At 42.5% G+C, this 144,179-nt stretch overlaps 4 protein-coding genes, 1 long non-coding RNA gene and 1 pseudogene across 6 annotated transcripts in view; 3 read left to right on the plus strand and 3 right to left on the minus strand.

The window, feature by feature from the left end:
- Nucleotides 1-1,050: 1,050 nt before the first annotated feature.
- Nucleotides 1,051-5,210, minus strand: LOC132390855 (uncharacterized). Of its 2 annotated transcripts, none has more exons than XR_009511030.1 (2): nucleotides 3,524-5,210; nucleotides 1,051-1,990 (listed from the first exon to the last, which is right to left on the minus strand). XR_009511030.1 is itself a non-coding variant. In XM_059963393.1 (2 exons), the coding sequence occupies exons 1-2, from the start codon at nucleotides 4,990-4,992 to the stop codon at nucleotides 1,940-1,942; spliced, it is 837 nt and encodes a 278-aa protein (XP_059819376.1). In that variant the 5' UTR covers nucleotides 4,993-5,210; the 3' UTR covers nucleotides 1,051-1,939. The 2 variants fall into 2 exon arrangements, 1 of the variants encoding a protein (XP_059819376.1); XM_059963393.1 differs by having other exon boundaries at nucleotides 4,207-5,210.
- An 11,479-nt stretch (nucleotides 5,211-16,689) lies between these two features.
- Nucleotides 16,690-75,554, plus strand: polr2b (RNA polymerase II subunit B). The gene is made up of 25 exons (XM_059965290.1): nucleotides 16,690-16,845; nucleotides 27,454-27,526; nucleotides 35,111-35,261; nucleotides 35,361-35,473; nucleotides 35,570-35,789; nucleotides 36,418-36,576; nucleotides 36,734-36,898; nucleotides 38,595-38,791; nucleotides 40,022-40,141; nucleotides 44,076-44,262; nucleotides 45,321-45,464; nucleotides 46,183-46,322; nucleotides 48,000-48,111; nucleotides 52,679-52,833; nucleotides 55,417-55,615; nucleotides 61,775-61,943; nucleotides 62,958-63,054; nucleotides 63,155-63,249; nucleotides 63,975-64,225; nucleotides 66,942-67,031; nucleotides 69,007-69,114; nucleotides 69,194-69,307; nucleotides 70,413-70,573; nucleotides 72,555-72,750; nucleotides 75,219-75,554. Exons 1-25 carry the CDS (start codon nucleotides 16,821-16,823, stop codon nucleotides 75,306-75,308), a joined length of 3,531 nt encoding a protein of 1,176 aa, XP_059821273.1. The 5' UTR covers nucleotides 16,690-16,820; the 3' UTR covers nucleotides 75,309-75,554.
- On the minus strand, nucleotides 24,545-27,446 carry LOC132391731 (uncharacterized). The gene is made up of 2 exons (XR_009511336.1): nucleotides 25,812-27,446; nucleotides 24,545-25,615 (listed from the first exon to the last, which is right to left on the minus strand). It is a non-coding gene; the product is annotated as an uncharacterized LOC132391731 (long non-coding RNA).
- On the minus strand, nucleotides 75,541-112,447 carry igfbp7 (insulin-like growth factor binding protein 7). Its single transcript, XM_059965291.1, has 5 exons — nucleotides 111,985-112,447; nucleotides 89,298-89,407; nucleotides 80,532-80,648; nucleotides 77,789-77,897; nucleotides 75,541-75,832 (listed from the first exon to the last, which is right to left on the minus strand). Exons 1-5 carry the CDS (start codon nucleotides 112,409-112,411, stop codon nucleotides 75,822-75,824), a joined length of 774 nt encoding a protein of 257 aa, XP_059821274.1. The 5' UTR covers nucleotides 112,412-112,447; the 3' UTR covers nucleotides 75,541-75,821.
- On the plus strand, nucleotides 95,686-97,235 carry LOC132391729 (pyruvate kinase PKM-like; annotated as a pseudogene).
- Nucleotides 112,448-126,509: 14,062 nt separating the features above from the next.
- Nucleotides 126,510-144,179, plus strand: part of LOC132391732 (uncharacterized) — a 24,166-nt gene continuing 6,496 nt past the window's right edge. Inside the window, exons 1-3 of the mRNA XM_059965292.1 lie at nucleotides 126,510-126,654; nucleotides 138,514-138,670; nucleotides 139,059-144,179. The exon at nucleotides 139,059-144,179 is cut by the window's right edge and continues 6,496 nt beyond it. The gene's annotated coding sequence lies outside the window, so the exon portion shown is untranslated. The remainder of the gene's footprint in view (nucleotides 126,655-138,513; nucleotides 138,671-139,058) is intronic.

The following is a 144,179-nucleotide window of genomic DNA, read 5'->3' on the forward strand; positions in this document are numbered from 1 at the left end:
TTTCAGAAGACCTTTGACAATGTGATGCAGTTGAGGCTGCTTAGAGCCCATGGAATTACAGGGGAGTTACTAGCATGGGTGGAGCATTGGCTGGTTGGCAGAAAACAGAGAGTGGGAATAAAGGGATCCTATTCTGGCGGGCTGCCAGTTACCAGTGGAGTTCCACAGGAGTTGGTGTTGGAGCCGCTGATTTACAATGTATATTAATGATTTGGACTATAGGATTAATGGATTTGTGGCTAAATTTGCAGATGATACAAAGATAGGTGGAGGAACGGTGCTGTTGAGGAAACAGAGAGCTTGCAGAGAGACTTAGATAGTTTAAGGGAATGGGCAAAGAAGTGGCAAATGAAATGCAATGTTGGAAAATGTAAGTGTAACTCTCGCTTCAGCTAGCAGCTTAATATAGGGGGTGATAGCTCCCGGCCCAGCCAAACTTAAGAAATCTCATTTGGGTGGATGTGGCGCGGTGTCACCTGTTCCAAATTAGTACCCTGAAATAACAAACAGTACACAATATGCGATTAAATGATTAAGCTTTATAATTCTTACTTTCACTATATGGTTAGTAAAGAAACATAAAAAAAGAAAAAAAGGGCCCAATCTTATTAAACAGTCTGTTGCACAATGTTGGAGCTCACTGATAAGTCGATCATCCACCATCGACCTCCTCCAATCGTCGCTGCCCTTCTGACCCTCGTTCCAACTCCACACATCCACCCCGTCCAGCGGTCTATCAGCTCTCTCCATTTGCATCTTCTCTCCTCATCGCTCCCCAGCATGAGACCACGAAAATCTCTCTTCCAGCTCACAAGAAAGAACAACGGCATTCCAAACCCTGTTATCTCTAGTCATAACCCAAACATTGCTGCTACAGAGAAACCATTACATTATCAGTGAAAACTTAACAGCATGTTACACAGCAGTGAAACCCTACAGTAGTGGTCGCCAGCATTTTTAAGCCCAAGATCCCCTACTTAGTGAAAAGCAAAATTGACCTACTAAATCGTTCAGAGAAATAAACAGCTCAGATTGTACTTTCAACTTGAGGCCTTTTATTCGGGCTAATTGTATTTGAATTACATAAAATGCTTTTGTCAAACTTTCAAATTAATTCAACCAAGAAAACACTGTAACTAGCATATCAAACAGGCCATAGCTGTCTTTATTGAAGAATATTACAATACGTCATACCTTTAATTCTAAGATCCATTATTTAATTTTATTTCAACACGAAAAATAAATGAATGAAAATTGACTGTTACATTCAGTGTGATGACTGGGGCTGAATACTTTTTGCTAGTTCCCTGAAATTTGGCTCATAACTACAGCCAGCCAGTCTGAGGCAGACTGTGAGGTGTCTGTCAGTAAGACATCTCCTGTACTTAGATTTAATAATTTTCAATTGTGAAAAAGCAATTTCACACAGTTAAGTTGACCCGGAGTAGGCACTGACTTTTAGTGCGGATGTGGTGAGATGAGGAAGCTTCTCCCTGCTGACAAGCCCCCAAAAGTCACCGTCCTGTGATCTTGCTTTAAGTTCGATGTCATTTTGCAAATCAATTATTTCCATTTCAATATCACTTGGCACACCAAATACTTACTGGAATTTGGCTGCTATCTGTTCTATATCGATCGGCAGAAATGGGTTTGACATAAATGCAGCAATATCTTTCATGATGTTTAACTCCCCAAAACACCGATCAACTCTATTGTCAGTTTGTCTAGGTGAAAAGCATTTTTTTTCCTTGACGGCCTGTAACATTTTCTCCAAGTTCGAGAAGTGTGTCAGCCTCACCGTTCTTTAAATTTGAAATCCAAATACCGAGCTTGGCCTTAAGTGCATTTACTGCGCTTATTGTGTGGGGTAGGTGTCGGTCTTTTCCCATGAGCTTGTTGTTAAGTGCATTTAATTTAGCCGTTAGGTCTGTCAGAAACCCTAAATCCAGTAGCCAAACATCATCTGACGGTTCCTCGTGCTCCTTGTTTCCTGTGGACAGAAAAATCTTTATCTCAGGCAGCAAGTCAACAAATCGTTGTAGCACTTTGCTGCAACTCAACCACCAAACATCAGTATGGAGAAGTATGTCTTCGTAAGCGGCATTGAGCTCATCCAATTGTAACACTTACCTAACAGGCTGGTATATGTCTAGGGGAAAAGGAGATCCAGCCACTCACCAACCCCACCTCCCGTGCACGCAGGTGCTGTGAGAATCAAGTTTATGCCATGTGTACACACACAATATCAAACTCACACCAGATACCGTTATAGAATACACTTTAACGATTTTACTAAAACTAAAAGAGTACTATGCAATACAATATATATGAAGCAAAAGAAAATAAAGTAAAAGATGCCAACTTATCAAAGTTCAGTCAGTTTAGTGCACATCGTTGGAGCTCAGACATCGAACCATTCAACCCTTCGTCGCTTTCCTCTGATCTCCACGTCCTCGCACCTGGGACCACCCCCAGTGGTCGACTGAGCAGTGCAGCGCACGTCCACCTTCCTCGGCATCTCTTTCCCGCCTCACTTGAAAAGACCGCGAAACCCCCAAACTCCCAGCCTCACAAGATGAAATAACATTCCCCATTGGTTAAAAAATGAATACAATCCCCATATCAGCAAGTCCAAAGCTAAACAACTGCGAGCGAAAACACTTATCAAACATAAAAGCATTCCTACTCCAGCAAACCAAAGAAGCCTTTTTGATTAACATACACAGTACATTGTACATTCTCCCCCCCCCCCAGCAAATGTCATGCCCTCATGACATTACCAAAGTTCCCCAAGGCTTCTTGCAACACACAAAACCCAACCCAGGTGCAGAAAGCAGTGACATAACTACCCAGAGCAGTAGAAATCACATTCAGTTCTCCTGGCACCACATATGTCAACCACTCTGGGGGGTGTCTACTCCTCTGAGATCTCCTTACCCCTTCTGCTGACCCTTCTGCCTCACTGGGCTCCCTCTTCACCTGCGAGCCCTCTGCCTCGGACACCCCAGGTCTACCTGTCAGATCCTCACTCCCTCCCTCACGGGGCTCCCCCCTCACCTCAGAACCCTCTGGCTCATGTTCGGGTTCCACCCTCTCTACCCCCAACGCTGGCTGTCTCTCCATCTGACCATCAACACCTTCTCTCCTCTCGCCCAACTCAGTCGGGGAAAGGCCAGGAGCCTCCTCTTCTTCTTCCAGCGAATGGGAGCAGGGGCCACTCATCTGAGTCATCATCTTCTGAATCGGTATCCATTTCCGGGTTAAGGACCCGTCTCGTCTCTTCAGCAGCGGCCTCTTCCCTCGCTGCACTCCCTCGCAGAGTCCTTGTACTAGACACAACCTCCCACTCTGGCTCCTTGTCCACCTGCACTGCTTGACCCAGGGGGCAGCAGGTGATTCTGATGGAGTACTTTGATAGGCCCATTCCCATCCTCAGGTTTCACCCGGTAAACTGGTAGATTCGGCATCTAGCTCTCCATTACATAGGGGCTGGCCGGCCATCGATCTGCCAACTTGTGCTTACCAGGGAGTCCCAAATTCCATAAGAGGACCCGGTCGCCTGGCAATAATTGGGCAAACTTCACCTTTTGATCGTATCTCATCTTATTCCTCTGATTTTGTTTGGTAGTCACCACCTCGGTCAATTCGTACGCCCTCTGTAACTCCCTCTACATATCGGACACATACTTTAGATAGGGCTTCCCGGGTAATTCACCCACTTCAGCCCCAAAACACATCAATGGGCAATCTTGCTTCCCGCCCGAACATCAGATAATAAGGCGAGTACCCTGTAGAATCATTGCGAATGCAATTGTAACAGTGAACCAATTGTCCAATATGATGACTCCACTTATCTTTCTGCCCAATCTCCAGCGTCCCGAGCATGTCCAATAGGGTCCTGTTGAACCTCTCTGGCTGAGGATCACCCTGTGGGTGATAAGGGGTAGTCCTGGATTTCTCAACCCCAAGCATAGTCAGTAATTCATGGATAAGGCGGCTCTCAAAGTCCCGCCCCTGATCACTATGGATTCACCTGGGAAGGTCATAATGAACAAAATACTTCTCCCATAACACCTTCGCCACTGTCGTCGCCTTCTGATCCTTAGTGGGAAATGCCTGAGCATAGCAAGTGTAACGATCGGTGATGACTAAGACATTCGTGGTGTTGCTGGTGTCAGGCTCGATCGACAGGAAATCCATACGTACCAGGTCCAGAGGTCCCGCACTCTGCAAGTGCGACAGTGGAGCCGCTGACGCTGGCAGGATCTTCCTCCTAATGCAACAACTGCATCCCCTACAGTATTCTTCGACCTCCCCCCTCATCCGGGGCCAGTAGAACCGGTCTTTGAGTAATCCATAGGTCTTTTCCACCCCCAAGTGTCCGGAATCATCATGTAAGGCCTGGAGTACAGTCTGCCGATACTCCTCCGGCAGGACCTGTTGCCAATGGCGGGGTTGGTCCTGAGGTGCCGTGACCCGGTACAAGATTTGGTTCTTTAACTTTAACCGAGGCCACTCCTTCAATAACAGAAGCACGGTCGGGTGTTTCTGCTTCTCAGCCAACGCCACATCCCCCTTCTCTACCACTCTCCACACAGTGCCAAGACCCGGGTCATTTTGCAGAGCAGCTGCCACTTCCCCCAGACTCAGTTCCGGCAACTGTTTAGTCCGCAGTGTGGTCAGGTCACAGTAAGCTAGGGGTACGGCATCGTCAAAAACCCCCAAATGGTCCACGGCTCGCTCCAGCCTTCCTCTTCCCGTGGCCTTCACGGTGATAGCAAACTGACACATAGCCATCACTCCAGGGGCAGGGACACTCTCCCACTCCTCGTCCTTCTCCTGTTCCCCCGGCTCCCGACATGACAAAGCATCCGCATCGACATTCTTGCTTCCGGGGCGGTACCTCAGGCTGAACTCATATACTGACAAGGCCGCCAGCCACCGATGTCCTGTGGCATCCAGCTTAGTCGAAGTCAGAATATAAGTAACCATAAAAAAGTATTGATTAACTTTTCTTCACTTAAACATTAATTTATTAACTTTTTTACGGGAGGACTGGGTTCCAGCGTCTCGATCCTACGTCATCACGTGACGTCCCCCGAAGTCAGAATATAAGTGAGAGGATTGTTATCCGTTCTTACCTCAAACTTGGCTCCGTACAGGTAATCGCCCAGCTTGTCCACCAACGCCCACTTCAGCGCCAGGAACTCCAACTTGTGAGTGGGATAGTTTCTCTCAGATGGCGACAAGCTTCGGCTGACAAAGGCTACTGCTCTCAATGCTTTACCATGCTCCTGGTACAGAACAGCCCCTAGACCCTCTCGGCTGGCATCCGTGTGCAGCACATAGGGCTTCTGGGGGTCGGCAAAAGCCAACACCGGGGCCTGGGTCAGCGCCCTTTTCAAAGATCGGAATGCCTCTTCACATCAATCATCCCATCTCGAGCCAAAAGGTTCCGCCAGGTTCCGGTATCCTCCAGCATCTTGCCTCCGGTCCCCCTTCCTTTTCTTTCCCACCGGGGGATAGCCACACAACAGCTGAGTCAACGGGTGACACATTTTGGCGTATCCTTTCACGAATCGGCAGCAATACCCACAGAACCCCAAAAATGAGCGCAGAGTGCTCACGTTCTGGGGTCTCGGCCAGGTGGTCACGGCCTCTATCTTGGTTGGATCAGTAGCCACTCCCTCTCGCGAAATGATATGGCCAACGTAGCTGACCAACGACTTGCAGAACTGGCGTTTGTCCAGGGAAAGCTTCAGCCCTTCCTCCTTAAACCGGCCTAATACTTTTAACAGCCGCTCTTCATGTTCCTCCAAAGTCAATCCAAACACTATCAAATCGTCCAGGTACACCAGCACCTCCAACAGATTCATATCCCCCACAGTTCTCTCCATGAGCCTCTGGAAGGTGGCTGGGGCCCCCGATATGCCTTGGGGCATTCATTGGAACTGGAAGAACCCCAGCGGGCAGATAACAGCCGTCTTCTTTTTATCGCCCTGACTCATTGGGATCTGGTAATACCCACTTCTTAAGTCCAGCACACTGAACCATTTCGCTCCACTCAGGCAGGCCAACGCGTTCTCGATCCTAGGGACAGTATATTGATCAGGGACAGTTCGCCAATTCAAAGTCCTGTAGTCAACACACATGCGCACCCTCCCATTCTTCTTCCGTGCCACCATACTGGGGACGCATAAGGACTTCGAGACTCAGCTATGATTCCGGCTTCCTTCAACTTGCACAAGTGCTGCTGCACATCCTCAACATCTGCTGGGGCCAGCCGCCGGGATCTCTCTCGGAACGGGGTGTCCTCCGTCACCCGGATGGTGTGGCGAGTGCTTTTGGAGCAGCCCATGTCAAACTCACCCCGAGAAAAAAACAGCTTCCATTTTCAGCATCTTCTCCTCTAGCCTGCGTTTCCACTCCGGTGACACTGGAGAACCCCCTAAGTTAAAGGCTTCAGCGGTCAGCTCCCTTCGATGCTCCAACTCCTCCCCGTTAGGGGTCCTCACTGGTGCCCTAGATATTACCGTCACCGGGAACAGGTGTGCCAGCGGCATTCCCCTCTTAAAGGTGATTTCTCTTACCGTAGTGTTCCTGACACTTACGGCTATACGCCTCACATGTACCACCCCTAGTCTCTGCACTTCGGGCCTCACCAGCGCCACCGCCGGAAATCGTGTCTCCCCTTCAAGATCGGCCGGGGCGTCTACTAACAGGGCTTCGCCCGTCGGCACTCCTGGGAATCTGGGGGTTCCCATCACGAGTGCTACCTCCCCCAGTCGAATCACCTTGGGCCTCGCCTGCGTACACCACACCGTCCCTCGTTTACACTCCGGGTCCAGCCCTTGGGGAGGCAACCCCTTCTTCGAATACCGCTCGAACAACTGGATGCACCGAGAGGGTCTCCAGAAAGTGTTCCCCCGCTTTCTCCTTACAAGCTCCCAGGAGCTGTCTCACAACGGGGGAGTTAGTCCCCACCAGGAGGGCAGCACCACCGGTTTCCACCGGGTCCGTACGCACCAACACCAATGTCTCAATAGCTTCGGACACTCCCACATCGCCCTCCAAGAACTCCAGTCTCACTGATAGGTACCCATCGTACGGGTAGTCACCTTCGCTCACACCCCAAATCTGCAGGACGTCAAATGGGGTTACGGGCAAATGCTTTAGATATTTGTTGTAGAAAGACCGGTACAATAAGGTCACCTGCGATTCCATATCAAGAACGATTTTTGCATAAATTCCCTCTATCCGTAGACACACACTGGCACGGGGTCCTACCAGCACATCTGGAATAAAGGCTTGGGCTTCCGGTGGTCCCCTGGCTGATCTCTGGGAATGTGTTTCTCCAGAGGCTCCAGTCCGTTCCCATCACTGAGCCTCTCCTAAGTTTCCCGACACCTCTCCCTTCTTAGTCGCCCAGGGGCTAGCCCTCCACGGGACTCCTTGTCTCTCACAATCCCACCGCAAATGTCCCTCCTCTTCAGAGCTATAGCACACCCTTGGCCACCCACAGTCCCGCCTGAAATGCCCCTCTTTCCCACAGTTAAAGCACACACTGCCCACCGCCCCTCCTCTCCCAGGACGGCCCCCGCTCCCAACTGCACGGGCCGCCCCTGGGAGTGAGTACCTTCCCTATTCTTCCCCTCCAGAGGGGGGTCCCTACTCCCCTGGGGGTTTTCAGTCCACCCAGCCACCACTTCCCGTATCGCTGAGGATCGCTCCCAGTGGCCCGAGCCCCTTTTCTGCCCCAACGCTCTCTCTTCCTCCCGCACCTCTCTGATCAGTTGCCCGAAGGATGGAGGGGGGCCCTTCCTATAAGCCTGCCGGATAGTCCATGCCACCTTGTCCTCCTCCAGAGAGCCACTGAATATCTGACATCCTCACGCTAGCCACGTCAGGCGCCTTCAGTACCCCCCGGTGCCGCAACCCCGTAAGCATCCCCTCCATCTGAAATATGTACTTGGAGAGCTTTTCCCCTCTCCGTTGTTCCAGGCGTTGGAACTCTGCTAAAAGCAGCCAGGGTTCCCCTGACAACCCAAATGCTCCCTCCAAAACTTTTATGCATTCCTCCACTGAAACCCCAGGCTCTTCAGCTTTCAACTCCCGGCCTGTTTTGGCTGCCGAACCCCTCAAACTTCCCACCAATCGCCGCCTCTTCTCCTCCTCCGAGCCTGGCCACTCCTCTAACATCAAAGACATATGCTCGATCCAGGTCTCATAGTCCACCTCCCCGTCCGGAGTAGGCTTGGCTCCGGAGAAGACCCCCAGCTTCAGCAGGGAGTTAAGTGCGGCTGCCAGCTCCGAGGCTTCCACCCTACCTGGGGGGGGCGGGGCCTAGTCATGCCTTCCCCCTCTGACCCCCCTTTACTAGTGACGGGCACCTCTCTGGGGGCCACCTCTAGCTCTAGCTCCTCCTCCGGTGTCTCGTCATCCTCATCCTCGGAGAGGGTGTGGAGCCCCCACGGCCCCACCTCCCCTGGAACACTGAGCATCGCTGGCAGTTCCAACAGCATGACGTCAGCACTCATACGAACCAACACCCAACTAGACTCTACCTCTTTACCACACCGTCTAGCTACCAATTCTACCTGCCCAATACCTGTTACCAAACTTAACCCCCACACTAGCGCGTCTCCTGAAACTCGAAAATCCACTCCGCTCACTACACAGGCATACTGCACCGATTCATCTTCCAGTTAACAATCTTATCTCTGTCCATCTCCGCTCTGCTGCCTGCGCGATTCCACAGCCCCTGACAATCCAATCCCGGATGAGCCCCCACAAATGTAACACTTACCCAACAGGCTAGTATATGTCTAGGGGAAAAGGAGATCCAGCCACTCACCAACCCCTCCTCCCGTAGACCCAGGTGCTGTGAGAATCAAGTTTATGCTGCGCGTACACACACAATATCAAACTCACACCAGATACCGTTACAGAATACACTTTAAAGATTTTACTAAAACTAAACGATTACTATGCAATACAATATATATGAAGGAAAAGAAAATAAAGTAAAAGGCACCAACTTATCAAAATTCAGTCAGTTTAGTGCACATCGTTGGGGCTTAACCATCGAACCATTCGACCCTTCGTCACTTTCCTCCGACCTCCATGTCCTTGCACCTGGGACCACCCCCAGTGGTCGACCTGAGCAGTGCAGCGCACGTCCACCTTCCTTGGCGTCTCCTTCCCGCCTCCCCTGAAAAGACCGCGAAACTCCCAAACTCCCAGCCTCACAAGACAAAATAACATTCCCCATTGGTTAAAAAATGAATACAATCCCCATATCAGCAAGTTCAAAGCTAAACAACTGTGAGAGAAAACACTTATCAAACATAAAAGCATTCCTACTCCAGCAAACCAAAGAAGCCATTTTGATTAACATACACAGTACATTGTACACAATACTGCCTTGATTAAGCGGTGCTGAAGCGCTTTTGCTCGAATCAAGTTTATCAGTTTGACCACCAGTGTCATTACATGAGAAAGATCCACGACTTTCCCAGCCAAGCTCTGCTGATGAATCACACAGTGATAATTCAGGAAGTTGGGAAAATCAGGATCATTACGGCACAGTGCTATAAAACCAATGCGGACACCGCGCTTTGCTGGGGCCCCATCAGTAGTAATTGCCACCAGTTTATGAATCAGGATGTCATTTTCACGGACATATTTTTGAAATTCATTGTAAATATCCTCACCTCTTGTTCTCTCCTTTAAGTGCAAAAGAGTGAGAAAGTCCTTCTTTGTTGTAAAATCCTGGAAAGTCATTCTGACAAATACAACAAGCTGAGCTGTTTGCATTACATCCAGGGATTCATCGAACTGTAGTGAAAAATATTCACAGAGTGACATGTCCTTTAACACTTGTCAATCCACATCCTCTGACAGTGACTCTACCCTCCTTGTCACTGTTGCAGGGCCAAGTGGTATATTACGTATTGCAGTTTTGATGTCGTTTTTTTTTTAAGTCATTAAAAACAGTCTCTGTGGTAATGGCCATTGCTTCCTTGAATAAATTGCTAACTGTAAAAGGCTTCTTATGTTTAGCCAAAAGCCAACATGAAATGATGCTTCAATAGCAGCCTTATTTTAAGCAGCATGTTTTGTGAACAACGATAGAAATTCCTCTTCCCATTCTGGATGGAATTTGTACGTTTTCGCCTTCTTTCATGGAGCCTCCGCCATGCTAGCAAACAACCTTGCAGGATATCACCAGTGAGTGCCGTATATTGATGTTTGCGACAGTCTGTACTCTTATCTAATCTAATTGGTCACTTTGATGCAGCACAAGCTACGCTGAAAAATACAACAGTTTTTTTCACAGCTACAAAAAAGAGAAATGCGCTAACTTTTCAGTAAAAACTAAAATTAATGCTAATTACCAGCACACTATCTGAAATGCTGAACATGAATTCACACTATTAAAGGCAAAAAATTCGAAAGAAAGAGCAGTACAACTGATGAAACTTTTGCCTAACTGACGTAATATAAATAGCAGCATAATAGAGTCAAAACCGATTAAAGTTGATCAAATTTTAGTTAAGTCATGAATCCATAAGTGAGTCATTTTTACCCACGTGTTGTTTCCTTTCACCATTGAACAGTCTGCCCATTTGTTCGTTTATGTTTAAGATAAACAAGGCTCTCCCATGCTCCATGGAAATTTGACAGACAGTGGCAATAGTCACATGATGTCAGCACACACATGATGCATGAAGCTGGGCAGTAGAAAAAGAGAAACACAATAACCAGGGAAAGCAACTAAGTGTGGGTTAAAAACAACACACATATGTGCTCTGGGGTAAAATTTGCTTTTGCATCAAAAGGTTTACCAGGCAAAATGTATTTGTGTATTTACTTTTTTTTTCGGGATTTAATGGGAAAGTCTCAAAGATCGACTGGTTGGCGACCACTACCCTACAGCATGTTACATATGGTCATGCACTTTGGTGGAAGAAATAAATGGGCAGACTATACCAAAACAAAGAATCACCACAGAACCCATTCAAAGAAAACATCAAACACCCAACATGCAAAAGAAAGCCATAATTTTAAAAGTCTATTCAATTACCGTGCCAACAAAATTAGGATAAGGAGAATAAAGTTCTGCATTAATGTGAGATTCAGAGGATGGTGGAAGTTCAACCAGGAGATGGGTATAAAAGTGGGGAAGAAGTATACTTACAAGTTTACTATTGGACATACGAGGTTGAATAATTCCTCGTTCAGAATTAATATGCATGATATAGGCATTCGTAGGGATTGCACTTGTCCAGAACCAGTGCTGCATATGAGGTGCAAAAGAAACATCTAATTGCTAAATTAAGATCTTTGAGACAGACACAGTTTAGCAGGGAAAGTTTGTTAGAATATTATTGCAGTCATAATGTTCCTAAGAGCGTATTTGTCTTTCTGAAAAGCATTAGACTTTTTGATATTATTTCAGTTTTTTTTGGGGGGGGGGCTTGAATCTAGTGGGTATACTCAGTCTCGTTGCTCTTCACTCCAATTCAATATGAGAACATAATGTCAACTGCCATTAAACTTTCTTCTTGTTTTACAACGGTTGGCACCCAGCTTAATGGTGCATTACTGCCACCTTCTGCTCCGGGGTGTGGATCAGACGATAGACTTATATTCTAAGTCCCTTCACCCATTCACACACACACATACCCTAATCTACACTTTATCCTTCCTTCTTTGGCCATCCTAGTACCCTATTCCTGCTTATCCATCATATCCTATAAAAAAAACCCTGTACCCCTAAGAAAGCTAACAGTACCCTGACCTGTGCTCTCTCACCCATGCCCAGTGACCCTTTTAATGTGAATTCCTGCACCCCCAATTCCCTTAGATGAATTCTCATAATTCTGTATCCCATACTTCCTGCAACTCAGAATTACATGTTCTACTGATTCCTCTTCCTGATATTCCTCACACAATCCTGTCTGGTGTTTCCCTATCAATTTCAATGTTTTGTTTAGTGCACAGTGCCCCAGTCTTAACCTAGTCCAGTTTCCTCTCTTCTGTATCCACTGCCTACCCTAGCACCTGTAACACTCCTTTGTATTTGGTATAAGTACCTTCCTTTCCCCTCTCTGTCCCATCTTTCTTGCCACATTTGGATGATTTTTTTCCCAGATTACACACTTAGCCTCTGCTTTACTGATACTAATGTGTACTTCTATATTTTCTTTCTTTAACACTCTCTTTGCCAACTCGTCCACCCTCTCATTCCCCTTCACCCCTACATGAGCTGGAACCCATAGAAATTTTACCTGACCTCCCTGATTTGCAACTATTGTGACTGACTGAAGGAATTCATAAAGTACATCTTGCAGGCTGTTTGAGTGAAAAGACCTTAAACTTGCTAGAACTGATGATAAATCTGAGCATATCAACACTTTGACTTGTCTAGCTTTCTCCACCCATCACAACACAACCAACGCTGCCAACATCTCCACTGTATCTCCCTAACTTATTAGATGTTCTTCTGCTGTTTCCAATTCCTTTTGCTGGTATAGCCACCCCAAATACTGTCATTCCTGTTTCAGGTTCCTTAGTACCATCCATATAAATCTGAGTATAATCACTATACTTTTCCATCACATGATAGTTAAATGCACTTACCAAATCAGTTTTATATTTTTCTTTCCTTTTTACCTCTAACAAATGCCAGTCTATGCCAGGCCATACAATCTTCCATGGAGCTACAACTGGATAAACTACTGAAGGACTTATCCTTAGATCACATTCTTTAGCAATATCATTCCCTAACTGACTAAAGTTTTCCCTCTGAAACCTCCCATTCTCCCAGCACTGCTGCAATACTCCTTTTGCGGGGTGAGAATCATTGTGCCCCTGCACATTAGCCCAGTAGTTTGTCATCAATTGCATCTTTCTTAGTTCCAAAGGCATTATAGTCGGCCCTCTTTATCTGCGGGGGACTGGTTTCGGGACCCCTCGCGGATACCAAAATTCGTGGATGCTCAAGTCTCTTATTCAACCTGTCTCAATCCAATGGACCTTAGAACCCAGTGGAACCCCAGACCTTATTTAACCTGTCTCAGTGTGGTGGACATTTGGACCCGGCGCCAGAGTTCTGAATGCGCAGTGTTTCTGTTCACTAAAATAATCACGATTATGATTGAAAATAAAGTGGAAATGATAAAGCAATCGGAAAGAGGTGAAACGCCATCGGTCATTGGAAAAGCGTTAGGCTACGTCGGTCAATGATCAGAACAATTTTAAAGGATAAAGTGAGAAAGGTTCTGCCCTGATGAAAGCTACAATTATTACTAAGCAACACAGTGGTTTAATTATTGGGTTTTGGGGTTTTGAGTTTAATTAACAATCCTTCCTTCCACATCATGTCATAGGCTTTTTCTATGTCAAATAAACACTGCAACTACTGACTCTTTATTTGCCTGGGCCTTTCTTATTTCAGTCTCTAACCTTATCACTGAGTCCATGGAATTCCTTCCCTTCCTAAAACCACTCTGATAACTTGCCAGCATTCCCCTCTTCTCAAGCTCTTACGATAACCTTTCTGTTATCATCCTTTCCATTATCTTGCATAAATTGATGTTAATGCTGTTGGCCTGTAGCTAGTGGGTTTTGACAGATCCTTGCCAGGTTTCCTTATTGGAATTACTACTACTTCAATCCACCATGGTACCAGTTTTCTATCCATCCTATTTTTACTCCTGGGTATAGATCCTTCTGCTGCCATAATAATTACTGAAGTCACCTGACTGTTTAATTCATCTATATTTCCAGAAATGTCAATCCTTGTCAATGCTTCTTCACTCAACTTCTGGAACTTACCCCAATCTGCTTTTCCAAACACCCACTTTGGGATTCCACCACCTGATCTTACTTCAACTCTTTCACCCACTGAACATGACACTAGACAGTGATCGCTGCCTACTGTTGAAGCAGTTCAAACTCCCCAGTTACTAACTCCAGCTAAGGTATTAGACACTAATGTAGTATCTAATACTGACTCAGTTCCTGTTGTTATGTTTATCCTTGTTCCTCTACCATCATTCATACACACCAAATCTTTTTCTTCCATCAACTCTTCAATTACTTTTCCATTTGAATCTGTAATCGGATCCCCCCATATTGTGCTGTGAGCATTGAAATCTGCACACCACACTACTTTATGTCTTTTTTGTCCTTGTATCCTTAGTAGGCTATCCAAATCCAACTTTTTACATGGATTATAGTAGTTAATTATAACCACTCCCTCCCCTCTCTCCCACACTTCCACCACTATGTATTCCTGATCATCTCCCTTTCCTAGTACCTGATATGGTATACCTTTTTGATTAATATAGCACAACCCCTCCTCCCCCTAGATTTCTATCTTTCCTTATCTTTGTATATCTATATACCACAAAGTCTAAAGTTGGTTTCAACCAAGTCTCCTGAATACACACGACATCCAGTTTTACAACCATTTCTTTAATAAACTGCTTGAATTCCTGGCTATTGGCCAGTAAGCTCCTTGCATTCCATTGCAAAAGTATCACCATAATTAGTATTAACCAACCCATGACATTTCCTGGTTTGACTGATTAATGAGGTTCTCCCTCACTTCTTACCATGTCAATCCTAACCCTAAATGGTTCATTGCTGCTTTGATAACCAGCTGAATTTTTTTTACTTTACCTCAGCCTGCAATCACTCCTGCAATGAATGTTACTAGAGCCTTCTTGTCTACATAAATCCTGTCAATCGTTCTTTGTTGCATCTCTCGCATCCCACTTGCTCCCTGTTCATTAGGAGCGTTATTCTGTTCTCTTGACATTCTTAAGCTTCTGCATAAGTGATCTTTCTTTTCACTCATATTTCTTGAATTTTATTCTCCTGTGTCATAACCCACACCCACTATATGCCATATTATGAGTTCCTCCACAATTACAGTATTTTGGTTGCACTCCTGTTCCACACTTTCCATATTCATGATCACCCCCACATCTAGCACATCTCCTCTGCCTTTTAGTTTTTAGCTATGTGTCCAAATCTTTGACAATTATAGCACCTCAATGGCTTTGGCACATACACTCTTACTGGGCAACTCCTGAAACCCAGGAACACCTTCCCTGGCACTCTTTCTTCTTCAAATTCAATCAATACTGTTTCACTTTACTTTTTCACTCCCTCCTTTGTTGTTTTCAGTCTTTGATCATTCATTACTTTTCCTCCTTTGATATTCCTCTTTTTCACTCCTCTGTATTTATACTCATTGGTACCTCCATGATCACTCCTTTACACCCATCACCATTTCATGTTCCCACCCTCCCTGTGTATTCCACCTTACATTTTCTTAGCTCTTGTAATTTGAGTGCTTTCTCAAGCCGTTCTTCATTCGCACATCTTACCAATAGGTTGCCATCATTAAGGACTTTTGCAAATACTATTTCCCCTTTCTTATTTGCCAGTGTTGTTGTTAGCACAAACACGAGGAAATCTGCAGATGCTGTAAATTCAAACACACACAAAATGCTGCTGGAACACAGCAGGTCAGGCAGCATCTATAAGGAGAAGCACTGTCAACGTATCGGGCCAAGACCCTTCATCAGGACTAACTGAAAGGAAAGATACTAAGAGATTTGAAAGTAGTGGGGGGATGGGGAAATGCAAAATGATAGGAGAAGATCGGAGGGGGTGGGATGAAGCTAAGAGCTGGAAAGGTGATTGGCGAAAGTGATACAGAAGGGAGAAGGGAAAGGATTATGGGATGGGAGGCCTCGGGAGAAAGAAAGGGGGAGGGGGGCACCAGAGGGAGATGGAGAACAGGCAGAGTGATGGGCAGAGAGAGAGAAAAAAACAAACAACTAAATATGTCAGGGATGGGGTAAAAAGGGGAGGGGCATTAATGGAAGTTAGAGAAGTCAATGTTCATGCCATCAGGTTGGAGGCTACCCAGCCGGTATATAAGGTGTTGTTCCTCCAACCTGAGTGTGGCTTCATCTTGATAGTAGAGGAGGCCATGGATAGACATATCAGAATGGGAATGGGACGTGGAATTATAATGTGTGGCCACTGGGAGATCCTGCTTTCTCTGGCAGACCGAGCGTAGGTACTCTCCACCTCCCCCTTTCTTTCTCCTGAGGCCTTCAGTCCCATGATCCTTTCCCTTCTCCAGCTCTGTATCACTTTCGACAATCACCTTTCCAGCTCTTAGCTTCATCCCAGCCCCTCCGGTCTTCTCCTATCATTTCGCATTTCCCCCTCCCCCCCCCCCCACTACTTTCAAATCTCTTAGTATCTTTCCTTTCAGTTAGTCCTGACGAAGAGTCTTGGCTTGAAACGTCGACGGTGCTTCTCCTTATAGATGCTGCCTGGCCTGCTGTGTTCCACCAACATTTTGTGTTGTTGTTAGCACAAACGAGTTAATTTTTTTTAATGTTTCCTTGCCTTCTCATTAAACCTTATTATGACAACACCTTCTCTCTGAACTTGTTCATCTTCCTCACTTTCAGAGCGCTCTCCACTATCATTTCTAATTCTTTTACTCCCATTGTCTCGGTTTTCATCCATCCGTCCCCTCACTACCTCCACATTCCCTTTACAACCATCCATTTCTCCCCAGGGCCTCTCCGCGCAAAACTTCCTAAATCGCCATCAAACTTTCCCTCCGCCATTGTCACAACAAGAGGCACATGCGTAGTGCCGAGCAGAGGCGAGCGTCCGGCCCCTATCGGCACTTTCAACCCTGTGCCACGCGTCTGGTGAGCGGGTCGGATTCCGCCCCTCTCCGACAGGTCCCGGCAAATTAACATCGCAGTATCAAAATGTACGACCCCGATGAGGCTGAAGGTGAGTGTTGTATTTGACTTCTTAGTCAGTGGCTGTGTTCTGCGTGACGGTGAAGAAAATGGCGCTGCAGCCGGTATTCCGGGCGCCAGAGTGGGCGAGCGGTTAGTTCAGCCGAGGCCTCGCTTGCTGCAGAGGGCACAGGCCGAGCTGATGACGCTATCAGTGGAAAGAAGGATGCAAACATAAGCTGGAGGTCTCTTTGTCCCTGGGTTAGTACTCACTGACCCACAGAAAAACAACATTCTTTCAAATGTGATTTATTTTATATATAACACCATAACATCCCATCTATGACCTTCCAAACAGTTTCACAGTTACTGATATTAAATGCTGGAAGGGGCAGCCACTTTGCGTACCACAAGCTGTCCTTGGTGATATTAATTGAGACGCAAATATTGGCCTTGGCAATAGGGATAACTTCTTTTCTTCAAAATAACGCTGTGTTTGAAGATGTGGACTTTTTTCCTACTTGTGAAAGGATATCTCTAAATGCAGCAGCACTTTAAATACTGGGGTGTGAACCCTGATTTTCATGCTCGCAAATCTGGGATGAGTCTTGAGCCGAGACCTTCTGACGTGGAGTTTATAGAGTGCTGCTGGTTGTCACATGGACAATGAAGAGAAAATTTTTAAATTTTAATTAAGATCCAGTGTGCAATCTGTAGAATAATGTCTAATGTTGAAAATCAAAATAACTGGAGTCTGACAATCTGAAGTAAAGGCTGTGGAGACATTCAACAAGTCAGACTGTCTTGGCAAGAAACAGTTATAGTTGATTACATTTTGTAAATTAGTTACATAAATTTTGTTAGCTGTGGCTTGAAGTTTCTGGCTTAAAACTCCTTTCTTGAGATTTGGGCTCTAATGCAAGGAGAACTGGTTAAATATTTGGAATCAAGGGCCAAAAGTATATCTTGAAGTTCATCCAAGAAATTGATAAAGCTTCATAAAATTTGCAATCTTTATTTGTGCTGCTGCCTTGTAGGTCATTCTAGCACCATCTTCTTTATGAAGTGCTAGTTAAACTACCTTTCCCTTTCTCATTTATATTTGTATTACTGTCCTGTTGTGTTAAAACGTTAAGAAATCTGAACATGCTTCAACTTAGAACCCTAAATCTATCATAGTTGATACACTTACACCTGTGTCAGCATTCATTGCAGCAGTATATATATGATATAAAACCAAATACTGTATACATTTTTCACCCTGGCTACTCTTTCCTCCTGTCAGAATGCTCATGGTGAAATACATGCATGGCTCCACACTTAAACATCTCGATACAGGTGGCATTTCTAAAAGTGCTAGCATTAGATTTGGTTGTATATTCTGTACTACATCAAATCAATGATATATTCGATTAGTGATAGACGAAACACATTCTCAACATGAGCCCTGAAATATAGTTTCAGAGTCAAAAGGTACAGCACAGAAATGGGTCCTTCAGTCCATTGTCATAGTTCTAGTGCATTTTATTTTGTACAGTAGGTATAATTTACATAATCGATAAAGTAACAGTATTTTTGCATGAGATTTAAGATTTTGTCTGAATTTTTAGAACAACGGATCTATTTGCTTAAGCACATTTATAATCTATTATTTTTAATTTCTCCAATTTTGGCAACCACTAGAAATATCCAAAGCATATATGGATGTGCTTGCAGGATGTTTGGGACATTTTAAAGAGGCTTACATTTGTGGGAGAGAATGATGATAATAAAGAAAATTATGAAAACAAGCAAGAGGTGAATAAGCACAAAAGATTCTGCAGATGCTGTAAAACAAAAAATGCTGGAGGAATTCAGCAAGTCCAGTAGCATCTATGGAGGGGAATAAAAAGTCAATGGTTTGGGTTGAGACCCTTCATCATAGAGTCATAGAAATGTACAGCACAGAGACAGGTCCTTTGGCCCATTTAGTCCATGCTGATCCATTTAAACCACCTACTCCTATCGGCCTGCACTGAGGCCATGGTCCTTCATGCCCCTATCATTGAGATACCAATTTAAACTTAAACATTGGAATCAAGCTTGTGTACCACTTGTGGTGGCAGCTCATTCCCCACTCTTGCAAACCTCTGAATGAAGATGCTTCCCTTAAACCTCACCTTTCATTCTTATCCCATGATCTCTGGTTGTAGTCTCACCCAACCTTGGTGGAAAAAGCCTATTTGCATTTACCCTTGTACCCTTCTTAATTTTGTATACCCCTATCAAATCTCCCCTCGATTTTCTGTTCTGCCTATACAATGTTTCCTTATTACTCAGGACTTCCAGTCTTGGCAACATCCTTAAAAATTTTCTCTGTTCTCTTTCAACCATATGTACATCTTTTTTCTGTAGGTAGATAATCAGAAAAGCTCACAATACTCCAAATAAGGCCTTATCAATATCTTCTACAATTTCAACATAGCATCCCATCTCCTATACTCAATACTTTGATTTACGAAGGCCAATATGCCAAAAACTTTCTTTATGACCCTATCTCCCTGTGATGCCAATTAATTAGGGATTTGTATTCATATATCCCTTTGTTCTGCAGCACTCCCAGTGCCCTACTGTTCACTGTTCACCTTCCCTGGTTGGTCCTACCAATGTGCAACAACTCAGACTTATTTGTATTAAATTCCATCTGCCATGTTTCAGCCCATTTTTTTCAGCTGGTCCAGAACCTGCTGCAAGCCAAGATGGTCTTCCTCATTGTCCACTCCACCCCCTATCTTGGTATCATCTGCAAATTTGCTGATCCAGTCAACCACATTCTCATCTTTATCAGAGATCTGGATGATAAACAACAATGGACCCAGCACTCCACTAATCACAGGCATCCCATTAGGGAGGCAACCATCTACTTTGCCTTCTCTCACAAAGCCAACGTATAATCCAATTTACACAACACATACAAAATCCTGGTGGAACAAAGCAGGCCAGGCAGCATCTATAAGGAGAAGCGCTGTCGACGATTTGGACCGAGACCCTTTGTCAGGACATCAGTATAATCCAATTTACTATCTTATTTTTAATGCCGAGCAACTGAATCGTCCTGACGGCCTCCTGTGCAGGACTTTGTTAAGTGCCTTGCTGCAACCCATGTAGACAACATCCACTGCTTTGCCTTCATCAACTTTCCTGGTATCTTCCTCAAAAAATGATATAAGATTAGGTATAGATGATTTACCATGTACAAAGCAATGCTGACTATCCCCAATCAGTCCATGTCTATTCAAATACTTGTGTATCTGACCCCTTAGAATACCTTCCAATAACTTTGTTTTGACTGATGTCAGGCTTACTGGCCTATAATTTCCTGGTTTATTTTCAGATCCTTTCTTAAACAGTGGAACATCATTGGTTATTCTCCAATACTCCAGTACCTTACCTGTCGCTAAGGATGATTTAACAATCTCTGCTAGGGCTCTGGTAATTTCTGTACTTGCCTCACACAGGGTCCAAGAGAAGACCTTTTCAGGCCCTGGGGATTTATCCACTCTAATTTTCCTCAAGGCAGCAAGCACCTCCTTTATAATCTCTATAAGGTCCATGAAATTGATGCTGCTTTGCCTGATAGACTTCATGTCAATCCCCTAAGTAAATACAGATGCAAAATATTCATTTAAGATCTCTCCATTTGCTTTGGATCCATGCATGGATTACTATTCTGATCTCCTAGAGCACCAATTTTGTCTGCTAGGGCAAACTTGTGCCTTCTTTTAGCCCTCCTGATTTCTTTCTTAAGTGTTCTCTTGCATTTCTGAAACTCCATAACCACCTCATTTGTCCCTATCTGCCTTTATCTGCTATGCATCTTTTTTTTCTTAACCAGCCCCTAAATATCCCTTGAGAACCAAGATTCCCTGCTATCTTTACCTTTAATTCTGACAGGCAAATGTAGGTTTTGCACTCTCAAAATCTCCCCTTTGCGTGAAAACAGCCTGCTCCAATCCACACTTGGCAGATCATTTCTGATATCGTCAAAATTGGCCTTTCTCCACTTTAGAATCTCAACCTGTGCACCAGACCTATCTTTTTGCATACTTACTTCAAAAGTAGTGGCATTTTGATCACAATGGCAAATTGTTCTCCTTTTCAAACTTCTGTCACCAACCTAATTCCAGGCATTGATCCATGCCCTGAGCTCATTTGTCTTTCCTATGATACTTCTTGCATTGAAATATATGCAGCTCAGGACAACAGTCACACCATGCTCAACCTTTTGATTCCTGACTTTGAGGTGTTACGAACACCTTCTCCACAACCTCTCCAGTAACTTCTGGCACTCTAGTTCCCATCTCCCTGCAACTCTAGCTTAAACCCACTGTACATCATTAACAAACCTTCTCACTAGACTATTAGTACCCCTCCAGTTCAGGTGCAAACTGTCCCTTCTGTACAGGTTCCACCTTCCCTGGAAGAGAGTCCAATGAGCCAAAAATCTGAAGTCCTCCCTCCTACACCAACTCCTTAGCCATGTGTTAATCTGTATAATCTTTTTTTTGGCCTCACTTGCACATGGCACAAATAACAATCCTGAGGTCATAACTTTGGAGGTCCTGTCCTCTAAATTTATGCCTAATGCACCCGGGAGGGAACATCCCATCCAGGGTCTCGTTTTGTGCCTTGTCTGTTCCCCTAACTAACAAATCCCCTAAACAGATGCGTCTGTATTTATTCCGGATATGGACAGAGTCTATAGAAGTGAGGCAAAATGCTATCAACTTTGTGGACCTGTACACATTACAGAGGAGGAGGTGTTTGTTATACTGAGGCAAATCAGGGTGGATAAATTCCCAAGGTGTTTTCTCAGACCCTACAAGAGGCAAGTGCAAGAATTGCTGGGGCCCTAGTAGAGAGATTTAAATCATCCTTAATGACAGGAGAGGTTACAGAGGATTGGGGGATAGCTTGTGTTGTTCCATTGTTTAAAAAAGGGTTCTAAACATAAACTGGGAAATTATAGGCTGGTGAGTCTGACATCAGTTATGGGAAAGTTATTGGAAACTATTCTAAGGGACTGGAAATATTTGGATAGATGTGGACTGACTAAGGATGGTCAGCATGCCTTTGAGTGTGGTAGATCATGTCTCACCAGTCTTACAGAGCTTTTTGAGGAAGTTACCAGGAAAAGTTGATGAAGGCAAAGTAGTAGATACTGTCTACATGAACTTTGGCAAGGCATTTGACAAGGTCCCGCGTGGGAGGTAGGTCAAGAAGGTTCAGTTGCTTGGCATTCAAGATGAGGTAGTAAATTTTATTAGACGTTGGCTTTGTGGGAGAAGCTGGAGAGTGGCAGTAAATGGTTACTACTCTGATTGAAGGCCTGTGACTTGTGGAGTGCCACATGGATGGTTGCTCTGTCATTTGTTGTTTGTCATCTGTATCTGTGATCTGGATAACACACAGAAAATGCTGGAGGAATTCAGAAGACCAAGCAGCATCTACAGAAAAGAGTGTAGTTGATGTTTCAGACAAAGACCCTTCATCAGGACTGGAGAAAAATGATTAGAAGTTTGGGGGTAGGGGGAGAGGAAGAAACACATGGTAATAGGTGGAACTAGGAAGGGGGGTGGGTAAAGTAAGGAGCTTGGAAGTTGATTGGTGAAGGAGATACAGGGCTGGAGAAGGGGGAATCTGATAGGAGAGGACAGAAGGCCTTGGAAGGGTGAGGAGCACCAGAGAGTGCAGGCAAGGAGATGAGGTGAGAGAGGGGAATGGGGTGGGGGGGGGGGAGGAATTACCAGAAGTTCGAGAAATTGATGTTCATGCCATCAGGTTGGAGGCTACTCAGTTAGAATATAAAGTGTTGCTCCTCCAGCCTGAATATGGCCTTATTGTGACAGTAGAGGAGGCCATGGATGGACATGTCAGAATGGGAATGGGAAGTGGAATTAAAATGTGTGGCCACTGGGAGATCCCTCTTTTTTTGGTGGATGGAGTATAGTTGCTCAGCGAAGCTGTTTCCCAATCTACATTGGGTCTCAGCGATATACAGGTGGCCACACCTGGAGTACCAGATTCAGCAGATGACCCCAGCAGACTTTCAGGTGAAATATCACCTCACCTGGAAGAACTGTTTGGGGCTCTGAATGGTAGCGAGGGAGGAGATGTAGGGGTGAATGTAGCACTTGTCCTGCTTGCAAGGATAAGTGCCAGGAGGGAGATCAGCGGGGAGGGATGAATGGGCAAGGGAATTTCAAGGTGCAATCCTGTGGAAAGCAGAAAGCATGGGGGGAGGGTCGGGAAGGGAAGATGTGCTTGGTGGTGGGATCCTGTTGGAGATGGTGGGAGTTACAGAAAATTGTGTGCTGGGCGCAGAGGCTGATGGGTAGTAGGTGAGGACAAGAGGAACCCTATCCCTGGTGGAGTGATTGCATTGGTTCTGTTTCCTGCACCCATGCGGAGCTTGTCAGCTTCGTCAACTTTCTCTTCACAATCTACACCTCGGACTTCAACTACAACACAGAGTCTTGCCATTTTCATAAGTTTTTTGATGACTCTGCCGTATTTGGATGCATCAGCAAGGGAGATGAGGCTGAATACAGGACTACAGTGAGAAATTTTGTCACATGGTGCGACCAGAATCATCTGCAGCTTAATGTGAAAAAGTGGTGGTGGACCTGAGGAGGACTAAGGCACTGGTGACCCCTGTTTCCATCCAAGGGGTCAGTGTGGACATAGTAGAGGATTACAAATACCGAGGGATACGAATGGACAATAAACTGGACTGGTCAAAGAACACTGAGGCTGCCTACAAGAAGGGTCAGAGCTGTCTCTATTTCCTGAGGTCCTTTAACATCTGCTGGACGATGCTGAGGATGTTCTATGAGGCTGTGGTGGCCAGTGCTATCATGTTTGCTGTTGTGTGGTGGGGCAGCAGGCTGAGGGTAGCAGACACCAATAGAATCAACAAACTCATTCGTAAGGCCAGTGATGTTGTGGGGTGGAACTGGACTCTGACGGTGGTATCTGAAAAGAGGATGCTGTCCAAGTTACATGCCATCTTGGACAATGACTCCCATCCACTTCATAATGTACTGGTTAGGCACAGGAGTACATTCAGCCAGAGACTCATTCCACTGAGATGTAACACTGAGCATCATAGGAAGTCATTCCTAACTGTGGCCATCAAAATTTACAACTCCTCCCTCGGAGTATCAGACACCCTGAGCCAATAGGCTGGTCCTGGACTTATTTCCACTGGTCATGATTAACTTAATATTATTTAATTATTTATGGTTTTATATTGCTATATTTCTTCACTATTCTTGGTTGGTGCGGCTGTAACGAAACCCAATTTCCCTTGGGATCAATAAAGTATGTCTGTCTGTCAACTTTGCCTCTAGCTTCCACCTTGCCCTCAAATTTACCTGGTCTGCATTGCCCTCCCCTTTTTTGACCTCTCTGTCTCCATCAGCTTATCTTCTGATGTCTACTATAAACCCACTGACCCTCATAGCTACCTTGACCGTTCCTCTTCCCACCCTTTGCATGTAAAAATGCCATTCCTTTCTTTCATTTCCTCCGTCTCCACCACATCTGCTCTCAGGATGAGGCTTTTCATTCCAGGATGAAGGAGATGTCATCCTCCTTCAAAGAAAGGGGCTTCCCTTCTTCCACCATCAATGCTGCCCTCAACTGCACCTCTTCCATTTTGTGCATGTCTATCCACACCCCATCGTTCTGCCACCCCATCAGCCTCTGCATCCAAGTCAAGTCACTTTTATTGTCATTTCGACCATAACTGCTGGTATAGTACATAGTAAAAATGAGACAATGTTTTTCAGGACCATGGTGTTACATGGCACAGTACAAAAACTAGACTGAACTATGTAGAAAAAAAACAAACAACACAGAGAAAGCTACACTAGACTACAGACCTGCACAGGACTGCATAAAGTGCACAAAAACAGTGCAGACATTACAATAATAATAAACAGGACAATAGTGCAAGGTGTCAGTCCAGGCTTCGGGTATTGAGGAGTCTGATAGCTTGGGGAAGAAACTGTTACATCATCTGGTCGTGAGAGCCCGAATGCTTTGGAGTCTTTTCCCAGACAGCAGGAGGGAGAAGAGATTGTATGAGGGGTGCATGGAGTCCTTCATAATGCTGTTTCCTTTGTGGATGCAGCGTGTAGTGTAAATGTCCATGATGGCGGGAAGAGAGACCCTGATGATCTTCTCAGCTGACCTCACTATCCACTGCAGGGTCTTGCGATCCAAGATGGTGCAATTTCCGAACCAGGCAGTGATGCAGCTGCTCAGGATGCTCTCAATATAACCCCTGTAGAATGTGATGAGGAGGGGGTGGGAGATGGACTTTCCTCAGCCTTCACAGAAAGTAGAGATGCTGCTGGGCTTTCTTTGCTATGGAGCTGGTGTTGAGGGACCAGGTGAGATTCTTCGTCAGTTGAACACCAAGAAATTTGGTGCTCTTTACGATTTCTACCGAGGAGCCATCGATGCTCAGTGGGGAGTGGTTGCTTCATGCCCTCCTGAAGTTAACAACCATCTCTTTTGTTTTGTTCACATTCAGAGACAGGTTGTTGGCTCTGCACAGTCCATTAGCCGCTGCACCTCCTCTCTGTAAGCTGATTCGTCGTTCTTGCTGATGAGACCCACCATGGTCCAGCACATAATTCTCTGTAACTTTCACCATCTCCAACAGGATCCCACCACCAAGCACATCTTTCACTTTCCACTTCAGCCCCTTCATTTCCATTATATTGTTCACTTTTTTATTTCTTCATTTTAATTGGTTTATGATTGTCCTGGTACTGAGGTACAGGAAAATTTTGTTAAACATGACATTCAGACAGATCATTCCAGACACAAGTACATCAAGATAATATAAACAATAACAGGAAAACAATAACAGAATGCAGAAGATAATGTTACAGAGAAACTGCAGTGCAAGTAGGTAGGTAAGGTGCAAGAACCATGACAAGATAGGTTATGAGATCAGGAGTTTACCTTTATTGTCAAGAGTTCCATTCAAGAGTTTTAGAACACAGGTTTCCCCTGCTATTCGAAGGTAGAGCATTCCTATGAAATAAGCCAGAATGTCGTAAAGTGAACAAGCAATTACCATTTATTTATATGGGAAAAATTTGTGAGCATTTGCAGACCCAAAAACTAACCTACCAAGTCATGCCAAATAACACGTAAAACCTATCTGATAAATACACAGCCTATATAAAGTAAAAATGCTTTTCTGCAATTATTGCGGCACTGTCCACCGTAGCGAAAATTTCACGCAAACGGTCTTGGCAGCACTCGCGGCAAAAACACACGGCGCAAGCGCTCTCGGCAGAAGCAGTCTTTCCAGTAACCTTTAAGCTATGAAGCTGCTAAATCATATGAAATAACATAAAAATACATAGCCTGTATAAAGTAGAAATAATGTACGTTCAGTGTAGTTTTGGGAAGACAGCGAGCACACTGATGATGGTGTGTTAGGCTGAGTTGTCGGAGGTTAGGGTGGTGGGACACTGGGTTGTCACCTCATTGTCGTCTGTTTCCATCAGGGCAGGCAGGTCACCTTCTTCTGTGTCTGCCTGCCTCAATGTCGAAGGTCGAGGTTTGTTGTCTGCTGTGATGTGGAGGGCTTGAGAGACGACAGTATGCTTGACTGCTTAGCCTCGTGCATTTTTCTATCATACAGTTCTTTGTAAGCATTCACACCATCCTGCAAATATGCCTTAAACTTACGTACCCTTTCAAAGTTAAAGTCATATTTTTCTGCAATAGTTGCAGCAGTGTCAATCGCAGCAAAAATCTCACGCAATTGCTTCATGTTCAGTTCCTGGGCGACTTCACTTTCGGGCTGTTTGCTACTGCGTTCGGCTTCAATTGTTACCCTTTCCTCTTCATTAGCTCTTCATATCTCAGTTCTTGGTCATGGGATGCCAAAACCTCTTCAACATCATCTTCATCAACTTCCACAAACCCTTAGCCAAATTCACTATATCCTTACTTTGTTCATCACAAAACGCTTTATTATGTCTAGTGTTACGCTAAGTGTAACACCCTTACGCGCTTTTTTAGGCTTTTCTGATACCTTAGAATTCATCTTGATAATGGATGCACAAAATAAACGGACATAAAGCACACATGCTCACAGGCACGTGTTTAAGCAATGCCGGCTAGAATGCTGTTCTGGGGGAGGAGATTGGCTGCTCGGCGTGTGCGCTGCCTTTTCTCGTAACAGTGAAAACACCTTCTGTTAGCGAAAACAGGCAACTAATGTAGGTCTTTCGTAACAACGTGGTGTCGTAAAGCGAACATTCAAAAAACAGGAGACACCTGTAGCGGGAAAGAAGTTGTCCTTGAGCCCTGTGGTAGTTTTCAAGTTACTGTATATTCCACCAATGAATTACCAGGATGTTGGCTGCTTTCCTGAGATAGTGGGACAGAAGCAATGTTGGGCAGGTTGCCTGGCATATCATGCATGCTATTTCTCCTATCTCTCAGAATTAGCAAAATGTAACATTTTGTGTTTATCTCTGAACCATCTGTTACTTCTGAAATTATAATAGGAATTGTTTTGTTTTTTTTCTTGAAAGCAGTACATTAATAAAGAACATCATGCTCATTGTTTCTACTTGATTTTTAGATACCCAATATGATGAGGATGATGATGAAATCACTCCTGATTTGTGGCAGGAGGCCTGTTGGATTGTTATCAGGTAAAGATATGTTCACTTGAACTTGGACAAAAAAAGTTAGAAAATAATAATTTTCATTTTAAGATAATTTAAAGACGTGAAATTCAGAAAATGGAGGTTATTTGCAGACTTCGATTTTCATTGCTTGCGATACCTTAAATCAAGAAGACAGAAAATGGGAAAACATGAGGAAATCTGCAGATGCTGGGAATTCAAACAACACACACAAAATGCTGGTGGGACACAGCAGGCCAGGCAGCATCTATAAGGAGGAGCACTGTTGATGTTTCAGGCCGAGACCCTTCGTCAGGACTAACTGAAAGGAAAGATAGTAAGAGATTTGAAAGTATTGGGGGGAAGGGGTTAATGCGAAATGATAGGAGAAGATTGGAGGGGGTGGGATGAAGCTAAGAGCTGGAAAGGTGATTGGCAAAAGTGATACAGAGCTGGAAAAGGGAAAGGATCATGGGATGGGAAGCCTCGGGAGAAAGAAAGGAGGGGAGCACCAGAGGGAGATGGAGAACAGGCAGAGTGATGGGCAGAGAGAGAGAAAAAAAAACAAACAACAAATTATGTTAGGGATGGGGTAAGAAGCGGAGGAGGAGGGGCATTAACAGAAGTTAGAGAAGTCAATGTTCATGCCATCAGGTTGGAGGCTACCCAGCCAGCATATAAGGTGTTGTTCCTCCAACCTGAGTTTGGATTCATTTTGACAGCAGAGGAGGCCATGGATAGACATATCAGAATGGGAATGGGATGTGGAATTAAAATGTGTGGCCAGTGGGAGATCCTGCTTTCTCTGGTGTGCAGAGTGTAGGTGTTCAGCGAAACGGTCTCCCAGTCTGCGTCGGATCTCACCAATATATAAAAGGCCACACCGGGAGCACTGGACGCAGTATACCACACCAGCCGACTCACAGGTGAAGTGTCGCCTCACCTGGAAGGACAGTCTGGGGCCCTGAATGGTGGTGAGGGAGGAAGTGTAAGGGCAGGTGTAGCACTTGTTCTGCTTACAAGGGTAAGTGCCAGGAGGGAGATCGGTGGGAAGGGATGGGGACGAGTGGACAAGGGAGTTGCGTAGGGAGCAATCCCTGCGGAAAGCAGAAGTAGGGGGGAGGGAAAGATGTGCTTGTTAGTAGGATCCCGTTGGAAGTTACGGAGAATTATATGTTGGACCTGGAGGCTGGTGGGTGGTAGGTGAGCTCAAGGGGAACCCTATCCCGAGTGGGGTGGTGAGCGGATGGGGTTAGGGCAGATGTGCGGGAAATGGGAGAGATGCGTTTGAGAGCAGAGTTGATGGTGGAAGAAGGGAAGCCCCTTTGTTTAAAAAAGGAAGACATCTCCTTTGTCCTGGAATGAAAAGCCTCATGCTGAGAGCAGATGCAGAGGAGACAGGAATTGTGAGAAGGGATAGCATTTTTGCAAGAGACAGGGTGGGAAAAGGAATATTCCAGGAAGCTGTGAGAGTCTGTAGGCTTATAATCGATATCAGTAGATAAGCTGTCTCCAGAAATTGAGACAGAAAGATCAAGAAAGGGGAGGGAGGTGTCAGAAATAGACCAGGTAAATTTGAGGGCAAGGTGAAAGTTGGAGCCAAAGTTAATGAAGTCAACGAGCTCAACATGCATGCAGGAGGCAGCGCCAATGCAGTCGTTGATGTAGTGAAGGAAAAGAGGGGGACGAATACCCGTACAGACTGTTCCACAAAGCCAACAAAATGGCAGGCATAACTGGGACCCATGTGGGTGCACATGGCTATACCCTTGGTTTGGAGGAAGTGGAAGGAGCCAAAGGAGAAATTATTGAGAGTTAAGAACTAATTCCGCTAGATGGAGGAGAGTGGTGGTAGAGGGGAATTGGTTAGGTCTGGAATCCAAAAAGAAGCTAAGAGCTTTGAGACCGTCCGGGTGGGAGATGGAGGTATATAAGGACTGGACGTCCATGGTGAAAATAGGCGGTGGGGGCCAGGGAACTTAAAATCATTGAAAAAATTCAAAGCGTGAGAAGTGTCACGAACATAGGTGGGAAGAGATTGAACAAGGGGGGGGATAAGACAGTGTCAAGATATGCAGAAATGAGTTCGGTGGGGCAGGACCAAGCTGAGACAATAGGTCTACCTGGACAGGCAGGTTTGTGGATCTTGAGTCAGAGGTAGAAACGGGAAGTGCGGGATGTGGGAACTATGAAGTTGGTGGTAGTGGATGGGAGATCCCCAGAGCTGATAAGGTTGGTGATGGTATAGGAGACAATGGCCTGGTGCTCCTTAGTGGGTTCATGATCAAGGGGTAAATAAGAGGAGGTATCAGGGAGTTGTTGCTGTGCCTCGGCCAGGTAGAGGTCAGTACGCCAGACAACAACAGCTGCCCCCTTATCAGCAGGTTTTATAGTGAGGTTGGGATTGGTGTGGAGGGAGTGGAGAGCAGAGCATTCGGAAGGAGTGAGGTTGGAATTGGAACAGAGTGTGGTGAAGTTGAGACAGTTGATGTCCCGTTGGCAAAGCAATAACGAGATCCAGAACAGGCAGAAGACCAGAATGGGGTGTTCATGAAGAGGAGGAGGGTTGAAGACGGGAGAAGGGGTCATCGGTGGGGGTTGGAGAGCCCTTGCCAAAGAAGTAAGCTCAAAGACAGAGCAGGCAGAAGAAGAGTTTGGCGTCATGGCGTAAGCGGATCTCACTGAGGTGTGGGTGAAGGGGGACAAAGGTGAGGCCCTTACTGAGGTCAGAGCACTCTGCCTCATAGAGTTGAAGGTCAGAGGGAATGGTAAAGACCCAGCACGGATGAGAGATGGGATCAGAGGGGGGAGGGAGGCTGGTAGTGCCAGTGGAGAGGGAAGGGTTGGGGTGAGAGGAAGATGGAGCCTCTGAGGGCCCAGGAGCTGACGATGGGATCTGAGAGAGAGGGGATTGCAGAGTAGTTGTGGGGGAAGGGGAGACGGGAGTCACAATCGCAGTACGTGAAGACCCAGCCTGGAGTTCAAGGGTGGAGTCGCAGTCGGTGGTTGCGCAATCGCTTTGAAGCTGTCCACTGTTGTTGGAACCCGCGTTGATGGTGCTCGTGTCCGGGTTTTCAATATGCCCTGAGTTGCTGGGGCAGCTGAGATCGACGGCCGAGGCCAATACATGGTCGTTGGAACCCGCGGTGATGGTGCTGGAGTCCGGGTTTTGAATATACCCTGGGTTGTCATTGATGGTGCTGGAATGGACAGAAAATGGGAATTGGTGTTTACAATTTTGTAGATAGATGCTGTATTTTGTTTGTATATGGAAATTACTGTTTATTACAGTATGCAGGTTCTAAATATTTGCAGATTCACAGTGTCCACCATAAATCTAGAGATTCGTTATTAATGGCTGCCTTGGTAGCTTGAAGTTCACATAGGACATAGAACAGTCCAGCATGGGACAGCTCCTTCAGGCCAAGATGTGCTTAACCTACTCCAAGATCAATCCAAGAGCCTCCTAAATCTCCCTAATGTATTCATCCTTTCCACCCTCACCCGTCAGTGCATTCCATGCACTTACCATTCTCCATGGAGTGGGGAACAGACCCTACTTCTGACACCCCTCCCCCCAGATTTTCCTCCAGTAACCTTGAAATTTTCATCCTGGGGAAAGAGGTGTTGATTGTGCTCTCTATACCTCCTATCATCTTGTATATCTCTATCAAGTCAACTTTCATCCTCCTTTGCTCCAAAAAGAAAAGCCTTAGCTTGCTCAACCTTCCCTCATAAAGAATGATCTCTAATTGAAGCCACATAGGAAATCTTTCTGTGCCCTCTATAAGACTTCTACATGCTTCCTATAGTAAAACAACCAGACTGAGGACAATATTTCAAGTGTGGTCTAACCCAAGATCTTGCTGTTCCTCCACATTGCTAAGAATCTTGGACTCTGCCTTCAAGTCTGAACTTTCAGAGTGCGTCAGTTCACACTTTTCTGGATTGAACTCCGTCTGTTGCTCTCAGCCCAGCTCTGCATCCTGTCTAAATGTCCTGTTGTGACTTATGACAACCTTCTACACTATCCACAGCTCCAGCAACCTTTGTGTTCATGGCATTATAGAGCATACAGCACACAGGTGCTTTGGCCCATCTAGTCCATACTAAACTATTATTATTCTGCCTAGTCCCATCTCAATGCACCTGGACCATAGCCTTCGTATCCCTCCCATCCATATATTTATCTTTAACTTCTCAAATGTTGAAATTGAGCTCACATCCAGCAATTCTGCTGACAGCTTGTTTCACACACTTGAGTGAAGAAGTTCCTCATATTCCCTTTAAGCATTTCACCTTTCATCTTTGCCCATGACCTTTCATTTTTGTCTCACCCAATCTCAGTGGAGAAAAGCCTGCTTGCGTTTACCCTATATACAGTTGCAGGAAAAAGTTTGCGAACCCTTTGCAATTACCTCGTTTTCTGCATTAATCACTCATAAAATGTGGTCTGATGTTCATCTAAGGTTTTTTCTTATGTTGGACAGATGAACAGAGACCTTAGCAACTTTCAGAGTTTTCTGCAGGTCTTTTGCTGTTACCCTTGGGTTCTTTTTCACCTCCTTCAGCATTGCACATTGTGCTTTTGGTGTGATCTTTGCAGGACAGCCTAGGGAGAGTGGCAACAGTACTGAGTTTCCTCCATTTGTAGACAATTTCTCTTACTATGGACTGATGAATACTCAGATCTTCAGAAATGCTTTTGTAGTCTTTTCTAGCTTCATGCATCTCTACAATAATTCTTCTAACATTCTCTGAAAGTTGTTTTGATTGAGGCATGGTGCACATAAATAGGTATTTCTTGAGAAGAGCAGGCTCTTGTCAGTAACCTGACTGTCTTTTATAGGGCAGGGTACCTCTACAATCCATACCTCCAGTCGCACCTCATTGATTGGAACACCTGACTCTACAAATAGCTTTTGTAGAAGGCATTATCCCAAAGGTTCTCATACTTTATTTGAACCTAGACTGTTATTGTGTAAATGGTGTACTTAGTATTAATGAATACAAGTGTTTGTGTGTTACTATTTTAGGCAGATTGTGTTTGTCTATCATTGTGACTTAGATGAAGATCAGACCACATTTTATGAGTAATTAATGCAGAAAGCCAGATAATTCCAGTGTTCACAAACTTTTTCTTGCAACTGTAAAATTCTCAGGGTTGTTCCTCTTTCTTTGCTTAAACAGAGGACCGACATCTGACATCTTCCAATCTTCTGATACTATTCCTTTGGCCAGTGAGGATGTAAAGGTCATCTGCAAAGGTGCAACAATTTCTTCCCTTGCTTCCTGTCGTAACATGGGTTACATCCCATCTGGCCCTGGGGAATTATCTGTCCTTATTTTTTTTCAAAAGTTATAGTATTTCCTCTTTCTGGAAGTCAACATTTTTGAGCATATAGCCTGTTCTACACTGTCCTCATATTTGTCAAGGACCCTGCCACTGGTGAAATGGACCTTTCAGCAGCTATATTACTATCCCTAGCTAATAATGCTACTTCCACACCTCTTTAACCTCCATCCCTATCCCTTTTGAAACATCTAAACACAAGAACATCCAGCAGCCATTCTTGCCCATGTGACAGTCAAGTCTCTTTAATGGCATTGAAGTTCCATATACTGATCCATGCTCACACATGAAATCAAGAAAATGGGAATTAATGTTTCTAATCTTGTATTTGCAGTATTTTAGATATTAAATCTGATACTAACCTGCTCTCAGATGGGCTCAAATTTAATCTTCAAATTAAGTATAATCTCAGATGGGTGGATTTCCCAGGCGTCAGAGGGCCAGCAGTTAGAACTGCTAGATCCAGCAGTCTTTACATTTAATTGCTGTTGCCCCTTTCTCCTCAAATTTTTTGATCCTTCCACCTCTCACTTGTTATGGTCTGATGCTAAAGATATTAGTGTCAGAATGACTGACACTAATTTGATTGCAATGCACACAGTGTGTTGAAGGTGCTCAGCAGGCCAGGCAGCATCCATGGTTGGGAATAAACAGTTAACGTTTTGGGCCAAGCCTATTCATCAGGACCAGAAAGGAAGGGGGAAGAAGTCAGAATAAGGTGGATAGAGGAGAGGAGGAGGAAGTACAAGGTAGTAGTTGATAGTTGAAACCAGAAGAGGGGAAGAAGGGTGAAGTAAAGAGCAGGGAAGTTGATGGGTGGAAGAGAGGGCTGGAGAAAGGAGAATCTAATAGGAGAGGATAGAAGACCATAGAAGAAAGGAAAGGGGAGAGGGGGAAAGCACTGGAGGGAGGTGATGGGCAGATAAGAAGAGAAGGTGTGAGAGGGAAGCAAGAATGGGGAATTGTGAAGGAGAGGTGGGGGGTGTAATTACCAGAGTTTGAGAAATCTTATGTTCAGGTTGGAGGCTACCTAGATGGAATACAACTTTCCAGCTCCTTACTTCACCCCCTCCCCCTCTCCTGGTTTCACATATCACCTGTAACCTTATATATACTTCAGCTCCCCCTCCCCCCACCTTATTCTGTCTGACTCGCCCTTTCTTTCTAGTCCTGATGAAACGTCTCGACCTGAAATGTTGACTGTTTATTCCCATCCATGGATGCTGTCTGACTTGCTGAGCTCCTCTAGCGCATTGTGTGTATTGCTCTGGATTTCCAGCATCCGCGGTACCTCTTGTGTCTACTAATTTAACAGTATTTGAAAGAAGCTGCAAACATGCTTGACAAGAATTTGAAGTGGATAATATGTTACCCTGAAAAAAATCGTTTATGTTCTTTTAAAGACATTGAAGACATTGAACCTACTAAAATAGACTACTTGTCAGTCTCATTTTGGAAATGGAGATGTCTTGATGTTTATGAAAACAACATAGTTCTTTGAGCACAAGACTTCTGAACTTGTGATCCTATCTTTTTTAACATGTTAAATACATTGAATTATTGCATGAATTCTGGACTTTGTGGTATATTTCTAGAGGTCTAGGAGCACCTTGATCAGAAAAATATTTGGTTATGTTAGACAGCTGTTCGGGAAGTCATTTGTGGTGTGGAAAATGAAGGGATTGCATGTTGTATTTAGGAAGAGAATCACTGGTGTCACTGCCTGGAGAGAAGGATTTTCTAAAATCCATATTATTTACTGGGAATATGTTTTAAAAAATCATAGTCTTGTCTTTGCAATGCATCTTTTGGATGCTATTGCAGGTTGGTGTTTCTTTTCAGCGCTGTCTGTAAGGAGTTTGTTCGTTCTCCCCATGACCGCGTAGGTTTCCTGAGGGTGCTCCAAATTTCTCCTACAGTCCAAAGACATACCAGTTAGTAGGTTAATTGGTCATTGTAGGTTGTCCTGTGATGAGGCTAGTGCTTAAATAGTTGTTGGGCGGCATAACTCATTGGGCCAGAAGGACCTGTTCTATGCTGTATCTCTAAATAACCAAAATATAAATGAGAAGACTGTACCTACTTAGATAAACTCAAAAGAGGAAGTTTTTGAACAGGTGTCTTAAACCAGGAAGGATTGAATTTTGCCTAATTATTTGGCCACTAGGTGAGTTAGGACCTAATGGTTTGGTCCTTATAACGCAAGTATGCTTTCCAAGATACTTAACGTGCAATGTTCTTGAATATTTGTTTCTCAGTTCCTATTTTGATGAAAAGGGTTTGGTTCGACAACAGTTGGACTCATTTGATGAATTCATACAAATGTCAGTACAGAGAATTGTGGAAGATGCTCCACCAATAGATCTCCAAGCTGAAGCTCAACATACAAGTGGGGAAGTGGAAGAACCGGTAAAAATCCCCACTTACTCTCACCGACCAGAAAATTCAGTTCTATTTTTAGCTGTTGAGTTGCATTTTTGTTTTACATGTTATGTTTCTTTGTTCCAGCCCAGGTTTTTATTAAAATTTGAGCAGATTTATTTATCCAAACCAACTCATTGGGAAAGGGATGGAGCACCATCTCCAATGATGCCAAATGAAGCCAGACTGCGAAACCTTACGTAAGTTTCCTTGGAGGGTATATAGACACAAATTTAATTTTTAAACTTTATGTACAAAAGAAAGGATTTGGTATGTTTCATTGTCTTGCTTTATAGGTATTCAGCTCCTCTCTATGTGGATATAACAAAGACAGTGATTAAGGAGGGGGAGGAGCAAATACAAACACAACATCAGAAGACATTTATTGGAAAAATTCCTATAATGCTTCGGTCCACCTATTGTCTTCTTAGTGGCTTGACAGATCGTGATCTCTGTGAGCTCAATGAATGCCCTCTAGACCCTGGTGGTTATTTCATCATCAATGGATCAGAAAAGGTATAGAACATGCTATGAAGTCTAAATATACAGAGAAGTAGAAATTGTTTTCAGATGTTCAGTATGTGTTAGTTTAATATCTGCATGAGTTTTAATTAGAAAGCTAACCACAGTGCTTTTGTAATTAATTTTTTATATAATGTGAAACTCCTTTATGATTATTGGTTAATTGTTTATTCTTCCTGATAGAAGTTGAGAACTAGGAAACAATGTTATTTATGGAAGAGGTTGAACAAACTTGGATTATTTTCCCTGCATCGTCAGAGGCTGAGGGGCAATTTAACAAAATAAAATTGAGAAGTGTTGATAGGATAGATAGGCAGGTCTTTTTCAAAGGATGGAAATGTCAAGTACTAGGAGCCATTCCTTTGTGTAGGAAGGAGCAACTTTAAAGGAATTGGTCAAGGCAAGTTTTTTTAAAACAGTGATAGGTCATCGTGGAAGAACCAGAAAAGACAGCAAAATTCGATATTCATAAGACAGACTCATGAACAAGCAAAGAACAGAAGATATGGACTGTGTACAGTTGGGATTAGTTTAGATGTACATCTTGTTTGGTGCAAATATGGTAAACTGAAAGACCTGTTCTTATGCTGTACTACTATGTTCTACTTTGAAATTTTTCTAGGTTCTGATTGCACAAGAAAAAATGGCAACAAACACTGTTTATGTGTTTGCAAAGAAAGATTCTAAATATGCATACACAGGAGAGTGTCGATCCTGTCTAGAAAATTCATCTCGTCCCACAAGTACCATCTGGGTCAGCATGCTAGCAAGAGGAGGACAAGTAGGTCTTTGCATTCACCTTATGCTTTTTTCCTTTCCTTTGAACACTGATCTTGTTTATGAGAACTGTGGTTAACTTATTTGGCATTCACTAAAAATTAAGTCTACAACAAATTTTACTTGCTTCTATCCTTAATTACATGTGGTTTTCTCTTCAGGGTGTACGAAAAAGTGCAATAGGCCAAAGAATAGTTGCCACTCTACCATATATCAGACAAGAAGTTCCCATAATAATTGTGTTTCGAGCTTTAGGATTTGTCTCTGATAGAGACATTCTGGAACACATTATTTATGATTTTGATGATCCAGAAATGATGGAAATGGTGAGTTTCTATTTAATGAAATTTTTTTTGATTCTTCTGCAGTTCTTCTTAATTTGCTCAATGAAATGTGTTTTTGTTTAGTTTCTACTTTTAGAATTTTAAGTCAAATTTCAGACAATGCCATGTTGATCTACTAAAATCTGAACTTGTGAATAAACAGCTGTTTAGGTCTTGAAAGTGATGCTATATTTTCTTCCTTTTCCCATTTTAATATTTTTCCAGCATATTGTTTCGGTGCTACATATGATAAATAACATTTCAGTTTCTCTTGAATCTGCTATATTATTGAAAGAATCACCCTTTCCACTTTTACATTCAAGTACTTTACCCTACTAACAACTGCATGGAATGCAGCCATTTGGCCCGTCAGGTTTATGTTGGTTCCCAACAAACCAGTCCCATTATCCTCTTTTTACTTCCTTGCAACCTTCTAACACATTTTCTCTCACATGCCTATCAGCTTCTCTTTGGTGGTTTTTTTTTGCCTCTTAGCAAGTAATTTACATAGATCATCAGACCTACTAACTCATCTTTGCAATTTGAGAGGGAACTGAAGCACGTGGGCAAGATGTGCAAGCTCTACACACATAGTATCTGTGGTTGGGACTGAACCTAGATCTGTGGATCGTTGAGGCCTTATTTTGCTCCTTGTGCTTTCTTCCCCTATCTTGAGATACCTCTGTCAGCCTATACACAGTGTTTAAATCAATATTTCTCTCTGTTCTTAATTTCACTATTTTCCTATTCTTGTATTTCACCCATCGGGTAAACTCTGGTATTGTACTTAGAGATTACCTTGAGATCAGTCAGTTTTACCAATGCAATTCTTACTTTTCATGGTCTATACAAAAAAAGGATGTTACTAATTGCAGACTGAAACCCTAAGCTTTCAGCGACTTTATTCATAGGGATTTGTGAAAGAACTGCACTTTTCCTATTGTTTCTCATCAAAGAAGTATTTGTTTAAATTTGCAACTGCATTATTTGATTGAGTTTTTTTTTAATTAAAGTAAATGGCTATGGAAGCACCTCAGGCAGATTTGCCGTTGATCAATGGTCAGCCATCATTTTAGACATCACAAAAATTACATATTTCAAGATTCAAGATTATTTAATGTCATTTCCAGGAATCAAGTGTAGAGGAAAATGAAATAATAGTTATTCTGGATCTGATGTAGCACAAAAAAACACAGTAAGATAAAGAACACAATTTAAAAAAAACCTCAAATATAAATATATATTAGGTAGCTTCTGTACATTGATTGTACGTCAATAAAGTGATGCTAGGCACAGGAGTGTCTGTACATAAAGTGATTCTGACAGGAAATGATGATGTGATGGTGGGGTGGGCTAGCGGATAGAGGTGTTAATCAGCCTTACTACTTGGGGGAAGTAACTTTTTGAGTCTGGTGGTCCTGGCATGGATGCTACATAGCCTCTTTCCTGATGGGTAAGGTCCATGAGTAGGGTTGGTGGGATACTTCATGATGTTATTGGCCATTTTCCGACATCTTTCTGTATATCTTTACCATGAGAAATGTTTTTTATAAAATACTAAGTGAATGAAAAATCTGGGAATCTTGTTAAGAGTAGTCTTGTTAAAAGCTTATCTAGGTTTAGTTGCTTTAAGTAGTTATAACCAGGCATATGTATTTTGTACTTCCTCATGATTATAATTCTAGAGTTTTTATTGCAGGTAAAACCTTCTCTGGATGAAGCATTTGTTATCCAGGAACAAAATGTTGCTTTGAATTTCATTGGTTCAAGAGGTGCAAAACCTGGTGTAACAAAAGAGAAGAGAATTAAATATGCGAAAGAAATTCTGCAGAAAGAAGTACTTCCGCATGTTGGAGTCAGTGACTTCTGTGAGACCAAAAAAGCTTATTTCTTGGGGTATGTTTATTAAGCATGTAAGAGAATTATTGTGTATTTAAAAAAAGATTTTTGGTAAAGTTATGTTGGATAAGGACTGGCTGGAAAACGTTATTCATTCGTGTTGTTCAGAGAAAGTTGCTCATTAATGTGGATTCACAGTTAGCAAATGTGTTCCAACTGATAACCTGATGCATCAACGGAGGTGCATTAGTGCTGGGTGTAGTTTGGTGCAGTTTTTTTTATGTTCAATTTATTCGGGAGCAAGGCCATCATTTATTGACCATCTCTAATTAATATTGAAGATGGTAATGAGTCGCCATCTTGAAACACTGCAGTCTTCCTGGTGTTGGTACTTTTTTCAGTATGAGCTAATGAAGGACCAGCAATGTATTTTGTAGATGGTATATATTGCAGCCACTGTGCATTAGGGTGGAAGATGAAATGAATTTTTAGTGTGTCTTCATCAGACAGGCTGCTTTGTCCTGTATGGTGTTGAATATTGAGAGTTGACAATTGTGGAGGATGTGCTCATCTAGGCAAGTGGAAAGTATTTCATCATGGTTCTCATTTGTGCTTTGTCTACAATAGAAAGGTCTCTGAATGTCAAGAGGTGAGTAGCTCACTGAAGGATGCCCAGTCTCTTGACTCTTTATAGCCATGGTATTTAAATGGCTGGTCCAGTTGAGTTTCTAGTCGGTGATGCCTGGGGTTATTGATAGTGGGGGACTTGGTGATGATAATGCCATTGAATGGCTAGGACAGGTGGTTAGAATTACAAGGCTGAAGTTACAAAGGATGCTTGAGATGTGCAATTGTGCTTTCAATTGAAAAGCAGATAACTGCACACAGTGGAAATCTGAAATAAAATCAATGTTCTCCATATGTTGTGATGTTAATAGGCTTCTAAAAGAAAAACAGTTTTATGTTTCAGGTCTATGGTCTTTCATCAAAACTGGAAAGTAAGCAACCATTTTAATTTTTCTGGTTCTGATGAAGGGCCATTGTCCTGAAACATTACTTTGATTCCCTCTCAGCAAATGTGCTTTTAATTGGGTTTAGGAACTCAAGTTGGTGCTCTTTTCAGAAATTTGAGTAATGCTTGAGAGGAGGCTATGTAAAGGTGCTGCACATTTTGTGTACATTTAACTTAAAAAAAGATGTGCGATTTACTTTCTTTGTATTATCATAATAATGGTTGTAACCCATTACTGTTTGTTCAAAAACAAATTCAAATTTTCTTTGATTCAGTTACATGGTGCATAGATTGCTGTTAGCCGCTTTAGGCCGAAGAGAATTGGATGACAGAGATCACTATGGGAACAAAAGACTGGATTTGGCTGGACCGTTGCTTGCTTTCCTCTTCAGAGGGTAAGGAAAGATTTGCAGTATAGTTCTATTTTGTTGTATGCAGTTAAACCAGACTTGGTGTCCTAATGATTTTTTTTTACCATTTTTCCTCCTATCTTGCTGTTGGGAGGCTGTGTAGGGAAAAGAGCAGTTTATAAAGAATTTCTTCAAACATGCCAAAGGCATCTGCAGAAATGACCGCAATGTTTCCTGCTTTTAACTGCAGGCTAGATGCTTGTTGGATAGAAATGTTCACTAACTTGCTCCCTGGGCTGAAGAAGTTATATAGGAATAAAAGTTGAGCAATTTATAGCCATACTCGTGGAAGTGTAGCAGATTTAATTGACAGATCCCTTATAGAAGCTTTCAAAAGTCTAAGGGGAATTGACAGGGCAGATACTGAGTGATTTCACACCCATTGGGGGATATCTGGAAGTAGGGAGCAAATTTTAAAAAGAATGGTCATGTATTCTAGATAAATTAAGAGAGTTTTTTTTCCCTTTTTGAATTGTGAATCTTAAGAAATCTGTACACCTGACACTGGGAAGTCAGATTCATTGAGTATGTTGAAGGTGGGTTAAATCATTCATCTCTTACCTTTTCACCTACTGATGTATGTGACGACTGGGAAATCAGGCTTTCTGTGGATTAAAAGTTATAAAACTGGTCCTGGAAATATTTGAAGGGCAATTGCTTCTCCTACAAGCAAATTGATACCAGGTTCCTCATTCCTATGTTAAAACTGGAAGTAGACATGTATACAAGGTGTATTGAGTGCTTTGTATAACTGTACAGGCATTTGGGCACACAATGTGCCGAACCTTTAACCTGGGTTCCACAGACCTCTTGCTTAATAGTGTTGATTCATAGCATAAAAAGGTTGGGAACCTCTAGTCTAGATACTTTATTGAACACAAGGGAAATTACAGTGTCACAGTAGCATTACAAGTGCACAGATATACAAATATGAGACGAGAAGTAATAAAAAATAAAAAATAAGTTACCTCAAACAGTCTATAGGTTAACTCATTATGGAGCCTAATGCTGAGGGTAAGAATGACCTCGTAGCACACTTTGGCAGCGCAGTTATCTTGGTCTGTTACTAAAAGTGCTCCTCTGTTCAGCCATGGTGGCATACAGAGGGTGAGAAATGTTGGCCAGAATTGCCAGGATTTTTCGTAGGGTCCTTTGTTCTACCATAGTGTTAATGCTATTGCCCCAACACATCACCCTATAGACGCCACTGCATACCTGGTTTTCTGCATTAATAGCTCATAAAATGTGGTCTTATTTTCATCTAAGTCACAATAATAGACAAACAGGACCTACCTAAACTAATAAGAATTACTTCTTGTCAGTAATGAGTACACCATTTAAACAATCACAGTCTAAGTTCAACAAAGTATGTGATCTTCTAGGGCAATGTTTTCTAGAAATGCTATTTTAAGTCTGGTTTTCTAGTCAATGAGATAAGATTGGAGGTGTGGGTGGTAGAGATCCTTGCCTTATTTTAAAGATCCTTGCCCTATTTTAAAGATAAAGAGGCACAAAAAGTCAGGTTACTGACAGAGCCTGTGCTCTTCTCAAGAAAGGTCTGTTTATGTGCACCATGGCTCAATCAAAACAACTTTCAGAAGACCTTAGAAGAATTATTGTAGAGATGCACGAAGCTAGAAAAGGTTACAAAATGTATTTCTAAAGACCTGAGTGTTCGTCAGTCTACAGTAAAAGAAAATTGTCTACAAATGTAGGAAATTCAGTACTGTTGCCACTCTCCCCATCTTGGCAGCCTGCAAAGATCACACCAAGAGCACAATGTTCAATGCTGAAGAAGGTGAAATAGAACCACAGGATACCAGCAAAAGACCTGCAGAAGTCTCTAGAATTTGCTAAAGTCTCTGTTCATGTATCCACAACAAGAAAAAGACTGAACAAGAATGATGTTCTTGGAAGGATACCATGGTGGAAACCACAGCTGACAAAAAAAAACACCGCTGCACATCTCAAGTTTGCAAAGGACCACTTGGATGTTCTGCAATGCTTCTGGGGCAATGTTCTGTGGACAGATGGGACAAAAGTTGAAGCTTTGATACACATTGCTATGTTTGGAGGAAAAAGGGCACTGCACACCAACACTAAAACCTCATCCCAACTGTGAAGCATGGTGGAAGGAACTTCATGGTTTTGGGGTTGCATTGCTGCCTCTGGGCCTGGACAGCTCTCAATCATCGATTGCATCAAGACATTTTACAGACGACTGTCAGGGTAGCAGTCTGTCATCTGAAGGTTAATAGAAATTAGATGATGCAACAAGACAACGATCTGAAAGACAAAACTAAATGAACCACAGATGATTTAAAGAAGAAAATTTGTGTTTTCAAATAGCCAAGTCAGAGTGCAGACCTTAACCCAAATGAGATGCTGTGGCATATCTTGAAGAGGGTTGTTCATGCAAGATATCCCAGAAATATTGATAAGCTGAAACTGCTTTATATGCAGGAATGGCCCAAGATTCCTCCTTACTGTTTTGCCAGTCTGATCAGCAGTTACAGGAAACATTTGGTGGAGATTATTGCTGCTGAAGTTGGTTTTACCAGTTACTAAGTACAAATTTTCACATACTTTTTCCAGTGTGGACGGTGAATGATTAAACAATGTGTTCAATAAAGACGTGAAAAGTACAACTGTTTGTGTGTTGTCAGCTTAGTCAGATTGTGCTTGTCTATTATTGTAAGTCCCAGACATGGAGGTCCTGGAGCGGGCTAGCACCCACAGCGTCTACACCCTCCTACAAGAAAGCCCAAGCCAGATGGGCTGGCCATGTCATCAGGATGTCTGACAGTCGACTATCAAAACAGCTGCTGTATGGAGAGCTGAGCCAGGGCAAGCGCTCAGTTGGAGGGCAGAAGAAACGTTTCAAAGACTGCCTCAAAGTGTCCCTCAAAGACCTCAACATCAATCCCAGTAGCTGGGAATCACTTGCTCTGGACCACCCAACCTGGTGGAGCAGGACTACTAAAGGAGCATATGCAGCAGAAATCAGGCGCACCACAGAGGCTCAGAGGATACGTGCCCCACGCAAGGCTTGAGCTACCTCCACTTCCACTGCAGCACCTACCCTCATGTGTCCCACATGTGGGTGAGCTTTCAGGGCCTGGATTGGCCTCACCAGTCACCTCCGGACCCACAGTCACAAACCCTCCACCTGACAGAAGTCATGGTTGTCTTCGACTCTGGACGAACAACAACAACAACTAGATGAAGATCAGACCACATTTTATAAATAATTAATGGTGAAAACCAGGTAATTGCAAAGGGTTCACAAACTTTTTCTTGCAACTGTAAGTCCTGTCTCTTAAGTATCCTCTCCAATAATTTGCTTACCACTGAAGTAAGACTCACTGGTCAATAATTCTCCAGTTTATCCTCTCCCCCATTTTTCAACAAAGGAAGAAAATTTGCCACCATCCAATCATCTGGTATTCCTCCTGTGGCCAGTGAGGATGTAAAGATCATCACCAAGAGTGCAGAAATCTCTTCCCTGGCTTCCATAGTAATCTGGGTATATCCCTTCTGGCACCAGGAACATGTTCAAGCAAATCAGCCTGTTTTATGCTGTTCTCACAATTGTCAAGGTCTCTCTCACTGGTGAATACTGAAGCAAAAGTATTCAATAAGGACCTGCCCAATCTCTGATTCCAATCACGTTTCTTTTGCTATCCCTGATGGTTCCACCTTCACTGGTCATCTTTTTGTTCTACATAATGTGTGGAATGCCTTGTAGAATTTGTTAAGATTTCTAGTCTTTTAACTACTGTACCTTCCAAAACAAACCCATTTTGTTCAGGGTGACTAGCATTCTTAAAATTCTCTAAAGTGGCTGATAGTAATTACCTTTTTGTAATAAACGCATCTACAAGCAAAGTAAAATTATGGTTCAAATTGTCATCTTCAGCATGTTTAAGAACCTACTGAAAGAAGTCCGGATATACTCACAGAAGTTTATAGACAGAGGGAAAGATTTTAACCTGGAATTAGCAATCAAAACGCGGATTATTTCTGATGGGCTGAAATATTCACTTGCAACAGGAAATTGGGGAGATCAAAAGAAGGCTCATCAAGCCAGAGCTGGTGTATCTCAGGTAAAATTCTTCTACAGAAACATACATTTTTTTGTATATATAAATATTCTTCAGATAATGTTTTGCTGGTAAGCTAATAAATGTTTCCTGTGATAGTGAATGCAACCCGAGTAAAATTGTGGTAACTTCAGTAATGTTCAATTTTTAGGATCATCTTGTATATCAGTCCACTTTACACAGATCTGTGTCAATCTGATTCCATAAATTTGTCTCCTCTTTGGTCATTGAGATGAGTATGTAACTAAAGCAGAGATGGCCACATCTGGTGAAGAAAAAGTGCCAAAAGAACTTAAAAATATTTGAGCCTGCCAATCAATATAAAGTTCTGGAAAATAATGCTTCATGTGGCAGTGGTGAGGGTAGTCATGTTGAAGCTTGCTGGCTAAATTGTAGGAGGCTGTAGTCTTATTTTCATTTTAGAATTGACCTCATGTGCACGTACCCCTCTCAAAAAAAACTGTCTATTCGATTCATCCTATTTGTACATTCCCTATACTTAATGAAAACAAAATTAGCTTGTACCCACACTTAAGTATGTATTTTGTTCAATCACAAAACAGGAGAAAATCTGCAGTTGCTTGAAATCCAAGCAGCGCACACAAAATGCTGGAGGAACTCAGCAAGCTAGACAATATCTATGGAAAATATGTCCTACTGAAGGGTCACGGCCTGAAATGTTGACTGTACTCTTTCTTTTTCTCCATAAATGCTGCCTAGCCTGCTGAATTCCTCCAGCATTTTGTGTGTGTTTGCTGGCATTTTGTCTAAATCTCTTTTTTCCCCCAACCCCCATTTGTTGGGCATATCGAAAACAAGAAGCGGTAACCAAAAATTTACTTCAACTTCTGTTGTCTCCTATACAAGCAATTATCAAAAGACCCCAAAAGTATTAATGCATACCTTCAAGCATTGTTTTAACAAAAACCTTTCATATATGTATAAAATGAACTTTTTCTGAAGGTACAGTAAAAAAACAGCAGGTCTCAGGATTTGATGAAGTGTGCAATTTCTAAAAATACAACCTCGGATTGATTATTTAACTATTCAATTGCAAATAGGTGTTGAACCGTTTGACTTTTGCTTCAACCCTCTCTCATCTTCGTCGTCTTAACTCTCCAATTGGAAGAGATGGGAAGCTGGCAAAACCTAGACAGCTTCATAATACACTGTGGGGTATGATTTGCCCTGCTGAGACACCAGAGGTAAGTTCAAGTATTTTAGTCAATGAAAATAAAAATTATCATTTTCATCAGTTTTGTACATCCACTGGTGGTTTGTTGAGTCAAAATATGTCTCAGAGACACTAGGGGGCATGTGAGCAAAGCAGAGATATCACCAAAATAAGACTGGTATGCAAATGAGCATGGCATATAAAATTAATGACAGTTATTAGTTATACTGAGAAGGGAACACAATGACTGGAATCAGGACTGAAAAATAAACTGCTGGAGGAACTCAGTGGGTCAGACAGCATCTCTGGAGATGACAGTAGATGTTTCAGATCGAGGCCCTGCATCGGCTCCTGATGGAGGATCTCACTCTGGAATGTTAACTGTCGCCTCACCTCCAGAGATGTTACCTGACTCTACATTCCTCAGCTCAGGTGAGTGTGCGTATTACTGGACAGCAGGCAGCAAATCCTGGTTGTGAATAGAGACCAGTGCAATGCGACCCTTTGTGTTAACTAAGAATGTTATAGGAATACTAAAGTGCTCTCTCCTAACCTGGGCCTTGAAGAGAAGATGGATAATATTCTAACTGTTTTAGTTGCATTGAAAATAAAACCTGTATTTCTGTTAGTTTGTTCTTGTATTTTTTGACTGGGATGTACAGCTCTGAGTTGGTTACATTGATATTTTAGTCAAATAATGAAATGTGCAGTTGTATGTTTAAATATAATATCTTACTGTGTTGTTTCAGGGTCATGCTGTTGGACTAGTGAAAAATCTGGCTTTAATGGCTTACATTTCTGTTGGATCTCAGCCCTCACCCATTTTGGAGTTCTTGGAGGAGTGGAGTATGGAAAATCTTGAAGAAATTTCTCCTGCTGCTATTGCGGAGTACGTGAGAGTAACAGATTGTCTTTTTTTTAAAAGAGATCTAATGTGGAATAGGCCCTTGTGTACCGTTTGAGCTGAGCCACTTCAGCAAACCCCGATTTAACCCTAACTTGTAACGGGACAGTTTACAATGACCAAATGACCTACTAACTAGTACGTCTTTTGACAGTGGGAGGAAATAGGAGAAAACAAGCACATTCCATGGGGAGGATGTACAGTAGTGGTCACCAACCCTTTTAAGCCTAAGATCCCCTACCTCGGCCTTAGTGAAAGGCAAGATTGACTCCAAATCGATTAGTTACATGCATGTGCACCGGGGCAGAAAAGACTGAAAGTAAAACCCTGCAACCCGGAAGTAGAAATAATGTATGACCACCTTTTTTTTGCACCGTGGACCAGTTTAACATTGACAATATTCTTACGGAGTGGTCGACGGGGGTGGGGGGGGTGTTAAACGCAAAAGGAATACAGCGATACTCGAAGCGGGTTCCTTATGTCCAGTCTATTCCGCAATTTAGTTTACGTGGCTCTCAGATGCTGTCCCACTTGCTCACGTTTTTTCTGCTGGAAAAATACTGAACGGGTTTGTCTTTAAGTGCAGGGTGCTTGGATTCAAGGTACTGAAGGAGTTTTGAAGGCTTCATTGCCTCATTATACAGCCTCTGGGCCTGAGCTCCAGCCTCCTGCCTGTCCACCACCAGCCCCCTTAACCAGGTGTGGCTGTTCCCGTGCCGGGGCTGCGGCGGTCGCAGTCTGGAGAGAGCGACCAACGGAGCGAGGAGTATGACAGGGCGCACGTCCGCCCTCCCTTGGAAGGTCTATCGGCCGACAAAAGTTTGTTTCAGTAGATCGCAGCGAGGTAGCTGCTCTGTTGCTTATGAAACCCTGAGCCCGAATTAGGTTGTCTATGAATATTTTAGCACCAGGTTCCCCACGAATATTTGGTGTGCTAAACAGGTTTAGAGGCGGCACCCATCTGTCCGCGCTCCAGGGCAGTAGCAACGGCACTTCTCACCAGCTGCGCAAAGTGGCTGGTTACTCGAGGCCAACCAGTGATCCCTGACGCACTTGGCTAATAATCACGTGTGTATTCAAGTTCAACAGTGGGCATGACGGAATGAGGAAAGGTGCAGCTGACTCATCGTTTCCTTGTGGCCCGGTGGTTGGGGACACTAAAGTACACTGTAGTGCATGGCAGGGGAGCTACAAACATGCGCACTGGGCAGAAAGAATGGAACTAAAACCCTGCAACCTGGAAACAATCTCTCAATGGTATTTGTGTATTTATTTTTCATTTTTTCTCGGGATCTACTGAGAAAGTCTCAAAGATAGACTAGTCAATCGCAATCGATGGGTTGGCGACCACTAATGTACAGTCTCCTTACCAATGGCCTTGGAATTCAATTCCAAATGCCAAAGGCCTGAGCTGTAATAGCATCACACTACTGTGGCACCCATGTATTTAGAAAAAAATAACTACAGTAGTAACCATTGACTCTGAAGAATAGAAATGTAAATGTTTGCATAGCATTGTATGAAGGCATGGTTAGCCTTGGAGTAACTTGATACCCTGCAATGATTCATATATGAATCAGCTCATGGACTTTATTTCCAAAATATTTGCCTGAGGCATTAAATATATTTAAAAAAAATGTTCTCCATTTTTATCTCCCTTAGTGCTACAAAGATTTTTGTCAATGGTTGTTGGGTTGGTATACATAAAGATCCTGACCAGTTGATGACTACGCTAAGAAAGCTTAGACGTCAGATGGACATCATTGTATCTGAGGTACTCCAAATATCTTTTTCTACTCAGAGATTAGATCTTTTACTTTAATTGTATCTTGGAGGCTAATTACACCCTCATTCATAAAATCAAATTTGATATATCTTTTCATTGCTGGCGTGCTATCCAATTATTATAAAGGCAGTTTGTTTGGCATTAAGATTGTCCATGTACCTAAAAGAGTTTGGAATAGGATATGGGAAAAATATGCTTCACTGCTTCTTACTTAACCCATGTCAATATCTTTTTGAAAACAAAAGAAAACATTTGGGATTAAGTTTTAAAATTTGTTAAAGCAGTTTATTTTTAAACTTGGAAATTGTTTTTCTACATCTGTTCAAAACAGTTTCATGGTACTGGACTAGACTGGTAGAATCTCGTGTAACCTTTAAAATCATAGATGATCTTTTCCAGTGGCTTTTATGACAGAAAACTTGAATCAAGCTCATTTTGTAGCTGTAATAGGGTCATATGATGCTACAGCACAGAAACAGGCCCTTCGACCCATCTAGTCTACAGCTGAACCTTATTGACCAACCTCCCTTGAGTACCTCCTGCCTGATGGTAACAATGAGAAAAGGGCATGCTGAGGGTCCTTGATAATGCATGCTGCCTTTCTGAGACACCGCTCCTTGAAGATGTCTAGGTACTTTGTAGGCTTGTACCCAAGATGGAACTTACTAAATTTAAAACCCTCTGCAGCTTCTTTCGGTCCTGTGCACTAGCCCCTCACCCTCCATACCAGATAGTGATGCAGCCAGTCACAATGCTGTCCACAGTACATCTAAAGAAGTTTTTGAGCATGTGTTTGTTGACATACCAATTCTCTTCAAACTCCTAATGAAGTATAGTCGTTGTCTTGCCTTCTCTATAGCTGCATCTATATGTTGGGACAAGATTAGGTCTTGCACTGCTCACTCTCTCCACTTCTGATCCCTCTATGAGGATTGGTATGTCTTTCTATGTCTTACCCTTCCTGCAGTCCACAATCAGCTCCTTCATCTTACTGATGTTGAGTGGTGTTGCTGCAACACCACTCCCCTACTTGGTATATTTTGCTCCTGTATGCCCTCTCATCTCCATCTGAGATTCTACCAACACTGATTGTATCATCAGAAAATTTATAGATGGTATTTGAGCTAAGCCTAGCACGGTCATGGGTATAGAGAGAGTAGAGCAGTGGGCTAAGCACACACCTCTGAGGTGCGTCAGTGTTGATAGTATGTAGGCTTAACAGCATCTTTGTTCATAACCACTCTTCCATCTGGTGCTCTTGTTCTCACACTTCACCTGTGAGTCGGCTAGTGTGGTGTACTGCATCTGGTGTTCCCAGTGTGGCCTTTTATATATCGGTGAGACCCGACGCAGACTGGGAGACTGTTTCGCTGAACATCTATGCTCTGTCTGCCAGAGAAAGCAGGATCTCCCAGTGGCCACACATTTTAATTCCACGTCCCATTCCCATTCTGATATGTCTGTCGATGGCCTCCTCTACTTTCAAAATGAATCCAAACTCAGGTTGGAGGAACAACACCTTATATACCAGCTGGGTAGCCTCCAACATGATGGCATGAACATTGACTTCTCTAACTTCTGTTAATGCCCCTCCTCCCCTTCTTAACCCATCCCTGACATATTTAGTTGTTTGTTTTTTTTTCTCTCTCTGCCCATCACTCTGCCTGTTCTCCATCTCCCTCTGGTGCTCCCCCCTCCCCCTTTCTTTGTCCTGAGGCCTCCTGTCCCATGATCCTTTCCTTTCTCCAGCTCTGTATCACTTTTGCTAATCACCTTTCCAGCTCTTAGCTTCATCCCACCCCCTCCGGTCTTCTCCTAACATTTCGCATTTCCCCCTCCCCCCATTACTTTCAAATCTCTTAGTATCTTTCCTTTCAGTTAGTCCTGGAGAAGGGTCTCGGCCCGAAACGTTGACAGTGCTTCTCCTTATAGATGCTGCCTGGCCTGCTGTGTTCCACCAGCATTTTGACTGTGCTGCAGTACACAGCTTGAACCACATCATCAAGTTGGCTGATGACATGACCGTGGTGGGGCTCATCAGCAAGAACGATGAGTCAGCATACAGAGAGGAGGTGCAGCGGCTAATTGACTGATGCAAAGCCAGTAATCTGTCTTTGAATGTGAACAGAACAAAAGAGATGGTTGTTGACTTCAGGAGGGCATGGAGCGACCACTCCCCGCTGAGCATCGACGGCTTCTCAGTAGAGATCGTTAAGAGCACCAGATTTCTTGGTGTTCACCTGGTAGAGAATCTCACCTGGTCCCTCAACACCAGCTCCATAGCAAAGAAAGCCCAGCAGCATCTCTGCTTTCTGCGAAGGCTGAGTAAAATCCATCTCCCACCCCCGCCCCTCCCATCCTCATCACATTCTGCAGGGGTTGTATTGAGAGCATCCTGAGCAGCTGTATCACTGCCTGTTTTGGAAATTGCACCATCTCAGATCGCAAGACCCTGCAGCAGATAATGAGGTCAGCTGAGAAGATCACTGGGGTCTCTCTTCCCGCCATTACAGACCTGTACACTACATGCTGCATCTGCAAAGCAAACAGCATTATGAAGGGCCCCACGCATCCCTCATACAAACTCTTCTCCCTCCGGCCATCTGGGAAAAGGCACCGAAGCATTGGGCCCCTCACAACCAGTCCTTGTAACAGTTTCTTCCCCCAAGCTATCAGACTCCTCAATACCCAGAGCCTGGACTGACACCAACTTACTGCCTCTACTGTGACTATTGTCTTGTTTATTTTATTGTAATGCCTGCACTGTTTTGTGCACTTTATGCAGTCCTGGGTAGGTCTGTAGTCTAGTGTAGTTTTTTTCTGTGTTGTTTTCACGTAGTTCAGTGTAGTTTTTGTACTGTTTCATGTAGCACCATGGTCCTGAAAAACGTCTCATTTTTACTTTGTACTGTACCAGCAATTATGGTTGAAATGACAATAAGAAGCTACTCGACTTGACTTGAGAACCTCATTTCTGTTCCCCTAACCAATGAATCCCCTATCACTACAGCTCTCCCTCTGCCTCCCTTCCCTTATGAGCTGCAGATCCAGACTCCATGCCAGAGACCTGCTTGCTGCTGCTTCTCCCTGGTAGGACCCCTCCCCCCCCAACAAACATTATGTAAAGTGGCATACATTTTTGAGGGGAATGGCCAAAGGGACACTCTGCACTGGCTTTCTATTCCCTTTCACTTTTCTGACAATTACCCAGGTACCTGTGCCCTACAGCTTAGGAGTGACTGCCTCCTTGTGGCTCCTGTCTGTCACCTTCACATCCTCCCATAAGCTGACGGTTATTGAGCAGCAGTCCTAGTTCATTAATATGTTCTCTAAGGAGCTGCAGTTTGGTGCACTTGATGCAGATGTAGTTAATCAGGGAGACTCCCAAAATTCCCACGTCTCACACAAGGAACATACATCTAACTGGACCCATTTTCAATACACTAGTATATACTGACAGAAAAGCAACTTACTGGAAACTCACTTAGAGCCTACGTGTATTTTACCCAAGTCTGTTGAGCCAAAGCCGGACCACTCTTAACACTGCCCCACTCCAAAAGTTGTCGCTCTGCTTACACCTTTATTGGCTCAAAGAATAATTCACTCCCGCTGAAAAGTTCGTAAATGGTTCCCACCCTGCAAGACGTCAGTCTTGCTACTTCAAACAGTGACTCACGCCCAATGAATGATTTGATTATTAATTTAAGATTCTTTAGTTGTCCTTTCATGAAGATAAATACTTTCTCTCTGATGATTTTTTGCCAATTTACTTTCTGTTAGTCTCAAGAACTGGAATAAGAAAGTAGTCTGTACTCTACCACCTTGGAGTCCTGATGAAAGATCTTGACCTGAAACATCAACTGTATTCTTTTCCATAGATACTGCCTGGCCTGCTGAGTTCCTCCAGCATTTTGTGGGTGTACCTTGGGATAATTGCCTGATTTCAACCAAATTAATTTACTATTGACAAAATTCCAGATGAAGCCTTTTCTGAGTTTGTCTCTATTCCCAGTGATAGTGGAGATGTATGCATTATCTTTGCTGAAGAACAAGCTTTTTATTGCTCAAAATTGTCATGTCAACATTCTCAAATCTTTATTGGTAGAGTTTAAATCAAGTGCACTTTCCAATGTTGGTGTACTTTCCCTTTTAGTTTTTGCAGCTGATACTTTTAATTTGCAAAGAATAAATGTTTCTAGTCTCTTTTTACATGACCTTTGTTATCCTGTCCTTTCTCCATATTTTCATTTTATCTAAGTTTTCGTAGCTCCTTTTCTGACCATAGATATATTTAGGTTATCCTTGTTACTTAGAGTTATACATTAAAATAGTCTGTGTGGAGCTTATGTGACCGCAGAGAGGTGACACACAAAGATGAAATATAGGCAAAAAGAGAGAAGAAAAACATTGCACAAAAGATGCTGTGGAAGGGATCTTTTGTGTTATGCTATAAACTTGTGCGATGAGATGTAATGAGAATGAGATTTAATAAAAATACTTAGAAAATTGTGAGATGTTGTTCGCTAATTTACTAACAAGAGTTTTTCTTCTAAAGGTATCCATGGTTAGAGATATCCGCGAACGTGAAATTCGGATTTATACAGATGCAGGTAGAATTTGTCGCCCACTTTTGATTGTAGAGAAACAGAAACTGCTGCTAAAGAAAAGGCACATTGATCAATTAAAAGAGCGAGAGTATAACAATTACAGGTATGTGATGGAAAACAGGGCAATCTTAAGAAAGTACAAATGTCTTTGCTCTTCAAGTTTCTGCTTACCACTTTTTTTTAAAAAAGATGATAAATTTGGCCATATATATATTGAATCAAACATGCAGTTTGTGCATGATGAAGGGTCTCGGCCCGAAACGTTGGCTACTCTTCTCACGGATGCTGCCTGACCTGCTGAGTTCTTCCAGCATTGTGTATGTATGCAGTTTGTGCAGTTAGCAGCTTCTGAACTTTTCCTTTGCAAGTCCCTTTAGCCTGTCTTTCTGTCCCCATTCTCAAGCATTTTACTTGGCTTTCCCTTGGGTGGCTCTAGTAACTCCTCCAAGTACCAATGTGATAGCAGGTTCCATATTCAAGCCATTCTGTTAGTAAAGATGTCCCACCTGAATTGTACAATTCATTTTTTAAGTTTAAAACCCTTGGTTTTGGCCCCCTTCACCATGTAAATGTTTTTCCTACATCCAGTTTGCTAAATACATAATTTGAAAAAAAAAGTTAAGTGGGGTCAAAAAATAACTATTATTTAGGAGTTCTCCAGAAAAATGCCAACTAAATATTGTTATGCACCATACCCTAATGTCTGTGTTTGTTTTGTTCCATGTAATTTAATGTATATTAGAATCTGCTGAGAGGTATTATTCTAAAAATCTTAAGACTGTACACTGTTAAATTCCATTTTTTTTAACGTAGTCTTCAACTGTAAGTCTGACTGGTATTTGCTGATTAATACCATTTTGGCTTTTGCTTGTGGCTTAGGGAAGATCACAGAGCAAAGCAAATAAATATTATTTTAAAAACCAATTATTAAGATATTCCAGCAAGCTGGATTTCTGTTTGGTTTGTTTAATTTAGTTTTTGGTTGGGGTTATGATTTACGTTACCTCAAACTTGATGCAATAGAATAGAGTACTGTATTCCCTTCTTTAAATCAGCTTGCCAACTTTAGAGGAAAAATATCTTTATTTGCATCTCTGAAAAGGTTTACTAATGCCCAAAGAACACTAAAGTTTGTAGTTCACACTCGCAACTACTCTTCATTCTCATGTTAAACTCATGTTCTCAGTTTTATATTTTGCACAGGTTTTTTTTTGCATATTGATTGTTCATCAGTCTTATGCATAGTTATTTGTAAAATTCTGTTGTGTTCGTTCCTGTAAATCCCTGCAGGAAAATGAATCTCAAGGGAGTATATGGCAACATATATGTACTTTGATAATAAATCAACTTTGAACTATCATTCATCTACAGTACTTCAATCACAGATTCAAGTCTAGCTTCAGAGACATGACAAAAATCCAGATTCACACACCAATGCCCTACTGACTGTAATGCACTGCCAAAGCTCCCATCTTTTCTAGAGAATTTGGAACATAATTTACTGTTAAATATTTATAAGTGATCTTGCCTAAATAGCTAGAGGACACATGGAAAATCTCCTTGCTATGCTGGCCAGTATGCTAATTATTACCTTATCAATATACACTCACTAGGCACTTTATTAGATACCTCCTGTTCTCCTCCTTGAAGTAGCCCATCCACTTCAAGGTTCAGCATGTGCATTCGGAGATGTTTTTCTGCATAGACTCCTGTTAGCTTGAAGCAGTCTGAAAATTCTCTGACCTCCTTCATTAACAAGGCGGTTTTGCCCACAGAACTACCTCTCACTGGCTGTTTCTTCTTTCTCATACCATTTTCTGTAACCTCTAGAGGCTGTTGTGCGTTAAAATTCCAGGCCAGCGGTATCTGAGATATGCACACCACCACATCTGGCACCAACAATCAAGCCATGGTTAAAGTCATTTAGATCACATTTCTTCCCATTCTGATGTTTGGTCTCAACAACAACTGAACCTCTCGACCATGTCTGCATGCTTTTCTGCATCGAGTTGCTGCCACATGATTGATTAGATATTTGTGTTAAAAGAGCAGATGTACCTAATAAAGTGGCCACTGACTGTACATCAGATGTTGCTTTGTACAAACAGCCGAAATTGATAAATTTGCATAAATGTTTCTTCTTACACTATGGAAAGTTTCTTCCATATGTGTTAGTATTTGATGGATTTATCATCTTCATATGCCAGTTGCTCTGCCCAAATACGCAAGAAGTAGCAAAGGGTTGAGAACACGGCCAAGTCCATCATGCAAATCAACCTCCCCTCTATTTACCTTTTGTACACTTGCTGCTGCAAACATGGTCAAGTACTCATCCAACCCTATTTTCTCTTCTCCCCCTCCTGTTGGGGAGAAGATATAAAAGCCTGAGAGCATCAGCCACCAGACAAGGACAGCAATGGACCCCTTGTGCATTAAAGTATGAATTCCTAATCTTTCAATCACTTTTGTCATGGCCCTTGTCCTTTGTCTGCTTGTCTACATTGCACTGCACTTTCTCTGTAACTGCAGCACCATGTTCTACATTCATTTTTCCTTTTACTGCTTTGATATAATTATAATATTTATGACACAAAAGCTTTTCACTGTATCTTGGTACATGTAAAGATATTAGTAATAAACTCAATACTGGGTTGAATGTGTTGACTAAATTCATTTCCATCCTCAGCTGGCAGGATCTTGTGGCGAGTGGTGTGGTAGAATATATTGATACGTTGGAAGAGGAAACTGTGATGCTGGCCATGACTCCTGATGACTTGCAAGAAAAAGGTGTTGCATACTGTTCAACATATACACATTGTGAGATTCATCCATCCATGATTCTTGGTGTTTGTGCATCGATTATCCCATTCCCTGATCATAATCAGGTGAGTAAGACTAAACATAACCAAGATGACTTTAAGAGTAAACTCTTGAAAGATGTAACAAATACCACACGGATTGAGTTTCATCCAGAGAAAGTTGTCATTATATTTGAGTTAATGTAACAACATTTCAATGGTAGCAAAGGATAGAACATTGGACAGTACAGTAGAAGCATTTTCGTGCCAAACTTTTAATGTACTCTTAAGTTCAATCTAACCCTTCCCTCCCACATAGCCCTCCAATTTTAATTCATCCATGCACCTATCTCAGATTCTCATAAATTCCCTAACATATCTGCCTCTACCAGCAACTCTGACAACAGATTCCATGCACCCACCACTCTGTGTATGTGTACATGGTAAAAAAAACCTCTGACCCCCCCCCCCCACCATACATACATACACACACACACACACACACACACACACACACACACACACACACACACACACACACACACACACACACACACACACACACACACACACACACACACACACACACACACACACACACACACACACACACTCTCTCTCTCTCTCTCACTCTTCCCTCCAGGCACCTTAAAATTATGCCTCCTTGTATTAGCCATTTATACCTGGAAAAAGTCTGGGAGCATGGGAACCAGGAAACTTGGATGCATGGATTCAGAATTGCCTTGTCCACAGAAGGCAGAGGGGGTTAGTAGACTGAGCATATTCTGCCCAGAGGGTGTTGACCAGTGTTGTCCACAGGGAAACCACTAGTGAAAAGTTTGGCTGTCCACTTTACACATGCCTCTTATCATCATGTACACCTCTATCAAGTCATATTTCATCTTCTTTCACTTCAAAGAGGAAATCTGTAGCTCGCTCAACATATAAGAAATACTCTCTTAATTCTATTAGCACTCTGGTAAATCTCCTCTGCACCTTCTCCAAAGCTTCCACATCCTTCCTATAATGAACACAACATTCAAAGTGTGGTCTAACTAGAGTTGTATAGAGCTGCAATATTCCCTCGTGTTTCTTAAACTCAATTCCCCACCCCCCCCAACTCAAGCAGGCCAACACACCACAAGCTGAATTAAACATCCTATCAACTTGTATGGGACCTTTGAGGTATCTGTGGACGTAGATCCCAAGATTCTTCTGTTCCACCGCTAGTAAGAATCCTGATACTAAACTAGTACTCTGCTATAAAATTCGACCTTCCAAAGTGTATCACTTCACACTTTTCTGACTGAACTCAAACTGCTCCTTCTCAGTTGAATTCTGCATCCAATCAGTGACCCATTGCAACCTACTGCAATCCTCTACACTATCCAGAACACCACTAAACTTTGTGTCATCTGCACCTTACCAACCCACCCTTCTACTTCCTCATCCAAATCATTTGTAAAAACAGAAATAACATGGATCCCAGAATACATCCTTATGGAACACTACTGGTCAGCACCCTCCGATCAGAATATGCTCAATCTACTACCACCCTCAGCCGTCAGTGGAAAAGGCAATCACATAACCAAGTTTATCTGGATCTCATGCTGCCTGACATTCTGAATGGCTACTATGGGGAACTTTGAATGCTATTTATATCACATCCACTCACTACTTTCATCAGTTTGTTTTGTCACTTCCTCAAAGAAGTGACCTGCCACTCTCAAAACCGTGCAGACTATCCCTAACAGACTATACTTCTCCAGGTGATTGTAAATCCTGCCCCTAAGAATCCTCTCCTAGTTTGCCCACCGCTGAAGTAAGAAAGCACACCAAAATTGCCATGTACAAGTGAAAATTACTTTAAGCTCTTGATGTCTCTTTTATCTGGCATCTGTTACCTCTGGAATCAACTTTTCAATAGATTCACTCACTTTCATTAGTAATTCACTTTCAATTCAGTTTAGTTTTGGAATAACAAACTCTACCTGTTCTTCACAACTCACTAATCAAAATTTTCATTTGGCTCTTGAAAACTTTGTTGTATTACTATTTGTACAAGGCCTTGGTGAGACCACACCTGGAGGAGTATTGTGTGCAGTTTTGGTCCCCTAATCTGAGGAAAGACATTCTTGCCATAGAGGGAGTACAGAGAAGGTTCACCAGATTGATTCCTGGGATGGCAGGACTTTCATACGAAGAAAGACTGGATCGACTAGACTTATACTCGCTGGAATTTACAAGATTGAGGGTGGATCTTATTGAAACGTATAAAATTCTAAAGGGATTGGACAGGCTAGATGCAGGAAGATTGTTCCCGATGTTGGGGAAGTCCAGAACGAGGGGTCACAGCTTAAGGATAAAGGGGAAGCCTTTTAGGACTGAGATGAGGAAAAACTTCTTTACACAGAGAGTGATGAATATGTGGAATTCTCTGCCACAGGAAACAGTTGAGGCCAGTTCATTGGCTATATTTAAGAGGGAGTTAGATATGGCCCTTGTGGCTAAAAGTATCAGGGGGTATGGAGAGAAAGCAGGTACAGGGTTCTGTGTTGGATGATCAGCCATGATCACACTGAATGGCGGTGCAGGCTCGAAGGGCCAAATGGCCTACTCCTGCACCTATTTTCTATGTTTCTACTTTGGCCTGCTTCCAATAAAGGAGGTTAAGCTTTCCCATAGCAAGCTTATTGAAATCTTTTTAAAAACATGACAAAACAATCAATTTTACTTTCTCTGAAAGTTCTCTTTGTTTTTAGGCCTGCGTTTATGGATATTGAAATTGTTAGAGGACCTCTGTATTGAGAAGTGCAATGTGAACTTCAAGATTAAAGATTTTTCATTTTTATGATCCATTTATCTGCAATTTCCTTGTATCAGTATTAAATTGGAATAATAGGCAGAACAGCAATAGCTGGAGTTTCCGGGAGGTATTTGGAAGTAATCTAAAAGGAGGAGGAAACCACTGGCTGACAAGGGAAATCAAGGGCAGCATAAAAACAATAGTGAGGGCATTTAATATAGCAAAAAAATAGTGGGAAGCTAGAGAATTAGGAAACTTTGAAAAACTAGCAGAGGGCAGCTAAAAAGCCTTAAGGAGAGAAAAGGTGTAATATGAAGATAAGAAGGCCAGTAATATAAAAGAAAATACCAAAAGTGTTTTCAGATATGTAACACTTGCCCAACAGGCTGGTATATGTCTAGGGGAAAAAACCCAGCCTCTCGCCGACTCCCCCCGCCTCCCGTATACGCAGGTACTGTGGGAATCAAGTTAATGCTGCGTCGCACACGCAATATCAAGCTCTCACCTGATACAGTTATGGAATATACTTTAAAGATTTTACTAAAACTAAATGAGTACTAACAATACAGTATATATGAAGGAAAATAAAATAAAAGGCACCAAACTTCAGGCGCCAGAGTTCAGTCAGTTTAGTGCACATTGTTGGAGCTCAGCCATCGAACCATTCAACCCCTCGTCACTTTCCTCTGATCTCCACGTCCTTGCACCTGGGACCACCGTGGTGGTCGACCGAGCAGTGCAGAACACGTCCACCTTCTTCCCGACTCCGCGAAAACCCCGCTCCCAGACCCACGAAACAAAATAACATTTCCCCATTGGTTAACAAATGAATTCAATCCCCGTTATCAGCAATTCTAAAGTTAAACAACTACGAGAGAAAGCACTTATCATAACAAAGAAGCATTCCTACTCTTAACAAAACAAAGAAGCCATTTTGATTAACATACGCAGTACGTTGTACAGATATATAAAGAGTAAAAGATAAGTGAGAGTGGATGTTGAGCTGCTGGAAAATGATGCTGGTGAGGAGTAATTGAGTACAAAGCAAAACTGGATGGATTTAAGTGTTTTGCTTCAGTCTTCACACTGGAAGACACTAGCAGTATGCCAGAAATTCGAGAGGAGTATAGAAGGAAGAAGTGAGTGTAGTTGCTATTGCTAAGGAGAAGATGCTTGGAGAGCTGAAAGATTTGAAGGTAGATAAGTATTCTGGACCAGATGGATTACAGTCCAGCGTTTAGAAGGAGGTAGCTGAAGAGATTGTGGAAGCATTAGTAATGATCTTTCAAGAATCACTTGATCCTGGAAGATAACATTCTACTCTTTAAGAAGGGATGGAGGCAAAAAAATAAGGAAATTATGTACCTGATAACAGTGGTTGGGAAGATGTTGGAGTATTATGTATGACATTTCAGGTACTTGGAGGTATATGATAAAATAGGTCAAAGTCAACATGGTTTCCTTAAGGGGAAATCTTGCTTGACAATAGGCATGATAGACAAACCAGAGTCAGTGGATGTTTGCTTAAATTTTCAGAATTTCTTTGACAGAGTGCTGTGTGTGAGGCTGCTTAACAAGACCCAGGATATAGAAAAGATACTAATATGGATAGAAGATTGGCTATCTGGCAGGAGGTAAAGAGTAGGAATAAAGGAGACCTTCTTGTTGGCTGCTGGTGACTAATTGTATTCTGCAGGGGTTGCTGTTGGGACTGCTTCTTTTCAAGTTATGTCAGTGATTTGGATGACAGAATTGACAACTTTGTGGCTATGTTTGTGGACGATATGAAGATAGATGGAGGAATGGTTAGTGTTGAAGAAGCAGCGAGGCTGCAGAAGGACTTGGACAGCTTAGAAGATTGAGCAAAGAAGTGGCAGATGGAATAGTGTCAGGAATGCACAGTCATGCACTTTAGTAGAAGAAATAAGGCACTGACTATTTTCCAAACGTCGTGAAAATTCAGAAATCTGAGGTGCGAAGGCACTTGGAAGTGCTCATGCAGAATTTCCTTAGGGTTGACTTGCAAGTTGAGTTGGTAGTAAGGAAGGCAAAAGGAATGTTAGCATTTATTTCAAGAGGATTAGAATATAAAAATAAGGATGTAATGCTGAGGCTTTATAAGGTATATTTCAGACTGCATTTGGAGTATTGTGAGCAGTATTTGGGGCCCTTAACTAAGAAAAGATGTGCTGGGATTGTAGAGGGTTCAGAGGAGGTTCACAGGAATGTTTCTCGGAGCGTCTGATAGCTCTGGCTGGGCCTGTACTCGCTGGAATTTAGAAGAATGATGGGCGATCTCATTGAAACGCATTGAATATTGAAGGCCTGCATATGCACAGTCATTTTCCTAGGATTGTTGAATCAAGAAATGTAGAGGACATAGACTTAGGGCAAGAGAGAAGAGGATTAATATAAACCTGAGGGATAACCATTTCACATAGAAGATGACTCTAATATTGAAGGAGCTACCAGAAGAAGTGGTTGAGGAAGATACATTAACAGCCCCTAGACAAGGCATTTGGGCAGGGACATGGATAGGAAAGGCATTGCGGAATAGCGGCTAGACAGTGTTCAGAGACATTCTTTAAGAATTTTGATCGGCATGGGCCAGTAGGGCCAAAGAGCCTATTTCTGAGCTCTATGACTCTTATTTGCACACTTTGGCCACTGGGTGGCACCAAAGGAATGTCTGTTCAAATCTCTGCCAATGTTTGTATTGCATAAGAAGTGATTTGTTGGGGGTGGGAGGGGGATAAAGCTGTCTGTAATTTTCCTGGCTCTCTTATCGACCTTTTGAACAGGTCCCCTGATCCGAAACTGTTGCAGCTGCTCATGAGTCCAATTTCTGAATCCACCAACTAAGAATTGCGCAGGTGACTTTGGACATAAAGAGCCAGACATTCCATGTACCACCTTTCTTCTTTTCAATATATGATAACTAAGTGTTAAACCTTTTTGACCATTCTTAGTTTTTCAGTCTGAAAATTCATTTTCTTTCCTCCCAACTATACTGAGATGGTGTAACATAGGGTTTACTTTTCAGAGCACTGTGCAGTGAAACTATTTAAATATATATACACGTGTTTTCAGATTCACTACCCTTTTGAGCTAACTCCCCCTCCAAATTACCTCTCCTATTTGATGCTGATCAGACTTTGCACGTTCCTATTGAGATTGTTGTCCACCAATTCAGATGCAATATTTGTTTTCCTCCTGTCCCTTTCATTTATTATTAGTAATTTAACAACTTTTGATTTAAGAGAAAAAGCACCATTGATTATCAGAAAGGGTCTTTGTCTGTTCTATCAGTTCTAGTTGTATTATATTTGTAGTGAGGTGTAGAAAATTTTTAATTATATGTTCTATGAAACTAATGCTGAAATGCCATTCATTTGAAGGTAGATTTACAGTTTTGCTGTCTTGTCCATCTATTATTCTAGTCTCCCAGAAATACGTATCAATCTGCTATGGGTAAACAAGCTATGGGAGTTTATATTACAAATTTCCATGTGCGAATGGACACCCTGGCACATGTGCTGTACTATCCACAGAAACCACTTGTCACAACACGCTCCATGGAGTACCTGCGATTCAGAGAGCTACCAGCTGGTAAGTGACTAATAAAATTGTTTTTAAACTAGATGTTTGTTACAAGTGCATGGAATCAGTATAGATGGCATGGTTGAAGTAAAACCAAATCTCTTTATTGTGTTAACCCTGATCATACACATGAATGCCATTTAAGAAGTTACAGAAATAGAAATTATGTATTTGCAGTGATCTGGTGTTCATTTTAATCTTTTCACTGTGAAGCTTATTTTGAAAGCAGCTACCTTTATTCATAACTATAGGGCAATGTTACAGTTTAAACCTAACACTTTAAGTTTGCAATTCACTTTCCATTATAAATGCAAGAGATTCTGCAGATGCTGGAAACCTGAGCAATACACACAGTGTTGGAGTAACTCAGCAAGTCAGGTAGCATCTGTAAGGGGCAATAAACAGTCAATGTTTTGTTCGTTCATCAGGATTGGAAAGGAAGGTGGCGGGGGTGGGGAGCTGTATAAGCTGTCAAGTGATAGGTAATAAGATCAGCTGAGGAAAAGTGGTTGGGTGAGGGGTAGGGGAGGAGTAAGAAACTGGGAAGTAAGAAGTGCAAAAGGTAAAGGGCTGAAGGAGAAATCAAAGGACAGTGGACTATAGAAGAAAGGGAAGGAGGAGAGGAACCAGAGGCAGGTGATGGGCAGGTAAAGGGAAGAGAAGAGATAAGAGTGGAACCAGAATGGTGAATGAAATAAGAGAAAAGCGGGGAGAGGGTGTAACTACCAGTTCATTCTACCCATCATCTCCCAGCTTCTTACTTCATCTTCCCCTCCCCATCTACCCACCTAATTTCTGGTCGGAAATGTCAACTGTTTGTTTCCCTCCATAGATGCTGCCTGACTTGACTAGTTCTTCCAGCATTTTGTGTGTGGTTCACTTTATTACCTGTGTTTCATGAACATAACACTACAGTATAAACACTGAGCTTGTCAACTTTCACAAATACTTTAATGTCCAAAAATGATCTGGACATTATTATGTGCCTTGTGGAAATTTTCACATTGTTCTGTATGTTTTTAGGTATAAACTCTATAGTAGCAATTGCTTCATATACTGGTTATAACCAAGAAGATTCTGTCATCATGAATCGGTCTGCAGTGGACAGGGGTTATTTCAGGTTTGCTTAACTTGTTTACATCTTCAGTACTTTAAATGTATGTAAACTGCTGCTTTTCCATGTTTTTCTTTTCCATAATAACCAAATTTGTGTTTGTTAGGTCTGTGTTCTACCGTTCATATAAAGAGCAGGAATCGAAAAAGGGTTTTGATCAGGAAGAGGTATTTGAGAGGCCTACACGAGAAACTTGCCAGGGTGAGCCAGAATTTGTTTTTACTTTGATGATTGAGATCTGAATTGTAAAGTGTTGCCTATTCACATTTTAATGTTTGGGTTTGTCTTGTGGGATGGATTAACACTCCATTGAGATTGAGATAATAAGTACTCTTTTCTCCAATAAAAGTAAAGGTTAAGCTGGGCTCTTACAGTTTTCCAGGAAAATCTTCTCTTTACTCCGAAGTATTTACATCTTATTGGAGTCTTGTCATTTTTGGTCACATCTCAAAGCCCAGAATGCTTGTGTGAACCTTGAAATACCAAAGTGTTGTATTTCAGTCCAGATCTGTCCTAACTTATATGTGTATGAATTTGCAGTTCAAACAGAGTTGACTTGTTAGTGGAACATCTGTTGAGGGCACATGAAGCGTAACTGAACAAATGGACAGATCTATCGTGTATTTAATATTTTCCTAGTTTGTAGCAATTGAATATAGCTTGTCCCATATAAGACAAAAGTAGCATTTTGTATGACCCCTTGTACAAATATTTGATCACTTTTGATCAAACATATATTCATTAAATTTACAAATGTATTAGTTTTATTTAATTAAAGTTTCATTACTAAAACTGCTGCAGAAAATGAAGTCAAATATTATGCGAGTGTGGGTATTAAAAAAACAATTCCTGACATGTTATTCAGTTTCAACTAAAGCAGATTCCGTGACAGCTATTTTTCTTGTTGCTTTGTGTCTTTGGTATAGGTATGAGGCATGCTATTTATGAGAAGTTGGATGAAGATGGATTAATAGCACCTGGTGTGCGGGTTTCAGGGGATGATGTAATCATTGGCAAAACTGTAACTCTGCCAGAAAATGAAGATGAGCTTGAGAGCACAAACCGACGGTACACAAAGCGGGATTGCAGCACCTTCCTGCGGACGAGTGAGACCGGTATTGTGGACCAGGTCATGGTAACACTAAACCAAGAGGGATACAAATTTTGCAAAATTAGGGTAACTTTTTAATTATAGTTCTAAGTTCTTTATTCAAACACCAAATCATCAATATGTCATCCCTTCACAACATTTTTACAAAATGAAGTAAGAATGCATTTTGGCAATAAGAGTTTTAGAGATTTTCCCGGACATACACAGAAAACTGTTCGTGCATGTTTTAGTGGAATTTTTATTCAAGGCAAAACAGTTTTAATACTGAAGAAATTCTTAGAAGATTTGCCGATCATTGCTTAAGAATTGAATGGATAGTTAGGTTTATCCTTCAACTTAGAATAGGGATTGTATAGCATAAAATTTGTCACTATTTTGATTATCCTTTCATCTGTTTTGGAAGCTTGCTGTCCTATGATTATTAGGAGGAACCCAACCTGCTGAAATAGCCATAGTAATCTGTTAATTAGAGTAACAGATGTGGCTGTCAGCATTGCTGTCAAACAGCACATAGCCACTCACTGATACTCAGTTTGGGTTTGGTTGGGTCCACTTCTCATTTGCAACTTTTGATCAAAAATGAATTAAAACAGAATTCTAAAGAGGAAAATGACTGCTTGTGACTGCACATTACACTCAAGTTAAAATGTAACCCTGAAGTGCTGGTCAAACTTAAGTTAATAGTGAATGAAAGTCAATAAACTGCTGATACTGACAATCTGAAATAAAAATGAAATACTCAGATGATTGAGCAGCATCTGTGGAAAACAAAACTTTTCAGGACTTTTCAAAGACTTTTCAAAGACTGCCATCTGTTGATTCTTCCACATGAAATGTCAGATCTGCATCTTTTTCCATAGATATTGTCTTATATAGTGTATCCAGCATTTTGGGGTTTTATTTAGTTTCAGTGACTGGACATTGGGAACTTATAAGATGAAAATAACTACTGCTCTTGGGCACCAGTTGTATCTGAGATCATGTTTATAATCCCTTTGGTTCCCTGGGTCATGGACTCAACTTGAGTTTTTCATCAGCGTTCTTCCCTCTTTACAAAGTCAGAGGTTGTACTGTTTACAGACAATTGAGGTAATACCTGCTTTTGTAATTCTTCACATTCATGTCCCTTCTGTTTGAGCTAGTAAGTTGTAAGTAACATTGCGTCATACAATTGCTCAAAAATAGTGACAATCAACAAGAGGTAGTTTAACCTTCTCTTGACAATTGTTAACGTTATAACCTCCAGCAGCAGTATTCTGGGAATTAGGCTAAATTTCAATATGATTTGGCTATTGATGGACAGGCAAGAATCAAAAATTAAATACCTCCACTTCGTGTATGAATATTATATGAAGAAAAATCTACAAAACAGCAGTAGCCAGCTGTTGTCAAATCTCCCAAATTTATAATAATGTTTAATTATACGAAGACAGTAGATTTATGAGAACTCTATCTCTCATGTGTTCTGCATATAAAGCACTATTCTAGCTTGGATGCCACTCATCTGTTAATGAATTTAGACTTTCCCATCTAAAGAAATGGTTGGAGTGTTTTCATTATGATTCAAATTGAATGCCTACTTTCACCCTCTCAAAATGTGTTTAAAATGTGCCATATTCCTACCATATTGGAATTAAAAATTCAAGATTGCTTAATGTCATTTCCTATACACAAGTGTAAGGAGATCAAATAATTGTTACTCTGGATCTGATGCAGCACAAAAAAACCCCACAAAAGATAAAGAAAACTGATAATAAAAAGAAACAATAAATATAAAAAGATAGCCTATATATGTAGATTGTTGTCCATAAAATGACGCTGGGCTGTACGTAAGGGGACAGGCAGGAAATAAAGTAGTGGTTGAGTTAGTGGGCAACTATACTGCTTGGGGGAAGTAACAGTTTGTGAATCTGGTAGTCCTGTTGTGGATGAAACGTATCCTCATTCCTGATGGGATTGGGACAAACAGTCCAAGAGCAGGGTGTATGGAATCCTTCATGATGTTACTGGCCCTTTTCCAGCACCTTTCCGTATATATGTATTGATGACAGGTTGGCTGGTTCCAGTGATGCATTGGGCAGTTTTGACTACATGTACCAAGCAGTGATGCATCTTGTTAAGGGTGCTCTCTACTGCACATCTGTAGAGTAACATGAGTATGGATGTGCAAAGTCCAGCTCTCTTCAGCCTCCTCCTAAAGCAGAGGGGTTGGTGAGCTTTCTTGACTCTGGAACCATGAATGGTTGTGTATGACATGGTCTCCCAGGAATCTGAAACTGCTTGCAGTTTCCACTGCTGTGCCATCAATATGGGGGGGGGTTAGTTCTCCTTAAGATGATAACCATCTCCTTTGGCTTGTTTATGTTGACGAAGAGGTTATTTGCCTGGCACCCAGTATATACACATATATGTGTGTGTGCACGCGCCCTTAACTCGGGCGCCGTCATGACAAGCTTTCTGCGCTGATATTTTTGGTGATTGCTGTCATTGTACGGCGTGTCTTGGGCATCTGAAACCTGGCGGAACCCATCCCTCTCATGCACATGTGTACACGCACGCAGAAAGGGAGAGAGACAAAAAGAAAGAGGATTTGCAAGGCTGATATTGGATCAGTACATCAATGGAGCAATTTTAGTTTGTACACCATTGATATAATTTGTGCAGATGTAACTTTCATAACCTTTCTGTTGAGCCTCAAAATCTGGAATAAAAAATTCAGATGAAAATTATATCACTTTTCACTTCATTAGGAATGTATAACCCACATGCTGTTTGTGTGCAGGTGAGATCTGTCCGAATTCCACAAATTGGAGATAAGTTTGCCAGTCGCCATGGTCAGAAGGGTACATGTGGTATCCAGTACAGACAAGAGGTGAGATGATCTTGCATTATGGATTCAAAACATTGATTTGAAATTGTGGACAAATAGCTGAATATCAAAATTTGAACTACACACTCTGGAATTCTTAAAATAAAAACGGAAAATGGAGGAATAAAAAGGAATAGTGACTGAATTTCTGTTTTAGAATAAAATTTGCTATTTTTCATGGTTCATAAAAAAGCTTAAATAAATTATCGTCTTTTTGACCTCCTGGCAAGTAACAACCTTATTACCCATAGCTTACGTATTTACTTGTATTTTGGCCATATTTTGGGGAAGAGGATGCCTGATGGTTTTTTTGCCATGTTCTGTTTGGGTTTCCATGACAGAGAAACGACACATGAAAGACAGAAATATGGTAGCCATCCTGTTGCTCTGCAGTTAATCTTGTGGTTCTGTGTAGAAGTGTCCAGTGAATCGCTGAGCACTTGCTTCAGGCCTTCTGGTTTTACAGCAATCATAACTGCATTTTGAATGGGTGACCATCAGAAGTTAGGGTTTACGTTGGTTTAATTTTATTATTTCTATGTGTGTCTGTTGTAAGTTAATAGCTCTTTCATGTTTTCAATGGATTTACAATTTTAATAAATTATAAATTAAACAACCGTTTCCAGATGTATGTGATTATCAGACAAGGAACAGTTGAAAGGGCCTTCCCAATGGTACAGATTGTAAACGCCTCAAGGTGTTTTGTGAATGGGGCTTAAGATCCCGCCATTAGTGACCTAGTTGTTACTCACAGCTCACAGTGCCTCAACGAAGGGCAGCAGTGGAGCCAAGCAAGTTTTTAAAAAACTTAGTACGACTGTGGAGCTAGAGTGGGCAGCAGTCATGAGGCATGGATCATGATGAGCTCAACATATTTTGTTCAATTGTATCTAGAATGGAGATTGTATTCTTTTTCTTTTTACCTTTCCTTTTAGCATTATGTGCGAAACTGCTTTATTGATAGTTATATGGACAATAAATACTGAGTTGGGAAGTGTAGGCCTGTTTCGAGGAGATAGTAAGCTGAACACTTACAGGTATTCCATTTATACAAATTACAAACAGGATAGGATACAACTGTCAACACTGGTTTCAAGGGTGTTGTGTATAAGAGGCTCTTCGTAAGAGAAATGTAACGTTTAGGCAAAGGCTTTATGATTTGGTATTGGAAGAGGCTACAAAGGAATTAAAACTAGACAGGAATTTAAAATTTGAGTCTTTGCACTTGTGAGTTCAATGTAAGTCCACTAGAACTGTGCAATAGATAGCCTGTTTTCAAATCCAAAATTTTTATTTTCTAAACTCATCAGCTGGATTCCTCATCTATGATTTTATTGTCCCTAGGCTTAACTGTTTGGAATGAACTGTTTGTTAGCCTTACTCTTGCTACCCTTTATAAACTTCAAAACTTGAAGTACATACAGTATCAAAGTTTTAAAAAGAAGCTACTGGTGCTAGACAGCGACTTTTTGCTGGCAGCTCACGGAAACTGCGTCCATTCAAGCATCACTTCTGTGATTGCTGATGATATTGGTTTCTTGTTCAGCAAACCCTTTGTTTCCAATTAATGAAGTTTCAAACATGCTTATCTTGATAGTTCTAAGGTAACTTTGCTCTTCCAATTCTGACCTTTTGATGATCCTGAATTCAATTGCTCCATCATTGTGTATGCCTTCATTTGGAAGGTCCCTAAGATACGGAATTCCCTCCATTAACCTACCAGCATCTCTGGCTCTGCTTGATTCAGATGATTGTAAATATATTTGTGGAAAATCTCTTAGATCCTTTGCTTTAACATATCCTTTTGTAGCATTATTTGTGTGGTATCCCTCTGATGAAGCATCTATAGTAAAGGCGCTACATAATACAATTTGTTGGAAATGCAGTTTTAAAAAAGTAGTTTTAATGCAGTTTTAAATTGCTCTTACCCTTTTTGCTCACCATTAACATTAATTATTTGGTTATTTTTGCTTTGTAGGACATGCCATTCACATGTGAAGGTATCACCCCAGATATTATAATCAATCCACATGCCATTCCATCTCGAATGACAATTGGTCACTTGATTGAGTGTCTGCAAGGGAAGGTATGTTTAAAGTCAATCAGAAATTAACTTTATGTAATTATAATTTGATTGTATTCTCATTCTTTTGTTATACTTCCAGGTATCAGCAAATAAGGGTGAAATTGGTGATGCAACACCTTTCAATGATGCTGTTAACGTACAGAAGATTTCAAACTTGTTATCGGACTATGGGTATCACCTCCGAGGCAATGAGGTAATTTTTCCAGTGTGTATATATACATATACACACAGAAAAGAATTTATTCAGTTTGGCACAGCTTTTTAATAAGAGTGACAGAACACTTTTCTCGCAGCTTGAATATTGTTAGATGTATTTTCTTTACTTTCAGTTTCGAAGTAAAGATTAAATACTTTGACACTTAACTATACAGAGATATCGCCAAGAAATCAGCCTTTTTTTATTCGAAGAGGAATATCTTGGAATCATCTAAATGAGTATTTCCTTCTTCCTTTTTCTACATTGTGGGCACTTAATGAAGTATCCATGAAAAGTGAAATTCAAAATTTGAATGAAAATATTTTGATTCATTTCAATACGTTCCAAACAAATGAAACAGTGCAAATGAAGTCAACAAAAAAAATAAATTTGTCTGTGCCACCTCTAGAATAAATCAGCCCAAAGTGCACTCAAAAACAAAAGTGGTTTTAAGTTTTCTGACATGATGTTCTGGATATGCTATTCATGTGCATTTAATCATTTCATATTAGCATATAGGTCCCATAACTGATATTATTATACAGAAAGGATTTTTTGCAAGCCATTTGATGGCCCTTGTATTCTAATTAGACCATAAGGTAACAGCAGAATTAGGTCATTCAGTCCATTGAGTCTGCTCCATCATTCAATCATGGCTGATTTCTGTTTTTCAACTCTATTCTTGCACCTACTTTCTTTACCCTTAACCCCCTTACCAATGAACAATAGAACAATACAGCACAGTACAGGCCCTTCAGCCCACAATGTTGTGCTGACCCTTAAACCCTGCCTCCCATATAACCCTCCACCTTAAATTCCTCCATATACCTGTCTAGGAGTAGATGAAGATCCCATCGGTCTCTGTCTTAAATGTACCCTTACAATGCAAATAAAATGACTGGGCATCCACAGCACTCTGTAGCAGTGAATTCCTAAGATTTATCACTCTCTGAAGAAATTCTTAGTAACCTCAGTTCTAAAGGGATGTCGATTTATTCTGAGGCTGCACTCTTGAGATTTAGACTCTTGATTCAGGTTAGGATGTATAATTGCTTTTTTCGCATAAAAGAAAAAATTAATGATACGTTCCCTCTCATTTTAGGTTTTATACAATGGATTCACAGGACGTAAGCTCACATCACAGATCTTTATTGGTCCTACTTACTATCAGCGCTTGAAACATATGGTAGATGACAAAATTCATTCCCGTGCAAGAGGACCTGTTCAGATCCTTAATAGGCAACCTATGGAGGGTAGATCTCGGTAAGCTGAAATTTGGCAAATATTTTCCATTTTTTGAATCTGGCAATTTTGAGCAACAATCAAATATTGTGCAATGAACTGGAATTGATTTATAGAGCTTAAGGTAAGGGAACCTTTATGGGAAAGTGATCATAATGTGTTGGAATTCACCTTGCACTTCAAGAGGGAGAAGCTAGTTAGATGTTACAGTATTACAATGGTGTAAAGGCAACATTAGAGGCATGAGAGGAGCTGCCCAAAGTAGATTGGAAGGGGGCTCAAGCTGGGATGATGACAGAACAGCAATGGCTGGAGTTTCTAGGAGCAATTCCAAAGGTGTAAGCTAGATACATCCCAAAGAAAAAGTAGTATGCTGAAGGCAGGATAATGCAACTGTGGCTGACGAGGGAAGTCAAAGCCAACATAAAAGTCAAAGAGAGGGCATACAATAGAGCTCAAATTAGTGGGAAGTTAGAGGATTGGGATGCTTTTAAAAACCAATAGAAATAGACTTAAAAAGTCAAAGAGGGAAAAGATAGAATACGAAGTTAAGCTAGCCAATAATATTAAAGAGGATACCATGAGGGCAGCATGGTAGTGTAGGGGTTAACACAATGCTTTACAGTACCAGTGACTCTGGTTCAATTCCCATCACTGCTGTGGTTTCCTCCCACAGTCCAAAGACTTACCAGTTGGTAGGTTAATTGGTCATTGTAAATAGTCCTATGATTAGGCTAGGGTTAAATTGGTGGATTGCTAGTTGGCATAGCTCAATTGGCCATAAGGGCCTATTCTGTGCTGTATTTCTGTGGAGTGTTGGAGGCTGAGGGGAGATCTGATAGTGGTTTACAAGATTATGAGAGCGTAGATAGAGTATCTGTTTCCCATGGTTAAAATGCCTAAATCCACAGGGCATGCATTGAAGGTGAGAGGGGTTAGGTTCAAGGAGGAAGTGAGAGACAAGTTTTTAACCCAGAGTCATGGATGCCTGGAATGCGCTATCTGGTATGGCGGTAGAGGCAAATACATTAGAGGCTTTTAAGAGACGTTTCAATAGGCACGTGGATATAAGGGAGATGGAGTGATTAGTGTTTGGGTGTTTTTGATTTGCTTTTTAGCTGGTTCGGCTCAACACTGTGGGCCAAGTGGCCTATTCCTGTGCTGTACTATTCTATGTTCAATTAGTAAATCAACAGTTTCTTCAGATATCTAAAGAGTAAAAGAGAGACGAGAATAGATATCAAACAGCTGGAAAATGCTGCTGGAGAGTTAGTAATATAGGACAAGGAAATGGTGGACGAACTGAATAAGTATTTTGTATCATTGTTCACTGTGGAAGCACTAGCAGTATGCCAGAAGTATGAATGTGTCAGGGGGCAGAAGTGAGAGAAGTTGTCATTATTAGGGAGACTGTGCCTGGGAAACTGAAAGGTCTGAAGGTAATTAAGTCACCTGGACTCAATAGTTTACACCCTGGGTTCTAAAGGAGGTGGCTGAAGATCCTTAATTAATTAGGGCATAAAGTGTTACGGGGAGAAGGCAAGAGATTGGGGCTGAGAGTGAAATGGATCAGCCATGATGATATGGTGGAGCAGACTCAATGGGCCAAATGGCCTAATTCTACTCCTCTGTCTTATGGTCTTATTCCAGTGTAATGCCACATGAGTTATCTACTGTTCATTATCTTTTGGCTGCCAAGACCTTTCATTTCTGGTTTACATTATTTTGTTTTGTAATTATTCAATAATTGTTCAACTTGTGTGCAAATTCTTTAACAATTTTTTGTAAACAGCTTTGCTATGTTAAATCCTTTTTGTTTATGGGTCTGGATGTATCTAGTAAGGCCAGACTTTACATAAGAATGGGATGGGACAGATATCAGATTCTGTTCAGTTCTTTCCTAAGCTCAAGAATAACTAGTGGGATAGAATTCAGAAAGACATCTGGCTTTAATTTATTAGCCTTTGCTCCTAGCAGTAAAATGTGATTTGATCTTTTTTAGTGATGGTGGTCTGCGTTTTGGGGAGATGGAACGAGATTGTCAGATTGCTCATGGTGCAGCCCAGTTTTTGAGAGAGAGGCTATTTGAGGTTTCTGATCCATATCAGGTGCACGTATGCAATCTGTGTGGGCTCATGGCAATTGCCAATACGAGAACACACACTTACGAATGCAGAGGATGCCGTAACAAAACTCAGGTATGTATGAAACTGATTATCTGTAGCATGGACATTTGGTAGATTTTAGCCACACAGTTTCTAAGATATGGTTATTCAGAGTAATGTGGGATATTTTTGTGATTTGTTGAATGAGTATGTTGTTTGTCTATACAGAACTTGCAGTATATATATCAGCACAATTGCCATTTTGGTTGCAGGTTCCCCTATACAAAAGACACATAGTGGTTTCTGTATTTGAATTATTGCATTTCTATGTGCATGAGTAGCCTGTGTCAGTATGTTGCATCTAATTGAGGAAAACAGCTATGTGGGAATATCTATAATAACAGTGCTGTCCTAAAGCTAGTTTACATTTTCCTGCTATCGTTTCTAGATAACTGTGACTGTTTTAAATGATCTGCAGATTGAGTCAGGTAGATGAAGGATCAGTCCACTTGGAAGTATTTCTGTATCTGGCATAATGTATCTTCTGGTGGTGCTTGAAGCCTAAAATAGGCCCATTGCAGGCCTTTAGTTTGGCTTGGTGAATTATTTTAATTGTACTTTACATCTCTGATCTTAATGGAAATATTCTCAGATTGAAGTTGAAATCTCCGCCCTTGTTGTAAGATTCTGTATTGGGTATCTGAAATAGCCTCCATTCAATTCCAAGAGGTCAAGGGGCAAAAGTCTGAAACAGACCTGAATTGGTTCTGATGGCTTTCCTGACATGATTTCACCCCAGACAATGAAGGAAAGACATATTATTGAATATGGGACAAAATTGTATTACAGCTTTAGAACTGGAGAGTTCTGCTCAGAAATAACCACACAACAATCTAAGCTGTTAAGTGGTAACAATGCAGACATCTACCCAACCATACCAAGTTACCAAATCTGTAAAAAGCAGCAAAATCCAATAACCATATTATAAACCCAATCAGCATACTCTTATTCAATAAAATGATGAAAAATGTTGTAATAAGTAATTTTTGCTAATAATCTGCACACCATTGCTTAGTTTGTGTTTTGTCCAGAAAAAAAAAAACAATGCCTTGGTCTGTAATGTGGACCAAAAGTCTGAAATTCAAGTGATTGACAATGATCTAGTGATTTGACTCATAACTTGCTCAAAGGAAGATGGCTGCGAGTCAGTGGTAGTTGTGTGGAAGCTGCTGCTGGGAATAATGGTAGAAGCAGATGCATTAGGGACATATAAGAAAATCTTAGGCACATGAATGATAGAAAAATCAAGGGCTATATAGGAGGGAAGGGTTAGATTAAACTTTTAAAGTAGGTTAAAAGATTGACAGAATATTGTGGACTGAAGGGCCTGTACTGTGTTGTAATCTTCTTTATTCAATTTTCATGGCCCCATAAGTTCCTCAGGGCAGTGACTTAACCCAAGCTCCCATCCATTTCAATACTTCATCCTTGGTCTTCCATCTACCGTTTAAGCTGAAATTGGGAATGTTAGCAGCTCATAACTATGTGCAGCAAGATCTAGGCCGGGGTTCCCAACCTTTTTTATGCCATGAACTAATACCATTAAGCAAGAGTTCCATGGACCCCAGGTTGGTAGCCCCTGAATTCTAGATAATATTTAGTAATGGGATGATAGGTGGTGAACATCATTTGTTCTTGAAACTGCCAGGCACTGTCATAAATTTAAAACAGGAAATGCTCAGCAGGTCAGGCAGGATCTGGGAAGAGAGAAAGCAAGTTAATGTTTTCAATTGAAGACCATTGTCAAGAGTGTTCAGATGGAAAGATCTTCAATCTGATATATTAACTTTTCTTTGCACGGAGAGATGCTGTCTGACCTGAATTCCTTACATGTTCTGGTTTTATTTCAGACTTCCAGCATCTTTAGTTTTGTTTTGACTTCTCACCAATGTCTGTAACCAACAGAAGAGTCTTAACCACCTGTTCCCTGGCACTCAGTGGCATTACCCTGGCTGAGCCTCCATCTTCAACATTTTAGATGGAGGAGGTCACCAGTGATTAGAAGTTCAACTAGACCAGGGGTTCCCAACCTGGGGTCTACAGACCGGATTAATGGTAGGGATCCACGGCATAAAAATGGTTGGGAACCCCCGAACTAGACTAATCACATAAATACAGTGAGTACATGAGCAGATCAGAAGCTGAATTTAATGAGGCAAGCAATTAATTTCCTGCTTGGCACATTACTAAGGTGAATTAAAAAAACTCCACCTGCTGGGGTGAGTGCAGCTTCAATAGCCCTTAAGAAAGCAGCTTGCTGGATTGGATCCCATCCACCATGAATTACAGTGTGCCTCTAGTCTTTACAAGGTTTGACTGATATAAGTGGCTCTGAATTCTTGACGGTAACTGAAGGCAGCAAGAGAATCATTCATAAGCGTGATTTTTAATGAGGATAAACTGTGACCAGTCAGAAATGTCAGTATTGTTATTAAGGGGACAAAATTTGAATTATTGTCTTACAAAATTGATTTTTATTTATCTTGTTGTTTGATCTGCAGATTTCTTTGGTACGGATGCCCTATGCCTGTAAACTTCTCTTCCAGGAGTTGATGTCAATGAGTATCGCACCACGAATGATGGTTTCATGATGGACTGAACATGATCATCACACAGACAAACCATCTTAAATATAGATAAAGAAATATGTGACTGGCAAAATTACTTGCAGAACTAAGTGCACAAGTTGGTACAGAAAAGGGCATTTCTTGTTCAAGTACCAGATCTTGAGCCATACTTATTTGTATGTTTTCAGTTGTGAATTTATTTTTTTGCCAGTGTTGTAAGTAGATTTTGTTGTGAGAACAAAAATAAAATTCTGTATTGTTTTATGTAAATTGTTTATTTTCTTTGCCTCGAGTATATAACAACTTCTTCCCCTTGTCCTTATTGATTTATATCATTGTATTGCAAGCAGAGTAAATATAAAAGCTACATAAACCATAATAAGTAACTGGGTCAATACAGTGTACGAGAATAAGATAGATCCCTATAAAACTTAATTTATAGGATATGGAAAAAAAATTGCGCAGAGTCTACACTTAGTCACAGAATTCCCTGCAAGTAGCCGTGCTTGTGGTTCAGGCTGCCTTTCGTCATTTTTCTCATGCTTTCTCTGCAGGACAAAACACCAGAGGTTAATAGGACAAAATATGGTTCCTGCACAGTTGGCAAGTTGAGTGCAATTCACTGGATCATTTGTAATAACCATCCATTTGTTTTAGCATTGAATATAACTACTGTAGCTACATGCAGTCTTTGTCATAAATCTTATGCTTCCATAGGAATTTTTGGCACCAGCTCATCTGACATACACTGGCAATGACATTCACAAACAGAAGAAAAGCTGCAGATGATGGAAATCCAAGCAACACACACAAAATGCTGAAGGAACTGAACAAAGCACTGTTGACATTTCGGGCCAAGGCCCTTCAGCAGGACTGGGGGTAAAAAGTTGAATAGATTCAAAAGGTGGGGGAAGGTGGGGGGAGGAAAGAAACAAGACTGACAGTTGAAACCAGGAGGGAAAGGAATGAAGAAAAGAGCTGGTAAATTGATTGGTGAAAGAGATACAGGGTTGGAAAAGGGGGAATCTAATAGAAGACAGAAGGCAATGGAAGAAAGAAAAGGGGGAAGAGCACCAGAGTGAGGTGATGGGCAGGCAAGGAGATAAGGTGAGAAAGGGAAAAGGGGTGTGGGGAAGCATTACCAGAAGCCTGAGAAACTGATGTCCTCAGGTTGGAGGCTACCCAGACAGAACCCAAGGTTTTGTTTCTTCAACCTCGGTGTGGCCTTATCTCAACAGTAGAGGAGGCCATGGATTGACATATCGGAATGGAAAGTGGAATTAAAATGGGTGGCCACTGGGAGATCCCGCTTCTTCTGGCAGATGCTCAGGGAAGTGGTCTCCCAATCTCTTTCGGGTCTCACTGATATACAGGAGGTCATGCCGGGAGAACAGGACACAGTATATGACCCCAACAGACTCACAGGTGAAGTGTTGCCTCATCCGGAAGGACTGTTTAGGGCCCTGAATGGTAGTGAGGGAGGAGATGTAGAGGCAGCTGTAGCATTTGTTCTGCTTACAAGGACAAGTGCCAGAAGGGAGATCAGTGGGGAGGAATGAATGGACATGGAATTTCGTAGGGAGTGATCCCTATGGAAAGCAGGACGTGGGGTGGGGGGGAGGGAAAGATGTGTTGGTGGTGGGTTCCCATTGGAGATGGTGGAAGTTGCGAAGAATTAAATGCTGGATGCAGAGGCTCGTGGGGTGGTATGTGAGGACAACAGGAACCCTATCCCTGATCGGTTGGTGGAAGGACGGGGTAAGTGCAGACATGTGTGAAATGGAAGTGATGTGGTTGAAGGCAGCATGGATGGTGGAGGAAAGGGAGCCCCCTCCCTTTTTTTTTTGGAAGGAGGGCATCTCCATTCTGCAATGAAAAGCCTTATCCTGAGAGCAGATGTGGTGGAGATGGAGGAATTGAGAGAAGGGGATGGCATTTTTACAATTAACAGGGTGGGAAGAGATATAGTTTGCCAGACTACTACAGTATCCACTTTATCTTGGGGTTTGATAGGTTAGGAGTAGTGCAGGGGGAGTGGAGAGCAAGAAGTTTGGAAGGGGTGAGGGGCACAGAACTCACTGAAGGCGTAGGTGCAGAGGGACAAAAGTGAGGCCCTACCCAAGGACAGAAAGTTCTGCCTCAGAGAGGGGAAGGTCAGAGGGAATGGTGAAGATTTGGCACAATTAGAGCTGGGATCAGAAGAGGGTTGGTAGTGTCTAAGGAGAAAGGAGGTTTGGGGTTTTCAGGGATGGTGAGGTGAGGGGAAGATGGAGTCTCTGAGGACTCAAGATTCCAAAGATTTGAATCCAGAGATGATAAAGGAACTATATCATTTTGGTGCATCACTTGGAGGAGAAGCTGATGGAGGAGTTTTTGCATGTTTGGCTAAATGTCCCTGACCATCTTTTGTGGTTTCCATGTCTTACTGGCTCCCTCTCATCAATTTCTTCAGTTTAACTGGGAATGCACACAGGTATATGAAACCCATCATTTGCTGCACTTACCTTTAAGTTCATCAACCACATGTATATTTCCAGTAGCTGCAGCCTCTCCCTTGGTGTTAGATGCATGGCATTCATATTCTCCTGCATCTGCTTCAGTGAGCGGAGAAATCTAAATATAAACAGGAAGGGAGGGATGATACCTTTAAAATGTTGTGCATTTGTATGGTTTATATTTCCTGTCTCAAGTCTCAGATTTAACACTGCTCAACTTACCCATTCAAATTTGTAGTATGTTCTGGCCTGTTCTTATCCTGAATTATTAGTCCTATTATCAGAAAATAGGTACCACACTCTGAAATTTAATTCCCACACCTAATGTCTTCAGCTTCCTCCTCTTCCCCCTCACCCCCACCACTTTGAACTCTCATCTAAATAGACAGTACAATGGGAACAAAATGTGTAACTTTTAGTATATTTAGCATCAGTACATTTTGGATGTCATTCAGGGATTGAAGGAAAGCAGGATAGCTTAGCACTTTTGGATAACATGTTGGCTTGTTTCCCAGCAATGAGCTTCAATGAGGCTATGAATGGGTGCACTTTGGGGTGGTCTGAAGAAGAGTTAGAAAAGCTTTTGAAATTTCTGCAGACTCACAAGGAGGAATTAGTATTTTGGTGGCAGCCCCTGGGACTGAGAACATTCTAGTTCATTTTCAGAGGAAATTGCTTCATGATTGGGCAACTGATTTGCAGACCATCTTTTCTCCCCCACCCCGAACTTCCAGATGTTTGTCTCTCCAAATCTTCATCTCACTCACCCTCGTAACACTGCAAAAAGCCACAATCAGTGTGGTCAAAGGTCCAAAATAAGTTTGAGGTCAGCACCCCATCTTCTGTTGGAATATGTTGCAGCCTTCATAACTCAATATTGAATTCAAGATACTCAGGAACTCACTTTGCTTACATTATACCTGCCAGAACTCTTGTCATTTATTCATCTGTAATATTTTTTTTATCTTGATTGACACTGCTAGGCACTTAATCAATTTGACCAATGTGTCACAGCAGTTATGTATGCTTATGTTTTTGTCCATTTTTCCAACTTCCCTCAAGTAGAAGGCTTCAGCAACACTTTATTACCAATAGTAACCCTGGGTTGTCAGAGATACTCCTTTTGTTCTATCCCTCCCTCTGCATCTATTCCGTATCTCAGTTCTCTCCAGGGGTCTTTATCTGAAATATTAACCTAATTTCTCTTCTACAGATTCTGCCTGACGTGCTGAGTCTTTCTACCACTTCATGTTTTTAGTTCAAATTTCCCATATCTGTATATTTTTTTAAATAATTTTAATTTACCAATGTACATGCATGTAGTGGCAGTTGTGAGGAAAGCATTTGAGTTCCTCAGGCTTTTTATACAAGTACAAAATAAAGGAAGTTATGTTGAATTTACACAGAACAAACTTAAGGTAGAATATTATATCTGGTTCCAATTGTAACACTTAAGGAAAAATGTGGGAATTCCAAAGAATATATATGGCACATTTATTTGCACAGATCTACTGATGAGAGAATACAGCAACAAGGTTAGTCTGGAGGGATTGGGATTGATCTTGAAGCAAAGAGTCACAGCTGGTTTAGATTTAGTAAACAAAAGGAAGAGTTTTATTAGCAGATTGTAGTACAGATTTAAAATTTGGGGCAAAAGAAAAAAAGCTTTTATGAATTCACTAACTGGAAGGGTGGTGGAAATAGTATATTCATTCTGCAGGGATTTTGAGAGTCAAAGAAGAATAAGTTACATGCCCCTACTAAACAAAATGCCAGTTTTGATAGGCTGAGTGGCCCCTTTGCTGTAATAATTTTGTGTTACAGAAAACTTGTGTTCCTATTTTACATTTGTAAAACGTGGGTGACAAGAATAAATTTCTAGGTCCAAGTCTTATTCTACTTTTTGACTAAGCACCATAGAATGTTTCTCGGAGGTTTATCAATTCCAAGTGGCTATTTTGTTTAGATTCTATTGTAAACTGGGAACGAAGATGCAAACTTGCCTCAGAGAAACTGCAAATTTAGCGCCTTTGGTGCCAGGTTTTAGCTGCTTTAATCAGGAACATTCTGTAATTAAAGCAGCAACAGTGTTGCAGTTCAAATTTGTTCAGGCTGGTTTAAAATGTGAATAATGTTAAAAGAATTTAGCAGAATAGATAAGGGAAAAAAATCTTTTGATAGATTACAAGACTCCACTATGTATTATTTTAAAACTAGTTACATGAAAGACAGTCTGATCGGGGCTGAACACGTACTGAAGTCGTAATATTTAAAGTTTTTTCAGCGGATACGGCATCAGTCTCAATTCTGCTTTTTCCACCCTTTCAGAGACAGAATTCAGCATAGAACTGATCATGATAAATGACAAAATTTGCAGTCTCAATCAGAGAGGTTGTCACGGTTTAGTGTGGAGAAAGGAAATGCTAACTTCCATGATGAGGTGTGTAATTAAATTCTATTTTGGGTTATTTGCATTCCTTTATTTCTGCAGTGGAATTGCAAGAGTTTTACTTCATGGGTAGCCATATCATTACACAAAGAAAGAACGTATTATGTGCTGACAGCCCTAAGTGCTTCACAGCCAATAAAATACTTTAAAATGATATTTGGTGCTGTAATGTGCACTGACTTGAGATTAGTTTGTGTACAAGACCTACTGTAACAAGTACAATAAATGAAGTTTTAACATTTTCTTTTATAAAGTTTATTTAACTTTCTAATTAATATTCTCAGATCGGGATTAAAAACTTACCAACACCCATCCTGTCACCTCGTGCTTCTCTGGCCCACCTCGAGTCTGGATGGCAAGGTTGTCACGGTCACCAGGGAGTAACTCTGCCTTTTCCACACCAGTAGTTGTTTTCATTACCTATCATTTGAAATGCAGCAGATTATCAGCTTGAGAATTATTAATTAATTTTTATCTTGATAATAAAAACAATATTTTAGATACAAGTATACCATCTGGAGAATATTTTATGCTCTGTTGGAAGAATGCTCCTGTAAATATGGAATATTCTGAGGTTTTCTCTTGTGTTCTCTTGAATGCAATTCCAAAAAAGTTCAAAGCTAAGACTCTATTTGAATTACTAGAAGCTTTAACAATGAAATATTTAATTAGCAACAAATTTATTGTTTCCGTGCATTGAACTCAAGGGACCTTAATGCAAGTTTAAAATGGTCAGAAGGAAAATAATGAAACTCGGTAGGAACAATCTCTCTTCAACCCAGATAGATTTTATTACAGGATAGTGAAAAGAGGAATTTGCTAGTTAGAATGTAAACTTGCAGTGCTATTTTCTTAGATATTTGCAAATTTTCCAAACTTGACATCTGCTCTGTGGAAGACAGCAGCAATATGCCCAAATTTCAAGTGTTGAAGGCAGAAGTGAATGTAGTTGCTATTTCTAAGGCAAAGGTGCTTGGGAATTTGAAAGGTCTGAAGGTAGTTAAGTCACCTGGAATGGATGGACTACACCTAGGGTTCTGGAGAGATTGTGGAGGCAATAAATAACAATCTTTCAATATCACTAGATCTGGATTAGTTCCAGAGGACTAGAAAATTACCACTTTAAGAAAGGGGAGATGCAATAAACAGGAATTTACATATCATTTAGCCTGACTTCAGTGGTGGGCAAGATTAATTAGAGCCCATTATGAAGGATGAGGTCGTAGGGTACTTGGAGACAGATGATAAAATAGGCTGAAGTCAGCATGGTTTCCTGAATTGGAAATCTTGCCTGTCAAATCTTTTGGAATTCTTTGAAGAATCATATCTATTTAAAATCCTGTGTGCCCACTACCCTGGACCCCCATCAATTTGCCTAGGTTAACAGAGGATGCCATCTCCACGGCACTTCACTCTGCCCTGACCCACCTGGACAGTCCCAACTTTTATGTCAGAATGCTGTTCATTTACTTTAGTTCAGCATTCAATACTGTGACCCCCTCCAAGCAAATCGCAAAACTTCACCAGCTTGGTATCAGCTCATCCCTCTGCAATTGGACCTTGGACTTTCTGTCTAACAGACCCGAATCTGTTAAGTTAGACAACCTCTCCTCCTCCACTCTCACCCTGAACACTGGCATGCCTCAAGGCTGTGTGCCAAGCCCTCTTCTGTAGTCCCTTTTCACCTATGTCTGCGTACCTGTACATGGTTTTAATTCTATAATCAAGTTCACAGACAACACCGCGGTGGTTGGCCTGATCAAAGGGGATGACGAGATGGCCTACAGGGATGAGGTACGGCACCTGGCTGCGTGGTGTGCCGACAACAACCTGGCCCTTAACACCCAGAAGATCACTGTGGACTTCAGGCATGCTAGGAGCCACACTCACGTCCCCATCTACATCAATGGAGCTGTAGTGGAGCATGTATCAAGCTTCAAATCCCTTGGTGTCCACATTTCCGAGGATCTCACCTGGTCCCTGGACTCCTCCATCCTGATCAAAAAGGTACAACAGCACCTTTGTTTCCTGAGGAGCATCAGGAAAGCACATCTCTGTCCCAGGATACTGACGGACTTTTACCACTGTACCATTGAGAGCATACTCACCAACTGCATCTCAGTGTGGTATGGCAATTGTCCCGTATCGGACCGCAAAACACTCCAGCATATGGTGAAAACAGTCCAGCGGATTATTGGCACCCAATTGCCCACCTTTGAGAACATCTACCAAGAACAATTTCTGGGCAAGGCGAAAAGCATTATCAAGGATGCGTCTCACCCTAACCATGAACTTTTTACGCTCCTCCCATCCAGTAGGCGCTACATGAGCCTCCGCTCCCACACCAGCAGGCACAGGAAGAGTTTCTTCCCTGAGGCTGTGACCCTGCTGAACCTCACAACACAGCGCTAAGCAGTATTGCACCCATATTGTACTGTCTCAGTACTTTTATATTTGTGTGCTGTAGCACTTTTTATTCACAGTTATTTTGTAAATAACACTATTCTTTGCATTTCTGGTTAGATGCTAACTGCATTTCATTTGGCTTTGTATCTGTACTTGGCACAATGACAATAAAGTTGAGTCTAATCTAATTTAAATAGGCAGGATAGATAAAGGAGAGTTAGAAGCTATTGTTTACTTGGGTTTTCAGAAGACTTTTGACAAGAAACCTCATACAAGGCTGTTAAACAATATAAGGACCTATGGTATTGCAGGAAAACTACTAGCATGGACAGAACATTGGCTGACTAGCAGGAGGCAAAGTAAAGGAATAAAGGGGACCCACTTTGGTTGGTTACAGATGACTACAGGTGTTCTGTAGGGGGCAGTGCTGGGTTCACTACTTTTCTCATCATTTTAATAACCTGGATGGTGGAATTGATAGCCACTAAATTTGTAGATGATACAAAGATAGGCGGAGGGGTTGGTAGATTTGAGGAAGCAGGGAGCCTGCAGGATGATCTAGACAGATGAGGAGAATGGCCAAAGAAGTGACAGATGGAATACAGTGTAGGGAAGTGGAAGGTGACAGATCAGTCAGTGGGTGAGCATTTCAGAGAGAGTGACCACAACACCCTGACATTTATCATAGCTTTGGGGAGGGATAGGAGCAGACAGTATAGGGAAATATTTAATTGAGGGATGGTGAATTTATACTATTAGGCAGAAACATAGGAGCATAAATTGGGAACAGAAATATAGAGATTGCTTAGGGAGCACTTTCATGGGGTTCTGGATAGGTTTGTCCCATTGAAGCAAGGAAAGGATGGTGGAATGACAGGAGATGTGGAACACATAGTCAAGGTGAAGAAAGAAGCTTACTTAAGGTTTCACATGCAAGGATCAGACGGGTTCTGGAGAGTTACCAGGTAGCCAGAAAGGAGCTGAAGAATGGACATAGGAGAGCCAGAAGGCAGCATGAAAAAGCTTTAGCAAGTAGGATTAAGGAAAACCCCCAAGGCATTCTACACATATGTGAAGAACAGGAGGATGACTAGAGAGGGTAGAACTGATCAGGGATAAATGAGGAAACTTGCCTGGTGTCAGAGGAGATAGTAGAGCTCCTTAGTGAGTACTTTGCTTCAGTGAGAAGGGCCTTGATAAATGTGATAACAGCATATACCAGGTTGATATGCTGAAACTTACCAATGTTGAGAAAGAGAATGTGCTGGAACTTTTGAAAAACATTAGGCTAGGTAAGTCCCAGGGATTGGATCGGATAACCAAGGTTACTATGGGAAGTGAGGGAAGATATTGCTGTGATGATCTTTGTGCCCTCACTGGTCACAGTAGTAAGACCAAATGATTAGAGGGTGGCAAGTGTTCTTCATTTGTTCAAGTAAGGCAGAGGGATAACTGGAAATTATAAACCAGCGAGTTTTACTTCAGTGGTGGGTAAATTATTGAAGAGGTTTCTTAGAGGCTGAATTGATGGGCATTCAGAGAAGCACAGTCTTGTTAGAGATGGTCAACATGGATTTGTGAGGGGCAGGTCATGCCTCATAAGCCTGATTGAATTCTTTGTGAAAATGGCAAAACAAATTGATGAAGGTAGAGCAGAGGATGTAGTGTATAAAGTGTTTGACGTTGTTCCCTATAGTAGGCTTATTTTAAGGTGTTTGGAGAAAGGTGATGTCAGAGATGAGTATTTTTCTTTTTAAACACAGAGAATGGTAGATATGTGGAATGAGCTGCTGGGGGCGTGGTAGAGATAGATATATTAGGGACATTTAAGAGACTCTTGGATAGGTACATGAATGAAAGAAAATTGGAAGACAACGCAGGAAGGAAGCATTAATTTGATCTTGGAGTAGGTGGAAAGTCGGCATAACCTTGTGAGCTTTGTACTGTGCTGGACTGCTCTATGTTCTACGAGTTTTATAAGGCTCGGGTCATACCAGATTTTGAGTATTCAGAGCAGTTTTGGGCCCCATCTCTAAGAAAGGACGTGCTGGTGTTGGAAAGAATCCAGAGGAGGTTTACGAGAATGGTTACAGAAATGAACGTGGTAACATATGAGGAGCGTTTCATGGCTCTGGGTCTGTACTCACTGGAGTTTAGAAGAATGGGGGTGGATCTCTTTGAAACCTACCAAATATTGAAAGGCCAGGATAGAGTGGACATGGAGAGGTGGTTTCCAAAAGCGGGAGAGTCTCGGATTACAAGGATGTCCCTTTAGAACCAGAGACTGGTCTTTAACCAGAGGGTGCTGAATCTGATGAATAACTACCTTGATGGCTGTGGAGGCCCAGTCATGGGGTATATCTAAAGTGGAGGTTGCTTGGGTCTTGATTAGTAAGGATGCCAAAGATTATGGGGAGAACGCAGGAGACCATGGTGGAGAGGGAGCATGCAGTAAGTCGGTCATGATCAAATGGCGGAGTAGACTTGATGGACCAAATAGCCTAATTCTGCTCCTATGTCTTATGGTCTTAAAAACCTGTTGACCTGAGGAAGTGATTAGAATCTATTAGTTCTTTAAAAAAAAATTAGCTGATCAATACAAGTCATGTTTGTACACGAGATACTCATTATTTAACTTTAGTAAATGGATGGGAACAACAAGGAAAATGGTAAATGGAAAAATTTATGGTAAAATAGACCATAGGGATCTATGCCTCAGCATTACTGGTAAACAGTATGGATGAAGAAATAAAGAATGGTGTATCCAAACACTAAGTTAAAGAAACACAGGAGATAGCAACAAAGTGAAGAATGAATGGACCAAAGAATGACCGATAAAATTCATCATGGTCTTGGATCTGTGTAAGACGTATTAGTAATCAAAAGAAACTGAGGATTGTGACAAAGCGATTCGGGAATCCATGTTGACAGGTTGGTAAAAGTGTTCTGATTAATAAGATTATTATGTCAAGGAATTTTTAATACAAAATTGAGATAGTGAGGTTTATTTGTTAAGCAACTTTCCAGACGATCTGGGAAATAATGTGTTCAGTTTTGGTCACTAGAACATAGAACAGACAAGGCCCTTCAGCCCTCAATGTTGTGCCAACCTTTCAACCTACTTCAAGACCAATTTAACCTCCATCCCTTCTACGTAGCCCTCCATTTTTCTATCATCCATGTGTCTATCTAATTGTTTCTTAAATGTCCAAAATGTATTTGCCTCCACCACCACCACCACTGACAGGGCAGTCCAGCAACTACCTGTGTTTAAAAAAAAACACTTAGCTCTGACATTACCCCAGGCCCCCTTGTATTGTTCATTTTCACCCTGGGAAAAAGTCTGGCTATCCACCCAATCTATGTCTCATGTCATCTTATATACCTCTATTAAATCGCCTCTCATCCTCCTTTGCACCAAATAGAAAAGCTCTAGCTCAATCAATCTATCCTATAAGACCATAAGACATAGGAGCAGAATTAGGCCATTTGGCCCATCTGTCTGCTCCAGCATTCATTTAGTGATTTATTAACCCTTTCAACCCCTTTCTCCTGCTTTCTCCCCATAGCCATTGACACCCTTACTAATCACGAAGTTTAAATATACCCAATGACTTGATCTCCACAGACATCTGTAGCAATGAATTGCACAGGTTCACCACCCTCTGGCTAAATAATTGACTCATAAGACACGCTTTCCAATCTAAGCAGCATCCTGGCAAATCTTCTCGGCCTCCTCTTTACAGCTTTCACATCCTTTCTATAATGAGGCAACCAGAACTAAACACAATATTCCAAGTGCAGTTTAACCAGGGTTTTGTAGAGCTGCAACAATACCTTGCAGCTCTTGAATTCAATCTCCCGACTAATGAAGTCCAACACACCATGGACCTTCTTGACATCCCTATCAACTTGTGTGGCAGTTTTCAGAAATCTATGGACGTGGACCCCAAGATCCCCCGTATCTCCACACAGCTAAGAATACTGCCATTAACTCTGCATTCAGTCTTCAAGTTCAAACTTCTAAAGGAATCACTTCACATTGTTCCAGGAATCTACTACACTCCATCTACTACCACCCTCTCCCATCTATCAGTAAGCTAATACTGAATCCACACAGTCTAGCTTCCGTGGATTCCATGCTTCCTAACTTCCTGAATGAGCCTACCATGGGGACCTTATCATATGCCTAAAATCCATATAACCCACATCCCCTGCTCTACCTTCAGCAATGTGTTTGTTGCATCCTCAAAGAAGTCAATCAGGCTCATGAGGTATTACGTATCCCTCACAAATCCATGCTGAGCATCCCTAACCAGACTGTGCTTCCCCAAATGCTTGTAAATCCTGTATGTAGAAATCCTCTCCAATGATTTGCTCACTGCTGGAGTAAGACTCACTAGTCTGTAATTTCTAGGGTTATCCCTACTCCCTTTCTTGAAAAAAGGAATAACATTTGTTATCCCCAATCATCTCCTACTGCTTCTGTGGCCAGTGAAAATTCAAAGATCATTGCCAAAGGGACAAATTCCTTTGCTTGCCTCTCATAGTAACCTGTGATATATCCCATCTGGCCACAGGGACTTGTGTATCTGAATGCTTTTCAAAAGTTCCTGCACATTCTCTTTCTTAGCACCGGCATGTTCCAGCATATCAGCTTGTTTTATGCTGACCTTACAAGCATCAAGGTCCCTTTCGCTGAATAGAGCTCAGGATAGGGATATTGACCTTCAAATACCAAGTAGTTTCAGCACAATGTTCCCAAGGATCCAAGTTAATTAAAAGGTTAGATTGCATAAACTTAGCTTACATTCCATTGAATTTAAAAAGTTGTTGCATGAAGGGGGCTAATCTGATCAACATTTTTTAAAAAATAAAAGGGAGTTGTCATGATTGCTATAGTATCTTATGAGAAGTAGTTCTGATAAAAGGTTTGGAGAAAGTTAGTACAAAAATTTGTTTCCTTTGTACATATGCTGAGCTTTGGTTTTGAAAAAAAAAACAGAAGGGCAGATTCTGATCTAAATGGCAGTAGTTTGGGAGAAGTGGAGGTACAATAAGATCTGGGTATCCGTGAGCACCAGTTGCTGAAAGCAAGAGTACAGTTACAGAATAGTCAAAGGCTTGTAGTATGTGTGGTAAACTATGTATACCTGTCTGGACACATCCCCCTGCTGACAGCTCCTGTGGCTCCTCCCACAGACCCTTGTATAAAGGCGATTGGGGCACTGCTCCTCCCTCAGTCTTCAACGTGGTCATGCTCCCTTTTCGCTGTTAATAAAAGCCTGTTGTTCACTTCCAGTCTCCTAGAGTTATTGATCGTGCATCAATATGTTAACCTTCACTGCAAGAGGACTTGAGTACAGGAGCAAAGATATTTTGCTGCAGCTGTAAAGAGTCTTTGTGAGAGTTTTATCTGCAGTTTTGGTTGTTATACCCAAGGTGAGATGTCTTTTCCATGGAAGAACTGCTGCAAGGGATTCCAGAATGATTCATTGGTGACAGAATGAATGAAGGATTGGTTAGGCTGGTTATTCACTGAGAGGGAATCTCACAGGCACCCCCAAAATTCTAAAGGACTATACAGACCAGGTACAGAGAATGGCTGGAGAGTCCATAAGCAGGACTCAGTCTCAGAAGATGGTGTATGCCATTTAGAACTGAAATCAAGAGAAAGTTATTCACCCAAAGATAGGTGAAATTGTGTAATTCTCTACCCCAGAAGGCTATAGTGGTCCAGCCCTTAAATACGTTCAGGAAAGAAGAAAATGTATTTCTTAATGGGAAGAATCTGGAAACAAGGGATTGAAGTAGATGGCCCACTATTATTCTGTTGATTGAAGCAGGGTGAGTGGATGGATGGTCTATTCTTGCTCTGACTTCTCATCTTTAGATATAATCTTAAAATTAGACTCAGACTATTCACCATTTAATTTATCCTGGACTAACTTTTATCAATTTTTGTTATAAGGGAGTTCTAAAGGGGAAAGGAGCTAGATAAATTATAGCCATGCTATAAGTAAATGATGGAACAAGTTTAAGTGGCTGAAAAGCTTTTCCCTGTTTTCACTTGAGCAGAAAACTACAATAGAACACTTTATTTCAAATTCTAAAATTTTCAGCAAGACCAGTATATGATGTCCATTTAGGAAGTTAGTGAAAATCTTCTATCAACTTAAAATGATTTGTAAATATCTAGAATAATTTGCCTCAGAGAAATAAATTTGACACCATTTCTTATTTTAAGGAAAAATTAGACTAATATTTGAAGTAGGTGAAGCCATAGGGAGAGCAAGAGAGTGGAATTAGTTTTGGATTAATTTAGCAAGGAGTCAGCACAGAAATAATAGGCTGAATAGTCTCACTCTCTGCAGTGCGCATTGATAAAAACACCATAACTGTACTGAATTTGATGTCTTTACTGATATTCCATAGCTCTAAACTATGATTGTTAATCAAAGGGACTATTGAAGATCCTGTTTTACTTCAATGTAAGTATTAACATATACAGATTCTAACTCAAAGTGATTGAGGTAAACATTAAATTATGAGATTCTCATAACATCGTCAAGCACAAAATGCAAATCAGAAAGACACAGAAACCCATTTTTAAAAATGTTGTAAACTTTATGATCTGAATAAAACTGTTGGATAGTTGCTAACCTTGTTCCAGGTGAGTACAGGGGTAGGTACTCCAATAACTTCGCAGCTGAGGTAAACTTGTGATCCACTGACATTCCAAATCTCCTGAGGTGTTGTTACAATTACCGGAGCTATCAAAGGGAAATAATTTCCATTTAATTTCCGTGTTGTTGTCATTTATTCAAAGGAGTAACATTGCTCTGGTAATGATATCTCAGCCATTATCAAAAACCAATGGGTCCACAATAGACCCAATCTCAGCAAAGACCAGTTTCAAAGCCTCAGCATTGTCCTGAGAGCTCTTTCAATATTTCTCATCGTAATGCTGCAACTCACCCATACCAAACCTCTCAGGGGATCTTCAGACTAATGCAGAACTCCTGAACCGATATCAATTACCAGAACCAAGAACACCCTAACCTCAGCAATTAATTTGCAGTCTGTGCTCAATTTGCTTCTGTGCTCAACGAAGGCTGAACTCTGTTGCCATCAACTCCATTACTGAAGCATAAAATAGAATGGGTCTTACAGATAACATCCTAAAGATGCAAGTCCTCTACTATCCTGCCCTGCTGTACAATACTAACCTCCAACAAAAACGAATCACAAGCTAAAAATTGAGAATCACTTCCCATATCTTGGGAGCCATCTCTTTGCAGAGACAGACATTGCTAAGCAACATCATCATGTCTTTAATACAGCAGTATGGTCTTCGGTCATTTGAGGAGAAGGTTGTTTGAGAATCTAAGACTTAGTCTAACACAAAACTCAGTCTACTGCTCAGCTGTGAACTTTGCCTTTCAATATTTGCTGAGAGCTGGATTGCCCATTGCAAGCACATTGAGACACAGGAAAGATAGCAAATGTGGTCTTCACAAAATCTTCCAATATCCACTCAAAGGATAACAACCAACATCAATGACCTCTCTCAGGATCAACCATAACACTGAGATTCTGACTACCATCAGCTCCATTGGCAAGGCCACGTTGTTTGTATGCCTAACACAAACACAATATTGGAATTGGTTTATCACTGTCCTATGTACAGTGAAAACCTTGCCTTCTATACTGTTCATAAGATAAATCATTACATAGTGCATTTGAAGTAGTACAAGGTAAAATAATTACAGAACACCGAGTAATGTGCAACAGCTAGACATAAAGTGGAGTTCAGGCAGACAAAGTGCAAAATCAAAATAGATTATGAGATTAAGAGTCCATTTCATCATACTAGGGAACCATTCAGTAGTCTTTTAACAGTGGGTAGAATCAGTCCTTGAGTCTGATGGTATGTCCTTTCAGGCTTTTGCATCTTCTACCCAGTGAGAGAGGGAAGGAGAGTGAAAATTTGGTGTGATGGGGTCTTTGATTATGCTATCTGCTTTACTGAAATAGTGAGCAGTATAGAGAATCCATAGAGAGGAGATTGGTTTCTATGATGTGCTAGGCACTGATATGGTAAGAGATATCAGGCAAACTGAAGATTCAAGGGTATCCTCAAAGTGTACCTGTAGAAATGCAATGTCTCCACTGAATACTGGGAATTTCTGGCCCATGAGCACACAAAGCAGAAAAGAATTCAGGATAATATTGAGAACCTTGAGCCTATATATCATAATTGTCACTCAGAGGGATATGGTATCTATACAGTACGTGGTAGTGTTTGGTCCTAATGAGATTTGATAATTTTCTTATGTTACTCCACTGTAGGTGAAAAACTGGAGCACAGGCAACAATTAGAAAGCATCCTATTATTAGATTTGATTAATGGATCCGGTTGAACCACTGCAAAGTTAGGAGACCTGTTGCCTAAACATGGTTGGATAAACTTTTCTTCTTCAAGTGGACCTCAAACAGCCTAAAGAATGCAACCCATCACAGGTTTACCTGGTGGGAAAATTCTCTGCACACAATGCTAATGGGAAAAAATGTGGGGATCATCAAAAAGGATGAGCCTGATTGATTACAAACCTCACTTTGAATGAACACATTGACTAAGAGGGCAGAAATGAAACAATGCACATATGCAAATATTTGGTTTAACAAAATGGAAAGTGCCCATGTGACCAGTACAGCTCTCAGCTTTCATGCTTCATTCCAAACTAGGATTAGGTTGACAACAGGTTGGAAGGTCATATCATTAAGCAGAATCAGTAGCTAACAAATCAGATGGACTATTAAATAGAAACAGGAAATTATGGAAATATATTACATTGGGAAATGCTAAATTGGTTCTTTCTGAACACTTACAGCATTTTCTGTTTATGAAACCCCAATAATCTGGCACCTTTGAAACTATTTTGGGTTGGTTGATCTGATTGTTTTGGGTGTTATTCTTACCTATTAATACCAATTGACTTCAGTGATATAGATAATATTAGAATATTTTTTCTTGATGAATCTGATAGGTTTAAAGCAAGTGTGGAAAATAGAGCCCCAGTGAGTTTCAGGGGAGTATGGTGAGCCAGGTGCCATATCGCTGGGATATCCACACACTCACATAGCAGGGCTGTGGAAAAATCATACTTGGAGGAGAACAGTTTGAATCTGCACATGCATTGGCCTTACTATAAAAATTCTGACAGGCCAAATCCTCATATTAAGACTAAAACATAAAAGCTTTAGGAGTGGCATGTAAATTTTAAATCTTGTGTCATAAATTTTCATGCAACTGGATTTTGGAATTCAGGATTCATCCGGAAAGCTGTAACAATGCTAAGCATAGCCTTTTCTAAACCTGTGGTCCACAACTTTCAATATAGGCAATCCAGTGACTGGATTCAACAGTGCGAAAACTATGCAAGAGAGTCAGAAAACATCCCAGACACTGTGAAAACATTTATTCATAATGGAGTAGAAATCTTGCCATAGAATGGTTCAACAAAAATAGCAAAACCTTTTCTGAGAGCATTCTGTCCACTCAGCTGTGTTGTTACAAATCCAGTGCTTAATAGAACTATAAAGAACCAACGGTTAACAGTCACTTCTGCTGATAGATTAGGCTCAGCAAAAAATTAATAGAGTTCAACCGTTGAACAAAATTAGCCTGACATGTCAGTGCACGAGGGCATTTAATAAGATTAGACATGCTGCTGCATAGTTTTAAGCTGAATTTAAAACAGTTTCAGTAACCCAACATAAAGCTAACTTAAGTTAATGAATACACTGTTCTGTTGAGCTGTAATTTCTTATATGCATTCTATTTAAAAGTCATCTGTATTATGTTAATGTTCAAAATATTTTAACTTTAAATCCATTTTAGTCACTTTGATAGAATTTATAACTTTCAATGATAGTGACAGAACAATCATATCACCAACAATCTTTAGAAATAACATCGATTCAATCTTCATATATTGGCATTGCCAATGAAAAACTTTTATTGCTTATCTAGTCTTCTTTCAGAGGCTGGTGGTGGGATACCTTCATGAACGTTGTAATCATGGACATCTGGAGAAGATCCTTGAACAGTATTACTAGGTTAGGAGTTGCACTATTTTAATCCAGCAATAATGAAGGAATGGTGATGTCTTCTAACATTAGGATAATGTATAACATGTGGTAGATGTGTAGGGTGGAGGTATCTGCAGGATGCAATGTGTCAGCTGTCCTTTGGAAGTGGCTAATTAAGGGTGATGGATGGGCTACCACTCAAATGGACTGCTTCATTTTGAATGATGTCAACTTCCCTGGTGCTGTAGTACCTGCACTCATTATGGAAATTTAACAGTGCTCCATCACACTTTGTAGATGCTCATTCTAAATAATTAAGAAACATTGGGACTCAGCTTTCTGATTAGCTCCAATTCCCATTGTATTTAGTGTGACAGATCCAATCATTACAAATGATTTTCAAGGTATTAACAGTGGAGGATTCGGGTTATGGTATTGAAATTAAATACAAGGACTTTATTGCAGGGGCTGGATATTTTCCAGTACTTTTGTGGCAGAAATGTTTTTTGTCACATTAATGCAAACCTGGTTGTCAAACTTTAGCTTGCAAGCACCAACTGTTTCATTGTTCAAGGAATCACACAAAGGATGAAATGTAACAGTCCTAATCTTACCTACTGATGGCGGGTAGATCCGTAATAAAGCAGCAGAATGGGGATAGGTGTGAAAACAACCTTCTCATGCAAGTCAGGATTTCCTCCTTTTTCTGCATTGGTTCCAATTTTACTAGAGCTCTCTGCTGTTTCTCTCAGCTGAACGGCGCTTTGTCCTCAAGGACAGTTATTGTCACTTCACGTCTGGAATGCAACTCTGGAACTCTGCCAAAGTACATTCTACGCAAGTGAGTGCATGAATGTGTTTATGAAAATTCAAATTAAAATAAATATTTTGGCAAGTTGCTTGCTGAGCAAAGCCATAATATTTAACTGGAGAAGTTCTGGGGAAGAATGATGTTGTTACTCATAAAGTATTCTTGGTTTTGGTTAATAACAAATTTTTCACAATAAAGGCAACCGAAGAAGTTCGGCATGGGCCCCCAAAATCCTCAAGATCCCCTCCTCTCCTTTTCTACAGAGGCATCATTGAGAGTATACTGACCAGCTGTATCACCCCCCCCCCCCCCCCCCATACAGGAACTGCACCAACCTTGATCGCTGGGCACTGCAGAGGGTGGTACAGTCAGCCCTGGACATGTATAGCAGCAGGTGCAGAAAGAAGGCCTGGAAGATATCGGGGACACCAGTCACCCCAACCATAAACTGTTTCAGCTGCTTCCATCTGGTAAATGATACCGCAGCCTTAAGCCAGGGCCAACAGGCTATGAGATAGCTTCTTTCTACAAGCCATTATTAGACTTAAATTCACATGTCTGTACATTGCAATGGAGTTATAATGCAATGATTTTTACTCCCTCACATTGTGGAATGGATGTAAATTTCAATAAATTCTAAAGGGAAAATAGAACCTCTGATGTGCAACTGTGATCACTAGGAGTAGAGTATGACTACATAATAATACATAATCAGGATGGAGGCATTTTAGTGATACTCTGTCACATCTAACACAATTGTTTGGCTTTAACATTTAAGTGTAAAATTATAGTTGTTGGTCTATTTACACAAGCCTTATACAGATCCTTCTTAGGATATGACCGGTTTCCATTTCTATTAACTATAAACCTGAACAGTTCATAAGTCAGAAATGCAGCTACAGACAGAGTTCCTACACAGCAGAAGATGCCTGCAGCAGATGGTAAATCTGTCCCACTGGTCTCTCAAACATTGATCTGTATGTACAGGTTATGTACAGGTATGTACATCTGTACAGGTATGTACAGATCTGTATGATCTGTATAACTTGGGTACTTGGAAGATAGGGAGGATGAAAATAGCTGCTGATACTGATTGGTCCTTCTTTGTTGGCACGTGATCAAAGGTCAATGTACTTCCAGAGGATGGATGTATTTGTCCTTCAACCACTGGATAAACTCTCTTAGCCATCAGAGAACCCTTAACAGACAGGTTAATACAAATTTAATGCCAATGCATCACCAGTGGAAAAAATTCTACATATAATGAAGTTTTGTCATGGATTTTTAGTATATGTTCTTTAGATCAGGGTTTTCCAACCTTTTTTATATAGTGGACATCTACCATTAACTGAGAGGTCTGTGAATCCCAGGTTGGGAACACCTTCCTTAGATTTAGGTGTATGTCAATGATTATTTCTAGATGTCCTGAGACGGTGGTGGTGGGTCCATTGATTTACTCCATGTTGAAGATTATTTGCAGCATGCTGATTCTATGCAGTCAGCAACAGTTAAGTTTTTTAGCCCTTTTCTCAGAAGCACAATGTTCTCTCCCCTTTAGCATCCCAATGAATGCACATCAGATGGCCTTTGTAGTGAAGAAGGCTCACATTTGATGAAGAGTTTCAAGACTAGCACATGCAACTTAAAAGTCTAAACCTGGTCTTTCAGGAGTTATGGTGGAAAAGATGTTAAAATATAGAGCGTGGTATAATCATTTACCCATAATTGCAAATTAATTCTAGGTCAATTGTAAATGCTAGATCTGCAATTGATTGTTGCTCAAAGATTCTGCAGGCATATGAGATCAAAGATCAGCATGATCTAATTGAATGGCAAAGAGCTGAGGAGCTAAGAGAGCTCTTCATGTTATTCTTATAAACATGTAACATGAGTAACCAGACTTTTCTCTCTCCAAACCAGTTGAGTTTTTCCGTAGGCGCAAGTTTATTTGAGGATTTCTGATATTTGTAGAAGTTAACTTCTGAAGTTTATACTTCATAACAGAAAGTAATTGGATAAACAAGGTTTTTTTTTTAAATTCCGTAGTCGGACATACAGATTAGGAGGAGAAGTGAGCTTAAATTTGCAACATCTTTGTGCAGTTAAGAGAGGGTAGAATCAGCAGCAACCATACCAACTTCAAAAGATGCACAACACGAAATGGGAACAGCCTTCATTCAAAGGCAGCAGTTGCATGCTGCTATGGCTGACACTTTTCTGGAGCACCTGTGCTTGTTGAAGCAACAATTGCTTGCAACACTGGCATTATTTGTACCATTGGCGCCGCATCAAGATCTGTTGAGATGCTAAAAGAGATGATCAAAGCTTGAATGAATGTTGCACGGATGAATTTTTTGCATGGAAAACATGAGTACCACGCAGAATCTATCAAGAATGTCCATGAAGCCACAGAAAGCTTTGCTGACAACCCCATCAACCATAGGCTAGCTGTCATTGCTTTGGACACAAAAGGGCTTGAAATCCACACTGGACTCATCAAGGGAAGTGGCACTGCTGATGTTGAACTTAAGAAAGGAGTTAAGCTTAAAATCACACAATGTCTATAAAGACAAATGTGATGAAAATATTCTGTGGACTACAAGAATTTGTCTAGAGTGGTTGAAAAAGACAGCCAAATCTATGTAGGTGATGGCTTAATTAGTCTCCGTGTGTTGGACAAAGGTGCAGATTATTTTAATACTGAGTTTGAGAATGGTGGTGTTCTGGGCAGCGAAAAAGGTGTCAACTTGCCAGGAGCAGCAGTTGACCTTCCAGCAGTATCAGAGAAAGATATCCAAGACCTAAACTTTGGTGTGGAGCAAGGAGTAGACATGGTGTTTGCCTCCTTCATTCGCAAGGGTGCCGATGTTGACACTGTGCGAACAGTCCTTGGTGAGAAAGAAGATCAAAATTATCAGCAAAATAGAGAATCATGAGGGAGTTTGTCGATTTGATGAGGTCCTGGAGGGCAGTGATGGCATCATGGTTGCTCATGGTGACCTGGGCATTGAAATCCCAAGTGAGAAAGTCTTTCTTGCTCAGAAAATGATGACTCGACATTGTAACAGAGCAGACAAGCCTGTCATCTGTGCTACCCAGATGTTGGAGAGCATGATTAAGAAACCCAGATGCACCTGAGCCAAGAGCAGTGATGTAGCTGATGCTGTACTAGATGGTGCAGATTGCATCATGTTGTCCAGAGAAACTCCTAAAGGAGATTATCCCCTTGAGGCTGTAAAAACGCAGCACTTGATAGCTCGTGAGACAGAGGTTGCAATGTATCATCGACAATTGTATTTGGAGATCGCTCACCTAGCACTTCCCATGGTAGACACAACAGAGACTGCTGCCATTGGTGCTGTGCCGGCCTGTTTTAAATGTCTTGCTGCTGTTGTTATAGTCCTGACCAAATCTGGCAGGTCTGCACACCTTGTGTCCAGATATCGCCCACAAGCTCCTATCCTCGCTGTAACTCCTGAACCTCAGACTGCGTGGCAGGCCCATCTTTACTGGGGTATTTTCCCGGTCCTCTTCAAACCACCAGCCGATGCTATCTGGTCTGATGATGTTGATCACAGAATGAAGCTGGCAAGGCTCGTGGTTTCTTCAAGCCGTGTGACCTAATGATTGCATTGACTGGCTGGCGCCCAGGATCTGGATTCACCATCACCATGCATGTACTGCAAGTTTCCTGAGCATGGTTAGGACTGGATATCTGATGTCCACTGCAGTATCACCTCCTAGAGGCAGACATAGCTTTGTGCACTGCAGAGCATATTCACCTCAGCAAATTAAAGAGAATGCAACCCTTGTAATGTGTTCTGCACCTGATTATTCTGCTGTGCAGCACCTGACTGCCTGATGTAAGACTATATGCTTCACTCAGTGCACCGTAAGTGTATCATAACCATACAACCATTTATTTATATTTTAGTTAAGACTAGTGTCCAATAATACACTATTAGTTATACTTCAATTAATTATTTTTAGTTCCAGATTTAAACTGTTTAAATCCTCCCTGAATCAGTGTCTGACTTTGGCCTAGTTTCTCAGTGCAACATGCTGTTGTGATTTATAGCAGTAGAATTCAGTTTAAATGTTGTATGTTTGAAGAAGACATCAATAAATGCTATCTTCCTCAGTGAGAAAAAAATAATTTGCAACATCTCAGCGGATAGTAATTTTTTCCCTTCAGGACAGAAGATGGAGAGTTCAAACTCCACTCCACAGGTTTGAGCGGACAGTACAATGGCACTGAGGTTCAGCTGAGAGTGCTGCAGTTTGAGAGGCACCATCTTTCCATGTAATATTAAACTGAGTCCTAAATTTCCTCTTCAGAAGCATGTAAGACGTTTCATGGGACTAAGTTGAAGAACAGCAGCTGAGTTAAATCATGACTAATATTTATTCCTGATTCAATGTCATTGAACTAAACATTATTTCTTCAGTCTAAGAACTTGCTGTGCTCAATTTCACTGAAGCCTGAACCATTATTCTTTTCATTATCCAGAATGGGACTAAATGTGCCTGAATTTGGATGTTATGACAAACAAGAACAGACATGAATTGTTTATTTCCCAAAAAATCTGTTAACTATTTATATACATTGTATATAAATACCATGGGGGGGGGAGCTGGGGTGAGGACTTTGGGGTTCTAAAATTTAAACTGTCATTCATTCTTTGGGGCACTTCTCTGTTTTCGTGGATGTTTGTGAAGAAAAAGCATTTCAGGATGTATATTGTATACATTTCTCTGACATTAAATTGGACCTTTGAAACTTTGAACCTTTTAACATTTTTAAAGCACTAGATTCAAAACACCAGCAATCTTTCTTTGCAATGCAAATATTAATAGTATTTCCAGCAGATATGCAGAATAGCTACAAGTAACCTCTTTAAATGCCAAACTGCAGAATTATGAGATTTTGGGATTTCAAAACAAATTTAAAAATTTGTTTATTATGTATCAAGGTACGGTGAAAAACTTCATTTTGCATTTCATCAATAAAGATCATTTACATTAATCAATGGATTGAGGCAGTACAGGGGAAAGTAATAACAGAATGCAGATTAAGTACTGCAGTTACAAAGGAGGTGCAGTGTGTGCAGTCAGTCAAGTGCAAGGTAATAACAAGGTATGTCCATTCTTAACATACAATGGGATTGTTCAATAGTGTTAGAATAGGGCATAGAAGCATGATGGCACATGCTTTCAGGCTTTTGTATCTCCTGCCTGATGGAGGGGAGAGAAGACAGAATATCTGGGGTAGGTGGGGTTTTTGATTAAGTGGGCTTCTTTACAGTGATAACAAGCTATGTAGACAAAATCCATGGAGGGAAGGCTAGTTTCTATAATGTGCTGACCACGTTCCCAACTATCTGCACCTGAGTTTTCAGCTGGCCATTCAGCAAACCCTAATCCCCTGCCATAGTTGTGTTGCAGGGAAAGGCTGGCAAACGTGATTCTTCCTGGTGGAGAGGCCGTCTTGTTCATGCTACACTTTTAATAATCTTTTCTTTACCTTTCACAAGGCCCCAAAGAAATTCCTCTGGCTTAATTCACAAACCCTGTGTCTTACTAATGATAGGAGAACGGAAAGCTTGTAGCGATGCGCTACATGCAGCGCTAAAATTACGACACGGAGTCGGTAACTGCAGTCGAAGGAAAAACTTTATTCGAAATCCTCAGTCTCACTTTTAAGCCTCTGTCAACCGGCCCCCCATGGCGCAGAGGCTCCAAAGCTCTGTGCTCGCAAATCCCCGTAGACTATCTAATTGTGAGCCGGTTCGGATGTGCCAGGAAATGGGTCGCCACATAACCCCCCCCCCCCCAGAACCGGCGATACACCCCCCAATGTCCACAGTCTGGGCCGGACCCTGTTTGGGAGGTCGGCCTCTGCGCCGAGGCGCCGGAAACTCGGCCGGTTGCGCCAGGTCCACATGGGCCGGTTTGAGTCGGTCCACCGTGAAAACCTCCTCTTTCCCCCCAACGTCCAGCACGAACGTGGACCTGTTGTTCCGGAGCACCATAAACAGCCCCTCGTATGGCCGCTGCAGCGGTGGCCGATGCCCGCCCCTTCGTACAAACACAAACTTACAGTTCTGCAGGTCTTTGGGTACGCAGATCGGGTTCCGCCCGTGCTGTGAAGTGGGTATGGGGGCCAGGTTACCGAGCTTCTCGCGTAGTCTGCCCAGGACTGCTGCGGGATCTTCCTCTTGCCCCCGTGGGGCTGGTAGGAACTCCCCGGGGACGACCAGGGGCGCGCCGTATACCAACTTGGCCGATGAGGTGTGCAGGTCGTCTTTGGGTGCTGTGCGGATGCCGAGTAGGACCTAGGGAAGCTCGTCCACCCAGTTGGCCCCTCGCAGGCGGGCCATGAGGGCCGACTTCAGGTGACGGTGGAAACGCTCCACTAGCCCGTTCGACTGTGGGTGGTAGGCAGTGGTGTGGTGCAGCTGAGTCCCCAAAAGGCTGGCCATAGCTGACCACAGGCTGGAGGTGAACTGGGCGCCTCTGTCAGAGGTAATGTGGGCCGGTACACCAAAGCGAGATATCCAGGTGGTGATCAGGGCTCAGGCGCAAAATTCGGAGGTGGTGTCGGTGAGCGGGACCGTCTCTGGCCATCTTGTGAACCGGTCCACAATAGTCAGGAGGTGCCGCGCTCCACACGACACTGGCAGGTGGCCCACGATATCCACATGAATGTGGTCGAAACGCCGGTGGGCAGGATGGAACTGCTGCGGTGGGGCTTTGGTGTGCCGCTGCACCTTGGCCGTCTGGCAGTGCATGCACGTTTTGGCCCATTCACTGACCTGTTTGCGGAGTCCGTGCCAAACGAACCTGCTGGAAACCATCCGGACAGTCGTCCGGATGGAGGGATGCACCAAGTTATGAATGGAGTCGAAAACACAGCGCCGCCAGGCTGTCGGGACGACTGGACAGGGCTGGCCGGTGGCGACGTCACAGAGTAAGGTCCTCTCACCTGGGCCTACGGGGAGGTCCTGGAGCTGCAAACCGGAGACTGCGGTTCTGTAACTCGGAATCTCCTCATCCGCCTGCTGTGCCTCTGCCAGTGCCTCAAAGTCTACCCCTTGGGAAAGGTCATGAACGGTAGGGCGAGAGAGCGCATCCGCCACGACATTGTCCTTACCCAAGACGTGCCGGACATCCGTCGTGTATTCAGAGATGTAGGACAGGTGGCGTTGCTGGCGGGACGACCAGGGGTCGGACGCTTTCGTAAACGCAAAGGTAAGCAGTTTGTGGTCCGTGAACGCGGTGAAGGGCCGACCTTCTAGGAAGTACCGGAAATGCCGGATTGCCAGGTAGAGCGCCACCAGTTCCCGGTGGAAAGCACTGTACTTGAGCTCGGGTGGCCGCAGGTGTTTGCTGAAAAACGCCAGGGGTTGCCAGCGACCTGCGATGAGTTGCTCCAGCACCCCACCAACTGCCGTGTTAGATGCGTCCACTGTGAGGGAGGTAGGGGCGTCCATTCTGGGATGTACTAGCATTGCGGCGTTCGCCAAAGCTTCCTTCATTTGAACGAAAGCGGCGGCGGACTCCTCGTCCCAGGTAATGTCCTTGCTCGGACCCGACATCAGGGCGAACAGGAGGCGCATGATCCGGGCAGCTGAAGGGAGGAAGCGGTGGTAGAAATTGACTATACCTACGAATTCCTGAAGGCCTTTGATCGTGGTGGGTCGGGGGAAGTGGCGGACCGCATCTACCTTAGCGGGCAGAGGGGTTGCCCCGTCTTTAGTATTCCTGTGGCCCAGGAAGTCAATGGTATCGAGTCCGAACTGGCATTTGGCGGGGTTGATTGTAAGACCGTACTCACTCAGTCGGGCGCAGAGTTGACGGAGGTGGGACAGATGCTCCTGACGACTGCTGCTGGCTATGAGGATGTCGTCCAAATAGATGAACACAAAGTCCAGGTCCCGTTCCACCGCGTCCATTAACCACTGGAACATCTGTGCAGCATTCTTCAGGCCGAACGGCATGCGGAGGAACTCGAAAAGGCCAAACGGGGTGATGAGAGCCGTTTTGGGGACGTCGTCAGGATGCATCGGGATTTGATGGTACCCTCGGACGAGGTCTACCTTGGAGAAGATCCGTGCGCCATGCAGGTTTGCTGCAAAGTCCTGAATGTGCGGCACGGGGTAGCGGTCCGGTTTGGTAGCCTCTTTCAGCCTGCAGTAGTCGCCGCACGGTCTCCAGCCTCCCGTCGCCTTGGGCACCATGTGCAGGGGGGAGGCCCATGGGCTGTCGGACCGCCGGATGATCCCCAATTCCTCCATCCTCTGGAACTCCTCCTTCGCCAGTCGGAGCTTGTCCGGGGGAAGCCGCTGAGCGCGGGCGTGGAGGGGTGGTCCCTGGGTCGGGATGTGGTGCTGTACGCCGTGCCTGGGCATGGCCGCTGTGAACTGCGGAGCCAGAACCGATGGGAACTCCGCCAGGACCCTGGTGAAGTCGTTGTCGGACAGCGTGATGGAGCCGAGGTGAGGGGCTGGCAACTGGGCTGCACCCAGGGAGAACGTCTGAAAGGTCTCGGTGTGTACCAGTCTCTTCCTGGGCAGGTCGACCAGTAGGCTGTGAGCCCGCAAAAAATCCGCACACAGAAGTGGTTGGGCTACGGCGGCCAGTGTGAAGTCCCACGTGAACTGGCTGGAGCCGAACTGTAGCTGCACCTGACGGGTGCCGTAGGTCCTTACTGTGCTCCCATTCACGGTCCTCAGGGGGGGCCCCGGTGCCCTGCTGCGGGTGTCGTAACTCGTCGGAGGTAAAACGCTGATCTCGGCAACAGTGTCGACCAAAAACCAGCGTCCCGACCTTCTGTCCCACACATACAGGAGGCTATCCCGATGGCCAGCCGCCGTAGCCATCAGCGGCGGCTGGCCCTGGCGTTTCCCGGGAACTTGCAGGGCGGGCGACAACGCCGGGCTTCTGCGCCCCACCGCTGGTGGTAGAAGCAGCACCAGTGTTCATTGGGCCGGGGGTTGGCGGGCTCTGCGGCCGGGCCTGGACTGGTTTGCTGCTGGAAGCGTGGCTGCGAGATCTGTGCGATGGATGTGCGCTCACCTTTTTGGCGTTCCACAGCAAGTCCACTTGGGATGCCACTTTCCGGGGGTCACTGAAATCCACGTCGGACAGCAGCAGGCGTATGTCCTCGGAAAGCTGCTCCAGGAATGCCTGCTCAAACATGAGGCAGAGTGTGTGTCCGTCGGCCAGAGACAACATCTCATTCATTAAAGCCGAAGGAGGTCTGTCGCCCAAGCCATCCAGGTGCAGTAAACGGGCAGCCCGCTCGCGCCGTGAGAGTCTGAAAGTCCTGAGGAGAAGGGCTTTGAATTCCGTGTACTTGCCGTCAGCCGGGGGCGACTGTACGAACTCCGCGACCTGGGCCGCTGTGTCCTGGTCGAGGGAGCTCACCACGTAGTAGTAGCGGATGTCTTCTGAGGTGATCTGGCGAACGTGGAATTGGGCTTTGGCTTGCTGGAACCATAGGTTCGGTCGCTGTGTCCAGAAACCCGGCAGTTTCAACGAAACCGCATGAACAGAGGCGGCGTCGGTCATTTCTGGTCCAAAAATCGTTTGGACCGTCGGGGTCACAAACTATAGCGGTGTGCTACATGCAGCGCTAAAATTACGACACGGAGTCGGTAACTGCAGTCGAAGGAAAAACTTGATTCGAAATCCTCAGCCTCACTTTTAAGCCTCCCTCAACCTGCCCCCCGTGGCGCAGAGGCTCCAAAGCTCTGTGCTCGCAAACGCCCGTAGGCTATCTCCCTTAGCCGGAAAGCTGGCTAATTGTGAGCCGGTTCGGATGAGCCAGGAAATGGGTCGCCACAAGCTACAGATTTACCATCTCCTGGGCTCTTTCAGAAATAATGACTTGAAGAAATGTCACCAGGTTCACTTGGGATTTCTACAAGTTTCAGAAGTCACAAAGTAAAACAATCATGTTGGCACAACTTGCTTGTAAATTCCTATCTCCTTTGATTGTGATCACATAACCCACTAATGAACATCAATCACAAATCACTTTGTAACATTTACTTGCAAACAAACTAGTCTTAGCATTAAAAAGATAGTATCGCTCTTCGATTAGTCTGAGATATGGAATACTACCCGCCTCTTAACTCAGTGGAAGGTCGCAGATTGTGGAAGTGATATAGGTCCTTCGGCACATGTCATTGTATTGATACTCCATGATTAATCTAACCCATCCCTTCCACATAGCCCTTCAGTTTTCTTTCATCACGTGCCTACCTCTTTTAACTGTCCCTAATATATCTGCCTCTGCCACCACACACTTCTACACACTTATTACTCATTGTGGAGAAACCCTACCTCTGATATCCCCCTATACTTTCACCAAATCACCTTAAAAGTACGTCCTCTCTTACTAGCCATTGCCACCTAGGTACACGGCCAAGCCAACATTTGATACCACTAGGTTCCTGTCTGAAGAACCTCTTACTGATTCCCATGTCATGCTCGATTCTCTTGGTGCCTGTGCTTTTGCCTCTGGATCAGTAAGTTTTAGGTTCAAATATTGTTTCAAAGACTAACTGATGTTTAGTGTTGTACTGAAGGTGTGCTGCATCACCAGCAGATACTGTCCATTGCTCAACTTCTGAAACTTGGGCTCTTTTCCCCTACTTTAGAAACGGTGCATTTGGAGAAGAACAATCAAGTCCTTTTTGTGCACTAATCAATATTGGGATGACAGGATGGAGATATTTCTCTACCAAAGGAGGTGCAAGGGACTCCTTCACTTCTTCAGCCTGCAGGTCACCCTTGGGTAAGTATAGCACCTGCTTACACCCCCCCCTCCCACTTGAAGCCATGGGAGCAGGTGGCAGATGGTCGCATGAGCACCTGGTACATATCACACATCCTGGTTATGCAACCACTGATGAGAGGCAGACTATCTCTTAAGTGTGTTGATAATGGCTGGGGTCACCAGTCTTCTAATGACACTGCTCAGAAGGCGGCAACAGCAAATCACTTCTGTAGAAAAGTTTGCTGAGAACTATCATGGTCAATGAAAGACCATGATTGGCCACATCATATGACAGGGCACATAACTAATGAACAAATCTAGATTAGTCCTTCAGTCAACATCACTGGGAGATTATCTGTTTGTTATTTCATTGCTGTTGTACAGTGTTGTATAAGCTGCTTTGTGCAGTAATGACTAAACCCCAGAAAGAGATTTCACAGGCACCAATGCCTTAGGCTTCAGTATGGCATTTACAAATGTAAAACTTCCTTTGCTTTGGAAATCCACTCTCAACATGTTAATTGAGATTCCTTCTGTCACTGTACTTGGAATTTTACTCCAGAACATCACCTCCAAAGAAATTTTTAGAATTAATCTGCAGTAACTTCACTATGAGAAAACATGAAATGCACTCTAACATCTTTTGGAGTTTATTAAAGGGACTGCGTTTATCACTTTCTGGTGGTATCTTCATTGATGTCGGCAGTAAATGGGCAAAGTGACAACTGCAGCCACTCGTTGCTGCATCAGCATTAGGGTTGTTGGCTGTGGATCCTGACATTCCATTCGAGGGCAAAGCCACCTCAATAAAATGCCAGCATTAAAGATAAAGATCAGCTTTATTCTCATATGTACACCAAGGATTGTGCTGTACAAATGTCACTACGCCTCCGGCGCCAATATAGCATGCCCACAGCTCACAAACCCTAACCCTGCATCTTTGGAATGTGGGAGGAAACCGGCGTATCTGGAGGAAACACACTTGGTCATAGGGTGAACACACAGACTCCTTACAGACAGTGGCAAGAATTAAACTGTTATCTTACAGCACATGCTGTAGTAGCATTACGCCAACTGCTGTGCTACTGTACCACACAGATCATCAAACGTGCTCCATTGAAAATGCCAGCAGAAGGCACTCTAGCCTGGCTGCCACTCATTTCAATCCTGCTGATCTTCCCACCCTCAGCAACTCTTCTGTATTAGTTCTCAAACCCCCAATCTTATAAAATAATTGACTGCGTAAGTATTCAACCCCACCTCCCCTTTAATATGACACACCAAATCATCAGTGGTGCAGCCAATTGCTTTTAGAAGTCACATAATTAGTTAAATGGATCCCCACAGTCCTCAGGGGTAGAGGATTCCAGAGATTCACCACCTTATAAGGGTTGCCCCATGTGCCAGCAGGTTACCTGGAATACAGAACCATCAGTACAATTCCAGAGTACAGCAGATGAAACTCCCCACCCTGAGAGTTGTACTTACCCTTGACACCATCTAGAAGAGGAGATGACTTTTGCTCAAAATCATTACAGGTAATGTGCATTAAACATGGCCAAGAAGGGTGGGGAGATGTGTTGAATCTAAAGATTTAAAGCTAGTATTACATTTTCTTTATGTGCAATATTCTTTGTGTTTGATATCAGCAATGGCACATGTTGTCCTGGATTTCCTTGGAATATAGCAGAATGAGGGGTAACTTTATTGAAATGTTTAAAATGTTGAGAAATATTCAGTGCCTATAAAAATATTCACTCCCCTTGGAAGTTTTCATGTTTTTTTACTACATTGAATCACAATTTGGCTTTTTTGACACTGATCAACAGAAAAAGACTTGCATGTCAAAATGAAAACAATCTCTACAAAGTGGTCTAAATTAGTTACAAATATAAAACACAAAATAATCGATTCTATAAATATTCAAACCCTCCCTCCCTCCCCCCTTAATATGACACATCAAATCATCACTGGTGAAGTCATTTTGGAGACCTGCGTGCAGTCAAGTTGCTTCAACTGATTATAAAAAATACACCTGTATCTGGAAGGTCCAACTGCTGGTGAGTCTGTATCCTGGCAAAAACTACACAACGAAGACAAAAAAACACTCCATATGACTCTGCAAAAAGGTTATTGAAAAGCAAGGAGATGGATACTAGAAAATTCTCAAGTCTCTGAATATCCCTTGGAATGCAGCTGTCAATCATCAAGAAATGGAAAGAATATGGTACAGCTGTAAATCTGCCTAGAGCAGGCCGTACTCAAACATTGAGTGACTGTGCAAGAAGGGGACTGGTGAAGGAGGCCACCAAGAGACCTACGACAACTCTGGAGGAATTACAAGCTTCAGTGGCGGAGATGAAAGAGACTTCACATACAATAACTGTTGCCTGGATGCTTAATCAGTCACAGCTTTAAGAGAGAGTGGCAAAGAGAAAGCCACTGTTGATAAAAAGTCTTGGCTAGAGTTTGCCAGAAGGCACGTGGGACCCTCTGAAATCAGCTGGACAGGGTTTCTAAGGTCTGATGAAACCAAAACTGAGCTTTTTGGCTGTAAGACATAACGCTATGTTTGGGATCAGCCAAACACCCTGTATTATCAAAAACACACCCTCCCTACCATGAAGCACGGTAGTAGCTGTGGGGATGCTTCGCTGCTTGTGAAGATAGAGGGCAAAATTAATGCAGCAAAATACCTGATGCAGTCTGCAAGAGAACTGCGACTTGGAAAAAGATTTGTTTTCCAGCAAGCCAATGGTCCTAAAGCCAAAGCTGCGCAGGAAAGGTTTAAAAGTTACTGTCCTGGAGTGGCCAAGTCAGAGTCCAGGGCCCAATCCAATTGAGAATTTATGGCTGGACTCGAAAATGGCTGTTCACTCATGATCCCCATGCAATCTGACAGAGCTCGAGTAGTTTTGTATAGAAAAATGGGGGAAATTTGCAGTGTCCAGATGTGTAAAGCTGATAGAGGCCTATGTACACAGACTCAAGGCTGTAATTGCTGCCAAAGGTGCATCTACTAAATACTGACTTGAAGGGGATAAATACTTATGCGATCAATTATTTTGTGATTTATATTTGTAATTAATTTAAATCACTTTGAGATGGAAAAGAATCCTTTTCTGTAGATCAGTGTCAAAAAAGCCAAATTAAATCCTTTGTGATTCAATGTTGTAAAACAATAAAACACGAAAACTTCCACGGGGGTGAGCACTTTTTAATAGGCACTGTAGATAAGGTGCATGTTAATAGCCTTTTCTCCAAGGTAGAAGAGACCAAAATTTAGGAGAATAGATCTAGGGTGTGAAGGGAAAGATATTAAAGGGCTGCAAGGGGCAACTTTTTCATGCACAGGGTGGCAAGTGTGTGGAACAAGATGCCAGAAGTAGTTGGTGAGGCAGGTGCAATTGTATAATATAAGAAACACTTGGATAGGTACATTGAAGTGGGGCTTAGAAGGATATGGGCTGAAGTTGGAACTAACTGAGCGAGCACCATGCTCAGCAAGGACATTGGACCGAAGGGCCTGTATCTATGCAGTATTGCTTTGATTGCTAAAGTTTAAATTCTCATTCCAGAGTAGTAAAGCCACCCTTGAATAGTTAATGAAAAAATGATTCTTCTTTTGGATTTACAAGTCTCTTTGAAAAAGATTCTCTACTCATGAAAATGATCTGATTGAAGCATTGGCCATAATTCATTTACAGGCATTGCATGACATTCAAAAATAGACTGTTCTGAACAGACACAAACTAACTGAATAATGTAAAGTATGTGGGGCAAGTTCTTTTAGTACACATCATGGTTCAGCTGCTATGCTAGCAGATACAATCTTAGAATTCACAGCACAGATTTCATTACAGAAAAACACCTCATTTGCCCACTGTCCTGAGTCAACACTGGCACTTTAAAGTTATCCATGCATAGCCTTTACCCTTTTTACCATATCCCTTCATCTTTTTCCTTTTAAAATATTCATTTGATTCTCTTTTAACCAACCTATATTTTGACAGCCACTTGTAGCAAAAAAGAAGTTGTTTACCTTTTGTGATAAATCTCCCCTAATCTCAAAATTCATTCTTTTGGAAATAATCTGGAATAGCTTCCCTTTTGTTAATAGTTCACATATTTATAAATAAAAAATGCCCAATTTTTATACTGATTACAAGATTTCACAACACATGCCAGTGATAATAAACCGGATTCTGATTCTGAGATCAAACAAATACAAAGGAAATCATTGCAGCTACTGAACGAACATTCCAAGGTCTTTACACTTGGCATCACACCGCACAACGACAGGCTCTTCACCTCACCGAGTCTGTGCTAAACATCAAACACTCATTCACAATAGACCTACATTAATCCCATTTGCTAATCTCCCACATGCAGATTAGCTCCATCTAGATTCTACCACTTACCTATGCACTAGGAGGAATTTACAGCGGCTGTATAACCACACATCTTAGAGATATAGGAACCTGGAGCACTGGGAGAAAACCCATGCAGACACAGACAGAACATGCAAACTCCACACAGACAACACCTGAAGTCAGGAATGAAATCTGCATCTCGGATACTGTGAGGCAGCAGCTCTACTAGCTGTGTAATAACGTTGAAATAAAGATTAATTCATAATACACAGTGAGTGGAATGTCAAAGTCAAAGTTAAGTTTATTGTCATATACACAAGTAGATGTATCCACATACACAATTAAAAATTTACTTACAGCAGCGGTCACAAGATCATTTCATACATTTGTTGAAATGACAATATTGTATATTTTGGTTGTGCGAAGAATGACCAATTGGTCAGTCTTTATGCCCAAATTCCCTATCCGGGAATGTTATCCTCATTCTAAACAATCTGCGATACCCCTTACATTTAACATTACTGTACATTTGATATCTGCCTGTGTTATAGGCACCTATCTATAATGAACTCTGAACTGCTTCTCAGATTTAGAAGAATATGACCAACTGAACCAAATAACATTTAAATTGTTCTGCATAGCTATAATCTATCAACCCTGATATAATTCTTGTAAATCTTTGTCTCCAATGTTTAGATATAGTTTCTAAAACAATAGTATGCCCAGCATTATGGAGACTCCTTCAGCTCTACTTGTTTTCTACAAGTATAAGAATGACTTCCTGATTTTATTTTCATTGTTGCTGTGAATAAAACCTAAAATTATGTGGCCTTCTGAGCTTCACTTCTACCTGTGCTTGTGTCTGCAGTGCTACATCTATATGTTTGCATAACCTGCTCGGAATATTTTTTATTTTGAATATAGCTATTCTATCCCCTATATCACACAATTTCATGTATCTGATATTTTGGCATGTAACTAGCAGGGTAGATAAGAAGGAATCAGTATATCTGGCAGACGTGGATACATGGTGGTGCTGGACCAGCAGATTTTAACTACTGAAGACAACAATAATTTAAATTCCAATACTTAGTGGCACAGTAACATAATACATTTTTCAGTGAACCTGAAATTGATAAGAGTAGGGGAAAGTGCAGGAAATAAGGCCATGGTGAGTTTTGAGGGAGAAAGGGAACCAGGTCAGTTCAACTAAGGGCAGGTCCTGCGGTCCAGGCGTTTAAAGGGAATGCGGGAAATAGGGCTTGGGTAAACTTCACTGCTCTGGTGAGCTTCAGAAGAGTGAGAAACAAGGGTTTGATCAGTTCAAGGTAGAGAGAGGGACTAGAATCCGGCTGAGTTTAAATGGAATGCTGGAATCAGCACATATTGAACCCAGGACTGAAGAAACAGCCAAGATTTTTGAACAATCCAACAGTTTCTTGGAGATTTACTGGAGCTGGATTTTCAAAGGGCATTTTGCGACACCATTCAAAAGTGTTGATGCAGAACATGAGAGCTTATTGCATTTGGAGTACTGGGAACAGATTAGGAATGAACGGTCATTCCTGTGTTGGAAGCCTGTTACAAATGGAGTATAAATTCAGCACTGGCTCGGGAGTTATTTCCAATCCACAAGAAGGATAGTCAGAAAGAGCAGAATGTACTATGTCCATGTTTGTTGGCAAAGGGAGGCAGGAAAGCCAGTGTGATAAAGATGCAGAATCCACAGAGGAAATAGGCTAATAAGTACTATGTGGGAAAATGTGAAAATATTTACTTTGGCAACATTCTAAAAATACAATTTTTTTCTTGACATACAAATTCTGTTCAAAATCCGGCAGTAAGGCCAACCCACACTGGTATTACTGACCTATACATGTCATATGCAAGTGACATAGGATCTTAATTTGCATATTTTAATAATGTCCCATCTAAAAATAGGCAGGCCTGTTATAAATATGGAAGTCTGCAGTTGCTGGAAATCCAAAACAAAATACACTACTTGCTGGGGGAGCTCAGCAGGTCAGGCAGCAAGTAAAGAGATAGTAGATTTTCGGACGGAGACCCTCCTTCAGCAATTAGAAGGGTGAAGATGCCAGAATAAAAAGGTTCCGGGAGGGGAAGAGGCTAGCAGCAAGGTGATGGGCTGTGGCGCTTCCGATTACGGGACTGCCAGGAAATCACATAAAAATGAACCTTTTCTTCCCTCTTTCTCTTCACTATTCTACTTGGTCTCCCTCCATCCCCCAGTCACCCCGCTGCTCCACACCGACATTTTTCCCCTTTGCATTCTCCCTTTCTCTTGTTCTGTCCCTGCCTCACCATCCATCATTTCCCACAGAATCCCTTTCCGAACTCTCCCTGATCTATCAACTACCCTTTCCGAACTCTTGCTGCTATCTCTGTTACATGTTCTTTGTCTCATTCTCCCTTCCTTTCTCTGATTCATTCTCAGTTCTATTTAACACACCCGCCTCTCTTGAACTTTCCCCTTCAATCCGCACTCGCCCTTCTCACTTTTTATCTTTTGTTTCCTTCAACCTGCTGTTCAACAGCTTTCTTGCCTCCAGTAGTCTTCCATTTTATTTCACTTCTTTCCCATCTTTGGCTGCATCCATCCCCTCCCTTTCTTTTTCTTTCCCCTCATTCACTATCCTTGCCACCCATTATGCCCCTCACTATTGCCCCCTACCCGCTCGCTATGGCCCCTCCTTCTCATTACCTCCTCGCACTATCTTCACTCCCTTTCCTGTCCCTCCTCACTTAACCCTCCCTTCCTCTCTTCTTTTCCATATATTCCCCCTCCATTTAACGTTCTTTCACACCTTCCCTCCCTTGTCTCGCAGTTTTCCTCACTCCCATTTTCCTTCCTCTTTCTCCGTCTCACCCTCTTACTCCCTTCTCTCTCTACCTCATTTACCATCTCCCTAGCCTTCACCTCTCTCCTTTCTCAACTCCCTCTACCCGCGAGCACATCTTTCTCACAGGTTCCTTTCTCCCTCCCAGCTTCTCTTTCCCCCTTACCTCTCACTTCCTCTGTCTTTCCCTTCCTTTCTCCCCCTCCCTCTCTCCGCCCCTTCCTTCCTGGGCACTACACTGGCTCTCTTTCCCCTCTGACGAAGGGTCTCGGCCCGAAACGTCGACTGTACTTCCACCAGCATTTTGTGTGTTTTGCTTGAATTTCCAGCATCTGCTGATTTCATCGTGTTTGCGTTGTCCCGCGTTTCTCTCTCCCCATCCCTCCAGTTCATTGTCCCTCTCTCTCCCCGGGACCTGAGCGCTTACCTTTCTCACAGGCTCCTTTCCGAATTTTGGTCACCGGGCTACCTCCCGCCTTCTCCGCCCGCTGCGCCGCTGCTCTCAGCTCACAGCCAGTGCTGTAGGTGATGCCGTCGCTACCGCACACCTGCTCGGGGGACTTGCAGACGCAGTGCCCCCGGCCCTTCCGCTTGGAGCCGGTACGGACGCACTCGTAGCCCTGGGCGCAGCGGCCGTACTTGGAGTCTCGGCCACCGCACGGCTCTCCCTGGCCGGCGAAGCACACCGTGCAGCAGCGGCACGGACTGGGCGCTTCGCCCAGCGGGCAGCCTCCGGGCGGCAGAGCCGGACATTCTGACGGCACGCAGGGTGGGCACCGAGTCGAGCCTGTCTTCAGCTCGGCGCTGGCCGCGAACAGCAGCAGGAGACACCCACCCAGTAACTGGACGCTCATCTTGACAGAGAATAACTCCCTCCCGTGAGACCCGTGTCCCCTTATACAGCATCTCCGGCTCCACCCTATAGAAACGTTTCAAACCAAAGTCCTACTGTAGCAAATTAACCTCCTCGTGTTAACACAGTTGAAGGAGAAACAAAATTCACGAAAACTTAAACTCACAAGCACCCAACTCGAGCTACGATTGATCAAACTAAACTACATGTTACAAAAACAAGTACTTCGAAAACTTAAATACAGCAATGTAAACCAGTGTATAAATCAGATAGATTAAACTTCCATCCAGTCTAAATATAAATTCACAAAAGCTAAACCAAAATCAAGCTCAACTCACAAAAACTAAACTGCCATTTAGACAAATTACTTGAATTAATACAATTAAATTGAACTCCATTTTGTCGTGCTAAAATTAAACTCTAAATGCTAAGTTAAACTAAAATTTCAATGGTAAGTTGTAAGCTTTCATTCACATTTATCAGAGTGTGCATTTTGCACACACTAACTTGTCTCAGTTGGCAATAATCTTACTCCTGAGCCAAAGGTTGTGGGGTCCAAATTCCACTCCAGGTATTTTAACACAAAATATAGTCAACATGTCTGTAGCTCTGAGAAGAGCTGAAGTGCTATCCTTCAGGGATCATGGTCCTGTTTATTCTTTCAGGCGCACAAAGATCCCACAATGTTATTTTGGAGAATTCCAAAACGATCCCCAATATTTATCTCTCAATCAATGTTACAGGCCATCATCTCAGAGCTGCATAATGTGTTGTTTGTTATTTTTCTACATTACAACAATGATTCTCCCCTCAGAAAAAACCTCTTTTCACTTTTGTGATTTAGATATTGCCCGCAAAATCACCACTCATTGCCTATCCTACTGCTATTGGTGAGCTGCTTGCATAAACATTGAGTACTCCCACAGTGCTGATCGGCATTTAGCTTCATCATTGGTCTCTGATGTCTCATCATTGGTTTCCGAGTCAGGATAATGTGGAGTGGGACTTCTCTTGTCCTCCTTGGTGATGTAAGCCATGAGTTTGCGAGTTGCTCTCTGGGTAGCCTGGGCAGGTATTGTTGCTTTGTGCTGGACTGGCTGTACGTTTCCCTACTGTATTAAGTAGCTGCAGAAAACTGACTTCTTTTGTACTCTCACTAGTGACCAATCAGAAGTCTGAGAGGAGGGGATGTCACTCGGGTCCACTGACCAGGTAGGAAAAGGCAGCGGAGGACTGCAGCAGTTTATTTGAGCTCTGACCAGCAACCATTGGAGTTTAGTATTGATTAGCATTAAAGGGACAGGCAGAGTGGCCATTGTCACAGCAGCCATCATTGGCATGGACAGAGTTAGAGTGGTGAGGCCTTAGCTCTTTGAGGCTTCAGTCAGAAAAGGCAAAAATGAAAAGATTCTACGTGAAGTTTTTTTCCTTCCTTTCTTTACATCTGCTCAGTCAGGACAGTAGAGATGCCAGGCAGGATGGTAGAATGCTCCTCCTGCAGGAGGTGGGAAGGCGGGGAGACCTCTGGTGTCCCTGACGGGAAGAAGTTCATCCAGCTACAGATTCTAACAATCCGCAGCAAGCAGTTAGAACTGGATGAACGCCGGATCATCTGCCTCTGTGACTCTGAAGGGAAGGGGTTGGGGGGAGAACTTAGGGGAATGCACAGGAGGTTCTTTGTGGGCAAGAGTGAGATTCCCGGATGGTACGTTGCCTCCTGGGTGCCAGGATCAGGAACATCGCAGATTAAATCCACAGCATCTTTAAGTGGGAGGGTGAATAGCCAGAAGTCATGGTCCATGTAGAACACAGATAGGATGAGTTACAAGGTTCTGCATAGGGAGTTCAGGGAGTTTGGTGCTAAGTTAAAGGGCAGGACCTCCAGGGTTGTGACCTCAGGATTGATACCCATGCCATGTTATAGTGAGGTCACAACTAAGAAAAGTATACAGTTTAACACGTGGCTAAGGAGATGGTGTAGGAAGGAGGGTTTAAGATTTTTGGATCATTCAGCTCTCTTCCAGGGAAGGGGAACCTGTACAGAAGGGACAGTTTGCACCTGAACTGGAGGGGCACTAAAGTCCTAATAGGAAGGTTTGTTAATGCTGCACAGTGGGGTTTAAACTAGAGTTACAGGGGCACGGGTACCAGACTGCCGGAACAGGTAGTGGAGAGGTTGTGGAGACAGATGTTGGTAAGACCTCAGACAAAGTCAGGAATCAAAAGGTTGAGCATGGTTGTGGTGAACTACATATACATATACCTGTCTGGACACGCCACCCCCCCCCCCCCTGCTGACTGCTCCTGTGGCTCCTCCCACAGACCGCGGCTCCTCCCACGGACCCTGGTATAAAGGCAATTGGAGGTACAGCCCCGGCCTCAGTCTCCAGGATGTTGTGTGGTGGTCACTTGCTGCTTGTTCTTTCTTCCAGCCAATAAAAGCCTATATCTCGCCTCACGTCTCCGAGAGTTATTGATGGTGCATCAATGGTGTGACTATTATCCTGAATTGCCTATATGTCAAAGTGAGAAGTATCATAGGAAAGGCAGATGAGCCCTGGGCTCACCTGGAATTATGACATTGCAGCCATTCATAAGACTTGGTTGCAGGAGGGACTAGCAGTGCTTGCAGAGTGTGACCGAGCACATGATTCTGGATCTGCTATTGGGGAACGAGACAGGGCAGGTGACAGAAGTTTGTGTAGGGGAACACTTTACACCCAGTGACCACAATGCCATTAGTTTCAAAATAAACATGCAAAAAGATAGGTCTGATCCAGGGGTTGAGATTCTAAATTGGAGAAAGGCCAATTTTGATGATATCAGAAATTATCTGGCAAGTGTGGATTGGGACAGGCTGTTTTCTGGCAAAGGTGTACTTGGAAAGCCGGTGGCCTTGAGAAGTACAATTTTGAGAGTATAAAGCTTGTATGTGTCTGTCAGAATAAAAGATAAAGATAACAAATGCAGCGAACTATAGTTTTCAAGAGATACTGAGGCCCTGGTTAAGAGAAAAAAGGTGCATAGCAGGTATATGCAAGTAGGAATATATGAGGTGCTTATGGAGTATTAAAACTGCAAGAAAACATTTAAGAAAGAAATCAGGAGGGCCAAAAGAAGGATTGAGGTTGCTCTAGCAGACTAAGTGAAGGTGAATCCTAAGGGATTCTATTGACATGTTAATAGCAAAAGAATTGCAAGGTTCAAAATTGGTCCTCTGGAAGACCAGAATAGTAATCCATGTGAGGAGCCAAAACAAATGTGGGAGATCTTAAATGAGTTCTTTGCATCTGTAATTACTCAGGAGATGGACACAGAATCTGTAGAAGTGAGGCAAAGCAGCATCAACCTCATGGACCCTGTACAGATTACAGAGGAGGACGTGTTTGCTACCCTGAGGTAAATCAGGGTGGATAAATCCCCAAGGCCTGACAAGGTGTTCCCTCAAACCCTACGGGAGGCAGGTGCAGAAATTGCCAGAGCCCTACAATGTTTAAATCATCCTTAATGACAGGAGAGGTACCAGAGGATTGGAGGATATCCAATGTTGTTCTGCTGTTTAAAAAAAAAACTCTAACCATACACCAGGAAATTATAAACTGGTGAGTCTGACATCAGTTGTGGGAAAGATATTGGAAGGTATTCTAAGGGACCAGGTATGTAAGTATTTGACAGACATGAATTGATTAAGGATAGTCAGCATGGCTTCATGCGTAATTGTATAATTTTTCTTATATTTTTCTCAAGGAAGTACCAGGAAAGTGGATGAAGGCAAGGCAGTGGATGTTGTCTGCATGGACTTTAGTAAGCCATTCCTGCATGGGAGGTTCATCAAGAAGGTTCATCTGCTTGGCATTTAGGATGAGGTCATAAATTGGATTAGACATTGGCTTTGTAGGAGAAGCCAGTGAGTGGTAGTAGGTGGTTGCCCCTCTGACTTGAGGCCTGTGACTAGTGGGATGTCATAGGGATCGGTGCTGTTTCTGTTGTGGTTTGTCATCTATATGAATGAACAGAATTATAATGTGGTTAACTGATTCAGCAAATTTGCGGATGACACCAAGATTGAGGGTGTAATAGACAGTGACGAAGACTATCAAGGCTTGCAGAGGGATCTGGACCAGCAGGAAAAATGGACTGAAAAGTGGCAGATGGAACTTAATGCAGACAAGTGCGAGGTTTTGCACTTCAGTAGGACCATCCAGGGTGGGTCTTACACAGTGAATGGTCGGGCACTGAGGAGTGTGGTAGAACAAAGGGATTCGAGAATACAGGTTGATAATTCATTGAAGGAGGTGTCACAGGTAGATATGGCCACATTGGCCTTCATAAATCAAAGTATTGAGTACAAGAGGTGAGATGTTATGTTGAAGTTGCTTAATACGTTGGTAAGGCCTAATTTGCAGTATTGAGTGTACTTTTGGTCATTTACCTACAGGAAAGATGTAAACAAGTTCAAAAGGACAAAATTTATAAGAATGTTGTCGGGTCTGGAAGACCTGAGTTATAATGAAAGATTGAGTAAGTTAGGATTGTGTTCTTTAGAACGTAGAAGATTGAGAGGAAATTTGAGAGAGGGAAACATAATTATGAGGAGTATAAAAAGGGTAAATGCAAGGAGGCTTTTTCCTCTGAGGCTGGGTGGGACTACAGCCCGAGGTCATAGGTCAAGGGTGAAAGGTGAGAAGTTAAGGGGAACATGAGGGGAAACTTCTTCACTCAGAGGGCCGTGTGAGTGTGGAATGAGGTGCCAGCACAGGTAGTGCATGCGAGTTTAATGTTAAGGTTGACGAGAAGTTTGGATAGGTACATGGATAGCAGGAGTATGGAGGGCTATGGTCAATGTGCATGACGATGGGAGTAGGCAATTTAAATGGTTTCGGTATTTGGTCTAGATGGGCCAAAGGGCCGGTTTCTGTGCTGTTCTTCTCTATGACTATATAAATCTTATACGGAAATAAACTGATGGGCCTGAGGTCGAGAGAGTGGAACTGCCCCAATGGAAACAGTGTTTTCACTTTAAAAACTCTCCCACACAGGCTTCCTGTCACTGTCAGACATGATGGACAGCCGCCATACCCTAGGGCTATATTTATATACCTGTATAATAAGACATTACATAGTTCAAATTCACATGACTCTAATATCAGATAGTATTGGATTAATGCTAGTGATATCAGTCTGAATATAAACTGATAACCAGACCACTTCAATTTATCACTGATATTGGCGTAATATCAGACAAGCATTCAGAGATGATTAAGGCATTTCAAAGAGACATAGACATATTATGATAGTAGGCCAAAGTCATGTCAAATTGATTATCATGTGCACAAATACGTGTATGCATGGATTCAATGGAAAGCTTGCAGCTGCTTCATAGGCACATAATGTCAGATACTCAACATTTTCAAGAAAGACATCAACATAAAAATACTACATTTTACAAGAAAGAACACAGTTAGAATTTTTAAAAGTCCACGAATTCATAAAGTGGTCAAGGTGATGTACTGAGGTAGTGATTAGGGTGTTTAGTTGGTTCAAGAACTGAATAGTTGAAGGGAAGTAGCTGTTCTTCAATCTGATGGTGTTGGACTCCAGGCTTCTATACATTCTGCTCTATCTATTAAGCTGTAGAGACTGGTGGACTTAGCCTAATATACAGTACTAATTCCAGTATTAAACTAACTTCACAGTATTGGTTAGATTCAGTTCAGATGGACATTAAACCTTGACAGCAACAACAGGGAAGATGCTGAGGATCTACCCTATCGCCCCTGTGGAGGATTTAGAATTGAGTGATGTAAGGGTATCATTCATTTAAGACCAGGATGAGAAAAATTTCTTCTTTCAGATAGTTGTGAATCTTTGGAATTATTGAGAACTGTGGAGGTTGCTCTTTATGTAGCATACACTGAATGATGGGATTGTAATTTACTCCATCTGCCTATCACCAATACACTCTTCCATGTCCCGTTAAAAGTAACGACGGTCGATAAGGTTTATGTTTTCGTTAGTTAAAGAGTTGCGGATAGTTTGTGTTGAAGTGTATTTAAAGCAGTCAATGGCGTAGGTAGATTCTGACTGTATGCTGCACTTTAATGTAATGTAGTTGTTGTGGTTTTACTCTTGTAAGTATTTACGATGTAAATGTAATTTCAAGAAGGAAACAAATGCTGTACAAATCTTGTATTGTTTTATCAACAGTTTTCACCATACGTTAATGTGGAAGAGTGAACAGTAAATGGTTAACCTTACTGAGATCCTGTCATCATTGACAAAGGTTTAACTCGGTGTTTAGTTCAGCGTTATCTTACATGCCGAGCGAGAACACTACAGTGAAAAAGCGGCATTATCAGGTGTTTCAAGTGCTGCAATGACAACTCGATCCAGCGTCAAGTCATTGTCACCCAGCGAGGGGGGCAGTAGGACATTGTCAAGTAAGGCCGCCCATGCAAGAGCTAAGGCAGAAGCCGCCAAGGTGCGAGTGCGCCACGACAAACAAGAAACAAAATTGAAAATGGAAGCGGCTGCCAGAGAAGCCCAAAACCAGTTGGAAAGAGCAAGGATAGCGTCAGAGTTACAAGTGCTGAGCTGGAACGAGAAGAAGAAGCTGCCAGGGTGGAAGCAGAGCTCATAGAAGATGCAGAAGAAATGCAAGATCTGGTTGATGTAAAATCTACTTCAGAAAAGACCAGATTGGTACACACAAGCGACTATGTCCGATCTCAAACAGATTGGAAGATTCATTCTGCCACTCCATACTTATTTGATTATGCCCCACTTCATGAGGAGTCCCAGAGAGGCCCAATTGCATCACATCCATCCGTGGAAGACAATTTACCCTTGCAACTCCACGATGAAGTCAAGAATGAAAGGGCTGATGACAAATACTTCTCGACACCAAACTTAACAGATTTGGCGAGAAGAGAGGCAAAGGCTGAATTCAGAACAGCAAATTCCATAACAGAGGTACGCCCTCAGTCATATACCCGCCGACATACTTCCCCAGCCCACATGCCGCTTGCAGTTGAACCCATGGCACAGTATTTAGCACGACGAGTTCTCGTCACTTCAGGACTGTACCAGTTTTACGATAAACCTGAAAATTACCGTGCATGGTACTCCACATTCACCAACGCTATCGACGGAATCCAGCTCAGAGCAACCCAAGAGTTGGATCTTATGGCGAAATGGCTGGGAAAAGAATCATGCGAACAGGTGAGACGCATACGTTCAGTGAACATCAACAAACCTGAGCTAGCCTTAAGCAAAGCATGGGAGAGACTTCGGGAGGGCTATGCGGCCCCCGAAATTATTGAAGCGGCGCTATACCGACGTCTGGAAAATTTTCCTAAGGTGTCAGCCAAGGACCACACTAAGTTAAGGGAGCTCGGAGATTTACTCATGGAGATTCAAGGCGCCAAAGAAGATGGCTACTCAACTGGTCTATTATACCTAGATACTCCATCTGGGATTAGACAAATCGTGGACAAACTTCCATTTGGGCTGCAGGACAGGTGGGTGTCTGTTGCCTCAGAGTACAAAGAAGACCACAATGGTCAATTTCCTCCCTTTGAGTATTTCACTAGGTTTGTGTGCAGGGAGGCAAAGAAGCGAAATGACCCTAGCCTCATGGGTCAAGGAAGCAGTACAGTTTACACCAAGCCAGATAAATCCTCTTCGAATAATTTCAACATTAATAAACCCGTCTCAGTGCTTAAGACTGAAGTCTTCACAACTAACCACGACCCTAGCAAGAATTGCCCATTGCGTAACAAACCCCACCCCCTCAGAAAATGCAGAACGTTTAGGGAAAAACCCCTTGGAGAGAGAATGGCCCTTCTCAAGGAGAAAAGAATATGTTTTAAATGCTGTTCCTCAACCTCTCACCTCGCCAGAGAGTGTACCATCGCCGTGAAGTGTCTGGAATGTAATAGCACTAATCACGATGGGGCCATGCATCCCGGCCCGTTACCGCAAACCGACAACGCTCCTTCACCCTCACAACAGGACGGTGGGGAGGGAGAGGCTCACTCCAGGACAACAGTTGTCAGCTCGAGCTGTACAGAAGTTTGCGGTCAAGCTCAGTCAAGCCGTTCTTGTTCAAAGATCTGCCTCATTAAGGTGTACCCTAAGGGAGCCAAGGACAAGGACATCAAAGCCTATGTAATTCTGGACAATCAGAACAATCGCTCACTAGTCAGTCCAGAGTTCTTTAACTAGTTCAACATTGTGAGTGAACAGTTCCCATACTACCTCAGAACTTGCTCAGGCAACGTGGAAACTCAAGGAAGGAAGGCAGAAGGCATCCAGATCGAGTCCCTGGATGGTAAAGTCGTCATCTGTCTCCCTCCGCTCTTAGAGTGCAACAAAATCATGAATAACCGCACTGAGATCCCGACGCCAAGTGCGGTGCTACACCAGCCACATCTCCACCACATCGACAAACACATCCCAGAACTGGATCCAACAGCAGAAATACTCCTGCTATTAGGAAGAGATGTTCTTCGGGTGCACAAGGTTAGGCAGCAGGTCAATGGACCACACAACGCCCCCTTTGCGCAACGCCTGGATCTGGGCTGGGTGGTGATAGGAGGGGTGTGTCCTGGCAACGTACACAAACTGACGGTTAGCACACTCAAGCCCAATGTGCTAGAGAATGGCCGCCATTCAATTTTTCAACCCCGCACAAGTGTCACGAGTATTAAGGAAGCATGACAAGGCTTTAACAAACGTAAAGTAACTGACGAGACGCTGGGTCAGTCAGTCTTCGCTCAAACTGAGCATGATAATAAACTTGCTCAATCAGCTCAAGATGCCATTTTCTTAAAAACAAAGGACACCAAGGTCTTCAGAGATGAAGCAACTAATGGGGTCGCCCCACTGCCTTTCAGAGAACCACGCCAGCGCTCACCAAATAACAAAGAGCAGGCAGTCAAGCGGTTCACGCCCTTGCAAAAAACCCTGAAAAGGAAACCTGAGATGCAGCAACGCACCTGATTGACCCACGAGGTACTGTGCACACTAATGGCAGAGGTCACAGCCATTATAAATGCATGACCACTTCTACCCGTGTCTTCCGACCCGGAAAACCCCTTCATACTCTCGCCATCAATGCTCCCTACGCAGAAGGCAGGAGCTCCCCCTCCACCAGGGGACTTCTCTGATAAGGATTTGTACTTAAAGCAATGGAGACAGGTCCAGGCTCTGGCAAATCGGTTCTGGTCTCGCTACATTCCCTAGCAGGGACGGACGTGTCAGGAAGGTTGAGTTGAAAACTACCGACCAAGGTGATGTGAAAATATACCAACGGCCAGTTAAAGAAGTCATTCTACTTCTACCTAAGGACTGATTTAGAGACTGAAGTTTGTATTATGTTCATCGTGACCTTACGAAGATCAAGCGAGGAGTGTGTTGCCTTTATGGCAGTTATTTAGTTTATAATATTTTTGCTTAGTAATTCGTTTGTTAGCATTCTAGTTAAAGTTAGGATTATTTAAAGTAAATTTGTTTTCTGTGATATATCGCGGCATGCGATGACGTCACATCCAGTTTCGCCGCGTCCTGTAGGAAAATACCGGTTGGGAGAAACGGGAAGGTGGGGGTCGAGACATGTGGGACCGCAAGCGCCAGCAAAGTTTTCTCTCTATGCACTAGGAACATAGTGAAGGCAACGCTGTAAGTCATGAGATAATCGATATGTTGAATTAAAATGTTAACGCCGATCCCGTTAAAAGTAACGACGGTCGATAAGATTTATGTTTTCGTTAGTTAAAGAGTTGCGGATAGTTTGTGTTGAAGTGTATTTAAAGCAGTCAATGGCGTAGGTAGATTCTGACTGTATGCTGCACTTTAATGTAATGTAGTTGTTGTAGTTTTACTCGTGCAAGTATTTACGATGTAAATGTAATATCAAGAAGGAAACAAATGCTGGACAAATCTTGTATTGTTTTATCAACAGTTTTCACCATACGTTAATGTGGAAGAGTGAACAGTAAATGGTTAATCTTACTGTGATCCTGTCGTCATTGACAAAGGTTTAACGCGGTGTTTAGTTCAGCGTTATCTTACACGTCAAGCGAGAACACTACAAATTCCTTCGGCATTTTGCTTCTTGCGTCAGGTTCCACCATCTGCAGTCTCTCGTGTCTCCCTCTGCAATGTTCTACTCTCATCTACATGTGTCGTTCATATTGTTTTCTGCAGTCACTTCTCAGGAAACTTCTAATGTTCGTGTATGGCCACTGATAAACAAAGTGAACACCAGAAATCCCATTGCATATCTCTGAAGAATACCACATCACAACCTAACAAATCAGTACACCAATCATTTATTTCTGCCATTATCTCCCACTTCACAATGTAGTTGATGTTTGATTCCATTTCGCTCATTAAAGCTTCCATTGTTTGCCAATTCAAGCAATGAGGGAGATTGAAACATCACTGCCTGCCTTTTTATTTCTGAGGGAAATCACTCAGCTGCCAGAGAGGGGAGACTGCCTTTTGATCACTGGTGAGATTGCTTTGCTACGGAGAGGGAGAATGTTGCCGTGTTTTTAACATTTTGGATGTGAACATGGACTGTGGACTTTTTTTTCAGTCTTATGGCTTTATGATATTCTGTGTTTTTCACCCGATCTTTCTCATTTTTTTTGTATGCTGGGGAGGGGGATTTGGAGATTGATGTACCTGATCCATTTCTGTTTGTTTTTTAGTGTGGGCAGGAAGGATTTGGGGGGTTGACGATTGTGATACCACTCTTTTCTTTCTTGGTCTTGTGGCTATCTGGAGAAGAAAATTTTCAGATATTTATTACTTTATATTTATATAATATATAATATATTTATATTACTTGATATTTATTATTTATTACTTTGATAATAAATGAATCTGTGAACCCATGATGTGCAAGAGGATTTATAAACAAGTACTGGAAGATCAGAATTAGAGTGAATCTTGAAGATAGACTCTCCAAGTTGCTAAAAGCTATCAGTGTGGAGATGGCAGGATAGGTAGAGGCAGGTTGGTGTTTCAGATGGAGTTGAGCTTCTTTCTATCAGAAAATAAACAGCAAAGTCCTCAGCACATTTGTTGTTAAGGTGATATATATTTATTTCTTCCACTGACCTTTCAGTACTTGGCTTTGCCAGTTTACTTGTTTTCCTTTCTTTGACTATGTTCACTTCAGCTCTTCTCACACCCTAAATGACTCATCTTTTTTGCATCTTTGGTTTCTTTCAATACAACTCCCTTTGATCCTGCAAACAACACTTCTGGTATTTAACGCTTCCTTCTTCTCCATTCAGAAAGCTTCACAGAGGCTTTCAGCTGTGAGCTGCTAGATTGCTTCCTCCTTCCCCATAGCTATATTCACATTCATCTGTAATAGTTTCATTACCATGAAAGGATCAATGTAGAACATATTGACTCCCCTCCTTTGATTTTTTTAGTATTCTCTTGAGAAATTTGTGCTGTTGACAAGTCTGTCATGCCTAATTGCGTTTGATTAAGTTGCGGCAAACTGCAGTTTGGAACCACTGTACTCAATTCATTCAATGTATTGCTGTAAGGTTAAAAACAGGAGAGTTCTTTCCAGTGAAATGGCAAGAGACTTGCAAGTGAACTTGGAGTTGCTAGGGTGCGCTTGACTTTCTCTGTGGTAGATGTCATGAATTTTGGAGGTGGTAAGAAGGAACTGTTGGATCTGGTGATACTGATCCAGGAGTTCTTCAGAAGTCAAGAATGAGGCATGAAACTTGGTGGTTATGACACTTTCAGAAGTGTTACAAGAACAAAGAATGAACAACGAAAGAGCAGTAACAATGAAGTCATGATTGTCTTATACTAAAAAAACTAGTTCAGTGGAGAAATATAGCACGTTCCACTCATAAGAAATAACCTATGATATAGTCAGGTTCAGTGTGAGACGCACATGCGGAATCAGCTATATTGCAGTTATTGACAATTCACGGAACAATTACACACAAGTCATTAAATAAAAATTATAGTTAAACTACAAGAAAAATACAAGTAAAATATCAATTCTATGCTCTAATTCAATACTCCCTGCTTTGATTCTAAACTACACATTTAAGTCAAGACACCTTTTATTGTCATTTCGACCATAACTGCTGCTACAGTACACAGTAAAAACGAGACAACATTTTTCAGGACCATGGTGCTACATGAAATAGTACAAAAACTACACTGAACTACATAAAAACAACACAGAAAAAACTACACTAGACTACAGACCTAGGACTGCATAAAGTGCACAAAACAGTGGAGGCATCACAAAAAATGATAAACAAGACAATAGGCACAGTAAGTTGCACTAAGTTGGTGTCAGTCCAGACTCTGGGTATTGAGGAGTCCGATGGCCTGGGGGAAGAAACTGCTACAAAGTTTGGTCGTGAGAGCCCGAATGCTTCGGTGCCTTTTCCCAGATGGCAGGAGGGAGAAGAGTTTGTATGAGGGGTGCATGGGGTCCTTCATAATGCTGTTTGCTTTGCGGATGCAGCGTGCAGTGTAAATGTCTGGAATAGCAGGAAGAGAGACCCCGATGATCTTCTCAGCTGACCTCACTATCCGCTGCAGGGTCTTGCGATCCGAGATGGTGCAATTTCCAAACCAGGCAGTGATGCAGCTGCTCAGGATGCTCTCAATACAACCTCTGTACAATGTGATGAGGATGGGGGGTGGGAGATGGACTTTCCTCAGCCTTTGTAGAAAGTAGAGACAGTGCTGGGCTTTCTTTGCTATGGAGCTGGTGTTGAGGAACCAGGTGAGATTCTCCACCAGGTGAACTCCAAGAAATTTGGTGCTCTTAACGATTTCTACCGAGGAGCTGTGGATGTTCAGTGGGGAGTGGTCGCTCTGTGCCCTCCTGAAGTCAACAACTATCTCTTTTGTTTTGCTCACATTCAGAGACAGGTTGTTGGCTCTGCACAGTCCACTAGCTGCTGCACCTCCTGTCCGTAAGCTGACCCATTGTTCTTGCTGATGAGACCCACCACGGTTGTGTCATCTGTGAACTTGATGATGTGGTTCGAGCTGTGTGTGAAGGATGGGATTGTAATGTGGAGAGAATAGAACAGTTAACATTGTTAGGAGAATTAGAAAAAATATTAAACTCTTTCAGATTGCTCTATCAATCAATAAATCTGCATCTCAATTCTACATTCCTACCATTGAAGAATGTGGTAGAATATGCTGTGTTTGCTGGAATAGTATGACTCACACAAAACTCACAAATCTTGATGCAATGCATGACAAAGTGGCCAATGTGTTTCATTCACTCCTTTGAGTACAGAGCACTATTGCTGCAGTGCGAGTCACCTAGAAATTTCACTTCATTTATTTGCCCTGGATACTCTGGCAGCCCCTCCTAAACCCAAAAGATCTACCACCAAAAAGGACAAGCACCAGGCGCATGGAAAAAACCATCGTCATGTTTCCCTCCAAGTCACACATAGCATTCACTTGGAAATACATTGTTGTTTCATCAGCATTGCTGGCTCTAAATTCTGAAACTTTTCCATGAAGTGCTGGGGAAGGCCCTTCACCAGGAGGACTGTTATGGTTCAGGAAGACGGTTCACCAGACATGTCCAAAGGCAATTTAAGATAGGCAAAAATGTCATTACAAAGAACTTAGTCTGACACTGACAGGGCTTATGTTTCAGTGGCAAGTTTGGATTAGATCTGCTGTGTAAATACCACAACATCACTTCATTCTGTGTATCTCATGCATAAACTGAAAACAACTTGAAATACTGCCTGAGGTTATTAGCAGGGCAATGGTTTTTGAGTTTCTCACTAATGGGTAAATTTGCCCTTGAATGGGGTTACTTTTTTAACAAAAATTCTAATATTAATATTGTCTTTGTCCCCAAAATAGAAGTAAAGCAAAATTTTGTTTAAACAACTGCAACTTTAAAAAGGATAGATATATTGTTAAGAGGTAAAATCCAAACATTTTTGCTAATTCTGCTGCACTAACCACTCAAGCGTCAGTCGCAGTCAAATTGGTGCAGGAGGTCTCACGCAAGTCAATGAGCAAGAGATTTAAATAAAGGAGCTCTCGCGAAACTTCAGTGGTGTAGTCACAGTTGAATTGGCCAGGAGGCCTCATGCATCAGCAAAGGAAAATAAAATTGAGACAGGGACTAATGGAGCAGCTATTCTATAAGTGGGCTAGTGTTAGAGTGCGGAGGCTTTATGCTTATGGGGCTTGACTGAGGTAAGTTTCTTCTTTATTCTTAATTTTTTGCCTCTTGGTACATAGTAAGCAATGAGAGTGACTCCATATTGTGGTGTTCTTTGTGTGAGATGTGGGAATTCTGGGATACCACATCTGCACTAGGTGCACCAAGCTGCCGCCCCTCAGAGAACGTGTTAAGGAACTGTTGCTGCAACTTAATGACCTTCAGCTCATATGGGAAACTGCGGAGATGATAGGTAGAGACTACAGGGAGGTAAATGCCCCTCAGTTGGCTGTGAGGAGAGTGAAGGAAATGGGCAGTAAGTGCAGAATCCCCTGTGGCTGTTCCCCTCAATAATAAATAGACCATTTTGGATTCTGCTAAAGGGAACGACCTACAGGGGCGGGGGGGGGGGGGGATCCAAAATGACTGTGTCTCTGGCACTAAGTCTGGCAGTGTGGCTCAGAAGGGAATAGGCGAGAAGGGGACTGCAGTGGTGATAGGGGATTACATAGTAGAAGGAGTAGACATGAGATTCTGTAGAAGCAATAGAGACACCTGGATGGTATGTTGCCTTCCAGGTGCCAGCTTTAGGGATCTGGTCCACGGGATTCTAAAGGGGGAAACACAAGGAGGCCCTGAAGAGAGAATTTAGGGAGCTAGGTAGAAAGCTGTATAGCAGGACCTCCAGGGTAGTAATCTCTGGATTGCTGCCTGCATCACGTGCCAGTGAGAGTAAGAGTAGGATGAATGGGTGGCTCAGAAATTGGTGTATGGGGACAGGGTTTCAGATTTCCGGATCATTGCGATTTCGTCTGGGGAAGGTGTGGCCTGTACAAAAGGGGCACGTTACACCTGAATCCAAGGGAGACCAATAGCCTTGTGGGCAGGTTTGTTAGAAATGTTGTGGAGGGTTTAAGCTAATTTGGCAGGCAGGTGGGAACTAGAGTGACAGGGCTGAGGACAGGACTGTTGGTTAACAAACAGAGGCAGTGTGTAGTGAGACTGTCAGGCAGGACAGGCAGAGGATAGGGAAAAATTATGATCAGTGGGATGAGTTGCTGTGTAAAAGTGGGACAAAATCTAAAAGCTTGTCGGCTACAGGATTGAAGGTTCTATATTTGATTGCACGCAGTATATGGAATAAAGCAGATGATCTTACAGTGCAGTTAGAGATTGGCAGGTATGAACTTGTGGGCATCATTGAGTCATGGCAGAAAGAAGACTATAGTTGGGATCTTAACATTCAATGATACACATTATATCGAAAAGACAGGCAGGTAGGGGGTAGTGTGGCTTCGTTGATAAAAAATGAAATCAAATCCTTAGGAAGAAATGACATAGGACCGGAAGATGTGGAATCATTGTGGGTAGAGTTAAGAAAATGCAAGGGTAAAAAGACCCTGATGGGAGTTATATACAGTACAGGTTTCTGAACAGCAGCCAGACTGTGGGCTAAACTACAATGGGAAGTAGAAACGGCGTGTAAAGTGGGCAATATTGCGATAATCATGGGGGATTTTAATGTGCAGATTGATTGGAAAAATCAGGTTGGTGCTGGACCCCAAAAGAGAGTTTTTGTAGAATACCTACAAAATGGCTTTTTAAAGGAGCTTGTGGCTGAGCCCATGAGGGAATCAGCTATTCTGTGTTGTGAATCAGATTTGACTTGGCAACTGGAATGCTTAGGAGGCAGTGATCGTAATATGATAGAATCTAAGGAGAAGCTAAAGTCAGATGTATTACCATTACAGTGAAGTAAGGGGAATTACACAGGCATGAGAGAGGAGCTGGATGAAGTTGATTGAAAGGGGACACTAGCAGGGATGACAGCAAAGCAGCATGAGCTGGAGTTTCTGGGAGCAATTTGGAAGGCATGGCTTAGATACATCCCAAAGAAAAATAAATATTCTAAAGGCAGGATGATGCAACTGTGGTGAACAAGGGAAGTCAAAGCCAACATAAAAGTAAAAGAGAGAGCATACAATTAGCAAAACTTATTGGGAAGTTAGAGGATTGGGAAATTTTTAAAAACAAATGAAAGGGAACTAAAAATGCCACAAGGGGGAAAGGATGAAATATGATGGTAAGCTAGCCAACAATATCAGAGAGGATACCAAAATTTTTTTCAGATATATATAAGACTATGACCATAAGATACAGGGGGCAGAATTAGGCCATTTGGCCCATTGAATCTGTCCTGCCATTTCATCATGGCTGATTCAATTTTCCTCTCAACCACAATCTCCTGCCTTCTCTTCATATCCCTTCCTGCTCTGAACAATCAAGAATCCATCCACCTCTGCTTTAAATATACATAAAGACTTGGCCTCTGCAACTGCTTGCGGCAAAACATTCCACTGATTCACCACTCTCTGGCTAAAGAAATTCCTCCTCATCTCCGTTATCTCCTCTAGAAATGAATGCTGACATCGCCTTTGCCTTCCTCAACACAGACTCAACCTACAAATTAACCTTCAGGGAATCCATCATAAGGACTCCAAGCCTCTTTGTGCTTCAGTTTTTTTTGTATTGTCTCTTCATTTAGAAAACAGTCACCCTTTTCATTTCTTCTACCAAAGTGCATGACCATACACTTTATTCCATCTGCCATTTCTTTGTCCATTCTCCTATTGAGTCTAAGTCCTTCTGTAGCCTCTCCACTGCCGCAAAACTACTTGCCCCTCCACCTATCTTCATATTGTACTGAAAACTTTCCAACAAAGCCATCAATTCCATCATCCAAATCATTGAGAGAAAACATGAAAAGAGTAATAGAGAGGCAAGAGTAGATATTGGAATATTGGAATATGATGCTGGAGAGGTAGAGATGTGGGACAAGGAAATGTCGAATGGACTGAATAAGTATTTTGCATCAGCCTTTACCGTGGAAGACACTAGCAGCATACCAAAAGTTCAAGAGTGTCAGGAGGCAGAAGTGAGTGCAGTTGTGATTACTAGGGAGAAGGTGCTTGGGAAACTAAAAGGTCTGAAGGTAGGTAAGTCACCTGAATCAGATGGAGTATATCCCAGAGATCTGAAAGAGGTAGCTGAAGATATTGTGGAAGCATTAATAATGATCTTTCAAGAAGTACTTGAGTCTGGAATGGTTCAGGAGCACCGGAAAATTGCAAATGTCACTCCACTCTTCTAGAAGTGAGGAAGGCAGAAGAAAGGACATTATAGGCCAGTTAGCCTGACATCAATGTTTGGGAAGATGTTGAAGTTGATTGCTAAGTATATGGTTTAGGGGTACTTGAAGGCACAAGGTAAAATAGACCAAACTCAGTATGGTTTACATAAGGAAAAATCTTGCCTGGCAAATCCGTTAGAATGATTTGATGAAACATCAACAGGATAGAAGGAAGAAGGATTGGTGGATGTTGTGTACTTGGATTTTCAGAAGGCTTTTGTCAAGGAGCTGCACATGAGGCTGCTAAACAAGATAAGAGCCCACGGTATTACAGGAAAGATACTAGCATCGATACAGCATTGACTGAATGGCAGAAGGGAAAGAATGGGAATAAAGGGAGTCTTTTTTGATTGACTGTCAGTGACTAGTGGTGTTCTGCAGGGACCGGTGTTGGGACCACTTCTTTTTACGTTGTATGTGAACGATTTGGATGATGGAATTGATGGCTTCGTGGCCAAGTTTGCGAACGATATGAAGATAGGTGGAGGGGCAGGTTGTGTTGAGGAAGCAGGGAAGCTGCAGATGGATTGGATAGATTAGGAGAGTGGACAAGTAAGTGACAAATGGAATACAATGTCGAGAAGTATATGGTCATGCACTTTGCTGGAAAGAATAAAAACGTAGACTATTTTCTAAAAAGGGAGAAAATTCAAACATCCCAGATGCAAAGGGAATTGGGAGTCCTCGTGCAGGATTCCTTAAAGGTTAATTTGCAGATTAAGTCAGTGGTGAGGAAGGCAAATGAAATTTTAACATTCATTTTAATAGGACTAGAGTATAAAAGCCAGGATGAAACGCTGAGGTTTTATAAGGTACCGGTGAGGCGTCACTTGGAGTATTGTGAGCAGTTTTGCTGACATTGGAAAGGGTTAAAGGAAGATTCACGAGAATGACTCCGGGAATGAAAGGCTTATTGTATGAGAAACATTTGATGGCTCCAGGCCTGTACTCAATGGAATTTAGAAGAATGTCTTTAAAATGATGAAAGGCCTGGATAGAGTGGATGTGGAGAGGATGTTACCTATGGTAGGGGAGTTTAGTATAAGAGGGACATCCATTTAGAATGGAGATGAGGAGAAATTTCTTTAGCCAGAGGGTGGTGAATCTGTGGAATTTGTTGCCACAGGCAGCTGTGGAGGCCAAGTCATGGGTGTATTTAAGACAGAGATTGATAGGCTCTTGATTAGTCAGGGCATGAAAGGTTATGGGGAGAAGGCAGGTTGAAGGGGAAATGGATCAGCCATGATGAAATGGCAGAGCAGACTCGATGGGCTGAATTGCCTAATTCCGCTCGTATGTCTTATACTCTTATTTAAATGTATTGAATGGAGTAAAATTGTTATGGTTGCACAATAGATACATACTCACCATAGATAGTTAAGGCTTGTCGGCTGCTCTCTGAACTCACTTTCGACATTTTAGGTATATATTTCTGTCAGACAAATTCTCAGACAATGACAATTAAGTGTAAATATTGAGTTCTTTGGATTTGAAATGCTGGTAATTCATTTTTTTAAAAAAAGCTTTTAACTGGTCATCACTCCATTAGTAAAAAAGTTTCTTCTTGTTTTCCTTTTTGATTTCCTGATCAGTCTTTCATTTATTTTTTCTGCTCACTTATCCATTTTCAGATATGAAAGATTGTGTGTGTCAAAAATGCTACATATCTTTATTCAATTTTTAAAAAAAGTAACCAAATATGAAATCCCTTTTGGCTGTGGTTTGATTTTAACTCATTGATTTAAGATTCCTCTTCCAGTAACTTAAACCATTCTGCCCATATACCCCTGATCTGATAAACATTCTGAAATGAATTGGGGACAAATGATAGCAAAATAGCTTCCAGCTGACAGGGAGTAGCTTGAGATACTAGAACTGGAATCTCTTCTGTTTGAACAGAAGCATAGCTCCAGAAATAATATCTGCATTTTTGAACAGCCCATTTGACGTTCAGACAAGCAAACTCAACTACAATGGTATGTCCAACCACTTGGCACAGAATGAAGCGGGGGAAGGAAGGTTATTAACCTCAAAGGCAGTAAGAACTAACACACCCGATCTTTGTAATTTATTTCTACAGAGTGCACTTGTAACCTTCCTATTCCTTCAACAAAGTTAGTTCTTGGCAAATAACCAGCACTTACATCGCACGCAACTGAAGAATATGCAGAATAGGGCAGGCTGTGTCTGTAATGTATGAAGAGAAAGGGGTGATTAAACATCTGAGTCAGGACTTGAACGATTAGAGGGTGGGGTGAGAGTGGATGAGAAAGAAGATTCCTAACTGGGTGGAATATGTGTTGTTTGTGGGGCAAGATTTAAGATCCTGCTAATGATGATGAGTGGAATGATGAAGGAAGCAAGCAGAGAACAAATATTCTCATGAGCTTCTTTATCACGCAACTATAACTTTCCATTTGTGGGAGAGTTTTAGAAAATCTCTGCCACTTTCTATTTATGGTCCTGGCATTCTCCCCAAAGCCCTTAGGCCCAAAACTGGACACATTGATAGTGCTGATGTTCTCCCTCGTGATTGCAGCAGGCTTACAGTTCTCTGGTTGTGGGAAAAAAACAAGTGAGGAAACCTGGAGTTTCCATTTGTGTTGCACTGGATACCTCAGACTTCCTTTGGATGAGATGGACAGGGCTCTTAGTTTTATGATGGAGGAGGTACATTCTTCATCCTCACACATGCATTCAATCTCATTGGGCCCACAGTGGTCCCCAAGAAACTAAACTTCACAGCTTTCTGGTTAAGCTCAGCCACAGTGCAACAAAACTAGGCACAGAAGTGGCTCACCCCTTTTGAAGAAGTAATTAAAAACTTTTGATTTTGCTGTCTGGCTGGCATTTTGGAGCTTTGAGCAGCACCCAGTCAGAGACTGGAAGCCTGAGAAAATGGAGTTGACTCAGGTTCACAAATTGAGTAGAAAAGGCGGTAACTCGTGGCAGTTTGGTGCTTTGAGCTGTGGCCATTCAGCGTTCAGGACTGATTGACAAGAACAATTAAAATAAGGCCGGGGCAAGTGGAACTGACCATTGCTGGAGCTGCAGTCGTTGGAGTGATCAGAGTTTGAGTGAGGTTTTTGAGGCTTTAGCTCTCTGCGGCTTCAGTAAGGAGAGGCATGAGTGAAAGAAGGGAAAAAAGCTGTAGTTTCTTCTCCCCCACAGTTTACTGTTTTGCCTTCTTTATACCGAGATGTCAGGCAGGATGGTAGAATGCTCCTTTTGCTGGATGTGGGAAGGCAGGGAGACCTCCAGTGTCACTGATGACTACACCTGGTAGAAGTGCATCCGGCTGCAGCTTCTAACACTTTGCATTAAGGAGTTGGAGCCGGAACTGGATGAACACTGGATAATTTGGGAGGCTGAGGCGGTGATAGATAGGACATACAGAGAGGCAGTTACATCCGTGGTGCAGGACACAGGAAAGTTGGTGACAGGAAGAGGAAAGGGGTTAAGCAGTCATTGCAGAGTGTTCTTCTGGTCATCTCATCCAATAACAGGTCTACCACCTTGGATAATGTTGGGGGTGGGTGGGGGTAGACCTTGTAGAAGAAAGCCACAGCAGTGTCAGTCTCTGGCACTGATATGAGGTCTGTGACTCAGAACAGGAGAAGAGCCGAGCTGTGGTGATAGGGGATTCATTAGGGAAACAGAAAGGAGGTTCCATAGATGAGAATGAGGTTCCCAGATGGTATGTTGCCTCACGGGTGCTAAAGTCCAGCACATCTCAGATCTAATCCTTAGCATTCTTCAGTGGAAGAGTGAACAGCCAGAGGTCATGGTCTGTATAGGTAGCAATGGCATAGGTAGGAAGGGTGATGAGGTTCTGCGAAGTGAGTTCAGGGAGTTAGGTGCAAAGTTACAGGGCAGGATCTCCAGGGTTGTGATCTCAGGATTGCTGCCCATGCCACGTGCTAGTGAGGCCAGAAATAGAAAGATTATACAGTTTAACATGTGGCTAAGGAGTAGGTGTAGAAGGGTAAACACAAAGTACACTGCAGATGCTGTGGTCATATCAACACATACAAGCTAGAGGAACTCAGCAGGTCGGGCAGCACCCGTGGAAATGAATATACCTCGACTGTACCTCTTCCCACCCTGTCAAATGTAAAAATGCTATTCCCTATTCTCAGTTCCTCCGTCTCCGCCGCATCTGCTCCAAGGATGAGGCTTTCCGTTCCAGGACATCTCAGATGTCCTCTTTCTTTAAGAATCGTGGTTTCCCTTCTGCCGTCATCAATGATGCCCTCACCCGCATCTCCTCCATTTCCCGCACTTCAGCTCTCACCCCATCCTCCCATCACCACAACAGGGGCTGAGTTCCCCTTGTCTTCACCTACCACCCCACCAGCCTCCGGATCCAGCATATTATCCTCCGCAACTTCCGCCACCTTCAACAGGACCCCACCACTAAGCACATCTTTCCCTCTCTACCCGCTCTCTGCTTTTCGCAGGGATCGTTCCCTCTGCAACTGCCTGGTCCACACGTCCGTCCCCACAGATCTCCCACCTGGAACTTATCCCTGTAAGTGTAAATGCTACACCTGTCACTACACCTCATCTCTTACCACCATTCAGGGTTGCAAACAGTCCTTCCAGGTGAGGCAACACTTCACTTGTGAGTCTGTTGGGGTCATCTATTGCATCCGGTGCTCCTGGTGCGGCCTCCTCTACATCGGCAAGACCCGACGCAGATTGGGGGACCGCTTCGTCGAGCACCTCCGCTCCGTCTGCCACAACAGACAGGATCTCCCAGTCGCCACTCACTTCAACTCTGCTTCACCTTCCCATTCGGATATGTCAATACATGTCCTCCTCTACTGCCATGATGAGGCCAAACTCAGGTTGGAGGAGCAACACCTCATATAATGTCTGGGTAGTCTCCAGCCCCTTGGTATGAACATCAAATTCTCCAGCTTCTTGTAATTCCCTCCCCCTCCCTTCCCCCATCCCAGCCTCCTCCTCCAGCTGCCTATTGCCTCTCTCATGATTCTGCCTTCTTCTACTACCCACAGTGCTTACCCCTTACATTCCTTCTTCACCTTTCCTGCCGATCCCCTCCCTGCTTCCACTCCCCCACCCATTGATCTTTCCTCTTACTGGTTTCGCACCTGGCACCTACCAGCCTTCTCCTTCCCACCCTCCTCCCATCTTCTTTATGGGGCCCCTGCCCCCTCCTTCTTCAGTCCTGACGAAGGGTCTCGACCCGAAATGTTGACTGCTCGTTTCCACAAATGCTGCCCAACCTGCTGAGTTCCTCCAGCTCCAGATTTTTGGATTATTTGGCTCTCTTCCAGGGAAGGTGGAACATGTGCAGAAGAGATGGTTTGCACCAAGTGGGAAAGCTTGCTGGTGCTGGGTGGGGGGGGGAGAGGGGCTAAGCTAGAGTTGCAGAGATGGAACCAGAATGCCAGAGCAGACAGCAGAGAGGTTGTGGAGACCGGTGTTGGCAAGACCTCAGACAAATCAAGAATCAAACGGTTGAGCAGGTGACTATTGTCCTGAGCTTTCAATGCAAGAGGTATTGTAGGCAAAGCAGATGAGCCCAGTTGGATGGATCAACACCGAGAATTCTGACAATGTAGCCATTTGTGAGACTTGGTTGCAGGAAGGGCAGGACTGACTGCTCAGTATTCTAGGGTTCCATTGTTTTAGACACGAGAGAGTAGGTAGGATTAAAGGGGTGGGGTGGACTTACTAGTCAAGCTGTTCTCAGTCAGGACAGACTGGTGAACTTGCCTAGTTCAATTGTGAACGGTGAATTGTGGGTGTGACTGAGTAATAAGAAAGGTATGGCCATGTTAATGGGGCTATATTACAGACCACCAACAGTCTGAGGAACTTAGAGGAACAAATTTGTAGAGAAATCGTATTGCAACAAACATAAAGTTGTTAGAGTAGGTGATTTTAACTTTCCACATATTGACTGGAACTCCCATACTGTAAAAGGACTCGATGGGATAGAGTGTGTCAATGTGTTCAGGAAAGTTTTCTTTTTTTAAAAAATTTTTTAAATTAGTTTTTCAAAACATTTTACAAATTAAAAACCCCAAATCCCAATGAGGAACATTAAAACAGTGCAAAATTAAGCATACAATAACAATATGCTACAAAGGAAGAGAATTTAGCAAAAAAAAGCACCTGAATTAAAGACAAGTAAGCTTAGTGTCCTCCCCAAGCCCCACAACACAAGAAAAAACAACAGCAACTCCAGACCAACCACAACACAATATAGAGAGTATAAGTCAGGACAGCCAAACTCCCAGACTGTGAATACACTCAGCAACAGAGGGTAATAATGCCTACTACCAGAAAAAAAAGGAGCTGAAAGCAAGGGACCGAAAAGAAAAAAAAAACCCTAGTCAAGAGGAAGGTTATGAAAGTACTCGATAAAAGGTCCCCAGACCTTATGGAACTTTAGATCCGAATTGAGAACTGAATAATGAATTTTTTCGAGGTCCAAACAGGCCATGATGTCGTTAAGCCATTGAGCATGAGTGGGCGGGGCAACATCTCTCCATCTGAGGAGGATCAAGCGTCTAGCCAGGAGAGAGGCAAAGGACAATATTCGGTCGGACCCAGACATAAATCTGTCTCGCCCCAAAAACCGAACAGAGCAATTAAAGGGGTTTGGTTCTAGGTGCTGATTCAGAATGCACGATAACGTAGTGAAGACGTCTTTCCAGAATTTCTCCAAGCTAGGACAGAACCAGTACATATGGATGAGAGAGGCCACGCCCCTCTTGCATTTATCACAGAGCGGACTAATGTCCGGGTAGAATCGAGATAGTTTAGATTTAGACAAATGGGCTCTATGAACAATCTTAAACTGTAAAAGGCAGTGGCGAGCACAAAGAGAGGTTGAGTTAACCGATTTGAGAACTGAATCCCAGCTTTCCTCAGATAAGGAGATATTTAAATCCTGCTCCCAGGCCATTTTGATTTTATCCATGGGGGCCCATCGTAAGGCTGCTAGTTTATCTCGGATGATTGATATTAAGCCTTTACCTAGTGGATTCATGGAAAGAAATAGGTCCATAGCATTTTTCGCAGGCATTTCAGGAAAGTTAGGAATTAAAGGAGCAATAAAGTGTTGGATTTGGAGATATCTGAAAAAATGAGCATTGGGCAGATTGAACTTAACAGAGAGCTGCTGAAAAGAAGCGAATCGATTATCAATGAAAAGATCTTCAAAATGTCTAATGCCCTTCCTATACCAAACATGGAATGCTGAATCGTATGTAGTAGGTAAAAAAAGGTGATTATGAGCAATAGGGCTGGAAACGGAAAACCCCTGGAAACCATAGCATTTCCTGATCTGAGCCCATATACGCAAAGTGTGTCTAACAAGAGGATTAGCTATTGATCTGTGCAGACTACTAGGGAGTGCAGAGCCAAGAAGTGCAGAGATAGATAATTCTTTGGTGGAGCTCAGCTCCATCACCACCCAGTTAGGGCACTTGGGTTGGCCATGGAAGAAAGACCAGAAGGTAGCACAATGTATATTAGCTGCCCAATAATATAAACGAAAGTTAGGTAAAGCCATGTCACCCTCTTTTTTAGATTTTTGGAGATGGATTTTATTAATTCTAGAGCGCTTATTCTGCCACAGATATGACAAAATAATAGAGTCTAAGGAATCAAAAAAAGATTTAGGAATAAAAATTGGGAGTGAGTGAAATAGATATAAAAATTTGGGGAGAACATACATTTTAACAACATTAATATGACCTACCAAAGACATAGATAGAGGTGACCATTGTACCAGACTCTGTTTTATAGCATATGAAAGATTGGCAAAGTTTTCACGAAAGAGATCTTTAAACTTCCTTGTGACTGTAATTCCAAGATAAGTAAATTGATTATGGACTACTTTAAAAGGGAGATCATGAAATGTTGGTTCTTGTGCTTCTTTATTAATTGGGAGAAGTTCACTCTTATGTAAATTAAGTTTATAGCCAGAGATCTGGCTAAACTGGTCAAGAAGTGAAAACATTAGAGGTAAGGATGTAAAGTTTTTTTAATCAGTACATAGAAGACCCAACAAAAGAGTGTACAGTGCTTGATCTCCTATTAGGGAATGAGACAGGGCAAGTGACAGAAGTTTGTTTAGTGGAACATTTTGCATCTAGTGATCATAATGCTATTAGTTTCAAAGAAAATACACAAAAATATATGCAAACTCTGCGTGTTGAGATTCTAAATCGGAGAAAGTCAAGTTTGATAGGATCTGGCAAGTGTGGATTAGGACAGACTGTTTTTTGGCAAAGGTGTACTTGGTAAGTAGGAAGTAATCAAAAGTGAAAGTTTGAGAGTACAAAGCTTGTATGTACCTGTCAGAATAAAGGGTAAAGATAGCAGGTATAGGGAACCTGGTTTTCAAGAGACATTGTGGCTCTTGCTAAGAAAAAATGAGTTGCATTGCAGGTAGAGGCATTTAGGAACAAATGAGATGTTTATGGAGTATAACAAATGCCAGATAACACAAGAGAGAAATCAGGAGGGCTAAAAGAAAACATGAGTTTTCCCTGGCAGGCAAGGTGAAGAAGCATCCTAATGGATTCTCTTGATATGTTAAGAGCAAAAAGATTGCAAGGGAGAAAATTGGTCCTCTGGAATACCAGAATGGTAATCCATGTGTGGAGCCAAAACAAATGAGAGAGATCTAAATGAATTCTTTGCAACTCTATTTACTCAGCAGGTGGACACAGAATCTATAAAAGTGAGGCAAAGCAGCATTAGCTTCATGGACCCTGTACAGATTACAGAGGAGGAGGTGTTTGCTTGTGCTGAGGTTAATTACGATGGATAAATCCTCAGGGCCTGTCAAAGTTTTCCCTCAGAACCTATGGGAGGTAAGTGCAGAAATTTAGTATTGGAGTATAAAAGTTGTATTGTTTGCTGTGTAACCAAAACTATGTAGTCACCTTTGAGCTTGCTATTTTGCTATGCATGTATCCAATTTAGTAGTAGAATGAAATTTTAAGAATGTAGAAGATAATGATGTGTTAATGAGAGGTAGCTAAGAGATGTAGATTAGAACATGATTAAGTCAATGGGTAGAAACAATAGTGGCGGATGTACTAGTGATAGGCAACTGTAGACCGATTGGATATGCTAATGCAACTAAACCAGGAGATTGCTATAAAAAATGCTATGTACAAGGATCGGTGGGCAATAGGCGACTAGCTGAATGGCTGTCTCAGCTTTGATTTGCAAATTAAAGTTTAATATTTTTTGAAGCATTTTCTGCGCCTCCTGGTCGTTTGTGGGGGACGAGAAACCACGACAAAATTGGCGACTGTGGCAGGACCGGGAAGAGACCCACGGAAAGGAAATGGCAGATTGGGGACGCTTCCCCGTCCTCTAGGGACCCCCACAAGGCTAACAGAATTAAGGGTGCACCAAACAAAAGGTAAGCGCTTTTTGCGACAATTTGGACTAAGAATTCTGTTGGTTTTGGGGAGGTCTTGGGGTCTCAGAAGTGTGGAACCACTGCCGAAGGGTCTCTCCAGTCCAAAGAATCTGACAGAATTGGGGGTAACAGGAGGCTCAGAGGATTGATCAAGAACACTGCAGTGAGAGTAAGTACAAATAAGCTAATAAGAAGTTAAGTGAAGAAAAATTCCATGTGGTGTTGGTAAGTCCCTGCGGATACCACTTCGTATAAAATGAAGATCTGAACAGGCAGGGAAAGGGAAAATGGAGAAAATCCCTGTGGATACCCCTTCGTATGAAACGAAGGTCTGAACGGGCAGGGAAAGGAAAATAGAGAAAATCCTCGTGGATGCCGCCTTAATAAGGGTCTGAATAGATGAGGTGCAAAGAGAAAGTTCTGTGGATATTGCTCTGAATAGAGGCCTGTACGAGCAGAACAGAATAGGAAACAAGGACAGTCCAATATATAGTTTAATGCGCTGGTAGATAGACGATAGAATAGGCATAGAATTAGAGTAAATAATATCCAGTAAACGAACTGTGAATCTCTGAAATACCTTAAAAAGAGAGAACAACATGACAGGTAAAGGAACGGCAGTAGAGATTCTGAGCCAAAAAATCCCGGTAAATAAATATGAGATCACAAAAACTTCAGAAAAATGGGAAAAGAGAACCAAAAACCTGGTCACAAAATGGCCAAGAGAAGGAACGTTTGTTATAAGCTTGTGCGAAGAAATGGAGGCACTAATTAAAAATTACAAACCAAAAGATAAATCTAAGAAAAGAGGGCAAAAAAGAGAACGAGAAATGGAAGTGCTAAAACTCTTCAGAACGGAGGGAGAAAGGCTGAGGAGGACAGATAGAATATTGATTACAAGCGAGGAAGACACTAAGGTGCTGGAGAAACAGCCTGTTAGAGAGAGAGGAAGGTACAGTGAGAAGCTGGCTTCAGCTCCGTACCCGGATGCGAAAGAAACAGAAAAGTCCCCCCACTATAACGAGGAAGGAACCCCTAAGCAGTGCCCCCTGCAGACAGGAACAGTAAGCATGCAGGGAGAAGTACAAGTTTGGGATAATGAGGAGGAAAAAAGACAATACGAGAAGGAAAAAGCGATATGGAAGGAGATACAGGCAGAAAGGATAAAGGTGGAACAGGCAGAGGGAGAAATGAAAGAAGAGATTGAACGGATGAAATACTTGAGAGAGGAAAAGGAGTATGAGGAGTATCGGTTATACCATAGAAATAAACAGACTAAATTCAAACAGCCCAGACAGGACTGGAAGTCCCAAGGAGGGGGACAGAGGAGCTATGGGCAGAGGGGACCAGTGAGGAAACAGGGGGAAAGAGAGGTAGAGAGATTGTGCTGGGGATGTAATCAGCCAGGTCACATGAGAAGAGATTGTCTGTTTACACCATGGCCTGTCACACACCAGCAGGAACCGATAAGAAGGGAACTAAAGTTTAGCCAAGGACCAGCCCCCACAGGCCCAAGCGGACCTGTGAACCCCTATGCGAGGTATTAGGGGTGCCCCGAGAACTCGAGTGGGAAGGGACATTACCCAATGATAACAAGGGAGGCAGACGAGGAACCCATTATTCAGGTTATGTTAGAAGGGCAACTGACACCAATGATGATAGATACTGGAGCCACGTTCACTTGTATACAGCCACAGTATCCCCGTCACCTTTCCACGTCAGGAAAGTTTATTAAGACGGTAGGGTTCTCAGGGAAAACACTGTAGCGTTCTCGCTCGGGTGTAATGGAAACGCCGAATTAAACACCGAGATAAACCGTAGTCAATGAGAACAAGGTCGCAGTAAGATTAACCATTTACTGTTCACTCTTCACGTTAACATATGGTGAAAACTGTTGATAAAACAATACAAGAATGATACAGTATTTGTTCCCTTCTTGATATCACATTTGCATTGTAAATACTTGTAAAAGTAAACTATAACTACATTACATTAAAGTGCAGCATACAGGCAGAATTTACCTACGCCATTGACTGCTTTAAATACACTTCAATGCAAACTATCCGCAACTCTTTAACTAATGGAAACATAAACATTATCGACCATCGTTACTTTTAACAGGATCGGCATTAACATTTTAATTCAACATATCGATTATCTATTAATTTACAGCGTTGCTCTCACTGTGATTTCTAATGCTTGCAAACAACTTCTTGCTCGGGTCTGGCTCGTGCGAGCCCCCGCCCTTGCGTCAATCCCAAACCGGTATTTTCCCACAAGATGCGGCGAAACCGGATGTGACATCATCGCATGCCGATATATTTTACAGGCAATGAATATACTTTAAACAATCCTAATTCTAACTAGAAAATACTAACAAATGAATTACTAAGCGAAAATATTATAAACTAAATAACTGCCATAAAGGCAACACAGACACAGTGCCCGGCTCCAGTGCAGTTGAGAATGGGAAATAAAGGAATTGTTTTGCTGGTGCTAGTATCTAAAGGAACTCTGATTAATTTGTTAGGCAGAGATGCCTTATTGAAACTGGAATTAAAATTAGAATGCACCAGAAATGGGCTGAGTGTGGAAAGAGCAGGGGTTCAATTGATAGTGTGAGAAGACAAGAAGGCTAATGTCTTTTGGATAGGAGACATTGCAGATCAGATTCAGGAAACCTGGGAAAAATGGAAAAAGGGCGTGCAGGCTATATTACCCAGGGCTGTAATGCCCAAATCTGAGCTACATTGTACAGTGATTTTTGACGAGACTCAGAACAGGGAGTTAGAGGAGAGATGGGACCTGGAGGCATGTACCCAACAGCACCTGGAAGGGGAGGCTGTGATATTGGAAAGCAAGGGGCAGCTAATACAAGTTAAGTGGAACACCTTTTTAGAAAAATGTTGCAGGATACCGGAGGCTGCGCCCCACGTAACGTTGTTGGTAAACAAGGGATATCAGTCTAAAGACTTAGGACCCTTAGTTAACAGTGCTGAAACCGTAACAGTGTGGAGGAAAATCACGCCAGATGTGTGGATATCAGAAGACAACAATTGCATTAAAATAATGGTAAGTGTAGATATGGTAGGGACAGTGAGAGAGGTTGAAGTAACTCCCCAACCACACCTGCCATTGCTGGGAAAGGAAAGAGGCCAGCAGAAAGATAGAAGTTTAGATGAGTTGCCGTCTATTCTGTGGTCACAGCATGACACGGATGTAGGGAAAATAAAAACAGCGAGTCCCGTGGAAATAAGGCTGAAAAGGGTTTCCACCCAGGAGACCACAATACCCTCTAAGACCAGAAACAGAAGAGGGAATAGCATTGACAGTGCAGGGGTTGCTTGAAATAGGAGTGCTTAAAAGAACAAACAGTCCATGCAATACCCTGTTGCTGCCGGTCTTAAAAGCAGATAAATCTAAGTGGAGATTGGTGCATGATTTGCGAGCGGTAAATGATGTAGTAGAGGACTGGCCAGCGGTAGTCCCCAACCCACACATGCTTTAGACTAATGTTCCACCAGAAGCAAGTTACTTTTCAGTGATTGATTTGTGTTCGGCTTTCTTCAGCATTCCTCTAGCCGACCAGCGTCAGTATCTGTTTACATTTACTTACAGGGGTGCTCAGTATACCTATACCAGAATGCCGCAAGGGTTTAAACATTCACCATGTGTTTTTAATCAGGTGTTGAAGGCAGACCTAGAGGGCATACTATTGGAAAGTACATTGTTACAGTATGTGGATGACCTGTTGATTTGCTCCTACAGTAAGGAACAGTGTGAGCAGGTCGCTATAACTCTGTTAGAGAAGCTGGCATACGGAGGACATAAAGTATCCAAAAAGAAACTGCAATTTTGCACGCAGCAAGTGGAATACTTAGGCAGGGTAATATCCAAGGGAGAGAAGGCGATAGCACCAGATCAGATTGAGGCAGTAACTAAGGCCCCAAAACCTCAGACTGTAGGGCAGATGATGACGTTTTTGGGAATGGCAGGGTACAGCTCAGATTGGATAGGAGAATATGCTGAGATTGTGGCACCTTCGAGAAAGATAATGTGTTATGATCCCAGCCCCCTCCTTTGTGAGAATCGCAAGAGCACCCGTTGAGGGGGGGGGGGGGGGTCAGTAGACCCAGGAAGTGAGAGAGAGAGAGAAACGTGCCAAATTGCACGTCCCACCCGGGATACAGAATAAGATGACAGCGACTATTGTCTCATGGAGACCACGTGAAAAGCCCTCGGGCAAGGTGGGCTGGTTGAGAGAGAGATTGCATCATCCCAACCTGATTGACACCTGCGACCCCGTGAGGAAGTATAAAGGAGAGTCTCAGGGGGACAGCCCCTGAGACGCACCAAGAAGACACAAGAGAGTGATCCCGCAGCAGCGGGAAGCCATTCTCAAGGAAGCCACGTGCGCTAGATTCCGGGATTGGAATTTGTGGCTGGAATCACAGAAAACCGCTTTTAACTAACATCGGGGAGAGGAAACCAATGCTCCCCCGATTTCACGGGAGATTCATCAAGACTCGGCAAGTTCTTTTCTCTTCTCCCCCAATCTCTCTCTCTCGGTCGCCCCACGGGAAACCCAGCGATTTTCAAAGGGCTGAGGCCTGCAGACTTTCTGAGTGACTTTTATATTTCCAACGGACTATCTATTAACCCCTAGACAACAGCAGAGCTCACTTCTTAATGATGGTTATTACTATACCCGCACTTTAGATTGAGTGTTGACGATGTGCACTATCTGAATGTATGTATTAACCCTATTTTTGTGTCCCTTTATAAATAAAACGTTTGAAAATAGTGACATCAGACTTCAACGGACCTCTCTATCTTTGCTGGTAAGTTCTCCAGTTACGGGATTCATAACAGTTGGGGTTCTCGTCACGGGATTTGACACCAGATTGGGAGGCCAGTGAATTGGGCTTGTAAATCAAAAACTTGAATCT

This window comes from Hypanus sabinus, chromosome 3 (assembly GCF_030144855.1).
Source record: "Hypanus sabinus isolate sHypSab1 chromosome 3, sHypSab1.hap1, whole genome shotgun sequence".
Lineage (NCBI taxonomy): Eukaryota > Metazoa > Chordata > Chondrichthyes > Myliobatiformes > Dasyatidae > Hypanus > Hypanus sabinus.

Bases quoted from the DNA above. Each gene is read 5' to 3' on its own strand.
- LOC132390855 (XM_059963393.1), bottom strand. From the start codon at position 4,992: ATGGTTACTTATATTCTGACTTCGACTAAGCTGGATGCCACAGGACAT. The intron at 1,991-4,206 runs GTACGTATGGAT...TTCTGTCCACAG, and splicing joins GTGCGGGACCTCTGGACCTG to GAAACAAGGAGCACGAGGAA.
- polr2b (XM_059965290.1), top strand. From the start codon at position 16,821: ATGTACGACCCCGATGAGGCTGAAG. The intron at 52,834-55,416 runs GTATGTGATGGA...TTCCATCCTCAG, and splicing joins CGAGAGTATAACAATTACAG to CTGGCAGGATCTTGTGGCGA. The intron at 63,055-63,154 runs GTTTGCTTAACT...TGTGTTTGTTAG, and splicing joins GTGGACAGGGGTTATTTCAG to GTCTGTGTTCTACCGTTCAT.
- igfbp7 (XM_059965291.1), bottom strand. From the start codon at position 112,411: ATGAGCGTCCAGTTACTGGGTGGGTGTCTCCTGCTGCTGTTCGCGGCC. The intron at 80,649-89,297 runs GTTAGCAACTAT...TTCAAATGATAG, and splicing joins CTGTACTCACCTGGAACAAG to GTAATGAAAACAACTACTGG. The intron at 77,898-80,531 runs GTAAGTTTTTAA...GTTTATATTTAG, and splicing joins AGGTGACAGGATGGGTGTTG to ATTTCTCCGCTCACTGAAGC.